The sequence below is a fragment of the Ostrinia furnacalis genome, unplaced genomic scaffold, assembly GCF_004193835.3.
Source record: "Ostrinia furnacalis isolate ACB-3 unplaced genomic scaffold, ASM419383v2 OfSCF4245, whole genome shotgun sequence".
NCBI classification, from domain to species: domain Eukaryota; kingdom Metazoa; phylum Arthropoda; class Insecta; order Lepidoptera; family Crambidae; genus Ostrinia; species Ostrinia furnacalis.
The window spans coordinates 123686-267864 of record NW_021134484.1 but is presented as its reverse complement, the minus strand read 5'-3'; the positions used below and the strand labels follow the sequence as shown (position 1 = coordinate 267864).

The 144179-nt window shown below is 38.8% G+C and overlaps 6 protein-coding genes and 2 long non-coding RNA genes across 12 annotated transcripts in view; 7 read left to right on the top strand and 1 right to left on the bottom strand.

The window, feature by feature from the left end:
* The first annotated feature begins 24686 nt into the window (after positions 1 to 24686).
* Positions 24687 to 69241, top strand: LOC114359176 (focal adhesion kinase 1-like). Its single transcript, XM_028313458.1, has 11 exons — positions 24687 to 25354; positions 50369 to 50484; positions 54567 to 54754; positions 55182 to 55337; positions 55696 to 55775; positions 66338 to 66494; positions 66996 to 67140; positions 68042 to 68172; positions 68598 to 68684; positions 69022 to 69103; positions 69195 to 69241. Exons 1-11 carry the CDS (start codon positions 24936 to 24938, stop codon positions 69239 to 69241), a joined length of 1608 nt encoding a protein of 535 aa, XP_028169259.1. The 5' UTR covers positions 24687 to 24935.
* On the top strand, positions 57237 to 59638 carry LOC114359234 (uncharacterized). Its single transcript, XR_003656412.1, has 2 exons — positions 57237 to 57270; positions 58322 to 59638. It is a non-coding gene; the product is annotated as an uncharacterized LOC114359234 (long non-coding RNA).
* Positions 60407 to 62294, top strand: LOC114359232 (gastrula zinc finger protein XlCGF8.2DB-like). 2 transcript variants are annotated; one of them, XM_028313531.1, is made up of 3 exons: positions 60407 to 60485; positions 60707 to 60838; positions 61190 to 62294. In XM_028313531.1, exons 2-3 carry the CDS (start codon positions 60729 to 60731, stop codon positions 62229 to 62231), a joined length of 1152 nt encoding a protein of 383 aa, XP_028169332.1. In that variant the 5' UTR covers positions 60407 to 60485; positions 60707 to 60728; the 3' UTR covers positions 62232 to 62294. The 2 variants fall into 2 exon arrangements, with proteins under 2 accessions (XP_028169332.1, XP_028169331.1); XM_028313530.1 differs by having other exon boundaries at positions 60434 to 60619.
* On the top strand, positions 62983 to 65935 carry LOC114359235 (uncharacterized). The gene is made up of 3 exons (XR_003656413.1): positions 62983 to 63147; positions 64578 to 64650; positions 65847 to 65935. It is a non-coding gene; the product is annotated as an uncharacterized LOC114359235 (long non-coding RNA).
* Positions 69242 to 73701: 4460 nt separating the features above from the next.
* On the top strand, positions 73702 to 80279 carry LOC114359230 (protein Wnt-5b-like). Its single transcript, XM_028313528.1, has 4 exons — positions 73702 to 73870; positions 75373 to 75475; positions 78302 to 78459; positions 78733 to 80279. Exons 1-4 carry the CDS (start codon positions 73730 to 73732, stop codon positions 78928 to 78930), a joined length of 600 nt encoding a protein of 199 aa, XP_028169329.1. The 5' UTR covers positions 73702 to 73729; the 3' UTR covers positions 78931 to 80279.
* Positions 80280 to 84106: 3827 nt separating this feature from the next.
* On the top strand, positions 84107 to 99041 carry LOC114359203 (NEDD4-binding protein 1). 4 transcript variants are annotated; one of them, XM_028313494.1, is made up of 6 exons: positions 84107 to 84391; positions 84837 to 85805; positions 86000 to 86172; positions 90336 to 90437; positions 95659 to 95778; positions 97550 to 99041. In XM_028313494.1, the coding sequence occupies exons 2-6, from the start codon at positions 84858 to 84860 to the stop codon at positions 97785 to 97787; spliced, it is 1581 nt and encodes a 526-aa protein (XP_028169295.1). In that variant the 5' UTR covers positions 84107 to 84391; positions 84837 to 84857; the 3' UTR covers positions 97788 to 99041. The 4 variants fall into 4 exon arrangements, with proteins under 4 accessions (XP_028169295.1, XP_028169294.1, XP_028169293.1 ...); XM_028313493.1 differs by having other exon boundaries at positions 84108 to 84241; XM_028313492.1 differs by having other exon boundaries at positions 84232 to 84319; positions 84837 to 85790.
* A 3219-nt stretch (positions 99042 to 102260) lies between these two features.
* LOC114359175 (trichohyalin-like) lies at positions 102261 to 126162 on the bottom strand. The gene is made up of 19 exons (XM_028313457.1): positions 126153 to 126162; positions 126022 to 126071; positions 122812 to 122985; positions 114172 to 114440; positions 112987 to 113071; positions 111986 to 112299; positions 111740 to 111891; positions 111358 to 111466; positions 111114 to 111263; positions 110913 to 111062; positions 110691 to 110861; positions 109926 to 110010; positions 109003 to 109238; positions 108300 to 108519; positions 107030 to 107237; positions 105571 to 105695; positions 105181 to 105275; positions 104295 to 104397; positions 102261 to 103875 (listed from the first exon to the last, which is right to left on the bottom strand). The coding sequence occupies exons 1-19, from the start codon at positions 126160 to 126162 to the stop codon at positions 103036 to 103038; spliced, it is 3546 nt and encodes a 1181-aa protein (XP_028169258.1). The 3' UTR covers positions 102261 to 103035.
* A 13462-nt stretch (positions 126163 to 139624) lies between these two features.
* The window catches only part of LOC114359173 (uncharacterized), a 6884-nt gene continuing 2329 nt past the window's right edge, over positions 139625 to 144179 (top strand). The window contains exons 1-2 of the mRNA XM_028313456.1: positions 139625 to 141027; positions 142343 to 142603. Coding sequence (XP_028169257.1) covers positions 139999 to 141027; positions 142343 to 142603 — 1290 coding nt within the window. The 5' untranslated portion in view covers positions 139625 to 139998. The remainder of the gene's footprint in view (positions 141028 to 142342; positions 142604 to 144179) is intronic.

Here is a 144179-nt window from a genome sequence, read left to right as displayed (position 1 = left end):
GTTTTGTGTCCGTAGCTTGACCTCCTTGTGAGGCTGTCGGTCGGAAACGCCTAATGTTTCCGTATGTTATTTTTATATCTTGTATGATTTATGAAATGTTATCCTTTAAATGATTTATGGTACACATTGTGTTACAAAATCACGCTTCGATCAATTATTATAAGTCGATTGTTTTAATATTTTTATAGAGCCGCGTAGTCTCCACCAATGGGTTTATTTTAGTAATTTGTTTTTTTTTTATATTCTTGAGTTTTATTTAGTTAGCTTATTTATTTAAAAGTACCCAATAGACGACCTTTCTCTTTTTCTTTTTTTTAAATAGCATAATTATCTTTTCAGAAAAAAGTTAGACCTACCTTCCTTCAAGAAAACACTTCGCTTTTTTCTTCTTTTCTTTTATATATCGAATTGAAGCAGTATCTAAGTTCACATGCAGAGACTAAAATAACTTCTAGTTGATATTATTTTTCACAGATGGCTAGCTACTTTCTCCATTTTATGAGTCATCATACGGCCCAAGAGCGGTTAACATAGTTTTAAGTAGAACACAAGTTCAGGACGATCCCACATTAAATTAAACTACTTAACCGTTGTCAAGTAACAAGCACTATAACAAACTATGGAGCAAAAACATACATGAGAACACCCTGCATAAAGTTACCACGCTCCACTTCCTATTCAAAACCACATAAATTGTGCATTTTACAGCGTACGAGAAAAGTTTATTAAAATTTCAGCTTCCACGGTGAACTAACTTCGAGCCAAAAATGGCCGACTATTTATAACGCTTGTAATTCTTTAATTATACTCCTGCAACAGAATACAGCCATAAAACAACGACCGATAAATTCCAATATCTAAAATAAAAACATCAAACTACATCTGCCATGCGCGCCAATAACTTCCATACGGGGATGGCATTTCACAAAAGTGCCGCATTTTATTTATATTTATTTAGTTAATGTTTTGTAAACCGTCCTTGAATAAGCTTGCGAAATGACGCCTTCGCGAGAAAAGTTTTCATCTCCCGTCCTGCTCTAGCAAGTGAGTGGTTCATATGTGTGAAAAGGACGGGGAGAACTATGATGAGTGTGCCGAGGCAGCCAGTTCGTCTCCGGTTAGTCTCGGGCCGTTGCGCGTGCGGCGCGGTGCGCGCGAGTTTAGCGCCGTTCGATTTTCGAAATAACGATTTACGCGATTCGATTTCGAAGTTTATCGATTTTTCGTTTTTGTGATTGTGAATTGTGAGTGGTAACCCGAAGTTTTGAATATTTTTTTTGTTTTGTTTCTTTTTTTAACAGCCACCAATGAACCTCAGGCTAGGTTTCCTTATTAGTCACTTGTTTTTCAACTTCCAGTTAAAATGTTAACTCATCTAGCAATTTTAATGTTATGGTTTGTTTTTATCCCTTGCTATCATTATGTCCATTCTTATAATTCTTTTATACTACATCAAGAATCTTTTGATGAGGATATAAAATTATCATCTTGTGTGAATTGAAGTTGCGTAAGTTTGTTGAGATTTTAAATAGTATATTAAAGATTTTACCGCTAAATCCTCTACGTCTCTCCTTCTCAAGTCTAATATTAAATACCCTAAAATAAAACTGTAAAAGCAGCAGTGTTTGCCCGTCTTCATGTTTATGTTTCGGAAATAGACGACATCTTAACTGCAGCTATTAAGGGAGTTTCTGTCACGGCACAGAGACCACTCTTATGGGACACTGTTTATTTCCCCTTACGAAATAAACTATAAAACTGTCTGAGTAAAAGTAGGACTGTTATAGCATCATTGCTACATACAGTGGTACTGAAAACAAATGTTTTATGTATTCTTTGTTAGTAAGTTCTAAGTTAGAATCTAGAATACTGGCAGGAGTGTGAGTTACATTAGGAAGTAAGCAATGCCTATCTGGGATATTTTTATTGAGGGAAAGTAGTTGGCAATTTGTAACTGGGTTCATGTGGTAGAGTTTGGCCTAAATCATAAACAGAGGAATTCCTTGCACTTTATTACTATTTACTGCCTCTATAATACGTAACTTTTTGATTTCTCAATTTTTTTCACGTTCCCAAACCTTAGATCATTTCACATGTCAAATGCTAACAAGTCTAAATTGTCAGATCAGATTTTTACTACAACTTATGATCATTTGATCATTCTTTATGGCACTGTTAAAGAGCATCGTCTTGTTGATGATTGTTTATAGCCCTAGTGATAGTAAAATCATTGCCAATGTTAGTTTGGCCATTCAAATAAAGTATGCCGTCAAAGAAAGCTCACTGTGGATATCAAATATAATAACTACTTGATTGTACAAACTTGTTCTATCTCCGGACTCAAGGTCTGTGCTGTGGTATCAATAGGATTCCTTCATCTAGAGGTTCTGGGTTTGGTTCCTAAATGGTTTCTAGTTTTGATTAGGATAAACAGGCTTGAATCAACTTGTCTGAAAATCATCCAATCGAATCATGTCAGACACTACGTTATAATAGGATAATCTGACTCCAGGGTAGTGACCTCAATATTTTAATATCTCTGGACAAAACTGCTATATCCCGTTAATTTTAAAACATTAAATCATCATCATTTCATCCACAGGATGTCGTCCGCTGAACATAATGCATCCCCCAATGATTTCTAGATTGACCGGTTGGTAGCGGTCTGCTTCCTGCAGCACCTTAAATTGGTTAAGGCTTATATTAAATTAAAATTAAATGGGTTCTGCTTCTGTATGCGGACCCCCAAACATTTTTCAATCAATAATTTTAATATCACAACTATCTGCGGTAAACAACCTGAGTAATTTATGCAAATTCAATAATTCTTTTCCTGACCGGCCCTTATACGTCCATGATTTACTGATATGAACCATGGTGTCTGGTATTAATTTTCCGCGGTTGGTGGTCAATCAAATAATATTATTTAAATTGCACTACTACATATTTTACACAAATAATGATTTCCTAAAGTAATTTTTGAAAGATTTTTTCCTTAAAAATTAATTTTCACGTAAAAAGTCGGCTGCTGCGGATGAGTTGGGATTGTTACCAAAATGACTGCCGAATATTTCGAAAAGTCTGTCTATTATATTTCCTCCGCTAGAGTTAATATTTCCACATCCTGAAGCCCTTGATTTCATATTTCCACATCCCATAAGCTCCTCTCTACTATTTCAATGAAATAAAAAATTAATCCACCCGCACTTTTTGTACGTTATTACGTTCTCACAACATCGATATATTCTGAGCGTGTCAAAACTCATTTTCTATTTTAAAACGAAGGGTTTCTAGTAATATCGCGGCAATATCGTTTTTTACTGATATTTATGCGCGTACGCAGGCGGCGGCGCCAACGATCGTTACATAGTCTATTTTAACAGTAAATTTAAACTTTTTTCAATAATATCATTAAAAAGTCTAAATTAATATCATTTGTTAGACAAATTTACAGATATTTATTAGAAACAGGTGGAACACCAAAATCGTTGGGTTATACGGATTTATGATGTCACTATGACAGTAGTCATTATTTTACTATGCTATGCTATGGCAGGCCACTTTTTTGGCAACTGTATTGAATGACTATACTATTTTCAAATGTGCTAAAAATATAATTTGACAGTGAATTTACTAATTTAGTTTTCAGGGCCAAAAGATTAATTTCTTTTATTAAAATTGTGTCTTGGAATTGGTTTATGAATCTGCCACGATTCTTTGTAGAGCTCTTTTTCAGTCGAATTGTATGTAGAGCCAAACTCTACAATTATTCTAGGTTCTTGCTTACAGTTAACATACCGTTTTAGCCATTTCTTTACTGTGGCCATGTTGTCAAACAAATCTTCCCGCGCCACTTTCGGAACTGACTCACTGTGAGTCTAGAGTTAAAGTTAGATTTAACTGAATGACTAGTTTTGTCTCGTGTTACATCTTCGCCATTTGTATCGCATTCTGTTCATCTGTTTTGTTGTGACTTTCTCTTTTCACAGCAGTTTAGCAAAGTTTGTAAGGAAAAATACTACATAGGCATAGAGGGTCTTGACATTCTAGATTTCGTTCTTTGTAGGTAGGTACTTACCGAATGTAATTCTGTTTATTAATTATTCTAATTCCTTACCAGGGATACTAACCTTCTTTTGAAATCCTATGATTTTGTTTTAGTTTTTATCATAACAGCACAGACTCATTTGGGAATTATGTGCTATTTTTATAACGTAAAAGCACCCAAAAAGGATTCAAGATAGTATTTATGCTTATGATGCTTATACCTAAGTATTAAGTATACTATGATAATTAGTCTTGATTTTATATCTGATTTTTTTTGGGCTCAGTAGGTAATTTATGTGGCAGTTATAACAATTATTTATTATTATTTAAAACACTAATTAAATAATTCCGCCTCGCACCCCAGAAGCAGTTGTCAGTATAAATAAGCCAATAACAAGAAAAATGAAGACAACACGAAAACCTTCGTACATATTAAATTATGCATTTCCATATCTTGTATTGGCAATTTTGACGTTAAAAATAACACCAGTCAACTTGTAATTGAAATGTCTTTAAAGTTTTACAACCGTGATAATCTTGTGGACGGTAGATCGCCTTGGTAGCAGAAGTATGATGAAATAATTATAGTTAACGTACGTGTTTCCACGTTTGTCTGTCATTTCAGTAGTAAATTATTTTTATGTGTTAATAAAAGTTGCCGGTACAGACATGTCAACTTTTAAGAAAGCTGCATTGGATGACAGTATAAAAACTTACCGTTCTTTCTAATCAACTATTATTAATTTATTTCGAAAAATTATACTAAACAGTGAACTCGCGCCAATATTACAACCTGATCAAAATAACTGGATGAGAAGAAGATGCACTGGTATGGACGAGGCGAACATGGGGTGGTGTGCGGGTGAGTGCGAGGGAGAGTCGCATTCCAGCGAGGTGCGCAGTTCACTCGATCGGAATATACTAAGCAGCGTTGCCAGACGTCCCGATTTTGGCGGGACGTCCCGATTTTTTAATAATAATAATAAAAACGTTTATTGCTTTTCATACATAAAAGGAATTACAAGAAACAAAATTACATTATAAGCTTAAAATAACTTATGCTAAAAGAAAAAGCAAATGGAGGTGGCTCAGCATGTGCCGCCAAGGACTACCTGCCCTAGACAGCGCTGGTTTTTAATCAAATTTAAATGTCCCGCGCGGGACAGGCTCTGTCCCGCTTTTCGGAGAGAGACTCTCACTTCACCAGACTATTGTTTGAAACGCCATAAGATAAAGAATTTTTTTTTATTTCGATTTTTGTTTTTTTTTTTCTTTTTTTATTCTAAAGACGAATTTAACGATAGAGTAAATCTGATTTAAAATATTATTTTTTGTTAAAATACATTTTCTATGGCTACTTTTGCTATCTATTGTCACGTAAACGTAATTTTAAGTCAAATAAAAAGATTAATATTTGAAAACCTTTGATTATATACGTTTTTTTACTATGTCCCGATTCTGACGGAAGAATCCCGCTATTTTCACTCAAAAAGTACCAAAGTCCCGACTTGGCGAAAAAAAAAAACTCATTACAGTGCAGCCAGTGGTTAAAACAATAACCCTCCTTCTGGCGCCGTCGGGTAAAAAAGCTCTGTTTCTTGCAATTCTTTGATTTCACGTCTATGGTTCGATGTAGTACAGCCAAGTCAATAATAGTGACTAGTGGCATTTAAGGCAGTTGAAATAGGTTTTATATTCGCCGAGAAAATGTGCAATCTGCTGTGCTGTCGAACTGTACGAACCATGAAAGTACTTACTTTTTTTTTCATATTCACACGCACCTGGTGGTCATGAGTCATATGACATACTCGTAATTTTCTCTCATTTTGTTTGTTTCTTATTTTACTTCATCGCAATTCAAGTTTATAGATAGCTGTCAGATACTTCCTTACTTTATCTGTGCAATGGCCATCGGAAAGTGCTCTGTGGAATATTTTTAATCTGTTGCAAATCTATTTTATACCTCAATCTTTAATTTATGGTTTACCTTTTTGGTGAGACATATCCTTTGTAGTTATTTTTAATTATTTATTTCCTATTCTGTTTCCTTAAAACTTTTTAGTTTACTTTTACTTTAGGTTTAAAAAATGTCTTAATTTGTTTTACAAAAAATACGGGTTTGGAATTTAAAGATTAGAATATGATATTTTGGAATATTATTATAGTCTTTGAGGGAGAGCCTTTGACCAGCAGCAGTGGACGTCATTTGGCTGAAACAAACGAACTAACGACAATTGATATTTGAGAAGTTAACTGAGAATAACTGAAAAATATCCACCCCAACCTACAGTAAAATGAAATACGTATCAGGGAGTTTCATATACACGATATTTTGTATATTTAAAACATATGATCAGTGAGCACTGATGGAAAATACGTATACTCAAACACTTGGGCACTTTCCACTTAGCAATGTATTAGAGTCTACTTCGTACCTAACTTGCAAACTATACAATGCTGTCATGTCGTCCAGTTGAGTCATTGCTCGACATTGACACCCTTGCTGCAGCTTGGAACTTGAAACTTGTTTATAGTGTTCAATAAATACCACAATCACTTAATGGTTTATGTCGAAAGATTCGAAGAAAAGTTCGTTACGATATTAAGTACCTACAAGTTTCGTTTAAAGTTCAATTTGTCCACTAATTTGACAAATTGAACTGTCCAAGTGAATGAAAAGTTTGTCCTAAATCACGTGCTTAGGATCTAATAACTCAGTATCATCAGTAACCTAATGATGTCAACCAAGAAAGATGTTTATGGCGCTCGCTCTGTTTTAATTAGAACATCGATGATTTGACCTAGTTTACAGCTAAATATCCGCCCGCCATTGCGCATCCCATCTGAAAACAAGGATTACAATACATAATAATATAATCCAGTTCAATTTCGTAATAGGTTAACGATACGATAAACTGTGTTTGAAATTGCTGGAGCTGCATCAAAGCAGGCATGCAGCCAAAACTGCACTTTAGTTCACCGATTGGCTTTGAAATTGATTTCCACTTTACTAGCAATATCACCCACACAGACTGGCTAAAGTTTCGATTGTTGACTTCTTGCTACATGATACGGGCATATTTTTTTTTATTTTCTTTATTAGGAAAACATACAGCTTATATTAATATTAGAGGAACTAAAGAAAATTAATGGGATTAATCCCACCTGTCTTTCCCACTACTGCAATGCTGCTACAGCTTGCCAATAAAACAATGAAGGAAATGAAAGAAAATCAGGAACGATAAAATTGAGTTAGCATCAACAACAATAGTTCGTGTGCTGACGTCCTGCTCAAAAAGTCTAATATGAGCCCTTAGACATAATTTCAAGCAAGTTGGATATCTTCTGCATTTGGAGAGATAATAATAAAGAGCAACAACCCAAGAGAAAATTTCACTGTCGGTGGCCTCAATCCTCCAGTTAATAAGCTACTTACTTCGCTCATTAACGTCAACACACTATCATTAGTGCGCACAATTACAATGCATTTCGCCAAAAAAAATGTTACAACACCAAATTATGTCCTGTTTATCACTCTCGTTAAGGAGCAGCTCTTGTAATCACGACATACGTTTCCTGTACAGACATCATACATTTATTTTTAGCAAAAACGATCTTATTACAACTACACAAGACACCAGAACGTTTACCTTTTTGTGCCGCCATCCGTACATTAAGGTGAAAGGTTGCAGTAAGGACGACGACTGCGCGTACGCGGAATTCGTAAAGACATATTTTTAACGCGTGATTAGATCGCACGACTTAATTGACAAGCGGTTAATTGAGCCTCGAAGTGACAAAATATTTGTAACAGTTTAAATAATCTCAATAAGTATTTAATTGCGATATTTTTGATAAAATAAAAAACAGATTTAACAATTATTAAAAAACAAAACTTGATTAACTTTTCCAATGACTCTTTTCTTTGTCTTTTCATTGAAACTTGAAAAATGTTCAAGTTAACTTTTGTTAATATGATCTCGAGCTTTCAAGTTAATATTTATTTATTTTTTTAACACCTAATACAGCAAAAATGTTATACTTACTAGTATAGCAGATTGTGTTAGTGACTGGATAGGGTTAAACCTTGGAAAATATAACGTTTATCGTTGAGGCGTTGGTCCGAATGACCTCACAATTGAGGATGCCGTGACAACACGCAATGCACTGTTAATGCCATGATTAGATACTTGACAAGTCTATCTTGTCGGCACGACGATAGGCTATCCAGTAGAACCCAACTATAATAGGCTAGATAACTAAATTATATTTTTTATCCGTCTGACAGACTAAATAGGATGCGTTTTCAGCTTAATTCATTGCCACAAAATCATCCCTATTTTATTGAAGTAAATTAATCAAAAATTAGTACAATGATTTAGTTCTGAAAATGATACAAACAGAGCGAGATCACCTTTCAGATATTTTCCTCCAATTTCCTCTCGTAAATTAGACTCCTGCATTAAAGACTAAATGACGTGACGATTACGATGAAACCTCATTGCACAATAATTTAAAAAAACCGAACCACTAGAACTAATTTTATAATTAGTTTTTATCTACATACTGTATAAGTTAATATTAGCTACAACCTGTATAAGCTTTTTTTTTTTTCGTCGGGAAATGCTTTGCGCATACCCACTGGTCTATGGGGACGGCCAGTGGGTTATGTGGGACTCTCCCCGCCTACCCACTAAAGGCGGGGCCTACCCACTAAAACCCGACGGTTTCCACCAGAGCCCAAAGAAACGGAGCCGCGAGTTATTGTCCTGGTTGGACATTCGTCCGCAGCTCCGCCTCAGGCTAGAGGCTCGCTCACGAGCAAGCCTCTCTGGCTTCGAGGGAACCCCCAATCCCCTCCTCCAGTTGTTTTTTATAGAGGTTTTCTCCTCGCGGCCCTGGTAAAACAGGACCCCCGGCCCGCCGTAGCGGGTTACGGTCTGCTCTATGCCGCTGCTCGGTCAGCTCTGCTGATCAGAGAGGTACCGAGAGCGGCCCTCCAAAGAATGGGCCCGGGCAAACGCCCCGCCAGCCCCCACCTGTGGGGGTTTTTAAAGATGTCCCCTGCATCGTGGCCCGGGCAAATGCCTCGACGGCCCCCGGCCCACTCAATTGTGGACAACCTGTATAAGCTCGACTAACTGTCCCCGACCAGTTTGACGCAGATTCTTCCCGGAACACTCACTGGGACATGATGACGTGGTTGTAAGTTATTTTGGAAGAATATTAATCATTTGGTTACTGAGAAGTCGAAATGATTTCTAACTACGTGAAAATAAAGGTATGAAGACACCGAATAAAAAGAGAGAGTACAGTCCTATCAACTTAAGCTGAGAATTGCATTTGTGTGAGTGATCGCCAAAAGTACCGTTAGTAAAACACATACAAATAAAATTAATGTTTTATAAAAAGGAAGTCTATAAAACACTTGCTACCAATTGGGCCGATGTAACGACACTTGACACATCCTTTTAAATAAATAAATAAATAAAAACAGGTCCTCGCTCAGCATATGCCAAGGCACGAAGTACCTCGACGCTGATATTCTGCGAGCACGGTTTATAGAGAGGGCGTCCAGCCAGCCTTACAAAATACAACAAAAAGACAAACTTTATAAAATTACAAAATAAAAACAGACTAAAAACTTTTCGTTCACACCTTTAAAATACGTATTCAATTTGCATAAAATTTCTTTCACTTGGCTGCTTAATGGATTTCGTACAGGAAATTCACTTACAGTAGGAGCCATTTCACTAATATTTGGAACACAATTACATAAAATTACACGTATCTGCTACCAGTACCGGGGGTGAAGTGAAGTATGTGAGCGACAAGGAAGCGGTGCGTGGCGGACGCGCCGCGCTTCAGGCCGCTTGCTATAATAAACCATGCGCGGGACGCACAGCGCTTCAAGCCGATTACCACTCTAAACTATCGGTGTGCACTCACACAAATGCAATTCTCAGCTTAAGTTGAGAGGACTGTAGGTATTGTGTTACACTTCTAAATTGGCATCATCATCAGTCTCTAAAAATACTGTTACTAATTGTAAAAAATATCATTAAAATAAAATTAAATTTCAAATCTATTTGCCTCTAGTACTACCTGCACCAACAGAAGTAAAGAGTCAAAGGTGACTGACTGACTGACATAGTGATCTATCAACGCACAGCCACAACCCAAACCACTGGACGGATCGGGCTGAAATTTGGCATGCAGGTAAATGTTATGACGTAGGCATCCGCTAAGAAAGGATTTTACGAAACTCCACCCCTAAGGGGGTAAAACGGGATCCACGCGTACAAAGTCGCGGGCGTCCGCTAGTTAATTATAAAATCACATCAGTTATTATTTTATGGACATTTTATTCATTTTGTTGTATGGAAAATAGTTGATTCACATAATGACGTCCACTTAAATAAATGATGAAGTACATACTTACGCCTTAAAGCACATTAAAATAAAAGCGTGGCATATAATTTTTATGACATTTCAGTAATGGTTTAAAAACTCCATTTACTCCCATCACATTATTGAATGTAATTAATTACAATCAGCCCACCAAAAACAATCATTAGTAGTTTTTGTACATAACCGTATCCCATTTTATAAACTACATTATATCCATCTTCATTAATCATTATGGCAGCCGGAAAATGCGGCTGATTTAAAATTAATTATTGTTGTAAGCTTGTATGAGCGCGTTAAATAAATAGCTTTAACTACCGATAATTTTGTTTTCACGCTTTACGGAGCAGGTGCGGTGGGTAATACGCCTTCTGAAATTCGTTTTACACATGTATCATTGACTTGAATATCTCACTCTCTCTCTCTTTTCTCATAAAAGGACGATTACTTTTTAACAAATATCAAATGATTCCGGAAAATATAACCAAAGAACTTTCCTCGGACTTAAGCCAATATGCCGAATTATTGGGTTTTGCGCAACAAAATTATAATTTTAAAACGTTTCGCATATCATAGCCCAAGCTCTCATTATTTTGAAGCTAAAATATTGTGGTGGCAGTTAAATCAAGTTAATTATTGAGCGAAATGTAAAGATTAAACACAGAAACGCCTAGGTAACCTAATTTTCTGACTGAAACGGTACAAAGTTTCAACCGTCCAGTGCGTGAGCCGTCAAAGTTTCTACGTCCAATTACGTAAATTGCGCCAGTGTCTGTCCGTCCGTCCGCTAATGGTGCGATTAAAGTATTTTGTGTCGTTACTCCGGCCATAGTAAAAGTTGAACAGCCAACACATGTAGCTTGGGAGTAGGGACTGAGACTTAATGACACAGAACTCCTTTCCGAGTAGCTTGGGAGTTGGGACTGAGACCTAACGACGGAGAAGTTCTTTTCGAGTAATACCGCAGCTCAATTTTCGACTCTACTTCGCATTTTCTTCTTATAATACGAGCTCGAGATGAGTGAGAGAATCTAATATAGTCGACTACTACTAACTAAAAATGTCGTCTTAGAGTTGGGTCTCAGAGCTCTTGACTCACTATAACTGTCAAAAATCACAGTCCCAGGCTATATATTTCATTGATGTGATTATAGCGATGAGAAGCCACATTCAATACCAAATGCGTGCTACATTCTCTACCTAAAGTTTTTTGTTTTAAAGAATGTGCTATCGCAGTATAATAAGAAGTAACCTGTGTGAAATCATTGTTAATGAAATCCGCACCCAACAAGCGGCTTTTATAAATGTAATTTAAATTTCAGGCAAGACCAACGTCACTTGGTCGGCTGGGTTGCACCATCTAACCATCTTACTTTAACTTTAACAAACGTCAAAAGTCTGTCAAACTCCATACAAAAGACACCGGTTATGGTTATAGTCACGGTTAAAATAAAGTGGTGCAACCCAGCCTAAAGCATTGGGGGAGGCCTATGTTCAGCAGTGGACGTCCTATGGCTGAAATGATGATGATTATGATGATGAACCCAGCCTAAATAACTTTTAATTTCTAGCTACTACGTCAGTTTTGTCACAGTAAATATTACTTTTAGGTAGGCTGATCTATTTGGACTGTGTGTAGTTTCCATTAAATAGATTGCCGCTAGTTTTGAGCTCGTGTCGACGTTTCCGCAGCTTATTGTTACTTGTTCGGAAGCTTACCGTTTATGTTTGTTGGTTAAACATAATGACACTTATTCAGTTGCAATAGAAGCTATTTTGCAACTAAAATGGATATTCTGTCGGTGATACAAAAGTTCGCTGTGTTTATTTTATTCAGATGCATATTTTTTATTGCAAACTCGAATCTATTACAACTACAATAGGAACATAGAGCTAGACGAATGCTGGCGTAAACTCATGCGCACAAGTTTTTGTATTGCTTGTATCAAACTAGCTACTTCCAGCGGCAGCTTATTTAATTAAATACATAATTGTTTATTTAACATGTATGAAATTTGGAGGGTTTGTTTAAGAAAAAATGATGATTTAACCGTGAGATTCCCTCACTCCTCCCGTGGATGTCGTAAGAGTTGAATGCCTTCCCAACCCGTCTGGTCAGCGTTTCTTCGACTCGTATACTGCCCCACTAAGCGCGACCAGAGGGACCCGACTGGTTTTTAGTGGGTAGGCCTTGCCCTTCAGGCGAGGAGAGCCCCACATAACTCATTGTGTTGGTTGGTCACAGGTGTGTAAGCCAAATCCCCCATTTGCCTCTGGTAAATTAGAGAAGGTCGTCCTGCAGTGGAGAGTAGGTATATTTAAGATTTAACAAAAAGTACTATGTACAGTCAGAGTCAAATAGTTCGTGACACCCAACCCAACTTTCCCAAAAAGTTCGCAACGCGTCTTTGTTACACGTCACGTCACTTCGGGTGTCACGAACTATTTGACGCTGACTGTACTAGTATTTTTGGTCGCCGTCAACAAAAATACAAATTAACATTCACACGTCTTAAATATTGAACGAAAGACTTACGACTCCATTAATTAGCAATAAATCGTTTTCATTGTAAATTCAATCTGTTTTCTTAATTAAGTTATTATATGTGCATAAATAAATGGAAATAAATCTCTGTCGGCGCCAATTAAGACGCTAGTCGGCTTCCAGGTGACTCACGAGTTCGAACCCCGGCGGGGTCAGGTTTCAAGAACAAACATTGTAGTAGGCGAGTGAGCTTTACATATGTGGTGGCCAGCTACTGTTCGTTTTTCAAAAGTTTAAATAGACATTACACTATCGTTATGTGCACGTACACGTACACACACAAATAAAGCTCACTCGCCTTCGTGAGTTGCAACAAGTTTAGTATTTTTTTTAATAAACTTTTCAGTAGTAAATATTGGCCTGTATGAGTTTTTTTCTGCTAATATAGAGTGAAAAATTTATAAAGTATGTAGGTACATTAGAACTTGGGAGTTAAGTTCAATTGTTTTTTCTTGGATTTAGTTGAGACAAATATTCAGTATAAGCAGGAATTGATGTGTTTTTTACTTATTTATGCGAAAAGTACTGAGTAGATTTTGATGGAACTCATTGCCATACCTTTTACGTCAGTCAGAATAGCATATTGACCGTAATTTATCGAAAGCCTCTCGGGCAAAAACGCGGGCTATTTTTTATATTGAATAAAATATTTTGTCATATAAAAATTCTTACTTCCTTGACTACACGGAGGCTGAAATCGCAGTGTTGCCTGCAGCAAAAAAGCGAAGTTTAAAGTATCGCTTACAGGAATTCCCTGAGCACCCTGACTCATCAACGTTCGTTTGGCACCGCGCCATGCACCAGGGGTGCCTACGCAATTTATGGCTTAAAAAATGGAAAAAATTCCCTGTAGACCATTTTATAATGACCGTTATTTAAAATGGAGACAGAATTTTAGTGGTTTTCGATATTTTTTAGTTTTTACAGCGGAGAGATAAAAAGGTGAGATTAATGTGGATATTCCATAGTGATGTAAAGCTTTATAATATGTTCTTACATAATGTTACATTTTTACAAAGTTTGTAGAGATGACGTGTCCTATTTAAAATGATCCTTTAGAAAAAACCTATTTTAGAACTGATGTGTCTGAAAAAAAGAACATTCTGGTTCTCAAATAAATGCATCACTTTTGTTTATGATCAACATCTAAACTGCCTAAGGCGGGTTCGATTTTTTCAAGTTGTCTATTTAAAATCGTTTTCCTTGATCGTGATACATGATTGGCCGACCAAGTGTTAAAAGTATGGATGTATCTTTTGACCTCAATTGATATGTTGATTCAATAAAAATCTTTTGTACTTAATCACCGACTTTCAGATCGACCAATACGCCTTGTATTTTTTCGCAACGTGCATTCCCGTAGGACTTGAGTCATTATTGCTCTAGCGCTTGGCTCAGTGCCAGCCCTAGGCTCGCTACACTTGTCTCTATTTATTTACTATCATTGCCAAGCTTGGCTGGCTTTGTAGGGTTGACAATTGGTTATGAGAATTAATTGCCACGATGTAGACGTAAAGATAGCTTGATAAAGCTCTTAACACTTTGGCTGTCTGCGTACTGAAGATGTTTTGACTGTTAAATGACGCATTTTGTAAGGTGAGCCATCATTTAGTCTTTGAAACGAGAGGAGTATCAGGACTCTTATTTTTTGGCATACGTAAACTAGACACTCATACCGCGGTCACGTACTCGGTACATATTTGTCCCGTAGTTTCTCTGTGGTTGAGGATTCCGGGTGAAGCTCCCTTCCACCTTCAGCCTGATCATCACTTACCGTCAAGTGATATACAGGCCAAGAGCTTTCTCTTTGTGGATTAAAAAAGTTGCCTTTAATGACTTCACAAGGAAGAATGGGAGTGGATCTCTACTTTGCCATGGTTTCAGCACAATTTAAGATACCCATTACCCACTGTAAATAAGTCGCAAAAGACAAATTGTTTGAAAAACAATGTTATGTATAAAAAAATATAAAGAAGATATCAACAAGATAACGAATGTATTACGGTGTTAAAGTTTTCTTCAGTAAGAATTATAGCTGCCCAAACAATTTCCGCTGAAAAAGATTTATAAAGATATTAACACCGATTCTTAACTATTTACATCTATTAACAGTTATTTTGAACGCTTCCCCGTTCCTCTATGGCGAGTTATTTATGACGTGGCCGAGTTAATATTGCTTGATAGTTTTAGTTAAGTGAGATATAACACGTTATTATGGCTAATGGAAATAATTCGGATTTTAACTATAATTAGGGAATTATTAGTTAACTGTTTATTATTGAAATCTAATTCAACTGTTAATTTAGAAATTAGTTGGGCTTGAGGGCTGAAATAAGATTGTTTGTACAGATTTCTGTAACTTTTACATAAATGAAAAACGTTTTTCTTACATTTTCGAGAAAATATTAATCTAACGTATATGTATATTACTACAGTTTAACATAGTGTTCTGCGCATGGGCGAAATAGATAGTGCATACTATACTTCCAAATTAAACAAAGGCATACAACTGGATCTGAGTTCACTAGGTATTTAAATTTCATTGACATATTTACCAATTTGTCCCTTACCCACGTGATACATGTAAGTAAATAAATCAAAAGAAAATCCTACCTACTTATGAGGCCACTAAACACGGCTCTTAACCCAAAACCGTTCTTCAGTCGCTTCGCCACGGTCGAGCCTTGGCTTTAGTTTGGCGGTTAAAACAATGGGCCCGTTTCACGGTGGAAATAGCCATTCTTGCCCAACGCCGAGTGAGGCACAGCAACTGTTCGGGACACCTTTGTGCCTTTGTTCTTTTATTTTTCTTACAAACATTTGTAACACCGCTCGACTATTGTGGTGAATTTAGCCTAGCACGAGGGGTTAACGGGACTATTAGTAACTTGTGTAATATATTACTAATTATCTGTTTTAAATTTTGGTTTGGTTGTTTCCTATGTGTTCCTGGCATTTGCCCGGGGCTTTGCCCGTGTGAAATGCAGTTTGTCACATAAATGCTTACTTACCTGACACATGTTGTTGTAACTTGGCCAGTAAGTGAACTCAACATCATTATTAAGTGTGCCTGTTTTTGCGTGAAAGAGTACCTAATAAACACCCATTCCTCCTCATAAACTCACATAATATTGTAGTAAGTACCTAAGCTGTAATTAAAGGGCACAACTTAAGTATTAACTAACAACGCTAGTGACTAGAACGCTAATTCAATTAATGCCTTACATTGTAGAGACCTTTTCTCGCTGTTTCACAATGTAAACAGCGAGTTAGTTTAAACTTTAAATGTGACTGCATAGGCTTACAATCTCGACATTCCAGTCTGCATCCTTGACCGTATAAACTTTAAGTTCAAAATTCCTTGCTGATTAATTGCATACACGATTTCGCTTGGTATGCAGATTTCTCGTGCTGTATTGCAATGTTTATTGCATTCGACTACATGCATACATAATCAGGGTGATTTTTAGTAACATCTATGCTGTTATTTCGCAGAATTTTGTACTTTAAACTTCTCTACAATAACCCTTCATTTCAGGTCCCCAAAACCAAATGACTGGTCAATTAACTATTAAATTCCATTCAGTTGATATAAAAAAATAAAACCGACTCCAAAAAACATACACTAAAAAGTAGAAAAATAATTACTAATTACATATTTATTAGGACGAATTAATATTTATGTATACCATGATTGATACTTTTGGAGTCGGTGCCAAGATTATGAAACGTGTGAAGTTTGCCTGCACCGACTCCAAAAGTATCAATCATGGTATACATAAATATTAATTCGTCCTAATAAATATGTAATTAGTAATTATTTTTCTACTTTTTAGTGTATGTTTTTTGGAGTCGGTTTTATTTTTTTTTATAAAAATTAACTTATTTCTTGCTTTTTAGTTAACTTATTATTATACCACGTATTACCACTGAAGGTAAGCAGTACATTGAGACTATATTCTTCATGTCAAGTGTAAAATAATATTCCCTACAAAATACAGGTTACCATATCGGTAACCTAAAAAGACCTTAAACCGTCAGCCCACCTTAAAAACATGAAAAAATACAACTGTTGGTCTATTTGTACCTATAATATTTAAAGAATTATCCTCCAACTCCTAAGCGTTAAGGAGTTGTACGTACCATGACCAGTTCATCATGATGAGATGATGACTATCTAATGCTAATATTTGAATAACTTTAGAAACTATACTTATCTATAAAATTAAAAGAATTATCCTCCAACTCCTAAACATTAAAGAGTTTTACCTTCTATCATCAGCTCATCAATATGATATGATGATTTCCAGAAGCAAATACTTGAATAACTTAAGAAAACGTTTGAAAAACGATATACGTCCCTATAAAATTTGGGAGTTGCCCTCGATTTCCCTAGGATCCCATCATTAGATCCTGACTTGGTGACAATGGGACCACCACAGAAGTGTACCCTATCAAACAAAAAAAGAATTTTGAAAATCGGTCCACAATTGACGGAGTAATCGGTGAACATACATAGAAAAAAAAAAAAACATACATACAGTCGAACATATAACCTCCTCCTTTTTTGAAGTCGGTTAAAAATTGCCCAATCAATGACGTCGTTAGGATTGTAGGATGGCGTTTAATAAAAAAAAATGAATTCATTCCAAAATTACAGATGATAATTAACGACATGATCTAAATGATAGAAAAGACTTCTCATCTTTAGAAATTAATTGACTAACTGTAACTATTCAGCCGTAGAATATAAAAAATACGCAAGTAAAATACATATTGAAACGAAACATTTGTTTTGTAAAAGTTATAATGATTTTATCTAAAAGTATCTCTACCAGGCTGACGTGGGGACGACTATTACTATGTTTAACTAAACACAGCTGTATTACATAGTTAAAATAGGTGCCAAATTGCAACATACTCAGATGCTGTTGTCTGTGCCTGTCTGTGTTGCTCTTTCAATATCCCGCCAAAAATTTATCTGTCAATAAATTCTGGCGCCAAATAGTGCCGATCCAGAGCCGTTGAACTTTCTGTTTACTCGACTCACTTTCGCAATTTCGGCTAGGGATGCCAGTTCAAACATCAAAGATTGTTTAGCTCGTTCGTGAATTGATTTAAGGAGCTGTAAGATTTTTAGGGTTGCAACTTTGACATTTTAAATTGAATACAACTATAACAAATTTTAATCTGGATGTTGTTAAACCGCCAACAATTTATAAATTATGAAAATTATGTAATTCGTTACAAATAAATCGCCGAATGTGTTACTAAGCGCAAAAACAGCTATAACAGCTTATACGGATTAACGGATTTGTTTTTTTTCCAATGTGTTGAAGAACGACGAAAATTTGCACGGAAACTCCCGGGCAGAAAAAAGCTAGTCAAAATATAAAACTGGCAACCCTATTAAAGTACAAGGAAAATTGTTTTTCCAGATTTAAATACGCTTCCTGAAACGATGTTGTTAAACTTGTAATTATGGGAAAAAACACTTTAATTATACACCGAGGATGCATTGTTAAGGAAGTCGCTTGTAGAAGATTACAAATTGTGTTTTGTTTAAAAAGCTCGTGTACTTACGAGCGTATTAATATTTACCCTGATTGTTGATATGCTTTTTAAAACACGACTGAAATGAGCAGGTTTAATATAAACTTCATTTACAACAAGTCTACATTGCTCAATGCTCATGCTTTGTTTGTCTTTTTTTTTCTTCGATTTACAGTCAGCGTCAAATAGTTCGTGACACCCAAAGTGACCAAACAGTTGATAACACAACTTATTTCAATGAGGGCTATCGTTTTTATACTTAACAGTTGGCACCCCTGGCGATTGACAGGACCTTACTCTACAGTGGCGCTAACTGATGAGCGCTAAAACGATAGCCCTCATTGTATCAAAGACGTGTTGCGAACTTTTTGGCTACTTTGGGTGTCACGGACTACCTATTTGATACGTCAATACACTTTCCACTCTTTTTGTCCACTGAATATTCATTTCATATAAGTAGTCGAAATGATAGCGATGTGTTCACAAGGCATTCGCTGCCCTTGTATTTGCATTTTCATGTCTGCTAAATGAATGAATTATCTACTTTTCAAGTTCGTTTACAAACTAGGATTAATACTCGTAGAGCTAATATGCCATCTATGTGTCAATGTCTTCAGCACATTCGGTCCGTGTTTTTTGCGCTGCTTCGCTTTCATCTTATCTGTTGAATGAATGAATGACCTTTTCCATTTCATTTCATTCCATTTTTCCAACCTGGAAGCTTATGCCTTCTTACTACATCTCTATCATTTACTCCGTGTTCTTTGCGTTGCATTTTTGTGTCTGGTGAATGAATGAATGACCATTTACAATCGTCGTTCCACCTGGAAGCTTCAAATGCCTGCAAGCACATCTCTATCGCTCGATCCGTGTGTCAGCCACCGTGTAAGGGGCATTGTGCTTCCGGCCATTGTGGCTGCCGGCTGACTCACGTCTGCGCCTTCATTATTGGTGAATGGAACTGTGCCATCGGTCCTTTCTTCTCGTAGTTTATAGTGTCATTACAAAAACTTTATCAGACGATAAAACACGTTTAAAATACTACTACTACTACTACTACTACTATGTAAGTAAATGTCAATTTAGACAAGTCTTCAATTCCCGTTTATCTTTTTGTAATAAGCCCCACAAATTAACAATATTCATCCTTAATATGGTAGCATAAGACTCAAGCAAAGAATAAGTAATAGTACCAAGGTACTCAAGTAGATAATTCTTTCACGCGCTACCAATCATACAGAGATAGTTAAAAAAATACCGACAAACCAAGTATTTGTACCGACAAAACAAATAAATAATCTAAATACATACTTTGCCATCAACTATGTCAAACTTGGCACAAGACAGTAGCATGCACGATAGCGTGTCGACTACGATATCGTGACGAAGCGATGCACTACCAGACATTCCGAAACTTTGAACAGACGAACTTTGTAAAAGCGCTTCAGTTTAGAGTAAAAATAGACATGAACTGAGTGCTTTGGTTACGATTAAAACAAAAGATTTAACTATCATGGCAACCTTATTGTTATTTGAAGGGATTTTTCAAACCTCTATCTGATGATAGATAATTTGGTCTGAAAATAGTTTCTAAATGAAACTTTATAGATAGAACTTATGATATTTCTAGTAATAATTAAATTAAATCTATAGAAAAATTTCTAGACTAGAGGTAGTCTTCAGTGGATCTTGTCACTTTGTATTAATTTTGTAAAGAAAACGCATGAGATATCAAGTGGATCACTGTAGTAGGTATCTATCCATCTTACGGTACTGGACTAATCCCACCTCTCGTTCCCGCCAATAAACCCAACCAGTGACTGTAAAAGTCAAGTTTGTATCTTATGGTAGTTGTAATAGTTGTTAGTTTGCAACAAAAATCTACAGCCTGATGTGCTACAAAGTCAATCTACTACTAAACGGTGCAGTAGGTAGCCTATATTCCTTAATTTTATTGTCTCAAGCGACATAGCGGCGACAAATTTGTATCTCATGGTAGTTGTAATAGGTAAATAGAACAAAAATCTACAGCCTGATGTGCTACAAACTCATTCTTCTACTAAACGGTGCAGTAGCCTGTATTCCTTAATTGTATTGTCTCAAGCGACATAGCGGCGACTATAATAGGATTACCGGCGCGTCGCCGCAACTGACGCGGAACGGTGTCGAGGAGAACTGAACTTTTAACTTTATACTGCAGGTTCTTTGGAAATTATCAAGGAGAGGTATAGTCAGTATAAGATACACAACTTTAGTGTAGAGTTGTAGACACAATGTCTTGTACACAAAGAAAAAGCTATAGTCCCACGATTCTGAGACGTCAAATGGCAAAAATCGGAACCAGTGATCGAGTATTGACGGTGGTGCCCCCCTGTCAATGTCACGGGTGGGACTAAGTGTAGGACATTTAGACCGATTCCATTATCAATAGAGTAGTTGACAACTCAGTCAATGAGGGCTATCGTTTTTATACTTAACAGTTGGCACCATTGGTAATTAACATGATCCTACTCTACAGTGGGCCATCCTGGTGAGTGCAAATGCGAAAGTCCTCCAATTTATCATTTGACGCCACTGTCTTCGCCACTAGCAAGTGACAATGACCTGACTCTAGCTAGTATAGCGGCGCCAACTGGTAAGCGCTGAAACTATAGCCCTAATTAATTAACGTACTTTTTATGTGTCAAAACGCGACTCTCCAATTTCTTATGGCAAAGACGCCCTATTCAACACTAGCACAATTTTTTAAAGTAATAGAAACTCTTTTTCATATTTACCTACTCGTTAATTCAGAGCTAAAAATATTGGCACTTACCCAATTTCTCAATTCGTCTTTTCCTACCGTTTTCTATTCCCTGTTCCACCTTTTCACGTTGTACTCTCTTATCGCGTACATCGCGCCAGGACGAACTAAATGTGGCAGATATCCGTTTATCTACTGGATACCTGCTGACGCAGGCGAGGAGGCTATTTCCTGTGATTCAACACATTTCCTGAGGCGTATCTAGCATAGTTTTTATTTTTATAGAAAAGAGGCAAGCGGATACGGTTTTGTTTTGGGATACTGAAATACCTGACCTGTTCAAAAGTATTTTTCATTTTCTAAATTATTTTTTTGTGACCAAGAAAATTTAATTTTCACCCACGCAGAATAGTCATAACGCGAACGTAACGTAGTACAAGTAATATCCCCTTCCCCATACATTTAAATTAAATCTAAAACACAATAATTATCTATTAATGTGCCAAAAAAACGAATAAGTCATGGCACCATTAGAATTAGAAATCAATTAAAAAAGCACAAACTTCTTTTTTCCCTTTTTAAATGTGTGGTTAAATGTACCCTTAAACTTAAAGCAAATGCAGTACAATAAATCACAAGTCTTATCTATGCCACATCAGAATTAGCATAACGTTAACATTACATAAACCTCGTTTATCTATACAGAATAAAGTACAGTAGCACGTTGAGCTTGACACTGTGATTCTATGTAGTAATAGGTGCTATATTAGCCTAAAATTATCTTTATGCCACGTGCGCGGGTACGTATGTTCTCTTCGTATACCTTTAATAAACATCTAGACACGCGGCAGCGTGTCAAGCCAAGTTCAAGCAAAGGAACTGGCTAGCCAGCGCAGAGTGTAATATCACACGAACCACTTGGTGACACTTTTGACCCTTTCTAAAATACTGAACACTGAGTTGGCTAAAATAAACCAACATTTCAGCCTTTAGCAACATTAGCAACCTTTACGGCCGTTTGTCTAGATCAGTCTACTATTCCAGAGGTCGTGGGTTCGATCCAGAGACAATACAAAAATTTTAATTAGAGATTGGATAGAGCAGTATAAAATGTATTTTTTTATGCATAACAAGGCAGGTATTTGACCACACGGTGTGCGTTTTGGTTTTGTGTCCAAGGTTTTTTATAATTTTATTTTTATTTGACTACAGCGAAGCAATTTCGGGGCTATTAGAACCGTATCTACACCTAAAAACATTATGACAAAATTATCATGTCATCGATTCCGCTGTCGCGCCAGTGTTGCCATCTTTATCCCCTCAGTATTACCATAGTAATGCGCGGCGCAAGCACTCCATCCTGTGCCGCTTCCTGCCACCGTTTAATATGCGGCGTTATTCGGGCACATCCGATGGGAAGGCGCCATGTTGGCAATCTAGGTGCTATAGACAATATTATAACAATTTACAATGAGTATTAAATGTATAAGGGCCAATCCAGATTTGCGGTATCCAGTAATGTTGAATCCCGCGAAACTGGACTGTCATTGCGCAAGTTAGTTTGAAATTCGGATTCCAAATTGTAACGGATCGGTTTTTTGAGGAATGAACTGGATTGCAAAGAAAAAGGGTCAGAAAATCTTCAATGCCTGCGCTTGCCTGCTGTTTTCCTTTAGGCCTTTCCTTAGGGCCTTTTCAAGGCGAGTGAGACTTACAGGGCAAATATGTATACCATCCTAGACTGCATCTCACTTAACACCAGGTGCAATGGCGGTCGAATACCTGCCTTGTTATGCATAAAAAAAATGTTCAAAAGTACGACGTAATAGGTAGTAAAACATAGTGACATTCATTTATTTTGGAGAGGTTGAGTAACACACTAAAACGTAAACAAAGCAAAAAATCGAACACTAACTCATGTCTTATTAATCACCGGTTTCCCTTTATGATTCAAAAGAAACAAGGAAAGAAACGAAGCCCTAAAACATGCCTAATGATATAATTTCCGAGAACCTCTCAACAAACTCACGATCCACGTTTAAGTGGAGTAAGAAACGACATTCTCTCGAAGGCATCTCAATTTTGTTCAATTGGTAAATTGTGACAGATAGCTAAGGAACCCGTGTTCCAACCAATTAGGGGATTAAACGAAAGTCGTTTTGTACACTCTCCACAGAAAACAGAAGGTCGATGACATACAGAATAAGGTAAAATTATCAATTTTGTCGTTCAAAATTTCAAATGACACGGTTTTTCGTTTACGTTAATTGTTTGTGTTCCGCTAGTTAGAGGTTAGACAGCCAGGTCCTCTGTAGTTGAGGATTCCGGGTGAAGCTCGCCTCGACCTTCGGCCTAATCGTCACTTTCCATCAGGCGATATGCAGGCCAAGAGATTCGTCTTTGTGGAAAACAACTTAGTGTGATAAACATACCATTGTTAAGGATACCGCATTCAAATGAAAAAAATACCCCAAAGATAGGCATATATCTACAGATACAAAATTAGTATAGTTCTTGCAACTCACGAAGGCGAGTGAGCTTTACTTGTGTATAACGTGTACATGTACATAACGATAGTGTAATGTCTGTCAAAACTTTTGAAAATCGCACAGTAGCGAGCCACCACACATGTAAAGCTCACTCGACTATGTCTTCGTGAATTGTAACAACTACTCGTATAAACAGAAACGTAAAACCCACTTTAATGAGTCAATTAGAACATCCAGTCGGATGGGTCCTTCTAGAAATTATTGTTTTCCCCGGTCAATAAACCCAGTGTTGCATTTTAGTGTCATCAGGCACGTACTTCCTACTGACTCAGCCTTATCGATAATGCCACCTGCATCGGTGACAAACGATCTATGAGGTAGCGCTGCAAGCAATAGTATAAAACAATCTATCGATACTATCGTGGCCTTGAAATATAATTGCAAAAAAGACACGACTATCAGTAATTTGCAATAGTATAAAATAAAATAAAATATCGTCGTACCTGTTACTAACACTAGTCATAAGTTATATTTCATTTGTACCTACTAAGTACCAACCCATGGACCAACTGTAGTCTGAAATAATAAAATATTTGAATTTGAAATTACAATGCTATCGATAAAATGTAAAATAATCGATAGTGTCTAAATTCAATAGTATCGATACCTTTACCTTACAACAATAGTGTTGCAAAACTATTGTCTAATTGAAACTATTGTGTCGTTAATGTAGACTATTTTTCTTGCTTGCACCGAAGTCTGGCCAGTGCCGGATTAACCCATAAGCAAATTAAGCCAACTATCGATAATCAGACTATCGATAGTTGTTACAACATTTCTATGGAGGGGGCTCGGTTTGTCGGGTTGTGATTTTTAATCTTGCGCAGTTGATTGGTAGCATTTCGATGTGACGCACGCGCATCCTAAGATCATTGAGTGACTTTTAAATCGTGACTGATAATGTAAATCCCAGAGTCTGAGGTTCTTTGGTAGTTTAACTATAAATTATTGGTAAATTAACTTAAATTCTTTACTTGCTTAAGGTACTTATCCAATTCTGTTACGTAACGGGTAAATACTTCCTTCAACTACAACGTCGATGAAGTCGAAAGTGAAATCAAAGTGAAGTGAAATTACACAGTGCTCAAAAATGGTAATGGAGTCGGTACAGCAAACCGGTCGGTTCTGGCCTCTCTCCCCTCGGCTATGGAGGCGAAGCAACGAGTATTCCAAAGTGGTTTTCGAGCCCCGAAGACCCCCTCTATCCCCTATCGAGGTCCGCAAACACGAAAGGGATATGACGCCAGATTTGCTCAAGCGCAGCGTCATAAAAGATAGACTGGATCACTTAAATTTGGAAGGGATCTACGAATTCGAGAAACAAAATCGATGGAGTGTGGATTCCAAGAAACCCCCGATCAAAGAGAAAAAAAGTGAGGAGGTGGTTAAATTGAGGGTTAAAAAGCAGAGGCAGCCGAGGCCGAACAGCCTCCAGTTGCTGTTATGTCCCTCCAATTCAGGGCACTATAGCAGTAACACTTGGAGGTATACCAGAGTCCGATCCAAGAGGTCAGTATTACTTTTTGTAACAAAACTGTGTGAAAAACGCGTTATCACTAACACTTATGTTAGAAAATATAAAGTTATATTCTAGATTTCTTAGATTAATCGAAAACCCCCTTGTAATATTTTTGTCGCTCAATTTTGTTGTATTTCTTGTAAGTCTATACTATCAGTCTAAATCTTATAACTAACATTTTCAATGTATCGCTGTTGGTTATTTAATTTAAATAAATAAATAACAATTAATCACTAGCGAATCAATAGGTACTTGAGATAAGGTAATTTTCATTGACTAAATCTATCCTTATATGGTAGTTCAGTTATTAGAGATAGCAACGTATGACTAACTTTTGTCCACGGCTTCGCCCTAGCCTTGTAGATTTCGGTCTATTACGGAACTCAGTTCCTACTCAGGAATAATGTAGCTGACTACTAGTGAAATCGCTTTAGTAGTTCCAGAGTTTACTTACTACAAACAAACTTATAAAAACCTTTATTATATTAGTACAAATTACACTACAAACACACTTAAAACTCTATTATTAGTGTATATTACCCAAAGTGCTTTAAGTAGCTTGCGACAAGTTGTTTTTATAAATATTCCGCTAAAGCAGCCTACACATGACCAATTCAATAACATTCATTCATGCGTGTTGTGCAATCAACAAAAACGTCAAGAATTCGCGTAGGTCGATGTCTTCTCAGAATCATTGATAACCTGTGTTTTCTTATAACATAGCTCTTAACTTAATGCCTTATGGTTGATAATTGCATGCTTCTTATCATGTTTAGAAGGTGCCAATACTGCCAATCTTTATTAATCATCTATCGTCTTAAAACTACTAATGATTGTTAGCAAACTAACAATTAGTTCACTTTTCTCTTAAGGCAATGACTTGAAATGATATAGCGTGAGATTCACTCGTGATTAAAAAGCAAAAGTTAGTTTCTTTTAATGAGATATTAATTTGGATTGATTGATTGATTGACAATGAAGATAATAATTGACATGTTTTTTTGACCAGCATACGGATTCTTTGTTCATCTTTGCAGCCTGATAGGACGTCTACTACAAACTAAGCATTGACCTTCTCCAACCGTTTAGACGTGAAGAAGTAGTAAACATCCTTACATTTCGATGATGTGATGCATGAACAAAATTTTTGTGGTCCTAATTTTAATAATTTGTAGTCTCCCTTTTTATGAAGAAATCCACCAATATCCATTTATCATAATGTAAGATATCAGCCATTAAGTAGGTAGTATCGTCACCCAATGACTATCTATCACAAGGCAGTTATGCCCATAAACGGACACTTGCATTATACTTCTAACCGATAGCTTTTTATTTGCTTTCATAAATGTTCCATCAAATTGTGCAACAGTGTGGGTGCGTGTGGGTGTCTGATGTCACCCCCGGGCCCATCAGGCCATCGGGCCCTTATGGCGTAACCACAATATTGTCTCCGTACCATGGTGGTACCATGGTATCCGCAACAGAGAAGATTTGCTACTTAATCTAGTATATCTATAAAAGCGAGAGGTCACTGATGGACTGACTCACACATCACGAAATCTCAGAAACTACAAGTGCTAGGAGTCCCAAATTTTGCATGGGGGTTCCTTTTAGAACGTAGGTGCTTACTAAGACGGGATTTTGCAAAATTCAACTCATAAGGGAGTAAAACGGTATCCACGCGTAAGAAGTCGCGGGCGGCCTACAAAATGTAATGTGTAATACATTTTATTCCTACTTATCAAATTCATGAAAGATTTATCTATCTAACTAAGAAATAATAAGAAATCTATTCACATGCTAATCTCTGGAGAAATGTGTGACCTTTTTCAAGCTAAATTAAATATTATTGAATTAGATTAAACCGAAAATTTTGGCTTTGGCCACTAATTTTCAAACAGTTTTTGACTGTCAATTTATGGGGATAATAGCTGTGAATAATTTGACTTCGCTTTTCCCATTACCCATAATCTATACATTACATGGTATGGTAATTTATTATCGCACGGCATCAGGTTGATCGTTTATCTGTTATTAACGTAGATAATGACAGATTGGGATTAACTTACTCATTAGAGCTTAATGATAAACTGGTACCGCAGACCGCATGTGAGATGTCATGTGCCAAATCTACATATTCAGCAAGTAATTATTATTAAGGGAAGTTTAGAGGTATAACATGCTCACAAAGCGACATGTTGTAGGTAGCTATCACAGGAAGACCAAATAGTAAAATAATTGGCGTCATGGCTATAGCCTTTGTGGTCATAAATATACAATTGTAGGTACATGATCACAACGCATTGTATTATCTGAATAAACCATCCTGAAAATCTGAATAACGTTAATAATAATTGTTTGTTTGACAAAACTAGCCTATCTAAAAAAACTGGAATGCAATTTGGGTTAGACTAAAAGACCTCGAAATTAAGATTTGAATATTAAAATTATGAACCAAAATTCACCTTTAGATGCCATTAAGTTTTAACCTTCCAAATAGCATCGTGTTCTTTTTAACCCAGACTAAAGCAAACTGAAATTGCGCCGGCAAAAACCGGGGTTATGTGCTTTAACGTCTTTTTTCGCCTCTGCAATATAAATACACGGTTATTGGTCACCATAACGCCTGATACCATAAAACGTAATGTTGATCGTAAAGTCTTTCGAATTCCTTTTTGCTTACGATGAAGGCTTTTATGGTAATGTAGCCAGATGGTTTTGCTTCCCTAAACCTTAGAGTTAAATTATAGGATTAGATTTCTATATCTTATGGTGAAATGCAACTCAAGTAGGTTCGGTTTACACTCAATGATAATGATGGGCATAGGAAACTTGCACAAATTCAAACAAAACCTTAGTCTTTATGATCATTCTTTTACATTAGGATTTTTAGATACTTACATCTCAAACGAATTCAAAGCTTAAAAAAATGACTGCCTTAGGTACCGTGGGAAATGAGATTTATGAACCCACGATCTTTTGCTTGCCAGCTGACGGCACTAACCACTAAGTTACGGAGACATTGGTAAACCTGTTGAAATTTTCAAGCGTAAATATCTAAATGATTTCAATGTAGACAGTCTGTATTTCTCTTAAAAATCCAAAAGAATCGATTATTTCAAGTTTTAAATTCGTTAGTGTCTCAAAACCACTCCACTTTCAACTCGTTCATTTCAAAGTGAATCGATTACCACTTTCAAATCGTTTATCCAATCGTATAACAAACAAAAAACAATCGTAAACTAGTTGTGTGACAATATTATTCATCCGACGCCAGCTCAATAGGCTTAGGTAGATACGACTTTATTATGCGTATTATTTGTTTCTTTATTTCTTTATCTCTCACCGGATGACGGAACCGATTCGTTGAGCCCACGCGTGGGAGGCGAAGGTCCGAGTGTTTTTGGGTCATTGAAATTAATAAGAAATGTTATGGGCTTAGAGACATGTTGACGCGTGATAAATATTAATTAGCTATGTTATTTGGTTGGACAGTTATTAGTATGTTACAATGTTGTTTCGATACTAATTAGTGGGTTTAAAGTAAACTTTATTGAAGCTAATTGCAGGTCAAACATCATCAACGTGCTAAACTATTGTGTAAATGTTTCCGATTAGGACCTATTAAATTGCAGGCTCAAATTCGAACTACTTAAATCCGGAAAAAGAACCTTAATTTTTTTGTTGTTTTAATACTAAACAAATTGATACAGTATTATGTATAAAACACTCAGTTTGATATCGGCTCTGGCCATTGCTTAGGCAAGGGTTAGGGAGGCTAGCATCCCTAAGTTTTAATTCCCTTGCCATCATTTTATCAATAAAATATCACACACTAATCCCACATTTCGGATAATTTGGTGACATCACTAGTAGGTCCTTTTATTTTTAATACAACGCTTGGAATGTGTTAATGTCTGAACGCGTCGGGCATGACAATATCCGAAGTCCGGTAATATGATAATTTCGGATATCAACGGACGTTCAATTAGAGGCTGGCGACCGTTAGATATTATTTACGTGGCTTGAATCACAGATTCTTATTCTTATACATATCATTATATAACTTATACATATACTCAGATATTCTTCTTCCTACTCATATTCTGATATTGTCTTGAGGTGCTGCCCATCCTGGTGCAAATAGCACGGGTGCAATGTAAGAAACAAAAAAAATGTAGATGCGGTGTCAAATTTTAACCAATTTACATAAAACCTTATGTAAACCTTATAAAAGTTATCATACCTACATATAAACCTTCCTTCTGAAACACTATCTATTGATGAAAAACGCTTTAAAATGAAAATGAAAAATTCAAAGCTTAAGTCAAACGGAGTGACCGAGTGTACTCGTTATAGGATATTACTTAAGTAAGGTACATACACGACGATTATTCTGAGGTAAGTCTCGAATCCTGGGCCCTTAATATAAAACGACAGAATTTAATTTTTAAACAGTTTTGTTTGCAATATACCAAGTTCTATTGACATCTCTTAGCAAATCTTGTATATAATATTGTACCTAATGCCACCTATGTACTGTTAATGGACACTAATGGGTCTTGGCTATACAACACGGTACAAGACAATGTAGCCATTTTGTACCGACCAAAGTGTGTCAATGCGTGAAACATGGTAATGAGTAGGCATATGTTTTGACCACAACAATCAGAATTATAATAAGTTATAATAAGTGGATAGATTATAGTGGTGTGTTGTCAGTAGAAATTGTAGATCAGTTTTGGTAACATATAGTCATACTATATCTGATTTTTACAGTCAGCGTCACATAGTTTGTGACACGCAGAGTGGCCAAAATGTTGACAACACAACCTTATTCTAATTGTAACAAAGGCGTGTTGCGAACTTTTTTAATTTGGGTCTTATGAACTATTTGACGCCGACTGTACATACAACATAACTGTGTGTTTACTACTCGAAAATTAATTATTGTTCCTTCTATGGTACTAAATTAGCCATCTCGAAATTAAACAGCTTTCAAGTAGCTTTGACCAAAATTCTCTGTATGGGGTGAAAACTTGTATGGGAAACTCATTATTTCTAATGTCCGTAAATATCGTTTACCATAAATAACTAACGAAGTTTTCAGAGCTTTGCAACCGGGGTTCCATGTAATAATTCTTGTATCTTCTGTGACGGACCTAAACGCGAGGAAAGCCGTAGGCAAACTCTAGTTGCAAATAAATAAACATTATACATAATAAGCTTAAGTTTATTGAACTATTAAGAGTCATAAAACTATTATCCTTCCGCAATAAAACGTAACAGTTTACTCAGTGATGGCTATCTGATCGATACGTCATCATAGTACTCATTCAGACAGCACATCAAGTTAATCACTGTGCTATTATCTGCTAGTTCTAATAGGGTCTATTTTTCAACCAGAATGTGCGTTGTGCTGACGAACGATATGATAGTAACATAATCTTCATTTGGCACGATACAGTAGCAGGTAAATGACTCCAAGTTCATTGTAGATACAGTTTGTTGAGCAACAATGATTGCAACATTTTTAATGAAATTCATTGAGTGTTTATGTTGAAATCTGTCTATACTATCTATACTAATATTATAAATAAATGCGAAAGCAACTCTGTCTGTCTGTCTGTCTCTCTTTCACGCCTAAACCACTGAAATTTGGCATAGAGATAGTTTGAGTCCTGGGAAAGGACATAGGATCGTTTTTATCCCGGTTTTTGAAACAGGGACGCGTGCGATAAAGTTTTTCTGTGACAGACAAAATTCAACGCGGGCGAAGCCGCGGGCGGAAAGCTAGTAAGGAATAAATTGTTTCATTAATAGTCTCCTAATCCCAAAGTAAGCAAAGTTTGTCCTGGAATATACAAAAGACTGCCCCCTAGACAAAGTTAGAAACATGACAGTTATAGTTCCAAAGTGCATTACACCGCGCCGTTTACTTGTATGTTATTTAGCTTCGTAAAGCTATTTCGAAAATAAAACTGTCACGAATATTACTTCATCAAGGCCTTTAGAGCCTTAAATTTATGCTTTGTGCTCATATTTACCCTCAATGGGATTGGAACCCGTAGTTTCCACTAAATCAAGCGGCCGTCTTAGTGCATGTATAGATTCGTTATTTTTGCATAAAAATCAGGCGCCTAACATAGTGATGTCATAGATTTCTAAGATGTCCGACAAACGAGGCACGTACCGACTGGTAATATGCCGTGGAACTGGCTTGACGATCAACATATGGCATTCTTGAGGGAAATCGATGTGTAATTATAATAACCCCATTTTTTTAGATAATATTGATTTTGTATGGCTATTGGCTATCATTAGCCATTCGTGAGACAAAATCACTTAAGAACGAGCTTATACGCACCGTAGTTGGAGGAGTTTTCTAAAATGTGTGTTCAGCCGAATATTAATGTGTAATGATAGTGGATATAAACATAAAGGGTTCATAAAGGTGCTTATCAGCACCTTAATTTCTCTCAAAAAGTCTGCGTGAGGTCTCAACAAAGTGCGACATCCTTACTGAAACTCAAGAGAAACGTAGGAATATCATTTTCTTAAGTGTCATACATAGATCATCGTATCATTTGAGTATTGCATAATAATACAAAATATTATTATTCACATAATAAAATTGTATGTAGCTTGTCACTGGCTAGTTACATTATGTATGTTAAACCGCGCGAAGCCATAATTGAAAAAGAAAAACTTTTTTCATTATTTCATTTGTTTCTTTCGAATCGAAATTCAAATTTCAGTGCTCTACCTCCAAACTTAATCGTGCAACGTCACTGTCACTCATCAAGGGTTGCTGCATTGAATGACAGAGATTTTTTTTTTTCTTGGCTTTCGCGGTTTGCGTTTAGCCACAACGGTAATGACAGAGATGGATAGAGGCAATAAATCCTTTCGCGAAGTACAGTAGGGTAGACCGGGGACAATAGTACCATTTTTTGGAAATTGTTCAATATTGAGAAATCTAATGAAATATAACTTATTCTGTTAGTATGCTGTAAAAACTAGACTCCTAAGCTACAAATTTAAGCATGCAGAGTTGAACTATTCTTTCGAATACTTAATGAAAAACGAGTTTGAACTGTACGATGTCTCATGTTACAATTGACCCCTACAACGGGTCAATTGTACCAATAATATATGAGGCTATAAAAGTCGTTATGTTTATCTAATCATCACCTTTATTGGTATTCTGTACTCTTAATCTCCTACAATCATCATTCTTTATTAATTGAGATCGAAAATATTTAGGAACAAGTATGAAAAATCAACACTAAAGTTTAAAAACAAAACAATAACTTTTCTTCCATAAAAACGAAAAGGCTAACTGTTTCTACATAATATGTCATTTATTTGGCTCGGATATTGCTCCTGAAACAACAATAAGCATAATAACAATGATAGAATAATCAAAACTTAAAAATCTATTTTTGTATGAGGGTACAATTGACCCCTGGTACAATTGACCCTGATTTATTTATACCTACTAATGCTTCGCCCTTTTAAAAAAACGGGACTATTCCCACCTCTCGTTCCCACCACTGCAACTCCTGTGTAGCCAGGATCTACAGCTTGACCGCCACAAAAACCCAACCAATGAAGGTCAAGTTTGTCCCGGGGGAAAGTTAAACTGTCATTGGACCCGCAACGAAATTAATCAGAAGAACATAGGAGGAGTTCGAAATTAAGGTTCGACTTCCCTCCATTGCAAAGCGGATGACAGGTGACAAACAAAGGTTTAAAACCTTTAAGAAAAAGATTATGCACCACGGACAATAAATTAAATTAAGGGGGCCTATCTTATGAGCAATTAGCAACTACCTGCCAATAATATTTTTCACAAAATCGCTTAAAAGCACGGAAATTTTTCCTTGTCGCGACAAGATCGGTGTAATAAATTGCGGAAACAGATGTATGTTGTATTGAATTAAGCATTATATCACGTTCATGTTTCCAAAGATCACACTCCCACAAGATATGATGGGCAGACTGCTCATGACTGACATCATCAGTGGAACACTCGCAAAAAGGAGACGGAACTAGTTTGAATTCGTGAAGTTTATGTTTAAAGTTGCCATGTCCCGTGAGGAACTGCGACGAGCAATGGTCGATTTCTAACCATCGCCTAGTTAGACGTTCGCAATATTAGTTTAAAATATTAAGTATAAAATAAGGTTCCGGGGGTTAATTGTACCACGGGGTTGATTGTACCGCTACAATTGACCCCATGGAGACTGGTACATTTGTTCCAAGTAGGTAGTCAAGAGAACTTCACCTAAAATTCAGTCATTTTCACAGTGAATGCCAATAATTCGCTGTCGATACAAAGTTTAGAGCCTGGATAAACTATTGACAACAATACTTTGGTAACAAATAGCATATTAGGCAACTTATGGGCTCATATATTTGACATAAAAACTTACTGCGGCTGGGCAAAAAACAAAAATCCTTCCTGTACACCTTCGTTTTTCAGCGCAAGCGCCGCCGACTGGTGAGCGGATGGAAACACAAAAAGCGCATATTCTGACGCTATGCACACAATCTAACGTCGCTTGTATGAAGAAATATCGCCGATGGTACTATTGACCCGTGGTACTATTGTACCCGGTCTACCCTATACAGCTCATCGGCTATACATTTTCTTCCAATCTCATTACTATTAAAATAGCAATAAGATCGAATAGGGTTTAGATTGACGTGCCGTCATCTGTACACCCTTTGAATATTCATGTGGTGATATTGTAATAGTGCAATTAGGCGCGGCCAGGCTTCCATTGATTGATTGATAACAATTAGTGATGGGCGAAACGACCGAATAACTTATTAATTCGGTAACGCGTTATTCGATCGTTTGATCGTTTCGGTTTTGTGAATTGAGTAAGCAATCGAATATTGGTGTTTCGAATTTAATGGCTGTATCAGAATTAAATAAAAATGTACTTTTATAATTAACATAGTCTTCAATGTAAATCTGTTTATTTTAACATAGCTTTTGCCCTCGGCTTCGCCCGCGTGAATTTCGTTCTGTCCCAGAACGTTCATTTTTTGGGATAATAACATTAAACAATTAAACATTTTTTAGCCTTTGACACTCACATAAAATGTGGCTTTCTATTGATAAAAGTATTTTCAAAATCAGTTCAGTAGATTCAAAGACTATTCCTACAAGCTCAGAAACTCGCAAACTTTACCTCTTATTGAAATTCACGTTGTATTGCTATTTACAATAAAAGGAGTATGAATATTAGGAATTATTGGTATCATTTACTATTTCACTGTTACATACGCACATCACTAAGATCAGAACACCAAATTGCTTGCCGGTGCATACAGGAGAGCAGATTAAGTGGCCATTAGTAATCCTACTGATATTATGTATTCTGTGCTGATATTACTAACTGCCTTCCGACGTTATACGTTAAATCGAACATCAGTAATGTATGACACTTGATTATTTATCGATTAACAAATGAACATCACTGACATACGATTTAAGTTTTTATTTTAATTCACTAAAAATTGGCATTCAAAATTATCGTCCTTAATAGCAGCATTAAAACAAAAAAATCATAAAATTATTTTTTTTTCCCCAGCTTTTCAAGCTTCTTGTATAATTTTTCTTCTTCTTTTTGTTCATACCTAATCCTTAATTTTTTTACCGTTGTACGATAATAGTAAAATAAATAAACATCTAGTTTTAAATCCAATTTAGTACTTCGCAAAACATTAGCAAGAATGTTTAACTACATGCAAATAGTTAATTAGTGAAACTAACAGTAATTTGAAACGGCACTGAAGTGTAATTTGACTGTTACCACACCTGTAACTGAAAGTTTAACTTAATTTGACTTGAAAAGCTCCGTGTGAGCTTTTAACAGATTGCTTTTGTAATTGACGTAGTGGACGTTTATACGAATTAATGCTTTTAGGACAAAATATTTAGTTAATGAATAAAAGCTTTTTATCTATGTAAAGATACACCTAACTTTTCTGTTGAAGGTTGTCTGAAATACATCGCTTTTATTTATTTACTTTAAATGCAAGTGATCATAAATAAAGTAGGTACTGCTCCTACTTTTTATTCTGCTAGATATATGGGTATGATGATGCACAATATGTCAAAGAGTATTAGGTACAGTTGTATCCACCCCGTGAGACGTGAAAAAGTACAATCTTTCACATAATATACTTCTTATAACCCCAAAGTCTTCAAAGTGCGAGTAAATAAACATCTTCAGGGCTAGCTCTTTCCGTAGTTTTTTCGTAGTAGCTCTTTCCGTAGTTTTTCCGTAGTAGCTCTTTCTGTAGTTTTCGGGTGAGATTGTGATCATAAGCCAAAGTATTTAGTTTAAAAACCAAAAATGTTGACTCAAATCAAATCACCCTTATCACAAACTCTCTAGAAGCCAAAAGTTAAGCCTGATGTGTCATCGTCATTTCCTGAATGAAATTTTTGTTTTCATAATCATTTGAATAACCTAAGAGTCTGTATTTCATTCTATAATATGTTTACCTAGGGTAGACCGGGTACAATAGTACCACGGGTCAATAATACCATCGGCGATATTTCTTCATACAAGCGACGTTAGATTGTGTGCATAGCGTCAGAATATGCGCTTTTTGTGTTTCCATCCGCTCACCAGTCGGCGGCGCTTGCGCTGAAAAACGAAGGTGTACAGGAAGGATTTTTGTTTTTTGCCCAGCCGCAGTAAGTTTTTATGTCAAATATATGAGCCCATAAGTTACCTAATATGCTATTTATTACCAAAGTATTGTTGTCAATAGTTTATCCAGGCTCTAAACTTTGTATCGACAGCGAATTATTGGCATTCACTGTGAAAATGACTGAATTTTAGGTAAAGTTCTCTTGANAAAAAATACTTTTTTAACAATAAACTAGAAACAATAACTTACCCCTTTTATATTTTTTCGAAAGAAAACATTGTATTTTTTACTTTTTTTCCCAAGAGTAAAACTTTACTAATAAACTTTTTCACAAACTGACCGACTTTTTCGACTGCAAAACAGTTTACTGAGTGCAGCGCTTCCGTGGCGACAAATGTGAACTATTTTGTAATGTGCTATAGTGTGTAGTTAAGGTACTTTCTAATAGATGGCATTAAATAGCATCGTGTTACGAAATATAGGCAATAATTTGGTATGTACCATATGTGTCCCACTATGCGCTGTAGGGTTAAAGATTAACGTAGATACTAGTTTTATTGAATTTTCTACAACAGTACTGATCCTCATTGTAGCGGTACAATCAACCCCGTGGTACAATTAACCCCCGGAACCATATTTTATACTTACTACATAATATTTTAAATTGGTTTTAAAGTACCTATACTTATAATAAAATAAGTTATTATAAAACATTCACGTGGTTATTTTACATTTTTACAATTACATTTTTATAATTATAGGCATACCTACCTACTCAAAAAATAGTTAATGTGTTTTATTAAATAAGTAGGTAGATGTCGATAAAAAGGTGATATAAGTACCTAAATGCCTACTTAAAATATTTTAATATATGTTTCTAAAACCCTCAATCTAAAATGTACATATTCAGAATATGTACATTTTAGCTTAATTCAGTTAGTAACTAAGTATTTGAACGTTTGGTTTTAGATGCCTCGACGTAGAGTCAAAAGTACTGATCACGGATCAACGGATCTATTCCTTTATGAACAGGCTTATGATTTTTTTTTAAAGGGCGAAGCATTAGTAGGTATAAATAAATCAGGGTCAATTGTACCAGGGGTCAATTGTACCCTCATACAAAAATAGATTTTTAAGTTTTAATTATTCTATCATTGTTATTATGCTTATTGTTGTTTCAGGAGCAATATCCGAGCCAAATAAATGACATATTATTTAGAAACAGTTAGCTTTTTCGTTTTTATGGAAGAAAAGTTATTGTTTTGTTTTTAAACTTTAGTGTTGATTTTTCATACTTGTTCCTAAATATTTTCGATCTCAATTAATAAAGAATGATGATTGTGGGAGATAAAGAGTACAGAATACCAATAAAGGTGATGATTAGATAAACATAACGACTTTTATAGCCTCATATATTATTGGTACAATTGACCCGTTGTAGGGGTCAATTGTAACATGAGACATCGTAAAGTTCAAACTCGTTTTTCATTAAGTATTCGAAAGAATAGTTCAACTCTGCATGCTTAAATTTGTAGCTTAGGAGTCTAGTTTTTACAGCATACTAACAGAATAAGTTATATTTCATTAGATTTCTCAATATTGAACAATTTCCAAAAAATGGTACTATTGTCCCCGGTCTACCCTACTCTTATATGATTTGGTGTTAGAACCGCGTGCCAAATCGCTTTTGTCTTGATTTCAGTTATTTATAAGCTTCAATGTAGCTATAAATTCAGCTAAAGATTAAAAGAGTGTGATTTATGTTCTGCTAAAATCTGAATTGGTTTTTCGATCGTAAAACAACTTTGATAAAATATTGATATTTCCCGCGAATATTTTGTTAGACTAGTTAGTTATTTTCTAAGGCTGAGTTGCACCACCTAACTTGGACCGTAACTATGATGATAACCGGTGTTTTGTATGGAGTTTGTCAGATTTTGGACGTTTGTCAAAGTTAAATTAAGATTGTGCAACCCAGCCTTAGATAAGCAACGCAAAATACTAATTAGGTCTATTAAAATGAGAAAGCTGTGTTCACATTGACTAGTTGAAGTAAGTTCAGACAATTTCGCATTAATGTGAATGGTTTGATTTTTACTAGGTACATTGTAAATGAATATAGACCACACCCACAAGGTGGACCGACGACGTCATAAAGGTAGCAGGAAGGTGCTGGATGCTGGCCGCCACTAACCGGCCATTGCTGCATTGTGGAAATTATTGGGGGAGGCCTATGTTCAGCAGTGGACGAAATGATGATGATGTAAATAAATAAATAGGCACATCACACTGCACTGCTGTCTCACTATTATATTTTTTTTAACGCGAATTAACTATAAGCTCGAAAAGCTGATACATTTTATGCGCCTCACTAATATTTTGACATAACAAAAATATTATGTTGATTCGGGCTTTGAGTACAGTCCCACCCACGCAGCATTTCGGCCTTTTATTTGTATATGATGAAATCAATATGTAACAAGTTTATTATTTTAGTAGCTCGCCTTGGGTAGCGTGGATATTGAAGAAAGAAACGAAATTAATGCACGACTGACACAATTATTAAAGGACAGATAACCAAAATCGTATTATTGTTATTAAAATTATAATATAATTTAGTGGCCGGCTTAGCGGGTAATGTAAGGATATCAAAATTTGAAGGTAGAGTAAAATTACACTTATTTACTTTTAATACGTGTTCGTTCCACGAAATCCTCTATGGTACCGATACCTATTTAAATTTTCTGCGTGAAACGAAAACAAATAAAATATTTAATCTTAAACGCAACAAAAATTTCATTTGCGTGCTTCAACATAAACATTTGAGTACTTATTTACAAATCGTTAAATCCAATGTAGGCAGGAAAAATAATTATAAAGGAAAATCTAACTTATCTGAAAAATTCTTAAAATGGATACAGTTACTGTCTTTAGACAAAAGAACCACACTGTTAAACTCCGGGGCTTAGCAGTTATTAATTTACCAACCCCGGTTTGTGGTGTGCCCGCTTTGTCCGGATAACCGGCTTATCAACGTGCCCGGGCACCGCAAAACCGGTCTACGCAGTATAGGCAGGCTTGATTGGAATGGGACTCAATGATTTGTCTCTGAATATTGGAAGTGTATGGGACAACAATGGAATTATAGGCTATATATTTTTGTTGAAATATCGCACCAATTAGAACTACATAAGATGCCTTAGTAAAAGTAAAATGTGTTAGTCTTCAGTTGTTTTGATATCAACGTCCATTAATACGAGCGAAAAAGTGTATTCTGTATTATTAAAATCCAAATGTAGGTAATTATTTATTTTAGACTCTAGCAACCCTATCAGATGGACTCTTGTCTTGTCACTGTATCTTATACTTTCGGAAAACCGGCACTTGAAAATTCTACTCATTAAACTCCTTTTTTTCGTCAAATGCTAAAGCTTCTTCACTCCAGATGAACGCTGTTGTAAAACCTCTGCTTTTTGAAAGAAAGAAATAATTTTTTTATATTTTAATTTTTTTCCAACGTTATCTAGTAGCAATTTTGCATTGAAACAGTTATTTTTCCAAAAGAATAGGTAGGTAACACTAATTTGCAGTGTGGATGCTCGTTAATTTATTGCTGTTCCAAGTTCCAACCACAGAACATAAAAAAGAAACCTCTTTCCAACCCTTAAAATTAAATTTTTGCTCCCTTTTCTTAGTTTTCGTTACGATACCCATTATTTGATTAAGGCATGTATTTAAATGATCTTTTTAAATTAGCAAAAACGGCAAATAAAAAAATCTATTTGGTCGTCTATTTTAATGATTGATCCTCTTTCTTTGAGACATAAAATAAATAAAATCGATCAATATTTTAACCTCTTTTGAACTACGCAAAAAAATTTTGAGATGTAAAAATTATATCTGATCGTTACTTGTTGGTCCTCAAAAATAAAAGAAATGAGCACCAAATATTCAATATTGTGATACTTTTTTAAATAATTCGATTTGTATAAATTATTTTTTGTCTATATCAAATAATCTTCAAAATAATTATGTTATGGTACTTATTTTTATTAAGTTGTAGTCAAAGGATGGAAACTATTTAAAGGCACTTGATGTTCAAAGATTTTTTTTTTATTAAAAAAGCATACTTAACACGTTCACACTGCGTTATCGGGTCGAATTGACCTTAGGTGCTGGATGCGTTGGTGCGGGATGGATATAATATTCGGTCTTTTCAGTAGTACGAAAGATAAATAAATATTGTTTTGCAATTGTTTAAATATTTGGAAAAAAAAAACTTATCAGGTCCTTACGACCCGATGTCGCACTAAAAGTAAACAAATATCCTTTAGTGCTTTTATCGTGTCTAATCGACCCGTTGACAGATGACTTTATGGTCACTGATCACGGTCGAGATCGGTATACTAAGAGAAAATCAACCTTGCGATTTGAAAAAAATAAAGAGGTAAAAATTATGATGTCGGGTTCAGGGATGTCAGAAGTAAGAAATTATTTTACATAGCGCCTCTAGTCCCAAACTAAGCAAAGCTTGTAATTTAAACAAACATGGCAATGTACCATTCTGCTTGCTTATTGGCCGCTAAGCCCTTGGCCAACTCAGTAACCAATGACGGACGATTGTCACTCAACCACAAAGTACCGCGTAAATTAAAAGATATTTTTTAATTAAAAATATTAACCAATAATATTTTTTGTTAGATCAAATATATTTTAAAGTTAAGTTATACATAGATCGAAATGTATTTATTAGGTGATCAATAATAAAAGGCAAACTTGATATAAAAATCATCAAATTAACAAAATTAAAGATCAATAACTAAAAAAGAGGATCAAATATTATTTTTGTTTACCAAATATTAAAAGAGTATACTAAACATAAATATTATGTTACCTTTAATGAAGATCATTCATAATTTATCCGTAGATCAACTAATATAGACCCAATAATTAATATAAAGATAAAATATAATAAAAAACATCATTTATTTTTAAAAGTGCACATACAAAAAAGATCAATTAGTTTTTAGAGGATCAAATAATATTGTCCCTTTGATTAATTGAGCTCGTTTTGCTACACGAACAGCCCAAGACATCAATTTTCAGGTGCCCTGACCATAGACAAACGTCCACCCAGCCTACCTCACCACAGACTATGTGTAGCACAGATGATATACCGGCCGTATCAGATATTCCGTATGCAGGCAGTGGACGCGCCGCGCTTTGTGCATTTGCATGCCCCCCCCAAACCCCCCTTTCTCCCAATCGATGCGTGAGGGAGTGGGGTGGGTAGGGCTGGTAAGATAACACTGGCTATTATGTACTCGTTGTGGGAATACAGGGTGTGCAGTGGATTTACTTACAGCAAAAGAGCTTTATGCTGCTGATTGCTGATTAGGTGTTTATAGTCGTGTTGTATTTCTTTTTTTGAAACTAGACAAGACTCCTTTACCTATTCTCTCATAGATGTACTTAATTCAAGAAATACCTACCGATTAAAAATGAGTTGCAAAGGTTACTATTACTTGTTTAAAATGTTTGATCTAGAATCATCTGCGTCAGAAATTTGATTTTTTTCATGCATTTCGAAATGGTTAATATCTTTCTAGTCCATTCAAGGTTAGCCAACCCAACCTCTATGCTAGTTTGAATTGAATCCGACTAACAAAAATAAAGCCATAAAATTAATTTTGGTTGCACTGAATGAAATCCATCGATATTTTTAATTCCATAGGGCTTTAATACAACCCTGCTATATGCCCAGCCCAGCTAGCAGCCCTAACCCCCTCTCCCCACCCCTCGCGGTCATTCCCGGACATTCGGCACCGGTGTCCGAATAATTAAAATTTCCGAACGATGTCTTCGTGGATTGAGATAGGTTAGGATTCAATTCGGAAATTGGACAGTGAATCTGCCGAATGCATTTTAAAAATAGATGGTAGAGACGGAAAAAAGTGGTGGACGATTTTTGTGCTAGGGTTGTTGAATTTTATCCTACACTAGTTGTTTCAATAATACGAGTATTTCCCGTTTTTGCAACATTTTTCTTTACTGCTCTACCCCTATGGCTGTAGGGTGATGTTTATAGCCTAGTGCTAAAGCCTTCCTTGATAAATGGGCTATCCAACACAAAAAAAAATCTAATCGGACCAGTTATCCCTGAGACCCTGAACAAACTGTTCAGCTTTGTAATATTTGTATATTTATTTATAAGTCATTCTTCGCTCTTTTGTAACAACATTATTTTATGAGTTCTTTACAGAAGTGCAGGATTACATGATATATTAATTTTGATCTTCTTCACTTTTCTTTGTAAGTGTGTTGTTGGCACTGAAAAAAAAATAAACTTTGATTACTACATTGGAGAAATCAAAGGCTTATTCTTGTATGACGCAGGAATCGCTTAGTTTTTTATAGAAGTGAGGAAATGTAAATAACATGCCCACCTGTCTTCGTAAAGTTTGTCGTAGAAATCTATCATATCTTGCTGCGCATGAGTTGGCGTCAAAACTTTGTATTCGTACGGATACCGTATGTCTTGGTAGAACAATTGGTCTTTTTTCACTGGAGGCCAGTCATACTTGCCACACGTTGGATCACTGGAATTGAATTACATGATGGTGTTAAGACTATCCAAACCAAAAGCTTAGTATTATAACTCCAAAAGAGAATTGTCGAAAGTCCATCAATCTACTACATAATGACGAATTGATAAGATCGACTGTACAAAAACTGTATCACATACAAAGTATTTGATAAAAGTTCCAGAAGAATACTTACTCGCACTTCATGAAGTTAATTATAAACGAGGACATCCAGTCCTTCATCATATCATCCCTGGTCTTCGGAGGGAAAGCCCTGCCCGGCTTCTCCAAGGAGTTGGCTTTCAATATAAAGGTCAGATCCTCAACATGCATCGCACCATCAGAGTTTAAATTCAGACCTTCCCTTACCACACTGTAGTCGCTGAGATACGCGAACTGATACAAATAGGTTGGTGCCTCTGAGACCTCTGCTCTTTGCCTTGCCAGTCGAAACGCTTGGTAAATAAAAAAGGTATTGCCAATACACGTTACCAAATCATCTAGCAACTCTTCATGGCTAAGACAGTAATGCACGAGCCTTTTCCCAAGAGCTAACGACACGTTTGGTGGCGAGGAAAACGTTATCTGTGGCGGTAGAATCGTTCGTGGATTCGCACTCGCTCGCGCTAGGTATCTATCGTACCCAATTTTTAATCTAAAAGCCTGAGCTTCGGCATCAGTATGGCCTATGAGGAAAGGATATTCTTTTCCCTTTCCTTCAGCAATCAAAGTCTCAGGGTCGGTATCTAGAACAGTAGTTATTCCAGGGAACCTAGATTCTATGACAGGTGTGAAGTTTACAATGCCGTACTGCTGCTGCAAGAGTTGGAAGGCATCTATGATGCGCTTGAGAGGGATTTGCGTAAGCTCATGGTGAATCTCTTCAGGGTCTACTGAAGTGATGCCGAGGAGACTTAAGAACTGTGCTGCAATGGTGCTGGCGTATACTGGAGAAGCTGCGTAAAAGGCTTGATAGGCTGTTCCACTAAGAACTGCAACCCTGTAATAAAAAATTACATAGATAGTTATCATAATTACTGTATCACTTAAATCAAAGCTAGACTAAAACGAATGTTGTGTTCAGCTACAATCGGAGTGCAAATTAATTGTTATCTTTGTTCAATGTACTTTTTATTTCATTGACATTAGGATAGTTTTATCCCGGTTTTTGAAACAAGGACGTTTTTCTGTGACAGACGAAATTCCATGCGGGCGAAGTCGCGGGCGGCCTCTAGTAAATAAATAAATAAGTATAACTTTCCCATCAGCTTTAGCTCTACCGCGTTCTCTGCATACATACAAGTACTCATGGTACATTTACAGTTAATTTTTGATTTCAATAATCTACATTTACCTTTTGAATAATCCTTTTGCTGCTGGAGACAGAGACAAGATATGTGCACTAGCTGCACCTGCGCTCTGTCCCATGAGAGTGACGTCATCGGGATCTCCTCCAAAGTTCCGGACGTTCCGGGATACCCAACGAAGGAGGGTGACCTGGTCGCGGAGACCTTGGTTCCCGGGAATACTGCTGGAATTCAGGGATAGGAAGCCGAAGACACCAATCCTGGAAATCGAACAGATATTTTTGATGTCACAAACGTATTAAAAACCAAAATTGTGATGCGCAATGAAACAACTCGGCTATCCATAATATTAATTCATTACAATAAAATACATACTCATATACGATTAACATTTGCTACAATGCATTCAAACGGAACAATGACGCATAATAACATATTACGTTAATCACTTTACAACTAAATTGGTTCGAATTAAAACAAGTTAAAACAACAGTGCACTAAATACTCGACTCTACAAATAGTGAAACTTTACAAGGTTACATAATATTTGTATAACGTTGCCGCGTTGGTAAATAGAAATACCTGTAATTGAAAGTGATGACTATAACGTCCTTGCTGACCAAATATTCTGGTCCATTCAAATCCGCGTCTCCTGATCCACAGTAGAATCCACCTCCGTGGATAAATACTAGAACAGGTAGACCTTTGTGTTTTACTGCCTTATCATGATCATCTTTAATCATCTCATAATCAGAAGAACCCTTGCGTTTTACTTCCATATCATGATCATCTTTTTTGTCAACATCATCTTTTTCGTCATCTTTGCGGTTGCGTATGTCAATTTCATGTTCTCCATATTCGCGATGTACGTAGTCTTTGGAAATTTCTTCTTTACCTTGACTTTCTTTGGACTTATCATGAGGTAAAGCAAAGATAGGTACATGCACATTAACGTGGATGCAAGCTTCGCTCATGCCGTAGTGCGGATCAGTGAGGAAGCCGTATACTTGGTCGACTTGTGGACAGACGGGTCCTTCTTCCCGGGCGTCGTAGTCGTGATCCCATGGCTCTGGTGGTTGAAGTTCCTGGAAAAGTTTAGAAGTTACGATCGTATAATGTTCTTCATTATGTTGAAATAGGTGCTAATCCTTTTCTAGAACAAGGTAAACACATCAAAGCATTGGCAGAGCTATCAGAGAGAGACTTGACAGTGCCATGCACCGGACTCCAAGCTCGGGGAACCCTCGAACACTGACTAAGCAAATTCTCCCATTTTAGCCGAGTTCTTAGAATGTAAATAAAATAGGTTGTGGTACTTATAGCAGGCAACTCTTATGATAGTATCCACCTAAGGTTTCTGTGGGTTTCTGTATTAAATTTGACTTAACAATAGTTATGCTTTCTGAGGGTGTCTGTATTAAATTTGACTTAACAATAGTTATGCTTTCTGAGGGTGTCTGTATTAAATTTGACTTAACAATAGTCTTAACAAGATCTTTATCACCAAATACATTTTGATAGTTCCTGCATGTTTTTCTATCCCTTTCTGACACCTTCTAATTATCACTTTCTTTCTCACATTTGCACATTTTACAATACCTTGAATCGCAGCTCTCCAACTGGCTGCTTCGTATATGGAACTCCTCGGAAGCTGGCGTAGACACTGCCAGCCTCGCTCAGGCGCGTCAGCCCGCACACCCATCCGTATTCTGTCCTCGCACGTACGTCACAGGGGATCTCATGGCTTGCAGACACTGTAAATAGATAAAGAAACCTTTAATTCATTGCACTATAAAATTACGAATTTAGATGTAAAGTATTGGTAGTCTTATCGCCTAGAGCAAAAAGTTATTTACTATCTTATGAAAGAGAAAGAATGTTTTCAATAAAAGTACAAAAATTTTTGGTCAACTAAGGTATTGTTGTATTATTCATGTGCTTATTGTATAAGTTGTTGGCGCTTTGGAGTCTCTATAAGCCTACAAGCAGCTTCTAATAAATGAATCAATTTTAATGACAATTTTTAACGACACTTACAGCCACTAAAAACTGCAACAAAAACGAACACATTAAAATCCATAATTCACACGTCTGATACAAAACTGATCACGCGATCGACAACTGAACGAAACTGTGTGTTTTAGTTTAATAATTACCGATTGATTGATGTGCCGTTGCAACATTGTTGAATGCTGATTGCACACACCGACAATATGGGGCAGTTTTGTAAAGCAATACCTGAGTGCCTTTTCCTGCGATGCGGAATTCGGCACGCGTGGGGATCTGTAGGCCTAGGATGCGCGCCGCGATAAGCGTTTATTGCGCCATTTTATCGATTTTACGCGACAAGCCCATACGTTTGTCGTCTAAAATCATCGATAAGATTTTATCACGGCGCGCATCCTAGCACGGCTGGTCCGCTAATGATATAGAGACTTTGCTCATCTCTAAATAAGAAGAATCCTCTCTTTTTCTCGTAAGTGAATAAATAGAGACAAGAAAGTCAAACTAAAGTTCGCCCCGCACCGAGTAAAAGTGGTACTCAGTGAAAATTACATCCCACCAAAAACATTCTGTAAAAAACTAGCCAAGTCTCGATGGAGCTGCTTGTTTATCTCTAAAAAGTAATGAAATCTAGACAAAGTCGTGCCAAGTCTATGGTTCCTTACTGCGATTTCTTTATTATTATAGTTAATGTTGTGTGACTTGGCCGTTGAAATCTTCGATTTTCCTAGTTTTTATAGTTTTCCCTTTATGTGGCCATTAAACCCTAACTCTGTACCAAATTTCAGCCCTCTGAGTTAATGGGAAGTACTAGTTCTATTTTGATGATCATCAGTGAGTGAGTGAGAGAGTGAGTGTCGTAAATGCGAAACTTTGCTTTCGCTTAACTTCGGAACTAAATGACCTACAGACTTGAAATTTTGGGTTTAAAGTATGTGATTATAGCTTACTACATGACGAAAATTTCTGCGTTCTGGTCTTATCCAGAGGTTCTCAAATAGGGGCCTGAAAATGCGGCGAAATGGTTCCAGTAAAGGATGGTACGGCAGTGTTTGCTTCGCGCTCGACTTGGCGGGGGCACTGCCGTGCCCCCAGATAGGACATACTTCTTTTTTAAACGCGCAAAAATCATCATATTGCCAGTTGAAAATGAGGTCAAACGCACTCAGTTCTATGTAAAAAGGATCAGTTTCCTTGCAAGCGTGTGTAGGAAGGCCGTACTAGGGCACTATTTAAGTTGTGAGCCTCGACAACAAACGTGTTGTTAGACGACATCTGATACTTTTAATGAAAAGTTTGACATTTTTGACTACAACCTTATTCAAAACTTTTTATCATTTGAGCACGTTTTGTATTATTAACATTGCATTGAAAATTATCTTGACTACAAAAACATGGAATTGACTTGCGGAAATTTTCGCGCGAAGATTTATTATGACTTTCGACGTGGTTAATCAATACAAAACTGAAGCGGTCAGCTAAATTTCACTTTTGGTGATAAAGATCTGTCCTTTACCATTGTAAAACGCTAGTTTAAGAAGTATAATATTGTATGTCATTGGCTCACCAGTGAACTTTGCGAAAGTCGTCCAAAATGACTAATAGTGGCGGAAAACATTGATGTTGTCAGAAAAATGGAAGAGAAACCTCGTCATGTGATATATCGTAGGATTGAGATAATCCTAGGCATTAATTCCACTAGCAGTAATAAAATATTGTATGACCATATTATGGTTAATACGTTTTTTTCTCGCTGGATGTCACAAAATTTTTCAAACGCTCAATAGGACGCTTGTGTCGTTTAGTCCTTGGAAATGTTTGATAAATACGTTTAAAAAGCTTTAAAAGCCGTTTTTAAAATTGTGACAGTTGACGAATTAAGGATCTATGCATAATGATCCTGAAAATAAACAGCTATCGACTATGGAGGTGTTTTAAGATGAACCAATTCCAACAAAAGTCCCATGCGCTCGGAACACTTTGAAACTTACGGTCGCCTATTTTTCCGAAATATTCGATTATATGACAGAAACGTCAATAGAGAAATTTAGAATGGTTAATTCTTAATAGTAAACAGCCACTTTTTTTTCAAAAGTCTTCAGTTTAATAAGGGTTACTGGCCAACATAGTCGAATCGCCATTCATGACGAAAATGTGAGCTTTTACACGTCTCGTCAAACAACTGACTATTTGAACACTCAAAATATAAAATAAACAGGTCCAACGCTACAAAATTCTTGCTTGGAATCTAAACACTTCTTTTGGTACCCATTATATTAAAATTAAATGCGTGAACAGCGATTTATGTAGCCAGAAGCAACTGTCGGTGCGGTCAAAAACCATGCTTTGGAGGTGCCTCAAGCTGAGTGGAAAAAATGCTATGAAAAGTGTTTCGGACACATTAAAAAGTACATAAATCATGAAAGACAATACCAATAAATGCAATCAATACCATTTTAATAATATACTACTTTGTTTTCATAGTTAGGCTCACAACTTAAATAGTGTCCCACGTATATGTAACGTGTGGCATCTGGGCAGAACTGAATGAAAGTGGATGACTCACAAACTGGTCGGGCAGGTTGTAACTTGGAAACACATGTGGTTGAGCCTTAACTACTCCCACAACTTTTTGTACGATTCAGAATAAACGGACCCAATAATTTTGAACCGCAGGTGATGTTGTGAAATTATGCTATTTTCTGTTACAAAGAGCACTTAAATTAGTAGTATAGAATAGTGCTCATATTTTATTGCAATTTGCAACAGACTATGACAACTGTTGTGTTATTATGTTGCGTATCTTTTTAGTGTAGCTATGACTGTCCTTACATATGTATGTATTTAATTCTTTTATACCTACTGACTTTTTATCCAAAGATGCTTGCGATTGAATGCAGTATTTTTAATGCATCGCTTAAACAACTAAATGCCATTCACCGCTTTTTTAAATTAATTAAAGTAATCAATATAACTTACACAAGTTCGAGAAATTGCGCGCACACGCAGCGGCACGCGTCACCAGACGCGTAGTGCAAGCCCGCGTTGGACGTCTGGAGCGGGCACTCACTTTAAGTACCCACGCTTTTAGCGTTTAAGCCTATAACAGATTACCTTTACCTCATGACTTACATACTCCTCTCGTTGTTACAGCCATGAGCCGGAGGGCGGCGGGCGGTGCGGGGAGGGGCCGCTAGCGCGCGCCATGCAGCCCGTACCGCCGGGCGGCTCGCCCAAGAGACACCCGGCCGCTGCCAGCGCTGCACATGGTAAGAACTCAGGTTAATTCATCCATCAACAGCCTATGTCTGACAAGCTACCTGCCCTCAGTCACTCATCATCAGTTCAGGATCATTATGCAGCCCGTACCGCCGGGCGGCTCGCCCAAGAGACACCCGGCCGCTGCCAGCGCCGCACACGGTAAGAACTCAGGTTAATTCATCCATCTACAGCCTATGTCTGACAAGCTACCTGCCCTCAGTCACCTCAGCCATCAGTCCAGGATCATTATGCAGACCGTACCGCCGGGCGGCTCGCCCGAGAGACACCCGGCCGCTGCCAGCGCCGCACATGGTAAGAACTCTTCAGGTTAATTCCTCCATCAACAGCCTATGTCTGACAAGCTACCTGCCCTCAGTCACCTCAGCCATCAGTCCAGGATCATTATGCAGACCGTACCGCCGGGCGGCTCGCCCAAGAGACACCCGGCCGCTGCCAGCGCCGCACATGGTAAGAACTCAGGTTAATCATCCATCTACAGCATAATTCACAACTTAAATAGTGTCCCACGTATATGTAACGTGTGGCATCTGGGCAGAACTGAATGAAAGTGGATGACTCACAAACTGGTCGGGCAGGTTGTAACTTGGAAACACATGTGGTTGAGCCTTAACTACTCCCACAACTTTTTGTACGATTCAGAATAAACGGACCCAATAATTTTGAACCGCAGGTGATGTTGTGAAATTATGCTATTTTCTGTTACAAAGAGCACTTAAATTAGTAGTATAGAATAGTGCTCATATTTTATTGCAATTTGCAACAGACTATGACAACTGTTGTGTTATTATGTTGCGTATCTTTTTAGTGTAGCTATGACTGTCCTTACATATGTATGTATTTAATTCTTTTATACCTACTGACTTTTTATCCAAAGATGCTTGCGATTGAATGCAGTATTTTTAATGCATCGCTTAAACAACTAAATGCCATTCACCGCTTTTTTAAATTAATTAAAGTAATCAATATAACTTACACAAGTTCGAGAAATTGCGCGCACACGCAGCGGCACGCGTCACCAGACGCGTAGTGCAAGCCCGCGTTGGACGTCTGGAGCGGGCACTCACTTTAAGTACCCACGCTTTTAGCGTTTAAGCCTATAACAGATTACCTTTACCTCATGACTTACATACTCCTCTCGTTGTTACAGCCATGAGCCGGAGGGCGGCGGGCGGTGCGGGGAGGGGCCGCTAGCGCGCGCCATGCAGCCCGCGCCGCCGGGCGGCTCGCCCAAGAGACACCCGGCCGCTGCCAGCGCTGCACATGGTAAGAACTCAGGTTAATTCATCCATCAACAGCCTATGTCTGACAAGCTACCTGCCCTCAGTCACTCATCATCAGTTCAGGATCATTATGCAGCCCGTACCGCCGGGCGGCTCGCCCAAGAGACACCCGGCCGCTGCCAGCGCCGCACATGGTAAGAACTCAGGTTAATTCATCCATCTACAGCCTATGTCTGACAAGCTACCTGCCCTCAGTCACTCATCATCAGTTCAGGATCATTATGCAGACCGTACCGCCGGGCGGCTCGCCCAAGAGACACCCGGCCGCTGCCAGCGCCGCACATGGTAAGAACTCAGGTTAATTCATCCATCTACAGCCTATGTCTGACAAGCTACCTGCCCTCAGTCACTCATCATCAGTTCAGGATCATTATGCAGACCGTACCGCCGGGCGGCTCGCCCAAGAGACACCCGGCCGCTGCCAGCGCCGCACATGGTAAGAACTCAGGTTAATTCATCCATCTACAGCCTATGTCTGACAAGCTACCTGCCCTCAGTCACTCATCATCAGTTCAGGATCATTATGCAGACCGTACCGCCGGGCGGCTCGCCCAAGAGACACCCGGCCGCTGCCAGCGCCGCACATGGTAAGAACTCAGGTTAATTCATCCATCTACAGCCTATGTCTGACAAGCTACCTGCCCTCAGTCACTCATCATCAGTTCAGGATCATTATGCAGACCGTACCGCCGGGCGGCTCGCCCAAGAGACACCCGGCCGCTGCCAGCGCCGCACATGGTAAGAACTCAGGTTAATTCATCCATCTACAGCCTATGTCTGACAAGCTACCTGCCCTCAGTCACTCATCATCAGTTCAGGATCATTATGCAGACCGTACCGCCGGGCGGCTCGCCCAAGAGACACCCGGCCGCTGCCAGCGCCGCACATGGTAAGAAAAAGAACTTTAAAAAGACGATCCATTTAGTTATTTTATTCATCAACAGCCTTACGTCGACTACTTTCCCTTCTGGCCTTTAGCGATAAGCTGCTAACGCTGCACTGACAGCTCAAGGTAAGAACTCCTCAGCAAATCATTTATCAACAGTCAGTCTGAGTCTGAAGTGCCAGTGCTGCTTATGGTATTAGTCCATGCCCATTATGCAACTCGTATCGCTAGGCGGCTCGCCCAAGGAACTCGCCGTACGCTGAGGTTGTCTTACTCTACAGTCCACGTCCTGTAACCACATCACTAGCTAGGCTCGCGCCAAAAGAATCTCGGCTCCTACCAGTATCGCTTACAGTACGTAAATTCTATGTGAAAAGACGCATCCATAGCTTGCAGATGATGACGACGATGATAATGAGATCAATATGGTCTAGCGATAGAAGACCCGAAAAAATATTACCAAGAAACTTATCTTCCTCCACCCACTAAGGTTACGAACCCCCGAAGCTCCAATCACAAGTATATTTATGTAGCTAAGTTAACAAGTGTTTGTTTACAAGCTCCGGCATAATAAAACGCGAATAATAATCCCCTGTCGTCGGCTCGAGCCCGGATTTAGGGGAAACCAGCCAGACAATGGAGGGGCTCCTTGATTGAAACTAAGTTAAATGTTCTCAGTATCCAACAATATGAAAATCTACATAATGTTTGAGGCATTAGTTTGTTAGGTAGTTGCACAGTATATTTTTTTTGTATATACTTAAAGGGGGTAGATATATTGTCTAAATAATATTTTTGTATCTACTCGAAAACTATTTGGAAAGTTTGTTTGCAGTAAGTGGAATTCTTTACACAAAACATGACGTGATATCTGAACTGATCAATGGAAACTAAGAGCATAGGCATGGTTTACTTACACAAAGGCTGAATTGTTTCCAGAACTTTTTCAGACTGGTTCAATTCTCGATAAAACTGATGTGCTGATAGTTTTTAAATTGAAATAAAATATTAAACTCTGTGCTATGCGAAGGCCCTTAGACTTTTAAATACGCCCCTGACAGGATTGCTCATTTGTTTCATTTTAATGAACCAAGCATTATATTACGGAGGCAAAAAACCGGCCAAGTGCGAGTCGCATTCGCACACAAGGGCTCCGTACAAGTTTGAATATGCTGTACTTTTGCTATCTATTAAATACATACTTCGTACCTACATCAAACCGAAAACAGCAAAAAAAAACATGTTTCTTGTGTGAGCCTCTCTGTTGTTATAGCGGCATACATATTTTGAGAAAATTTGAACTGTACTACTACATTTTATGATTAAAAAAATATAGCGTCAAAATAGCACACGGGGAGGCACATTTTAGGCACAATTTTAGGTTTCCATTACCAGTCACCCCTGAGTACGGAACCCTAAAAATGTGGGAAGATTCCATAGATTGAAAAATACGTTTTACATTTTATGTGGCTTTGCGAGAAATGGAGAACCATACTGGAATTGTGGTTTCTAATTTGTAGAATGTACGAGTATTTTTCCAACGGTTGAATAATAAAAATGAGATGCACGTGATTTAAAAAGCTTTTGCGAGAGGTAAATTATTATCTAATCTCGAAGTTTTTAAAAATTAATAGTTAGGTCGTTTTATTTATTCTGATATCAGCACCTATGTACCCAAGCAACTGCACTCAGGAGGATTTGATGAGTGCTACTGACAACGCCACTCTTGTGGCGGAGTTTTGGGCTGACACTGTGTAGGTTTGTTGTCGACACGAAAAGAAGAAGAAGCACATAGTAGCAGGATTTAGGATTTCTTAAACTTAACCATAATCAGGTGAATGCATAACATGTTTGATTTAATTCTTTATTTTAATAGGTAAGCCCTTTTCAGGGCACTTTTACCAAATATAGCTTGCCTCACCAGAAAAACATATCTGGTGTAAACATATCTAGAAAATATACGTAAATCAAAATTTTCATTTTTAAGTACCTACCTACTAATAGTGACTTGAGTTTCTTGCGCTGCTTCTTCTCGGCAGTGGCTCATTTATTGTCCCGAAGCAATGGTAGTTTTAAAGTAGGTAAGTAATACAGGGACGTGTAAATCCATCTTGCAATGTTAATGAATTTGAATATTGTACAGTCGTCAGCACATAAGACCTTTTAATATTTGTTGCGGTGTAGCCTCTGCTTTATCTACATACAGGGTGTTTAGCTGATACTCTGTTGCTGGAATTAAGCTTAAATAAACAACCCATTTTGTCACGTCTGTGTACCGACTGTCTGATGCGGTGGTGACGTCACGCCAATCAATACGTACGTAACGAGCTCGATGCCTTTGTATGGAGGTTAATTAACGCTTTTAATAGGGAAGCTGTGTAATGAAGATATTATTTTGGTTATTGGGAACCTTATTTATTATTTAATGAAGATTTTTCGGAAGCTTTGCTAAATAATAAGAAAAGTAGACTGATAGGACTATGATGTGCCTATAGTTTAATGACCTCTAAGTACTCATACAGACTAGTATTTATAGAGTATTTCATATCATCATCATTCAGACAAACGAAGGACTTGGCCTACTCCCCCTTATCAGACGAGTTGAAAGGCCTCATATTCATTGCCGTTATGATTGATAACTGATATTCCCTGAGATACTTTTCCTATTCCCTTCTTTCCCTACCCTCACTGTATTAGGTTTCTTGTTAAGTTTGGTAACAGGACTATTCCCAAATCTCGTTCCCACTGCTGTAATGCCGGTGTAGCCAGAATCTACAGCTTAACGCCAATAAAAACCAACCAGTGAAGGCCAGTTTATCCTGGAGAAAGCTTGAGAGTTTTGTAAGCTAATTAAGAAAATCACTGCCCTGTCTTTTAAGGTGCCATTGAATACTTACTTACAGGGCAGATTATGTAACATCCTAGACTGCATCTCACTTAACACCAGGTTCGATTGCGGTCAAATCAGTGGCGGATTTAAATTTTTGCCGCCCGTAGGCTAGAAATCTTTATTTAACTTTTATCTTCTGAAATCGAGTAAGCGTCATCTGAAATCTGCCGTAATAGGACGCTGCCGCCCCTAGGCCGCGGCCTATACGGCCTATTGACAGATCCAGGACTGGATCAAATACCTGCCTTGTTATGCATAAAAAACATTAAATATGCCCTGTTTTTTCCAGGCACACCAGCGGGCGACCAGTCCACCCTGAAGGTGCACCTGCCCAATGGCGGGTTCAACGTGGTCAGAGCGTCGGCTGATGAAGACGTCAGGTCGGTGCTCCGGCTGCTGGCAGCGCGGCTGGCTTCGGGCGACCGAGTCTACACGTCCTGTTACGCGTTGAGGGCCAGAAGACTTACCACGGGAAAAGTGAGTGTTATAAGTCCACTGCTTAAAGGTTTTAGCATCTTATTCACTCTTGTCTTGAAAGCTGTAGACATCGGAAGGTGTCGACTCACTATCACCAGCTAAAGCTGTTGATTGCAGTAGGTACCTACTCGTAGAATAGTAATAAGAAAACGCTTCATGCTTTTGTTTCTATAGTCTCTTCTTCAATACAGTCGACTGAATGATGGCTTCCCTCCATTTACTTCTCATCTTTTGGCCTCCTTATTTGGACCAAAACCAAATTGTCTAAAGCAAAAAGTTTTATCTTGCAAAACTAGCCTTGACCTGTCAGAACTTACAAATCTAACATCACCCTCCCTAACTTTCTCCTATTCCCAGATCCACCAAGACACGCCGGTGTCAGCTGTTGACAAAATGGCTGCCTAACTTCCAAACTTGTATATTCCAGATAAGATGGATCCACCAAGACACGCCGGTGTCGGAGCTGCTCACAAAATGGCCGGCGAGCGAGTGGCGCCTAGAACTGCGCGTGCGCTACTTGCCGGCCAACCTGCGAGCGCTGTGCGACGCAGACCGCGTCACGTTCCACTATTACTACGACCAGGTATTACAAATACTCAATACTCAGGATATACTCAATACTCAGTATATACTCAATACTCAGTATATACTCAATATTCAGTACTCAATATGCTCATTAATTGGCTGGTGAGGGAGTCGCTGCTGTGCGAGGCCGGCCTGGTATTTTTAATACAAAATCTCAGTAGGTACTCAATACTCAGTGCTCAATATTCAATCATGCAAAAAATGAGCTGATTTTTAAACACTGATTCAGAAATCAATATCGTATTCAGGATCTGTGATCTTGAATGATCAACTTGAACATGACCTCTTGTTGATAGGTATTTGTCTATAATTTCATGTTACTCTGAAAGCTTTAAATATGTTTCTTTAATTTCCAGGTTCGACATGACTACCTCAACGCCAACCATCCTATGGTAGACCAGGATTTGGCGATACAAATATGTTGTTTAGAGATTAAGTAAGTATAAAAAACTATAAGTACATATTTTGAAATGTCTAATGTAGTTTATTACTTTACTTTGAAAGTAATAGATGATTTAATATCATAAATATGTAAAACAAACAATAATTTACGTGTTCATTGAATTAAAGAGGGTTTAATTGGACTATAAACACTTATAATAGCTTAATTGATCGTATAATCAACACACGTAATATTTATGGTTTAATTATTCATCCAAGAATATTCCGTAATAATATCCCACATAAGGTAGACTTACTCATAGGATGTGTCGAGGCCATTTCTCTAAAACATGGAACTATAGCTCGCGCAATAAGAATTGAGGCAAACTATCGTTGCGCGACCTGCGAGTATGCTTAAAACGCTTACAAAGTATTAAGCAATGGCAGCCCGGACTTATTGTGTAACTAATTTAAAACTTATCTAAAGAATTCCATAGTCAAGAAATGGATTATGAACGAGTTTGTGGGATTTGATGAATCGACCACAATAAGGAAGCTAAAGTGTTAGTGCTTCCTTCCGAACGGGCTTTGTGCTCAGGGACCAAGGTATTATTACCATCTCGGTTTTTCTATTTATGCTAGGCTAGGGGGGTATCTACCCTGCCTATCGTGGTATCTACCACGATACCACGATGCAGGATTGTAGGCGCGGTAGTGTATATAAATAATATCCTTAGACATTTTNGTAGGTGTAACGCCCCGGCAACGCCCCGCTTTCATCATCGTGTTGTAAATTCAGCAAAGCCGAGGGGCATTTTTGGAGGATTTTCGGAGGTAGTAGGCTAGACGTAAGCCCCGTTAACGCCCCGCACTTGTATCACGAGGTAGGAAGCTGGACCAACGCCCCGGTAACGCCCCGCACATGTACCAGGAGGTAGGAGGCTCAACGGCCCGCCGCACAGTAGTTTGATTTTAAAAAAAGGTGGACATACGATCGAAAGTCATAATTTCACCGAAACAAAAATTGTTTTGGATAGCATTTTGAATGCTGATCAACATTTGTCATTATGCATTTTTCGATAAAACGAGCCTTTCATGCTTAAAAAAATATGACAAGAAAATTTGTATGGAGAAAAATCTTTTTTATTTTTTTTCTGGCTACCTATGGTGCCTAACATTACTACATAAATACTTTTTGCGGGCATTACTCGCTTGGCCGCGCGTGCCCGCAAAAAGTATTTATGTAGTAATGTTAGGCACCATAGGTACTTACGACTACATAAGGTTTGACCGCTACAGTTTGCAATAGTAGCCAGAAAAAAAATAAAAAAGATTTTTCTCCATACAAATTTTCTTGTTATATTTTTTTTAAGCATGAAAGGCTCGTTTTATCGAAAAATGCATAATGACAAATGTTGATCAGCATTCAAAATTCTATCCTAAACAATTTTTGTTTCGGTGAAATTATGACTTTCGATCGTATGTCCACCTTTTTTTAAAATCAAACTACTGTGCGCCGGCAGGCTTCGAGCTACTCCAAGTACCAGGAGGTAGGTATGCCGTACGCCCCGGTAACGCCCCGCTTTCATCATAGTATTAGTGTTGTAAAAGCCGAGCGGCATTTTTGGAGGATTTTCGGAGGTAGTAGGCTAGACGTACGCCCCGGTAACGCCCCGCACTTGTGCCAGGTGGGTAGTAGGAAGTTTGACGTACGCCCCGGTTACAGTGTCCGGTGAGGCAGTGTCCTTTTTAGGCCTTCTTTCGTTCGTCTTTAGGCCAGTCAAGAAAAACATCCGATTGGTCGCTTCCAGATGAACTTAAACGAATTTTTTACCAGTTTCTAGTGAATAATTAAGCTACCTGCCCAATTTTTTTCCGATTTTTCTGATGGCTAGAATCTCGATTATCCGGGCTTCGATTATCCGGATATCCGATTATCCGGACTCATTCTTCATGGTTTCTAATTACCGATTCAGGATCTGGACCCATAAAAACCGAAGGCGCCGCCAACGTAACATGGTACGGACGTCTTTTTGGTTCATTGGTAAAAGAAATGGATGTCCAATGGTCTAAAATTTAGATTTTTAGACTCTAAAATGATGTATTGAAAACCCTTTCTGTTGTAAAAAGTTAAGTATTGTTTGATTTTACTTTGAAATCGATTATCCGGATTTTCGATTATCCGGACCACCCACTAATTGATCCGGATAATCGGGATTCTAAAGCCTGGTCCGTGAGCACGTAGAATCCCGTCCAATGACCCCAAGCCGCCCATCCTTGTCGCTCGCGCGTAATTATGTTGCTGTCGCGCTCGCACACTCACTGCGCGGGCGCCCGTCGCACAGTCGCGACAGCAATATAATTACGCGTGAGCGATAAGGATGGGTAGCTTGGGGTCATTGGACGGGATTCTACGTGCTCACGGACCAGGCTTTACTGTATGAAGGATTGTACAGCGCCCCTAGCGGGAAACTTTCAAAAACTAAAATTTTCACACATTTTTAAACGTGCTCACGTTGTAAACTCTCACTCAGCCCACAGGTGATCCGTTTGCTCTGTTGCCATAAAATGCCGTAAAAAAAACTATTTATTTTCCCCCAGGTGCTTTTCAATACTGCGCCCGGCTACTCGTCGGGGCTGGAGCCCGTCGCCCGCGCCCGCAGCCCCCGTGGAGACCCGGCTTTCGACCGGGGGTTCTAGGCTCGCTGGACATAGCAAGGACATACGCAGTTCAAATAGTTAAATAAAAAAAAAAGTTCCAATTTTAAACATTTTCGGACATAGTGTAATAAAAGGCTTCCAGTTTCCAATTCGAGACGCTGCCTTCCATGACAGAGGGTTCTAGGCTCGCTGGACATAGCAAGGACATACACAGTTGAAATAGTTAAATAAACCAATTTTAAACATTAACTAAAAAAAAGTTCCAATTTGTCAACATTTTTCGCGCGTAAGACTAAATAGGGTGTAATAAAAAGGCTTCCAATTTCTAATGCGGGACGCTGCCTTCCAAGACAGAGGGTTTTAGGCTCGCATGGACATAGCAAGGACATACACAGTTTCAAATAGATAAATAAAAACAAAAGTTCCAATTTGTCAACATTTTACGCGCGTAAGACTATAATAGGAATAATAGGATGTAATTTAATTAGACTTAAACAGAGCAAGTTCTAATTTATTATACCAAGTTCCAATTTGGACTGTTAAACATAGCAAATTAGTTGATTGAAAACAGCAAAAACAAAAAAAAATATCTTTGTTTTTTTGACATAAAGCGAGGTTTAGACTAGTAATCAAACTTGCAGAAGTTGACTTCCGCAAGCTGTCACCACTGTAAATAGCCGCGGCAAGCCAACTTCTGCAAAATTTATACAGTGGTAGCTTGCAAAGTCCATTCCATTTCTGCAAATGTTATTGCTAGCCTAAACCGCGCCTTAGACTTAAAATATATGTAATAATAAGGCTCATGTATCTAGTTAGTAAGTCGCCCTTTTAAGTATTTCTAAAACAGGTTGTCCTTAGCAAGTTCGGTAATATGTCTAAAAGGTCACTCTGTATCATTTTTACACTGCCAAGTTATCCATGCTGGATTTGCTCTTTGCTACTTATATTTTAAAGTTCTGAGTATATAATTAATTATAGTATTAAGTACAATAATATACAATATGAATAACATTGTAACTTACACTTTTGTACAACTTTTAACAGACACAATATCTATTCCATAAAGTTGTACAAACATGTAACTTGAGTTACAATGTTATTCGTATTGTGCGTCAATATAATAATAATCAAGCAATAAAATGTGAATGAAACATTATTAATAACATTACAACGTACGAGTATATGCCTTATGTAAATGAAAAATTGTAATAGTGCATTTTATATGAATTAGCGATTCCGTTTAAAACCGTACTTATGTTCATAATCAACAATAACAATATTGAATAAATATTTTTGGGTTTACGTGTAGATTTAATATTGCTAAAATACGTCTAAAATAGACGATAAATGATCAAAACATATTTAGAGTTAAATTTAAGTTTTTAACTGAAGCTGGAAGTGATTGTAGGCTTAAGAATATGACTGTAAAATACTTAATGTAAATAAAACATTTGATTTTGTAAAGACATTTTATTATTTTGATTTCGACGGCGACATCTAGTTGGTAATTTCAGAACCCATGATAAATATAGTGCCTCTTTAATTTTTTTAAATGCAAGAAACCTTCGCTTTAAAATTCTGCAAGTTTTGTTGCTAGTTAAAACAAAAGACTAGCAATATAAAAACTTGCAGAAGTTGACTTCCGCACGCTGTTTTCTACTGTAAATAGCTGTTGTGGTATAAGCCAACGTTGCAAGATTTACAGTGGTGGTGACAGCTTGCGGAAGTCAACTTCAGAAAATTTTATTGCTAGTCTAAACCTCTCATAACAGAGAAAATTCAAGTTCTCACATTCTCTCTCAGTCGTAAGTTTATTAGCAATTTATTAACCAAGCTGGGAAACTAATTTATGCCGTCTCTACTATGACAGCTACTCGAAGACTAAATCGAAAATATGCGGCGTTGATTCTGCAATTCGATTTGTAACTGAGCTAACAATAAGTGAGCTATTTAACAGTTGAATCGGAGACAAGAACAGAAATATCGATTAAGTTGAGTGAACATTCAACATCACTAGTAAGTATGATATGTCAGTCAAAAAAAAAATCACTTTGCTTGTTTGTTGATTACGTTACGTTGTTTACAAATTCGGTTCATACGTTTTGTAAGCGCTTTTTAACATCATTTTAGATAAAATATGCAAATTACTTGCAAAAAATAAAAATACAATAGATGTGACTTGACTTGAAGAAGAGTAGCATAAAGTTTCTATTTCATAACCTTACAAAAACAAATCGTGTTCGTAATTCAGTGCAATTTATCAACTAAAATGCTTGTTAGTCTATTTTAATCATAATAACTTTACACCTAGTTGCTATTTAACAGGTAAGCCTGCAATTTTTCAATAATGGAAGACTCTCAAGACTCGAACTTGAAAGAGAAACATGACACGGAGTTCGACGCGTTCACTGATGGCAAGACTGTGCAAAGGAGGTACCGGCTAAGAGAGCCAAAACCGTAAGTCTGAAAGCCAAGTCATAAAAGTAATTTATTTTCTACTAAAAGGCTTTAAAATTGCTTTTATATGTCCCAGTGTTACTTCTATAACCCAAACCACTGCTTTTAGACAATAAATGGGCCAATGCTAAGGATTTTATTTTCCCTAACTCAATGAAAGTATCAATTCCTAACTTACTGTCCTTTCTCTAAGTTGTCTGGAATATATTGTTTTGTAGCAATGAGACTAAATTGTACTGTACAGTATTAATTAGTTTTGTGATGTAATTAATCATCAGTTTTGTGTTGTAACTAGAGTGCAATACATACTTATTATTAACCCTTAATCTTACCTATGCTTTATTATTTCAGAGTGAAGAAAGAAATCGTAGAGGAGATACCAACAAAAGTAAGCCGCAAAAAAGAACTTAAATATGATTCTGACGCACAAACATATGAATGCCAAAAGTGTATGAAAAATTTTGACACAAAAACTGGCCTTTTGAACCACATCCGAATGCACGATGCCGTTAAAAAGTTCACATGCGCTCTCTGCAATGAAGAATTTGCTACGAACGAAAAATTAATCAAACACAAAGTTGTCCATAAGGACGAAGATAGGACTTTCTTTTGCAAGAATTGCAAATTGGCCTTTACTGACCATTGCGACTTCTTGATCCACGATTTAACTCACACAAACAAGAAAATGTACAAGTGTGTTGAATGCTCTTTGTATTACAAACAGCATTACATGAAACTGCACATCGAGACACATTTCGATAAGAAATTACAATGTAATAAGTGTAATAAGTATTTTCAAACGCCAACCACTTTTAAAGTGCATATGAAAACTCATGATAAATCCACTCATCTAGAGTGTGTAGAGTGTGGTAAGTCGGTAATTGACAAAAAAAGTATGGATTACCACATGATATCGCACACCGGAGTGAAACCGTACCAATGTTTGTACTGCGGTGTTGGTTTTGCAACTACTCAACAGAGAACTGTCCACACGAGAAAACACACAAACGAGCGGCCTTACCAGTGCGATATATGTGATCGTAAATTTAAGCAGACGTCCGATCTGAAATATCATATGATAACGCATGACACGGAGAAAAAATTTGAATGTGAGGAATGCGGAAAAAAGTATTTCCATGCACAAGGGCTTCGTTATCATATGAAAAGTCACACGAAAGAGGATTTGTTTGATTGTCCTCAATGCGATGTGAAGTGTCCGTCGCGTCAAGCCCTGAGAACTCATTTGGTTTATAAACACATGGATTCGAAGGACTTTAAGTGTGATTACTGCAATCTTTCGTACAAAACTATTACAGCAATCAGAAGACATTATAAATCGAAGACACATCAAAGGGCTGTGTATGGTAAATGTAAAGATGAAACAGAAGAATAGATGAAAAGTGGCCTGAGGTCAATATTTTTGTACATGAACTGTCTAAGACGTGCCACAGAAATGAATCCAAAAAGAGATCAGTGGGTTAATTTTAATAAGTTCCAAATTATAATTTTTTGCTGTAACATTTAAAATGACTGTGCAACTGGCATAGACGGAGAAGAAAATTATTTTATTAAAATATTTTTTACTGTTTTAAAAGTGTTACTGGTGTTACAAACAGCAATTAGCTCAGTGTACAATTTTGCTTCACAGACAATGTTTTTTGCACTATTACTTATTATCAGTTGTTTTTTTTATTATTATTCATATTTTAATCATTTAAAAAACGAATAATAATTATTCGTGAATATTTTTATCCTATTGTGTCTATTAATTATTGTAATTAATTATCATTAAAATTGTTAACATTATAATATTTCCTATTAAATGCATTGAAATTATTATTTATGTGTTAATTATTTTGCAAATCCCAGAAACTTTTATACCACTGGCGTCGCCCGTGTGTAATTTTTTGTCAAGCACAAAAAATTCGAACGCATCCCTGTTTCAGAAACCGGGGCAAAACTATCCTATGTCCTTTCCCGGCACAAATTTCATCAAAATTGGTTCAGTAGTTAGTGTACTTTTATTAAACGAATTTACTAACATTCCTAATAATACAAATCGAATAAGAAATTAATTATAAACACAATCATAATCGAAAGTGCTTTTTATTGAGCGTCTTGGCACATCACTATCGGCTGTCAACCTATAAAAAAAATAGTCAAGTAAATATTTTTTGTATCGTCTAATTTTTAATGTAAATTAATGTTTAATGCTTATTTCTGTACATATACGTTTAGGATAAATCATGTGTAATCTGCCTTAGTTATTTTGTGGTGTGTGTAGTGTTTACTTTTCGTGTATTGTGCTGGTAAGTGCGAGCGCTTGGTTCGTGACTTCTAACCTTCTATTCCAAGATTTCGCGCGAAAAACTCTTTTGAAGAGTATCAAAACAAACCTGCAACTGATATAAATGCTGGGATATTGAGTTTTGGTTGATTCTTTGTCCATTGAATTAATTATGTAGTGTCTGTATTCTGAAAATTGGTTCCGAAACGATATCGCGCAGCGCGTATTTTGCTATTGTAAAGTGGACCTTAGTGTCTTGGTAATAAGGTTGAAATAGTAATAAAAATTATTTCGCGTTATTGGGATTCAGAATAGGGACGCGTAACAAGTTATTAAGTTAGCACGAAAATTGAATCGAGATCGTTTTACACGACTTTTGTCCAAAAAAATTTAATTAATTTGTAAGTTTATAATAATTACGTACATAAATAAAACTTATTAATTACTCCAATTAACTAAACTGATATCAAATTATGAAATGCCTAATAAAATTATTATAATTAAAGTACCTACTTCAAAATTTTCTATTTATTTATTAATTAATAATTATGTTATTAATTATATAATTAATTTGAACTGGCCTCAGACCTCAGTTATTTGATGAGATTTAATATTTAGCAATAATTTCTTGAATAATAGGTATACTGTTTTAAAGTTGATATGGAATCAAATAGGTCCCGCTGTAGCGAAGATTGGCTGAAAAGGAAACATAAGAAATATAAGAAGCAGTATGCGACATCTATTTTATTTTCACACAGCTTTACACATTAAGATACAGATCAATAACTATAAGAGGTACTGGCAAGCTTATTTCTTAAAAGAGATTTCTGCAAGCCGACCATCGTCAATATACTCCACATTGAGACAGACAGCAAAACTTTTCAAAAATATTTATAAAATTAGAAAATTACACCCTGGTTAGAAAGGTCAATAAATAAATTAAAGACATAATCAGAATGCACTTATTAACAATTAGGTACTGCTTCAGATGCAAAGATCATAATTGCTGTAATTTTTCTATTCTTAATTAATTTAATCAATTAATATTATTGTATTACATTTGCACACCGGTACAATCCCTGGTAGAACATGATTGGAAGTATTGGAACTGCCTCAGATACAAATAAAATTGTTTGATTTTATTTTCTTTGATGAGAATGGAACTTAAAACTTCTCAACTGATGCAACAAACACTTGAAACCACAAGGTAAATAATTAGAAGATTCAACAGTGTTCATTGTGGCAGTCGTTTTGCTCATCATCATCATCATTACAGCCACAGGACGTCCATTGCTGAACATAGTTTACAGAAGCCTCCGCCAATGATGTCCATATTGACCGGTTCAGCGCCTTCCTGCTACCTTTATAAGGTCCTGGGGGTGATTTTATTTAAATAAGAAGTGTTATTAAAGAAACACACATAGAATAAACTTTATTTTATTTATCTTGCAGGTAAAAAAATTATAATCATGTCTAAAGACAAATGCTGCGTGGGAGGATGCAGTAACGTCCCACCATATTTTAAGTGAGTATCACTGGTATCACAAATTTTTTTTTGAAAGGTCAAATCACAGAAACCGACAGACTCTGGTTTTAAATAAATGAAATTTTAATGTACTAATTATTTCTTTTAAAATAATTTCCACGACGCATCCAGGTTCTTTCCCAGATCATCGGTGCTCCGGGTGGGAGATCTGTCCAAACTAATTTCGTTAAATTATAAATAACTTGAAAAAATCGAACTGCCTAAGGCGGAAATCGATCCCACGACCTTCCGCTTGCCGGGCGACTGCTCTTCCAACTGAGCTACTTAGGCCCAGAACACACGGTGAAACGCAATTGCAACGAAACTGCAACTTCTAGTTACTTTTGAGTTGCATCTAAGTTTCTGCCATAGATTCCGTTGAGGCCACACATGACGCGACCAGTTTGAAACCGGTTGAAATGGACACTGGATGAACAACCGTCGAAATTTTCAAGTGTAAGACGCTGTTGCGGCCGCGTTTTGTTTCATCAATGTTTGGTTTGGTAGTACTATCCTTCCTTTAATCATCCAACAGAAAATATTGTAACAAATATTTGATAACTAGCGACACGCCCCGGCTTCGCACGGGTGCTAAGTAAACATATAAACCTTCCTCTTGAATCACTCTATTTATTAAAAAAAACCGTATCAAAATCCGTTGCGTAGTTTTAAAGATCTAAGCATACATAGATATAGACAGCAGAAAGCGATTTTGTTTTATAAATACTATGTAATGATGCGACTTCGTACGCGTGGATCCCGTTTTACCCTCTTAGGGGTGGAGTTTCGTAAAATTCGTTCTTAGTGAGCACCTACGTTCTAAAAGAAACCCCCATGCAAAATTTGAGACTCCTAGCACTTGTAGTTTCTGAGATATCGTGATGAGTGAGTCAGTCAATCAGTGACCTTTCGCTTTTATAAATACAGGGTGTTTGGCGGAAGGTTAGACAAACTTCGTGGGTGTATCGGTAAAATAATTTTAAGTACCTATACCAATTCGCCCATTTGACCCTAAGTGAGCTACTTTTTTTAATGGATATTGTTGTTTTTATTTATTTTTTTCCAAAATTTTACCTATTGAACTTGTATTCTTAAAATGACCTTACCTATAGGTACACCTACGAAGTTTGTCTTACCTTCCGCCAAACACCCTGTATAGATAATATAGTAATTTTGTTATATACCTCTCTCTCTAGGTTCCCTACCAGTCGGGTGATATTCCGCAAATGGCTGTCAGCATTAGGCACGCGGTGCAAGATCAAACTGGCGGACCATCACGCGGTGATCTCGGTACGTATCATCATCATCATCATTTCAGCCAATGACAGTCATTGTTGGCGCCATAGAGCATGATCTCCCGCTTTTGTATCTTGTTTGTGTTATATTGAAAATAATNACAACGGATATAAACATACTTAAATACTTTTTTTTGTAAATACATACTTATTATACATAGAAAACACCCAGTCCAATACAAACAAATATGTTCATGCACACAAATGTTTGTACTGTGCGGGAATCGAACCCGCTACCTCCGGAATAGTAGTCCGTTTCGAACCACTACACCAAACGACCGACATAGTATACCATAGTAAAGTCGTGTCAGCGCCATCTGTTAGGTGGTCACTAGTGGTGTTGTAGCGCGTCGTAGATGTCGCCAAAAGTTATTTGAAACCTTTCTTCTCAGGTACTTCTGCAAAGACATGCAGATCTCGTTGGACAAGAAGTTCAACGTGGAGTACCTCGAGAAGGAGTTTGGACTACACAAGTTCCTGCCTAAGTCCGTGCTCGACGCCATCAAGCCCAAAGTGCTGAAGAAAGCGATCCAGCAGCAGTTCAAAAAGGTAAATATTTTTATCTTCTACATGAGAAACGTTTCGATGAGCGCAGAGCCGGTCGTTGTGGACAACCTTGGAAGAGGCCTTTGTCCTGCAGTGGACGTCATTTGGCTGAAACTACTTTTTCTATTTAGTTAATATACCTCCTATTCCACTATAATACCAAGTAGGGCAAGCTATTTGGGACAAGTATAAGCGCCCTGGAAAGGGCCTAAGTACCTACTGAATAAAAGTTTTGGTGTCAGGCAATCAAATATAAAAATAAGCAATTCACGAAATATTCGTAAACATAGTCAAAGTCATTTACTTGTTCCATAAACAATAACAATATAATCGTATTGGAAATTACAAAAAAAATGAAAAATTAATAAACATCAACCAATATAAAATCACAAAGTAAACAACACAGCATAAAACTTTAAGGAAGCATTTAACAAAATTATATACTTATTACTTTTTATCATTTAAATAATCCGTAATTTAATTAATGCACTTTGTAATTCCCAGGTGGCAAACATGAGCGACAACGAATGCATGCTCAAGTATTTGGAGACGATGCACACGCATTACGGCTACGACCGGGAGACTTTCACGGGCGCCCTAGGGACTGGCTGGGCGATACCTGTCGAACTGGCCATCGGGCCTGATATCGGTAAGGAACAGAATCGTCTAGCAGGTGAAGACTGTTCAACTTTCACTGGTAACAGGAGACTTTCACGTGCTGGGCGATACCTGTTCAACTGGCTATAGGCCTGACTGATGTCGGTAAGGAACAGAATCGTCTAGCAAGTGAAGACGCACTACGGCTACGAACAGGACTCACTGGCGCCCTGGGGACTGCCTGGGCGATACCTGTCGAGCTGGCCGTCGGGCCTGATATCAGTAAGGAACAGAATGGTCTAGCTAGCAGGTGAAGACTGTTCACCTTTCACTGGTAACATGAAGTAATAAGTGACGATGCTCATGAAGTATGGTTACGACCGGGAGACTTCCACAAGAGCACTGAGGACTGGCTGGGCGATACCAGTCGAGTTGGCCATCGGGTCTAACTTTCATTACTAATATAAAGCATAGGGGCATTGAACTGGGACTGAGCTGAAGCTACAATAATTGAGAAACCGTCGGCCAGGGGACTGATAGATAATGGCGCCAAACTGGTAATAAATACAAAACCTGGAATACGAAATCTAGCAAATATGAAAGAGTTCTCCTACGCCTCAGTGCATACCAGATAGCGCCACTGTCCTAGCCACTACTAAAGCCTGGTCCGTGAGCACGTAGAATCCCGTCCAATGACCCCAAGCTGCCCATCCTTGTCGCTCGAACGTAATTATGTTGCTGTCGCGCTCGCACACTCACTGCGGGCGCGCGTCGCACAGTCGCGACAGCAATATAATTACGCGCGAGCGATAAGGATGGGTAGCTTGGGGTCATTGGACGGGATTCTACGTGCTCACGGACCAGGCTTTAGTGAGTAACAGGATCTTACTAGCCCAGTGTTAGTCGCAGTTTCTAATTTTACATTATTGTTTGAAAGTGACGTATGATTTCAGACATATCGTACGTGTCGCACAAAGCGGGCGAGCCTCCAACGTATACCAAGATAGCATCGTTCAGCGATATAGTCGCAGTGCAGACACTCAAGTCGGCTTGCACGCAGCAGTCGCAGCAAACACAGACGCAGGTATACATAATAAAACAAGTGTATATTAGGTCCTATTATTATACTTATCCACCGTCGTCCAACCACAAGGTGGACCGACGACCTTATGACAGGTAAAGCAAGAAGGCGCTGGATGTAGGCCGCTACCAACCGCGCGATATGGAAATCATTGGGGGAGGCCTATGTTCAGCAGTGGACGTCCTGTGGCTGAAATGATAATGATGATGATTATACCTCTTACATAGGCGCATAAGTAATTGACTCGTGATAACAACGTTCCTTTTAACAAATAAATATTTGACTGCCTGAAGTTGGCTTGGCGATGTGGATTTATGTGTGTATGCATAATTTTTCTAAGTAGGATTTTTTTATTTATTTTATAATCCAAGTTAGAAAAAAAAGTCGATTGCGTGATTTAATTAAGAACAATTAAATGACTTTTTCAGAGCGGGTCTTCTTGTGGCAAGGCAGCGTTACAGTTAAGGGTGAAAGGGGCGACGGAGACTTTGACAATAACGTGCAGCAGTGTTGAGGTAACTATTTGATATTTATAATGATAATTAATTAAATATCTAATAACCTAATTACTTACTGAAAACATACTGACTGGAAAAACGCGGCAAAACAACTGACAGCCGCGAGCTGTCACTTGTAACAAATTATGTCTTTTGTTTTTTCTTTGTGGCTAAGCAGAGGTTTTATTTGAACATTATTCTAATTTCGAGTCACTGTTTATTACTTTTTTTTCTTGCACATTGCGTCATGATTTTTCGATTAACACAGTTGGATATGCCAAGTCGCAGATAAAATGACCTATCGATATTAGTCTTAAAACTAAGAGGATTAAAGTTTATTTTCCGTATTTTTCAGGCTGCAGAAAGCTTGGCGGATTTAGTAGACGGATACTGTAGACTAGTCACAGACTCGCAGACGTCATTATGGAACAGAACTAGTAAGTATATAAATAAAGTATTTATTATATTATATGTGATGTGTTGTATATTATGTCCATTACTTCAAACATGCTCATTTTTAATTTCAAGCTACTGTATGGAAATCGTTCAACTGTCAATGCAAAAGTAAGTTATGAATTCGGAATATTCGTAGGTAGTAAATGCCAGAATCCAAATATTTTTATGAAAAAGATCATTTTGTCTGATCTATGCCTTTTTCTATGTAGATAATNAAAAACATTTGTATGAAAAAATCTAAACCGCGTAAGATAAACGCTTGAAATTTGGCATGCAGGTACCTTAGTAAACTTAAAGCTTAGTTACAACAGGATATTGCAAAATTCCCACGGGAACGGAAGTTAGCGGGAAAAAAAAATTGTATGAAAAAATCTGAACCGCGTAAGATAGATGAAGGGGGGGTAAAACGAGATCCACGCGTACGAAGTCGCGGGCGGCCGCTAGTAATTTAATAAAACGTTACCTGAACTAAACGGAAAACGTGAAAGTTACAAATGAGAGCTGTCAGTTGATCCTCACGGGTGTCAAGCATGGCTAGAGACAGGTCTTGTACCAGGCGAGCATAGGGCGTGGAGCGGTAGTCGGCTCTACGTAAGGCTTTCTCTCTAACCCGGTACGAAAATGGGGCAATTCTACAATGAATACGCAAAATATAGCAGTCAGAAACTTTTTGAACAACATCTACCAGAGACATTTGCATTTATTTTGAACTGACGTAACAAGAAAAATATGCTTCAAAATAAATACTTACCACTTTACACTCACCACTTTACCACTTTACAATAATTATCTCATTCAAAATGTATGGCATTTCTAGTCCGATAAAATCTACTACATTGTTTTTATAACAACGCAGGTATTTGACCGCTTTCGCACAATTATCATTGTGCATGCGAGTATACATAGAGGTAATATGACTCGTATTTACATTAGTACGAGTGTTAGTGATAAGCTAAAATTATAAAACATAAGTAAGCAATTACAAAGTACCTCTAACTAGTTTTGATGAGTAAAACAAGTATTGATTTGAATTCAATTCTCTTTCGATTCGATTTCGTTCGTAAACCAACATAATTTACTCTTTAACTTGGGTGCCAAGTTATACTTCGTACAGGGGGTGGGTGTCTGGTGGCTCGTAGTCCGTAGCTCGTAGCAACGTAGCCGTAGCACGTAGCCACCCCTCAGCGTTCCTGCCGCCCTGGTAGCTTTTCACGTTCTGAAAGGGTTACTGCTGAAACTGAAAAGGGGTGAGTGGCGCTGTATGGAGTAAATGTGGGCTGAATTTTAACTGCGTTGTTAAATAAAAATGTTTTTAACTGTACTTTTAAATTACTACTACGTAAATTTTTCTTTTCACATTAGTTAGTGTATGTAAAACATACTATTTCACTATGAAATTGATTTAAAACAACAACGAATTAAATACACGTTCATTATGTTTGCAATCGCCGTTTACACAAAACATTGTCAAATTCTTTCAAAAAAAGACCGACTCGATTAAACATAGTTGAATAACTTACCCACTTTAAATCTTTTTTTTACGCCATTTACATACCTAGGCTAAAGCAAAGCTCCCTGAAAAGCTCTGTAGCTACAGCCCGTAACCCGTAGCAACAGGCGAGGCTACGCCGTAGTAGATTCCGTAGCCGCCTCTGTAGTCATGTGCTCCGAGTACTTTTTCGCGTAGCGAAAGGGTTATCTGCTGAAACCAAGTAAGGGTTGAGTGAAAAGCAGAGTGAATTTTCAGTATTATTAATTTCAATGTTCAGTATATTTCAGCAGAAAAGTGTCCCAAATTCGTGAAGTTTTATAAAATTCATTTTACATTTAAACATTTATTTGAAGTACTGTAATTTGTTTTCTTTAATGCATATACCTCAAAATAAAAAAAAAATTAAAAGGTCCACTGCCCACTAACAATGGAATGGTAGTTAAATGAATATCTGCTGCCAAGCGTGCGGTTCTAGAATCTTTTCACGTACCAAAAGGGTGAATTGAAATAGTACGACCAAAACGTGAAAACTTTCAGCATTCAACTGACTATAAATGGGATGGATCATCGACAATAGTCAATTTTTTAATAGCGTAGATCGATTTACCACCGTAATTTATCGCATTAAATTGGTCAAAAATATAGTAATAATCATTAAAAAATGTAGATTTAGATCACACTATAGTCTGACTAAACTAGTACTTTGCAACTCGTTTCAAAAAAATGTATTTTAACTTTTTGTTTCAAAATAATACCACACCTAAAGATATCTTTCTCTCTAATGTCTAATACTAACCAGAAAAATGAAAATGTGTTTATTTCAATTCATTCAAAATGTTAAATAATCTAATTTATTACAATATGTCATATCTGTTCATTTATTTCTTTATTATTAATTTATTTATTGATAAAGATACACCAACAGCAATATACATTTAAGACACTCACATATTGGGGTTACAGTTTAAATATTATGATCATAAAAATAAATAAAATAATTCATATGAAAATGGTAACCGGCTGTATTTTTTCATGGCGCGCCTCAGTATACCAGGAGGTCATAAAACTGAAAGACTCCTTCAGTGGCGCATCGAATACGTTTTCACTTCCCCCACCTTAATCGAAGTGGTTTCAGGGAAATTGCAGGACATTTCCACGAAAAATGATGGCAGACAACAAAGAAAATAAAAAATTGAGTTGTTTTATTTTCTTTTAAGGTACATTTTCACAAAAACATGGAATTTTCTGCATATTTCGAGTCGAAGGTACCAGGCAGGCAAAGAAGCGAGGATACTCGTATCAAAAGATCGTCCTTTCACCATGGTAACGCCGACAACGCCAAGTTTTTCGTCATGGCAACGTCACACTTTCGAACTGGCGTACCAGGATCACATAAACCATCAGCAGTTAAACGTGTCACGAATACCGCGTTTCGCGCTTTGCACGTTTGGAGTTTACCCAGTTTCACTGAAGACGTTCCCTGAAAAATAGAGCTGGGAAAAACGGGAAAAGAAGATTTGGATTTTCTTAGACGAGGGTTTGTAAAAATCCAAGCCTTGAATACTAGGAGCGTATAACGTTGGAGAAGGTCGGAAAAACGTCGAACAAACGCGAACAAAAAAGCTAATGCGCATGTTTTGGGTGTGTGAAAAATAAAAAAGTGAAGTGGGCGGAGCTTAGAACACACACATGGAAAGGGTAGGAAAAACGTTTTCCCAGCGTGGTCGTGGTGGAGCTTTTTAAGTTTTTTGGAATACTTTAAAAAAGCTTTTCCGATTTGTCTGTTTGAATTTTCTTTACCAGGAGCGCATGATCGGCCGTAGGTGGAAAATGTTAGGAATGCGCTCAAGAATTTGTGGCGCTCTGAAAAGCCGCTTCGTAGGGGAGATTTTCCCGCATTCGAGTATTTTTCCTACCAGGCGCACATGAACTGGAGAGGGTGCGAAGCAATCGCAAGAATGTGAAGAATTTAGGGTTGGGGTTGGATTCTTGCTGTGTTGAACTTGAGTAACGATAAGTTAATAAAGTGTTTTGGTGCAAACTGTTGAAAATGTACAGAATAACACAAATGAATTATAATAACGTTATTTGAAATCAAAAACTTATGTTTTTAGAGAACTTAAAATAGTTAGTTCATAACCCATTGTTTTTTTTTAATTAACGTTAAATAATTACTACTTCTAAAATTGTAATTGTAATTTACTTTCGGTATTAAAAAGCTCTCTATAATAATCCACTTATTAAGTACGAGTATTTCTATTACTTTGTTTTTCTGTTATTTTCTAACAAATAGGTTATTCTGAGCACAAAGCGAAACCGGTTCGTTAATCCGGGCCAAGCCCGGATAACCCGGGTTTAGCGGGTTAAGAATGCTTAAATCCGTTATCAAGTACCAGGAGTTCATAGGCCGAAAGGGGTGTTTAATCCGCCTCGCTATTTTTGCCGGTTAGGGCAACCCTTCAACTGCTTCAACTTTCCTACTAAAATTCCAATTAAATGAAGAAAACACTGGAAAATCATATAAAGGCGATAATATTAATGTAATTTAAAATACTTAACCGTTTTTCTTTAAAATATTAAAGAGGAAATAAACAAAATATTGGAGATCTTTTCCCGCGCATTTTCTCCATCCAAAATATCCTTACATTACAAAACCAACCTTAATCAATTTACCGTAGATACGAATTTTCTTCATCAGCAATACCCTGTACTACGAATCGATATTCGTAGCCAAGTGGGCGGGGCCAAGGGGTAAGGAAAGCTTCACCCCTCTCTTTCAGATTAACCCTCTCTTTCTACCCTTGGGAAAAGCTTTCGGAGTACCAGGAGCCAAGACTGGCAGCGGATAGTTAGGAGGTGTGCTTAGGAAAACCCGTAGATGTAAAATGTATATCACAGTATCGCCAGCTCTCTACATTTATTACACACAGTATCGTTTTGCGTAGTTATAAACGGTTTTGATTGTTATATAAATAGGTGTATGTATACTAATGTATAGATCTATTAAAATCAAACTAAGTAAGTGGTAATGATTCCCTGAAATAGTCTCCAGGGTATTCCTATAGGCAGGTGTCAATAAAACGCTATCGAGTAAAACGAGTTGTGAATTATTGTGATGCCATCTTTACAAATTATGATTCCCAGGTTCACAGAGAGTTTTGTGGATATCCGCGAGAGAGAGCGCAAGGTGAAGAGAGGCAGCCGCGAGCAGGGCCGTCAGCTTATGAACAGGCACAACAACGAGGCTGGTAGACGGGTGAGTTCGAAATACGAAAAATCCACCTCCATGGTCTACCTACTAAAGAAAAAGGCTGCAAGGACTGTAGACCAGGGCAGGGCCGTAAAACGCTTCGAAAAAACCATGGAGGTTTTTGTTGAGCAGGCTCCGCTCCAGCACGTCAGTGCTATAAATTACACTGCTTTTCTATTACGGTCTTCCGAGTGTAATGTAATGTAGGTACGTGATTGTAAATAGATAACTTACAAGACAATATTTTTCGAACAATATGAAACCTGGTTAATTTTATAAAAACACTGCTATGCTAGCACATGCTATTTCACATCTTCCTGTTCTTTGATTCATTTTAAAATCTTTGGCTATTAAATTTCAACCGTCGAAAGGCGTGGTAACTTCTTTGAAGGCACACAACGCTTGCCAAAAATGATATCAAGTAAAACTGACTAAGAACTTACGTGTAAGCCTCTGCCAACGTTTACCTTTAATCACACCAAAACTACTGACATACAAAGTCTCAATTTAATATGCATCGTGTAATAATAATATACCAGCGTAAGCTCTTAAAGACAAATCCCCGTCTTACGCAGTTCAATTCATTGCTGAACACTCCTGAGCCAACAATTTAAAGATTAAGCCCTCTTCAGCCGACTTACGAGATATTAGTTCTACGGCGCTACAGCCTGTGTCTAGCAGCCATGTCATTTCATACATACCTAAGTTTCATACATAATATTTTTCTGTGAAAAAAAAACTACTGATGACATTAAATTTTACTACACAGCAGATTAAAAAATCAACCATGTAGAGGAAAGCAACGTGTAAACCTCTGAAAGTAACTAAGAATCTGTAACATTTTAAACTAATCGTCAAGTATTTCGAAGTTTTAGCTTTTGAAGTTTATCTACAGGTTTATTATTTGTCACATACCTACCTATCAGACCAAAACGTTACAGATTTTTCCCTCCAAAACACGGAATCTTCTTCCTCTCAATGTGATCGCGCGAAGTGTTGATGGCTGGCTGTTCTCTTGTAGCTATGTCGCTGCGGCGTAGCCTGTTAATACAGCTATATTTAGACATATTTAATCCCAAGTTTAATTTACTTGATCCAAAGCCTTAGCAGATGAACAGATATCACTAGTAAGATATTTTAAAATATTTTTTGTTTTATGTGAAGAAGAATTGATTGGCGTTCGTTTCTTTCGCTTCGATAGGTCAGTGCTTTGCTTTATTAGATATAAGCTGTTACATTTTTCGGTCATCAGCAAACGAAATAATTATGTGTTGCAAAACAACAATGTTTCGCTACTTTCCCTCCAGGTGGCATTACAAAATTCCACCCTGTATTGTTCTTCTATCCCACAGGCTGTTATCAAGAAGTCCACTCCCAGGTGACTTCCAAGTGCCCGTGTCTCAGTGAATTTAAGCTTTATTCGAACATATGCGAAACGTCTTAAAGTTCAAAGCCAAATGCATGGTTACCGTGGATATTAATTAGTACTTACCTACTTCTATCCACAGGCTGTGATCAAGAAGTCTCGAGTGACGTGCAAATGCCACGGCGTGTCGGGGTCGTGCAGTCTCGTCACGTGCTGGGAACAGCTGCCCACTTTCAGGGAAGTTGGTGAGTCCTCAATATCTACTTATACCGTTCGTTCGTTTAAAACTCAAAAATGTGTTCCATTTCATACTGGAATACTGAAAAAACGCTAAAAACCATGTTGAAAAACTGCTAAAAACCATTCTAAAAACCACCAGAAATAATTAAAACATACCACCAAGAGCGTTGAAAAAGCGCCATTTCTGGTGGTAAAACCACCAAGGTGGCCACTGCGTTTAATAGTCAAAATATGACGTCCACTGTTGGACAAAAGCTCTCACGGATTTCCACAACAAACCGGTCCTGTGACCTCATCTAGATGCTCCTCGTGACCTTTACCAGATCCTTAGAACGGCTGTCTAACAGCTGAAAATCAATAAGGCACCGGGTGATGGTGGAATCACACAGGTGAGCTTCTGAAAGCAAGCGGAACGCCTAGCGATGCAGACGGTTATGGAGATATGAAAGGAAGAAAATGATTTAATTTGGTGAACCATGGTACGCTATTCGTGCGATGCAGTGTTCGTTCATTCGTTTCAGCTGAATAACGACCATTGCTGGACAAAGGCCTCCCTCAAGGATTTACACAAGATCAGTCCTGCTAGCTATACCCACATCCAAGCACTTTTCCCCGACCTTCACCAGTGCTAGTAAATGCAGTGTTATGAACTCCGAAATGAGACCAGCTATGGCATACCATAATTATATTATTTTAACCATACCTACCTTGCTTGATACTTTTTAAACTAATTTAGCTTAACTTTTATGACTTACCAAAGTTACGGCACAACTACGCAGCTACGGTCCGATTAGTTCAAGCACGAATGAGCTCCAAATTCCTCTTTTTATTACTCTTTTTAATCATTTGACCTTTTAATATTTGGAAACATCATTGGGTGGTCCCATAACCATAATTTCACTGTAAGTAAAACATTTTTTCTGAAAAGAAAAAATAAACATTTTTTTTTTAAATAAAAATAGCGGGAAGTGACCATCATTTAAATAATGGCCGGCTAGTCTATGGTCCATTGTGTTCGGATACAGTGGCGAAAGTTAATGAGTGGCTATTAGACCGCTGTCAGTTCACGCTGGCACACATTTAGCATACAAAGGGACTTTGATCAATAAAAAGATTGATTAACTTTTATTAAGGCATAGCTTTGTCATTTGAGAACGTACAAGGCCGGATATTGCCAAGGACGCCGGCACCAGTGGCGAATTCATCATTTTCAATTTGCAAAAAGTGTAAATTAAATTGTTAGATCTTTTTGTACAACTAAAAGAATCGCGATCGCGATGTGAGTTAGGTACATTCATCTTTGCTTTTACTCATTTTCTTCTAAGGTTAATGTATAGGTCCTCTATTGTTGAGCATGTAGGTAAATGGGTGCGTAAACTCATAAAACTTTAACTTTTTTAGCCAAAGAAAAGGATAACTACGAAAAAATCTTTGATGAAGGTTTATTACGACAGACGCTTCGCCTTAACTACGGGCTAGTTTTAATTGCCCAAACTGATGTTTAATGACTATGATTAGTTATTAAATGGCGTTGTCATATCAATGGGTGGGTCCATTGTCCGTAGCTCCGTGTGAAAGGGATATAAATGGCCCCATTTGGACCCGTTATAAAAAGTGGTTGCCGACTAATGGAAGAGTTAAAAGACTCGCTTGGATATTGTTTTTTGGTACTTTAGTTGGCGTTGATGCTGGATTAGAGTGGGTTAAAGTTGTTTGATAATTATTTTGCTTCTTTCTATTGTATAAAAGTTACAAAATATGCTTTAAGTCGATTTTCTCGTTGAGTACTATTTCATTGTGTTATATTTTGTAACTTCTACCCTTCTACCTCTACCTTCGCACTCACAGCTTTCTGCATAACCCAGGGGTCGACTGGCTGAGAATGCTTAAATAGCATTAATTCCACCTTTTGTATGATTTTTATTGTGCAATAAAGTTTTATAATAATAATAATATTTTATTCAAATAAAATGTTACAGTAAATATCATAGTAGACTGCCTCACCATGCCAAAAGCAAAAAAAATACAATTATTGCCTTCACAGCAATGACTCAATGTCTGAACCCAAGTGACCTAGAGTTTAATTACACAACAAGGTACCTACTATGTATGAAAGATTCTGGCTTACCAAACACTTAATATTAGTGCTATTTGTTACAAAAATATACAATGTGCATTTACAAGTCATATTACTTCAACTTTCCCACAATAGCCCTAATTATTATTTACAAAACATTACACGCCATCTCGCGGGTGGCGGTGTAAATCAACACCCACGCCCATAAAGGCACGTCTAACCGAGCGCGTTTAATTTATTTATCGTAAAAAAATGCTAATGGACCTTTATTAGTGCACTAAAGTCGTAATTAAAGGTAATAATGTTGGTGTAAATTAAATGGCTTTATTAATGCCGGTGTGGAGGCGCGCTCGGCGTGTAATTATCGTAAAATCTGATTAGGCATTTACTGAAGAATGCTATTGCTTTTGGGAGTTCCTTATGGTGAACAATGAAGTCTTTATGTAGGTTTATCTATTCGTAACATTAACATTTTTGATATCACAATATTGACCCATTCTACTAAGGAGCATCAATTAACATGATCTCTGTCATCGGTCTATTGAACAGGGAGTTAGAGGTCTTCTTATACTCTATTGTTGATGAGCCACTTGTTTATAGGTCGCCTCGTCTATATTGTTTACATTGGTATAGGTACTGCCGAATCTTCGTTCCATACTTTAGACCTTTTCGAGAGCTCACGCATCGAGCTTTCCATAGGTTGCTGTTGTAGCATTTTGTATTGTTGTAATAAATAAATAAAATATGTTCGCAGGAGACTATTTAAAAGAAAAGTACGAGGGAGCGACAGAAGTGACAGTCTCCCGGCGAGGCAAGCTGAGGCTCAGTGACCCTCGGTTCGTGCTGCCCACGGCACAAGACCTGCTCTACCTCGAAGAGTCGCCCAACTACTGCGTTAGGAATGAGTCTTTGGTAAATATAATACGATAATTATAAAAGTACGAGGGAGCGACAGAGGTGACAGTCTCCCGGCGAGGCAAGCTGCGCCTCAGCAACCCGTTTATTTTAGCTTAAATGATGTTGAATTGTCTATTTTAAAATAGCTGAATGCTTCTAGTTCTAAGTTAAAGAATAAACAATCCATAATCAGGTAACACCACACTAATAATCACTAGAATTCACCGACTACGAAACGTAGTAGGTATCTTACGAAACATACAAATAAAATAATAATTTCGTTCGCAGGGCTCCCTAGGCACAGCTGGTCGTGAATGCAACAGAACCTCAGCAGGCATGGACGGCTGTGCTCTTCTGTGCTGCGGCCGCGGGTACAACACCAAGAAGATCACCATCAAAGAGCGGTGCGGTTGCAAGTTCCATTGGTGCTGTCGAGTGGAGTGCAACACTTGCGTTAAGACTGTAGAGGTGTATACTTGTAAATAGATAGTGCATTTGTGATTACTTAATTATCTAAGGAGAGTTAATTAAATTCTACTACTTTAGAATATGGTTTACATAAATTAATGTTCCTTCTTTTCACGAAATAAGTATGTTAGTGCAATACGTGTGAGGGTTTGAAATCTCAACTTTTCGCTTGGGTTGATATAAATACACCCAGAAATGCCAATAACTAGAAGTTTCAACTAATTACATAACATTACTGCGGATACCTACTGTGTAGTGAAACTGAAAATATTATTGAAATTTTACCTTAAAATAAAATTTGTATTATGTTTCCTCAGACGTCCGAAGTCCATTATGTGAGAGAGTACATCGTATTTCCTTGCGTTGTCGCTAGATGTCGCTACTTTACCGTCACGTGACCACGCCGCTAGCGCCCCCAATAGCCAAATCTGGAACTAACTCAGAAACCAGAGAGCGAGCCACCAGTTTGTGTCATTGTTCGGCTCATAAAACAATAATGAGGATATGGTCTAGCACCAGGAAGGCATTATTTGGACTTCGGACGTCTGAGGAAACATAATACAAATTTTATTTTAAGGTAAAATTTCAATATTATGTGTTCCGTTTGACGTCCGAAGTCCATTATGTGAGATCTGTTTGTTATCTTCTGGTGGCTTGCGAAATAAAAGACAACAATGTGATATTAGTAATCGTATATGTAGGAAAATGTAATGAAAGTAAACATAACAACCAATTTGCTGGCAAAAATTAACTGACCATCATTTCAGCAACATAAAGGTAAAATAAAAGTAAAGGTAGTTAATTGCGATTGATAAATAAAAATAAATACAATTTCAATTTTCTATTATTTAGAGGGTGTAAAGAATTGAGAAAGCGACTTTTCTGAAGTCACATCATTACTTCGGCCACTTTTTTCTACATCTCTGTTATAAAACTTTCTAAAAGTGTTTTCATGCCGCCAATTAGCTTTTTCTAAAATTTCATTAATAGGATATTTTTCTAAAAAATTTAGTGATGACACCGCTGACCTACAGCTACCAGGGGAAGCCTCTATTCCTGCCTCAGAAAGAGTTCGTTTTACCCAGCCACCTATGATTACCGCGGAGGCTGGCTTAACAGGTTCTCTAGTTGTGATAAATAAATTTGTTAATGAACCCCTTCTATTTTTTGAGATATCTATCAACGACCTTATCCAAAATAGAGCATTTGTATTTCTATCTGGCGAAGCATACAAAGTCCAACTTGATTGTTGATAGGATGCCGAATCTGTCTTTGAACCAAATACGGGATGCATGGTAATGGAATCTCCATTGTCTATTAAGTGATTTGTATCACAATGTAAAAGTGTCAAATCATGTACTCTACGACCCGAANTCAATAAGTTTCCGTAACGCCGTATTCAGCGATTCGTTTTGTGTCAATAGGGCATTCGATAAAGCCGCAAAACTACGTTCCATTTGAAACCATCTAATCGGAGCGAAAGGATCTTCCAAACGTCTCAACTCCTCATTTATTTTTAATTCGCAAAAACCCGGAAACGCTACGTATTTTTTCTGCACATCCGTATAACGCACCGCATTCCACTCCGTAGAATTGAATCTCTGCATACTAACAAGCTTAGAAACTCGATCGGGATCAGCTTTAGGAATCGAGGGCTCTTTAACGGAAACGTCAAGCTCCGCGATGTCGCCCACCGGAGCGGGGGTACACAAAAAGGGGGCCTCGAGCACATCGCGTGATTCCGTTCGCGGCACAGTCGACGTCACAGAGGCCGAAACACCGGGATGCATGGCAGCCTGATTCGCGTAAAATATATTGTTAACATGACTCACCAGCTGCTGGGACAGTATCTCAAACCTCCGGTCCAAGTCCCGCGTGGAGTCGCGCGAGCTGCTGCTGGCGCGGCGCCGGCGCCGCTTGGGGCGCGGCTCGTCGTCCTCGGAGCTGGAGTCGGCCGAGGAGCTGGAGCTGGGCGCGCCGGAGCGGGGCGGGCGCCGGCCCGCACTCGAGTCGCCGTCGCCGTCCGCCGACCGCAAATGTTCCCGTCCGCCGAAAGTGTCCGTCGTAGGCATGGTCGAATGATTTTCACTCATTTCACTTCACGCAACGGTATTTTGCAAAAAAAATATTAAACTTTCTACTTTTATCTCGAAAGTTAGAAAAATTATGAAAATAAAAAAATTTTGTAGGTAGAAATGAACGTTATGATTGAAAAATCTAACGACAACCGTTCGGTTCGAAAAACGACGCAACAATGACACAAACTGGTGGCTCGCTCTCTGGTTTCTGAGTTAGTTCCAGATTTGGCTATTGGGGGCGCTAGCGGCGTGGTCACGTGACGGTAAAGTAGCGACATCTAGCGACAACGCAAGGAAATACGATGTACTCTCTCACATAATGGACTTCGGACGTCAAACGGAACACATAATATGATAATGCAATAGATGCTTAATGGAGTTCTTGCCAAATTATTGTGTATTTAGTTGTTATACTATGAAAATAATATAAATTAAGAGATGTATTTTTCTGAATGTGCTCATTTAATAAGGTTAATTATTAAGGTAGAAACATAGCTATAAGCTTTTATAAAATACTCAATTTAATCACCTTAATAGATTTATCGCTTTAAAAAGGTAATTTTATTTAAATGTTCTTTATTTGAATAATAAAATTGACTTTAGTAGTTGACTCAGATTAATTCCTGGAATTCCCGATTGGGACAATTAAAAAAGAAACTTTTTTAAACCTGCTTACAAAAAAAAAAAAGAATTTAAATTTCCATTTTTTTCCGGATGAAACCCTACTTACTCATCTACCTACATTTTATTATAAAAGAGGCTTTTAAACTAACCTTACATTAATGTAGCAAATAAACTATAATTATGGTATTGTTTTAAAATTAAGCATTAGCACTAAAAGGATCCGATAATTTATTAACGTCTTAAGCTGGGTCTCCAGCGTTTGTTTTGCCCTACACAATCAACTAAACATGTCAACATTCAACAAAGTTGCCTACAAAAAACGTCGATCAAAATTGCCACGAAACCTGGTATAGTTCCAAAATACTGAACTGTCCTATCGATGACATTGACAGTGGGGCGCCACCGTCAATACCGAATCGCTGGTTCCGATTTTTGCCATGTTGGAAACCATAAAATTGAACGATGGTAGCGCCCCCCTGTCATTGAGTTTGGCGGGACAGTTCAGCGTGGGTCATCTATAATAAGAAAATTGCTAATAAAAAAAAAGTTGAATGTTGACATGTTTTTGTTGATGGTGTAGGGCAAAACATGCGCTCGCGAGACCCGGCTTTAACACTCAAAATGCGACACTGGGTTTTGCACTTATTTTTTACAAATCGTTAAAATACTGAGACGTTCTACCTAATAATCATTTTTATTCGACAAAATGAAAAGAAAACTCGTTAAAATCTATTTTTAACCAGTAAACTACAACTGTTTGATATAAAACAATGCCAAATAAAGGGTTTAAATAATGAATGTGCGTTTTATTATTTGCCAATCTGATGACCGAAATAAAATTTAAAATTACAAGTAAGTATATATAGCCTGACCAGGAACATAAAAACCCTGGCATAGAGGCGCATCAATTGCATTTGATAGTGCAACACTGAGTACAGTCGTACCTGTGTTAAATTAATAGGCTAACTTTATGTATCAGGATTCAGGATTACGGGCTAATTTAATATTTTCATAAATCAACGAAAACATATTATTATAGGTAACCTGGTTTAAATAAATTAAATGAAACCATCAATCGAGCTAGTAGGATTTATTTTATTATTCATCAATAATCAAATTCAGAACTTGAATATTCAACTGCAATGTCTGCTCATGAACGCTTCGAGTTTGTAGCGTACTTCTTTCCCAATTCCATAAAATTCAACACTTAGAAAGTGACAAAAAACTTTAAAATAGGTAGTTGAAACAAACCACAGCAAATTTTCATAGTGGACTGTACTAAACGATAAACATGTCAGTCAATTTGACAACCTTTGTTGGAAACATTATTCAATGAAAATATTGTCCGAACCCTTGGTATTTCTCTTCGACAAATACTTTAACACATTGTGAACCACTTTTCTTTCACGACTATAAAAAGATTTTAGCAATTTCATTCACAAAATCAATTGCGCACATTTAAAATAAAGTTTGTTTACACTTTGACAGCAATAGACTGACATGCAAGGTGACATGTCAATGAAGTTTTTAGTTATTGTTGCCATTAAAAGAAATTAGTACCATTAGATTTCCGCAACATGGCGAGGGTTTTTATGTTCCTGGTCAGTCTATCGTATTATCTTTGTAAAACCAAAAATCGCATGTCTCTATCCCTATCACAACATTTGCTATGATCGTTTGAACAAAGGCCTGCCACAACATTATTCTCCGCTGCAGGTAGAGAAAATTTTAATTTTAACTAAAATGCTTATTTTACTTCGAAATCTTTTGTTTTTATTTGAAATTTAACTTGTCTTTATCTAAATTACAAATCTAGAGCCATTTTCAGTTTCGTTGTTAACGAAGCGTTGAATAGCGCGCCCGGAGAGGCTTAGTTCAAACGATCATTGCAAATGTTGTGATAGGGATAGAGACATGCGATTTTTGGTTTTACGAAGGTAATACGATAGAGAATAATACAAAGTCATAAAAACCACCGGTTATAGGGGCATTTTTTGGAGAAATTTATCAAATAACCAAAAAAACACGAATTTAGAAGCAGATTTTTTTCAAAAAGTTTCATTTTTTATTATTTGTTGGCCTTTTTTGTGTATTTTATGTATTTTTTTAGTATCACCTATTATTTAGCATTATTACTGTTTTTATTTTATCAGGATATACCGCTTACTTTAAAAGTTATTACGTTTTCTTTACAATAAGTAATTGGAAGAAAAAAAAATCTATAAAAAATTAAAAAAAAATCTCAAAAAATTTCTGACCTCTTTTTTGTCGATAAAAATAGGTCTAGTTTAATCTATTTTCATATGTACACTTTAACGTGACTCACACTGTATTATACGCAGTTTTAGAAGTTATTTAATATTTAAATAAATAAATATTTTTTCCATTGAAGTGTGGTCATTGCATCGGTTATTGTCAACTTTTTAGTTAATTTATGACTATGATACATACGTATCCGAACACAAGTGTCTAGTCTATGGTCTCAAACCGGAAGCTCACCCACCCGCCATGTCAGTTTTGACAACTAAAATCATTGAAAAAAAATATTTACGTTTCTTTTCTTTCTTTGATCCTTCTTCTTGTGGGTTAAAGTTAATTTACAAGAGTTTTGGTTTGGCTTTTGAAAAGTAAGTTAAATTGTGTTTGTTTACGTCCCAAGCTGAATCCTGAAATGAACCATGGGCAAGCCTTCGACTTCTCGTCTTGTTAGTTTAATAAACCATAATTTGTAGGATTTGTTTGTACTTTTTAGTTACGTAGTTATTGTAGAGAAGCAGGTAAACAATCCTAAGTATAAATAATAGTGTTTACGGCGTAATTAAACTGATTTGCATGGCTTTCAACAGTAGCGTTGTGATTGTTCATTTACAAAATGTAAACACTCCACATGGTAAAACAAAAACTATTTTTAGAATAGAACGACCTACCCTTACTGTTTGAATTTCTTATAATTATGTATGTCAAGGCTTCCCTAAAACTTAACATTATTGGGAATTTGTCTGTTTTCACTATTCTTTTGGTTTAGTTGTAAATGAGAGTAAACTCATGACATAACTGAAACAACAATCTATTTGTAATTATGACTAATATTTTAGCCGATTTTATTGTGTACTACCCACAAGCATGATTGTATTTAGCAATTAGTGTAGATAGATTTTGTATCAATAATCTGGATAGGCATCTATTTTACACATACATCACATGATGTCCCTACTATTCCAGAAAACCAAATCAGAAGAATCAATGGCTAAGGACAATCCATTGAATGCATTGAAAAGAAAACGCGGTGCCCGGAAAAGGGTCAGAAAATCCAGGGCACAAATTAACAAACTTTTTCAGATGCTACAGAAACAAAATAATATTTCTTCAGACCCAATAGAAGATCTTTCTGAAGTATGGAACTCTACAAACAACACTGTCATCGTCCTCGATGACACCATCAAAGAAAGTCCCAGAAAGCGTAAACTATCAGAAAGTTCCGTAATAATCACAGACGTGAAAGGTCTGCAAACAAATACTGAACCATGTAATTCTGTTGAGAAAAATAACATCGAGCCAAAATCTGTAGAAACTGCGATTGACTCCGTTATTATTACAGACAATGATGTACCAAATATGAATTCTGTGAGTTACCAAAGTAAAAAGAAGAAAATTGAAGCAACTGATACAAATCCTATAGTAATTACAGATAATGAAGTGTTACATGACAACCCAGAACCATCCAGCTCAAAAACTCCCAAGAAAAAAGGCTTTGCCCCACCCATGAACTGTTCCACACCAATTTCCAAATCAAACACTAGTCTTATAAATAACAACGCTGATAGCACTCAAAATTTAAATAACAACGTAACCAAAGTGATAAATAGAGATTCGTTTTTAACAATAGATTTAACCGCAGACTCCGATTTGAGCAGATTACAATGCAATACTGTTATAGATCTCGATAATACTCAAGATTCCCAGGACTGTACTTTAGTATCGATTAGTAACGCAAGTTCTATGAGTGGAGATTCTCAGGTTACGGTCTTACATAAAAACAATTCAAGCAAAAGGATGAAAAAGTTTGTCAGTGGAATTGCAAAGCTAGATGCGTCTGAGAAAGGGAAGCTTTTGGAGTTAATCACTCAGAATATTTTTAATGGGTGCAAAGAACCTATGAGGATGAATAGGCAAAATGTAGCTAGTCCAGTGGTAGGTTACATAATTTTTATTTTTATTAATTTTTAGATTGATGTGTACTTCTGCATGTTGAAATAAAATCAGTTGTTGCAGTGGTTTAATTGTTTTTTAATCCATAAAAGTATCCAAAGTTTGCTATGTTTGGGACTAATTGGAAAAAATTAGTAGATTTGAACTGTATCTTATTTACTAAAATCGATTTTCAGACTGTAAACCAAGAAACAGAGACTGCCGAAAACACATACATCAAAGAAGTGATCCTGGGCCAGAAAAAGTCAAGGAACAGCATCGGCAGCAACATTTACAATCCAGAGAAGGACGATCGGAACAAGACCGGTCTCCGGATGGTTGTAATAGACGGTAGCAATGTCGCTATGGAGTGAGTATGTGGGCTTTAGTTCGTTGTACATCGTCTTCAAAGACGTTGGATACTGTTGAGTAAGTTACCAATGACAATTGGAGGGCTACTCATTAGATGTTACACACAATCACTACATAGTTAATTTAGGATAATAATCATCTGATTTAAAGATGAAAAAACTAAGTGGTCTGTCACATTGTGTTATAGATCATGGCTAAATGGTGAATGTTAGTTTGTGATGCACAGAAGTCTATGTCATACTATCTACCTATGATTTGGTGATAAAATTACCTACTTACTTTTGTATTATTGAATGGTTGATGATTTAATGAATTGAGACTTACCCTGCAAGAGTCCCTGATTTTTTTATATGTTGTAGGCTAAATAATGGTTTTAGTAATGAAAAATCATAAGTTTTTTTTATGCAGCCAAAGTGCCACAATGAAATCAGTGGCACATAATAATATCTCGAATGAAACCTATTTGTTAGGAGGACGAAATCCTTACCTTTACTTCTGACAGCAATGATCCAAAGCTCCCAAAAGTCAGGTGGTCATCAAACACACTGAACTTTTCCACTATCTTTGTAATTTTTCACACAATTCTTTAAAATTTTGTTCTATACACTGTATAGTTGGGTAATCGAGAATTTAAGAAGGCAACGCGTGCAAACTCACCTAACCAACCAGACTGGTTTTCCTAAAAGTACCCTCAAGTTTGGTACCTGATAACAATCTCATCTTGAACTGATAGTCCAGTAGAATTAGATTTTAAATCGGAAATAATTCCTACAAAAGATTTTATTGCTTTAATGGCTTCATTGGTTGCCCATTAAGACTCTCCTAGGTTTTCGACTTCGACGGAGTTGTGCTTAAGTGGTGGGGGCCCCCGAAAGGGGCGCTTTTTCGGTTTTCCGATTATATCGCGTAAAGGACTTACCCTATCTAAAAGTGGTCTTCCTGACGGTTGAAGGGCATTTAATCTTGCATTAAATAAGACCAAATTCATATGTTTTGGACAAACCATTCTCGTGCAAATGTTCGGCAAAGTAGAAAATATGTGTATAATTAATGACCCTCTCCACGTCCAATAGCTCGTCACCCGTAGGCTCCCAAGCCTTGTAAAGGGTCGCCTTAACCAGCGTATCCATGTGTAAACATGCAAAAAATCATAACTTTTGTAGGATAACTCCCCTAGTCTCTATTTACTGAATCATCATGGTTCTAGTGGTTTGAGAGTTCGATTCTCTCGCCCTAAGGGTCCTGGGTTCGATTCCCAAGCAATGCACATGGTGGTGTGTCCCAATTTTAGGAGTAAATATGAAACAGATTGTTGAAAAAGACAGTGTTGTTTAATGAATTAGTTTATCTATCTATGGTATAGCTAGTGTATGCAGACTTGATTCAGAAGTTCTGGGTTCGATTCCCAGACAATCCCATTATGTAGTGATCCTAGTGTTGTTAGGACATTATTTAGTTAAATCCCGTATGCCCGTTTTCACCAACAATCCCTAATTTTTAAGGACCCATATGGTCTACCCGCGAAGTGGACCTATGACCTCATAAAGGTAGCGGGAAGGCGTTGGATGCAGGCCGCTACCAACCAGCGAATGTGAAAATCATTGGGGGAGGCCTATGTTCAGCAGTGGATGTCCTGTGGCTGAAATAATGATGATGATGAGGGGTCACTTAAAAATTAGGGATTGATGGTGAAAACGGGCATTTTTTATTATTTTATTTATAAAATTAATTACGTTGATTTTCATGGCTGGCTTCCAAATCTGAACCGTCTAGTAAAGGATTTGAGAAACACCTGGATGCGACAGCACATGAACGGTCGTTGTGAAAACCTGTGGAGGAGGCCTTTGTCCAGCAGTGGACAAACGAAATGTGACAATGTGGAAATCATTGGGGGAGGCCTATGTTCAGCAGTGGACGTCCTGTGACTGAAATGATGATGATCATGAATCAATGATCACCGCTCGACTAATGTGGTGAGCCCACTGGTGACACGTAAGCATATTTAGCTTAGGGCTAACGGAAAAAATAGGAGAATAATTAGTAATTTGTATTGCACAAATTACCAATTATTCTTTTAATATACAGTCGTGGTCAACTAATTAGGGACAGATAGAATACTAAGCAATACTAAGTGTTCATATCCTATTATTGTGAGCTTCATTCAATATTACTGGCTGTTACTTTGTAAACATATTGACTATCAAGTACTCTATTTAACAGAATACAATAACAACAAAAAAACTTACTAACTTAATAAAAAATCTTAATCAAATCACATGAATCGGTAATTATGGTACGGACGGTCTGGCCACCTAATTAGGGACGGTTAAGTTTTTCCTTCTAAATTAAAAAAATAAAAAGTAATAACTTTTATTCTGTTCATTTGTAATTTCGGCGTCAATTTGAAAAGCGATATTCTTATCCTGCGAGTTAAAAACTCATCAAATTATTAAAGGTTGGGCTGAAAAAAAAGCAACAATGCGCTAAGTTATAATCAATCTTTATCAGTGTGGATGGCCATACCGGTAAATTGCAGATCATCTGAAATGTTCCATAAACATGAATCTACGATGTAGTGGCTTATTTCAAAATCATGAAACCACAGAAAGTATGCCTAGAAGGAAGTAGCCAATAAAAACAACCCCACAAGATGGATCGCAGAATGGTCACTCTCGCAAAGAGAGACCCCTTTAAGGGTTTCGTTCTGATCAAGAGCGAGATTTTTGGACCAGAACCGACTGCTGGAGTATCTGCGAGGACCGTCGGAAGGCGACTGGTGGAGGCAAAGCTTGTAGGAAGAGTTCCTCGAAAAGTTCCACTACTGAAGATGGAACACAAAGAAGCAAGATTGGCGTTTGCAAGAAAGTATGGACATTAGGCTTTTGCTCAATGGATAAATGTGCTGTTTTCTGATGAAATCAAGATAAATCTTATTTCATCCGATGACAGACAATACGTGCGACGACCTGTAAAGTCCGAAATGATACCAAAGTAAACGAAGAAGCAGGTGAAACATACAGGCGGCAAAATAAAAATCTGGGACTGTTTTTCTGGACATAGAGTGTAACCTATAAAAAGAACTGAAGTTAAACTTGAGCAATTCCAATACAAATAAATATTGGAGAAAACGATGCTATCGTATGCTGAAGAAGTCTTACCAGTCTCATGAACATTTCAACACGATAACGACCCAAAACATACCGCGTACTCTGTTTAATAATTCCTAGCGCAACAGTCAGTGACGGTACTAGATTGGCCCGAAAACAACTCAGACTTAAGCCCTATAGAGCTTATGGTATGAAACGAAGGAAAAAGTTGCAGCTCAACGTACTGGCACTAAAAATCAGCATTTCGTGGCATTTAATGGTATTTGGAATAATATTTCTTTAGAAACCTGTAATGATTTGATTGCATCCATGCCGCGCCGATGTCAAATGGTTATAACCAACAAAACCAACCATATTGGTTATAAAAATACGTTTGATGATTTTGTTTTGTATTCTATATTTATTAATGAAAACTTTTTATGTAATAAACACTTAAATAATTTCCAATTTATTTACATTTACAGTGAAAGTGTTACGTGTCCCTAATTAGTTGTCCATCCCTAGGTCAATAAATGTGTAGGTGGCAATGATTTATTTATTTTAAAAATATTGATCGCAACTAGCTAGTTTCTTTTCTGGCCTTTAAATATTTAGAATACTAGCCAAATTACTTGTTATTAATAGGCACAAGCTACAAAGCCTCGTGAAGATTTTTTTTTGGGACTGGAGAGACGGTCTTGTGTTTTAGTCATATAACGTCCCTAATTAGTTGACCACGACTGTATATATTTTTTAATCCTATTGAGGTTTGTTCAGACACTGTGTGAGACCTCATAGTATTTTTTGTGGATACGGGCGTACTTTCTCCGTCCCACTATTGGGATGAGAAAACGAAACTTTTAGGCTGGTTTTAGTGTCACGCGGACCGTCCGGTGTGGACCCGCTTTGCACGACCAATCTGTATGAACTTCTAGGGAGCGTTTTAGAGTAATACGGTCTGGAGGAACCGCTCGCATCCTAGCAGTTCATACAGATCGGCTGTGCGGAGCGATCCGCACTGACAGTCCGCGTGACACTAAAACCAGCCTTATTATTAACTCCTTGAATCTTCCAGACACGGTCGGGGCAGGTGTTTTTCCGTCAAGGGCCTCAAAATTTGCATAGATTACTTCCTGAAAAGGGGACACGCGGTGAAGGCGTTTGTTCCACGCTTCAGGTAAATGGAAAACTCCAAATATTTTACAGCAGGTAATACTTTTTAAATTTTTTGTCAACTGGTCAGTACAGCAGTGGAGTTGTATATGGAGTTGAAGTTTGAATTTTGTAGCGTAATCGCAGAAACTTGTTACTAGGTATTTTAAAATATGAAATGAAGAATAAATAAGTAAAAATACATATTAACAGGTATGTTACTCATATTGTAAGTCTATAGAAAAGTTTAGCTAACCCACTGTAACAATATGTCAATCAAATTCTAAATGCATACAATTAACACAGTTTGTTGTATACCTTTCTTAACTCTTAAGCCTTTCTAAACCTTTCTTTAGTTTGCTTTGCTCTAAGTAAGTTACTACTTAGGATTTGATCTTATAAGTAAATGCCGCTACTAACGAATCATGTCATGGTTTTATTTTCAAAACCTTGCAGTTCTATGGTAAGTGTATAATTCAAAATTCGTTCCTGTTCCTTACATTAGATGACTCATTTTATAAATTGGCTACTGATAACGCACTGTCACCAACTTTTCTGTTCTATCATAGACTATTTTCTGTTGCACATCCAATTGGTTTTTAGGCTAAAATCCGGTCATCGAGCACGTAGAATTTCGTCCAATGACCCCTGTCGCGCTCGCACACTCACTGCGGCCGCCCGTTGCAAAGTCGCGAGAGCATTATAATTACGCGCGAGCGATAAGGATGGGTAGCTTGGGGTCTCAGATCATAGAAAGAGAATAGATATGAAGTCGCGCGTAACTACAACGAGAACCAGTGTCCCCACATTTCCCCCACCACAGCTCCCACACACACATTCAACTGTGTAAAAACAAAGCGACTGAGAGTCTACGACAACATGTGCAACCGGCTTAAAAGTGCTGTGATTGGCCAGAAGGCGTGCCTTATGGCCAATCAATGGCCGCGTGACGTGACGCACACTTTGAAAAAAGCAATTAGAGAGAAGAAAGATAAAATGGAGTCGATAAGATATCGATACTTTAAATCCTGGGGGCAAGGCTCGAAATTGGTTTAAAAAATGCTTGTATGAAAACCTTTTTATTATTATACGTTATTATTATGTTCTTTAACGATTTTTGCATAAAGGAGTCAGTTCCATTTTGTATGGACGAAAAACTCAGAATCAATTATTGGGACTAAATGAAGTTACCTTATATTAATTTACCCCAACCAAAGCTCAATGTCGTTATCGATGGAGTATAGAAGTTATAGACTGACAAAGTTTGTATGAAAAGTCATGGGTTAAGTAGGTACTTGCGATTTTTACCAGTATTTACAATATTGGTAATATATTATTATTTACTTTAATAATAATAACAGGATCACTGTAATTATTATTAACTACTATCGCGCATTAACTTTTTAATTATGGCGAAATTCGTACCGCCTATGTTTATCAAAAATAATGCCTATATTAGGCTTTCAACTAGCTCTTATAGTAATTACATAGTTGACAGTTACTAATCCCTTCTACTATTGTTATTGTTTTTGTAAAAACTTAAAAATCGCAAGCAACTCATGATTTTTTCATTCAAAATTAGAAAATAGAAAATAATAATTTACTTCTATTTATCGATAATAGGAAACCGTATTAGAACACGAGCCCTGCACTATGTTACGACCGGCACATGCGGCCGTACTGTGTATTTTCACGCGTCAGTGGATATCGGAAGAAATAAAATACATTGCGCAGTAGTTACGCATGACATAAAGTGGTTGCTAACTAAATCGTCAATGTACAACGTGTTTGAATTTTTATCACCACTAATTTCGATATCGCAGTAAATGTCACGGCACTGAATACGTTCGTAAAAATGTTTAGTTTTTTTTATTTATAAGCAAAATACCAATGGATTTGCAATACTTACATGTGGTAAATGACTTCATTGTTCCTGTAGTTCTTCGTTTCACTTATGTTATTGCACGTTACGACGCATTATCCAACAATATCGGAGAACATTTCCTCAGTACGACTGAATCGCGACTAACCTGGCGTCGCGGGCGATGTTCGTTTCTGGGCATATCGCGGAGACACGCGCCTCGCCCCCGTTTCACATCTATTCCCTTCTATGATCTGAGCTTGGGGTCATTGGACGAAATTCTATGTGCTCGGCGTCGGACTTTAGATAGAAGTATTTTTTTTTTTGTATTATTCTTGGAAGTTTTATTGTACCGCTTGTTCCAACATTGTCCTGTTTTGTATACCTTTTAAAATAATAAATTAATAGGGATTTCGATTTCAGTACCCAGTCCACACTGGGTACTGAAATCCAAATTGTGTTTAGTCCATCAGACAGATAATAAAATTATATTGGACACGTATTTTTTATTTTTTTTCATAATCGAACAATTACAGTATTATATTGAGTTGAAAAGTCGCATGACGTCACTTCTAAGTAAAAATCTACCTAGGCGTGACGTCACGGCCATTTTAACTCGATGTAGCGCTGTTATTATTTAATAATGAAAGAAAAGAAAAAATAGGTATCCAATATTTTTTTATTGTCTGTCCGACGGACAAATTATAGAAATTTTGTTCACTAGCATATTACTGGCAAGTACCCAATGCTAAGGCTGAGTTGCACCACCTTTTGACCGTAACTATAGCGATAACCGGTGTTTTTGTATGGAGTTTGAGATATTTTTGACGTTTGTCAAAGTTAAAGTAAGATGGTGCAACCCAGCCTAAGGCCCAGTTTTTTGATTCATAGTTAAAATAATAGACTAAGAGCTAGTGAACGCCAGACCTACGTTATTTTATAAAGGCTGAAAGTTTGTCAGCGCATGCTCCCAACATAGCTAAGAACCATGGCCAAACATGAAGTTTGGGTCATGGTGGCTTTGGCAGACAGACGGTACTAAAGGTGTGTAAAATACCAACTTAATTACGTCAAAGTATAAAGGCTGATTTTTTGATATTTCCTTCAAAATGTTATTAGAAATGACATCATTCATTGACAGACACCTACCATGGTGGAAGCCCTTAGCCAGACACCTTAAAGTTCATGAAAATGCAGTCCTACTTACGTCATACTATAAAAGCTGAAATTTGCATAAAATGTTTGAACCATCATTTGATGAAGTTTCTTCATCAGCCAGACACTTCTGATGGTTCCTTTGCCTTGCCAGACAGCTTTTAGGGTGGCTGAAAGTGCGAACGCGAGGCACTATAAATATTGTGTACTAAAGGTGTGTAAAATACCAACTTAATTACGTCAAAGTATAAAGGCTGATTTTTTGATATTTCCTTCAAAATGTTATTAGAAATGACATCATTCATTGACAGACACCTACCATGGTGGAAGCCCTTAGCCAGACACCTTAAAGTTCATGAAAATGCAGTCCTACTTACGTCATACTATAAAAGCTGAAATTTGCATAAAATGTTTGAACCATCATTTGATGAAGTTTCTTCATCAGCCAGACACTTCTGATGGTTCCTTTGCCTTGCCAGACAGCTTTTAGGGTGGCTGAAAGTGCGAACGCGAGGCACTATAAATATTGTATTTTGTACTTTTTCTTAAGTTACTCAAGTATTTGAGTCTGTAAATCATCATTTATGTTGATGAGGTAAGTACAACTCCTTAAGGCTTAGGTAGGTAATCCCTAATTTTAAAGTGATTACCTCTGAAAGTTGCCTAGAGTAAAGTTCTTAGCAACATTAGCATTACCTATGTTAATGCTAATGTTGCTAAGAACTTTACTCTAGGCGTTTAGCAACTATTTCGAAGAGAAAAATTTTGGCACCATATTTTCCGTGTATATAAATTCTAGTGAGGATTTGGGGGTCCTAATTCAATATAGAATTGTTATAGAATTATTTGATACTATAAATTTGATTATACTATGCATAGTAATAGATATATCGTGATGGTTTCGCTGGAAGGATACTCTGCAGCACAAGTGCACAAGCAAAAGTGGTTACTTTTAATAACAAAATACGGCGAAACCTGAGACATAGTTTTTTTTTTTAAATAGGACTAGAATTTTATAGACATTTCATAGATTTATTTTAGAAACTTACACTAGTTAAATCAAAAGTAGTTCCGCCGGGGAGCATGACGTGAATTATCCTACAACTTCTAAGCGTTAAGGAGTTGTACCTCCATCAACATGGGATGACGACTAGCTGATGCAAACACCCAAATAACTTTAGAAACCACACTTTTATATACTGGTTAAAGAATTGTCCTCCAACTCTTAAGCCTTAAGGAGTTGTACTTACCTTCCATCATCAGCTCATCAACATGAGATGATGCTTTATAGACTCAAAATACTTGAGTAACTTAAGAAAAAGTACAAAAAACAATATTTATAGTGCCTCGCGTTCGCACTTTCAGCCACCCTAAAAGCTGTCTGGCAAGGCGAAGGAACCATCAGAAGTGTCTGGCCGATGAGGAAACTTCATCAAATGATAGTTCAAATATTTTATGTAAATATCAGCTTTTATAGTATGACGTAAGTAGGACTACATTTTCATGAACTTTAAGGTGTCTGGCTAAGGGCTGCCACCATGGTAGGTGTCTGTCAATGAATGACGTCATTTCTAATAACATTTTGAAGGAAATATCAAAAAATCAGCCTTTATACTTTGACGTAATTAAGTTGGTATTTTACACACCTTTAGTACCGTCTGTCTGCCAAAGCCACCATTACCCAAACTTCATGTTTGGCCATGGTTCTTAGCTATGTTGGGAGCATGCGCTGACCAACTTTCAGCCTTTATAAAATAACGTAGGTCTGGCGTTCACTAGCTCTTAGTCTATAACTAATTGTTAAATTTTGCTACTAAAGGTTCAATATTAACCAAATGTTAACTAATAGTTAAAAAATGTACTAAAAGTCGAGCTAACCATTGTTCGAAAAAAATTGGGCCTAAGGCCCAGTTTTTTGACAGATGTCAAATGACGTGGTTAAATATCAGTGGGTCTAGACAAAGTGCAATTATGATCGCAAACCAGTCGAAAAGTGGTCGAAAAGCCCCTTTTTGTATGGAATTTTGACGGATTCGTTTTTCGATTCGATCAAAAAGTGCGTTTTGTCTAGGGGGGCAGGAAAAAATGTTTTTCGAACAATGGTTAGCTTGACTTTTAGTACATTTTTTAACTATTTGTTTACATTTTGTAAACCATTAGTAGCAAAATTCAACAATTGTTATTTTAACTACGAATCAAAAAACCGGGCCTAAGTCGTGTCGCGTCGCAGGTGTAAGTTCGGCAAGAGCTCGGAGCCGCGGCTGCTGGACGAGCTGGAGCGGCGAGGTCTAGTCGTGTATACGCCCAGCCGCGAGATACAGGGCAAGCTCATCACCCCCTACGATGACAGGTGAGATATGGCGCTTCTGTTCAATGGAACATTGTGATGATGATGAATTTCACCATCAATCCCTTATTTTTAAGGGGTTATGTCTGTTTTCACCATCAATCCCTAATTTTTAAGTAACCCCTATATGATACGCATTTTGTATTCATAGGGGTCACTTAAAAAATAGGGATTGATGGTGAAAACGGGCATTATTCCACTATTCCCCGTTGACAATCCCCGTCAACGGGGATTAGTGAACTTTTCGCTCACTTATTGTTAACGTTAACGCCAATTGGAGCTTTTAAATGGGGAATAATGAACTAAAAAGTTCATTAATCCCCTTTATATTAGGATTTTATTTTATTTATTGACGTATACCAACAACATTACATACAAAGTAATTACATACATGAAAATCTTACATACCTATAGAAGTTTAGTGTGCATGCCAATAACAGGTACACACATCTTTTGCTAATAAACTTAGTTTATTTCAATTAATAAGTAGGTATGAAATACAGTCAACAGCATATCAGACCACACGTCATATTTGTTGTTATTTTGAACGTAATGGGGATTAATGAACTTTTTAAAGTTCATTATTCCCCATTATAAGTTCCAATTGGCGTTAACGGGGAATAGTGGAATAAGCCTTTTTAAGTGACCCCTATGAAAACAAAATTCCTGTTATGTGTTACTGTTACGGTTAATGTGATAAATTGAAAATTATTAATAATAACCGGTTATTATGAATAATTACCGACAGTCGCGGTAAAAGTGATAAATTAATCACATTTAACAGTGATTATTTAATAATTCAACCTTAGTAGGAAACAAATTTCATGAAAGAGAACAACATCTTGTGTACGTGCTCGTGTACAACCAAACTTTTGAACGTTTTGATATCATATATTAATATAATTTGGCATAATGAGTTTGGAATGTTTCTTGCATAATATTACTTTTCCATGATGCCCATAACATAATGTTTTGATTTAAAGTGAAAAATAGGTTAAGGTGCGGCGGGGGTGGCCACCCCTAAGCCGCCTATTTAGTTTTATACACACATAAATGACCTCATATTAATCACATTTACCAAATCATGCGGTAATTATTCATAATAACCGGCGATTATTCATAATTTTCACATTTATCACTTTGACCGTAACATTACCATAAGGAGTCACTTAAAAATTTGTAAGGGATTAATGGTGAAAACGGGCATTACCACTTTAGTAATAAAAACTACACAATCGTTGAACAGTGGAAATTCTTTCATCGTCAGTTTTCAACAAGTGTGTAACTTTATTAGTAATGGAGATACCATTTGATTGTGTACTGGATTGGATATTGTATTTTATGACAGCACATTAGACTATACGTTTTTGTTGCAATAAATTAAGATGCCTTAATGTTTAGTTTTGTGTCGTGCTCTGTAAAATCTTAAATATGTAACATCTATCACAATTGCATACATAACAACTTTACAAGAAGGTACCAAAAGTTGAGAAAGACCGAAAAATAAAAATCTCCTAACTTTGAGATTCTTACTAAAGTGAAAACATTGTTGTGTCTGAAAAGCAAGCTACTGTACAGTCGACAGCACTTCAAGCTATACATTTTCGTTGAAAAGTCGCCCGTATCGCAACTACGTAAGATACCACAGTGTTTACGTTGACGTGCTGTTGACCGTACATCCACTATCTATCTAGCATGCATGTTTTGGGACACCCTGTATAAGATACCATTTTTAGCTTGATATGTTTACAAAAAATCACCATCATTCTTCCAGGTACATCGTACAATGCGCAGCAGAGTTCGACGGCGTCATAGTGACAGGGGACAACTATCGCGACCTACTGCAAGAGAACCCGCGTTGGAGATTCGTCATAGAGAACCGGTTGCTTCCCTTCACGTGGGTCAACGATATGATCATGTTCCCACGGGACCCTTTAGGCAGGAACGGACCAACTTTGGAACAGTTTTTAAGGCACCCAGTGGCTAAGACTATTCCTAGTATAGTGCTGTGAATCCCAAATATGCTGACAATATGGATTGTTACAAGTTTTAGAGTTGATTGGTCAAATTGTTTTATTTTATATTGATTGGGAATCCGTCATTTTATTGTCTAACTGACCTATGAAGGGTTAAAGAATTTTATTATGTTACCTACTAAACCGTATAGTGAATTTTCGTTTAATTGAAATATCTGAAATGAAGATTTGAAAATACATTGTATGTAAACCAAAAATTGTAGTGTGTACATTTGTGATGTTTATAAATAAGGCTTATGAAATGTCGCTCATACATAGTTCAGTGTACAACTGATTAAACAATATTACATGAATCTTAATTCTAAATACTTTGAGCTTCATTTCAAAATAATGGCATAAATCAGCGTTCAATAAATAGTTGTGACTCAATGACTGTGAAAGGAAATGTCCATGACGATTTCTTTCCCGATGAAATATGACAATAGCGTCTCCTTCTACTGTCGACTCACTTCTCCAGGAATACACTGCCATTTTTATAATGCATTTTGTACCTTAAAATTAAATTGTCTGCGTACCTTCACATCTCCAGTGAGAAGAAACAGTATGTTTTTGTAAAAAGATGCAATTTTATTTTTGAAAGTAACTGGACCGACTCTTTTAAATGTAATGGAACGTAGAAGTTTACGGTCTAAAATCATAGTCAAGTTGGCGTCAATACTAATTGAAAGAAATTCACGGTCAGTTTAAATTCGTTACCAATTTCAAAAACAGTCAAAGATTTGAAAATGTAAATATTTTATGTTTTTAGTTACTTATTTCCAAAGCAAGGGACTTATTATAAAATGCTAGGGTTTTTTTTTATAATTGTGAAAATAAGAGAAACTGCATTTGCTATGTTAGTTACCCAGTCACTCTCACTGGTAATAATATTTCAAATCATTGTTTCTTAGAATATTTAAATTTTGAATTAATTTAAGTATTTAATTAAAAAGTATTTGATTAAATTTCACATTGAATTGTGATATTTTTAATAATATTGTCAGTTCAATGAATAATCTACATACATAATATGGATATTGAAAACATATCTCTAAGTAGTTGATGAGTGTGTATTTTTTATGATAAAAAATACACTTCATTGAATTACTCCGTTTCTTTTAAAATATTATGTCATTCTTTAGAGTAACAATAATAAACAAACTTTTTGTAAATTATGATAATGTAATGCTTATTTAAGTTTCAAGACAGCTACTTGTGTGGTGAAATTTTAGTTCAAAAAATAGTCATTTTGGTTAAAAATTGAGAGAAAATACTTGATCTGATTTTATTTTCTCTAAAAATTTAAACTTACCTCTCGCAATTTGTTAAAAGATATTTATTTTTATAAATAAAAATATTTTACGAAAGTTTTTATCTTTCATTTCATACCTACACTCCACAACATACACACATTAAACCATACAGAAGAAAATAAAAACACGATATAATTAATGACTGTTTATTATAATAAAATGGTTTACTTTGCATCAGCTCGTTCAAACCATCCAAATACATCATGCATAGAAAACAAAAGTTTGGGATTTACATTATACATACATACCTAGATAATTGTGCATCAAAAAGGTAACTTCGCTTGAAAAGTTGTGTTGAAATATTGTGCAACAAAACTTGTAACATTTAAAATTCAAAAATAATCAAAAACATTTAAAGTATTATAACAAACAATTTATCATAATTCAAAAGCATAAATTATTTAAAAATATTGAATTATAGTTGATATTGTATACATTAATGTCTTAGTACAAAATCACATTCAATATTTTAGCTTACCTACTTACATTACACTTACAACTAAAAGTGCACTTACAATAAAACAATTGGCATTCATTGTATTTACTAACAAGCGAGTAAAATATATTTGCTTTGATATTTCATGCAATACGCCACAGACTTGCGATTCTTGTTACATACTTGAACGAACATGCCAAATAAAGTACCTACCATTTCAAAAAATGCATAACGAGAGGGGACCACGTTTCGCTAAACGTAGAATTATCTGACCTAGTTTACCCGCCTAGCTGGTATTTAACCCAGAATGAGTCAAAGACACAACTTGAAAACAAATTAGTGGAAACGAGAGCACTACAAAAAGTCGCATGTCTGTAGCAAATTACAATAATGCTTACATAATATAATACAACAATTAACTCCTTATCATAATCTCACTTTCCTTACGCCAAGCTCTGCTTACTTTCACTACAGTCTTGGATTAAGCTATTTGTGCGTTGACCAGCAAAATAGACAAAATAAAAAAATCAGAACTCTTCCAATAAAAATAAGTTTATAACCTCAGAGGTTTGGTTGCCATTAAACAAAAAAAAACAGGCAACATCTAAAAGAAGTTAGAAAAAAAAGACATGCAGCATGCTCTGTAATGTCCATAGAAGATATTCAAATCGCATGCAAAACTGTAGGTTACATTGTATTTGATTAATTCTTCTAGAATTTTGTACAGGTGCTATTTGAAAGTATTGTTGCGTTGTAGTTTTCAAAACCGGGCTACATATTGCTACTGTACTAAGTAGTTTAGCTAAATAACTATTTTGGTATAGTCCTGTATGATAATATTACATAATAAGCAGGTTAAATATTACAAGATTATGTTTTGGCACTACTGCTAAATAGCATACATTTTGGGATCTAGTTCTATTGCTTTTAGAATGGAACTGCAAGTTAAAACCATAAAGTTAATATTCCTTGAAGGAATATTAACTTTATGGTTAAAACTAGTTTTAGGTAGCCTACAGCTTATTATTATGAGAAAAACAATTTACCGACCAATTTCAAAAATACACATCTTCTAACCAATTTATATGCAATCCAAAAATATTTTTCGCAACCCACTTCGTACAATCGTACTCATTTATCAAGGCATTCCGTTACACAAAATAGAGTGTAAGATATAGTTTGGCAAAATATTTAATTAGAATTTCTGAAAATCATTACATTTTTTTACTTCTCAATGTATAGTCGCTAACACATTGGACTACATTACAAAAGAGCATTATTATTAATATTCTGGATGCCTCAATATTTAGCTTAAAGTATAGTTTTTCGTACAACACTGTTTCTAAAACTTTTTTGAAAAAGCATTTAACATTTGCCAAACTATCCCTTACATCCTTTATAATAAATTTTGATTAATTTCCATAATATTATAAAATGTTTACAAATAATTCGCCCAGCTATTGAATAATAGCTACGTGTGTGTGATAAAATTGATAATTTATTGTAAGATACAATAGTGTCAATTTAAATAAGAAAAGAACAAGAGAGGGATTATCAAAACTTCGATTTCGTTCAAAATAGTTTGAATCACCTCCCTTGCATTGAAAATGGAATTTAATTGTGATACTTATACGTCTTGTGGAAAACCTTGGGGGAGGCCTTTGTCCAGCAGTGGACGTCATTTGGCTGAAACGAACGAACGAACTTATACGTCTAACGCTATATTCAGTTAGTGCCTGAGATATGGGAGCTGGAGTGGCAGTAGTGGCACGAGAGGAGTGGCGTTGACATATTTTTTATGCAAAACAAGGCAGGTATTTGACCTCAATCGCACCTGATGTTAAGTGGGATGCAGTCTAGGATGGTACATATCTGCCCTGCAAGTGCCTATTCACTCTCGCCTTGCAAAGGCCCGGATTATAGTCTTCGGGAAAGACAGTATTATGACGTGACAGAGCATACAAATCTGAAGTCGTTTGACGTCAATAAAAACACCCTCCTGTGCCCCGATTCCGCAAATTTTTAACGTCTCTAATACATTGGCGCTTCTTCACCAGTTGCGCTCCGTTTCTCATTCCAGCTGAGGTGCAAATTCGGTATCGCGGTAAAGTTTACGCGCAAACATAGACGAAACAACCGATTTAATCACTTTCCAATAAAAGTTTTTTTTAAAAAACCTTCCAGTAAAAACACCTCATTTTTAACTAAAAATAGCAAAATTAAATGTTCGTGAAGGCGTTTGACTTGAGTTTGAGAAAAAGTAGCTTTCTTTCAGCTTTTACACAAAGTAGCAGTTGCGTTTTGTTTTCGTTTGAACTAGCTGTCAAAGCGACACCGCGATACGAATTGTGATTTTTGTTAGTCGTCTAGTCGCGTTGTAGTTGAAAATATTACCTCAGGCACTGATTGAGTTAAGTACTAGACCTACAATAATTGAAAAAGCATTCACTTTAACAACCGCCAAAGCATAACCAATTTCTCCAATGAATATTCAATTATATGCTGTTAGAATAAGGTACAATATTGAATTGAGAGTACTCATATTCTGGTAGGTTGATATCATGTGCGTGCGTATCAAACAAATTCACACACCAAAAATAAACATCCATTGGGGAAAATCATCATTTTTGTAATAATTTTGATTAGTATGACATAGTATGATGAAGATTTCTAGAAAAAAAATACTGTCTGAAAAATTAAAGTATTTAAAATTGACACCAAACAATTAGTTATTAATAACAATTAACATTTTCGAAATCCCTAATATTTGGTAAAATAATTTTACATAATTATGAGATCTATTTGAAATAACTCAAGTAACGATTAACACCGCTTCAATCTTTATAAACAATCAAGACAAGACTTATCAAGACATCAATCCCGAATTTCAGCACCTCATTATTGTTGTACAATAACACTATAATATTTCCTAATTTAAAAATTTTGATATATTCTTATAACCTCTTCAGTCACTAATGGAAAACTGTAATCTTTGAATGCAGTTTTTTTTTCTTTCAAAAAATAAAGAACTGTTTTCTTTGAGTAAAATTTTCTATCTACAGTATTAAGAGTAATATCCCTCCAGGTGGCATTACAAAATTCCACCCTGTATAATTTCATTTTTGACCGAAGTAGATCAGTGATTAAGAACTCTGCTACTACGTCAGAGGTCCTAGGTTTGACCCCCGCAAAATGCAAACATTTGTACGAATTAAAATATGTATATTATGTTTGAGTGAGTTTTTCTACTATGTTCCGTTGAATAGTTCACGTTTACTTAGATAGGGATTAAATGGCGCTGTATTTTGCAAGATTACCCCATTAATTCATATTAAAGAGGTACGACCCTCTATATTTAGTGACTGAAGATTTTCTGACTTGGTATTAAATAAGCAAGCATGGATGGAATTATATTACTGCGGTAATGTAGATTTACTACTAAATTATTTTCAAGTTTTCTCAAATTACGTATGATTGTTTTATTATTAATATCTACCTAAACATCGTCGTCTTTGGAAATCATGTCCAGTTTCAGCTGTTCTAACTGCAGTTGTCGCCTGATAGAGCCAAGTTGGGTCAAAATGCTGACGTTTTTGCCTTCTTCATTAGGTACTGATTTCAGTATGTTCTTCTGAACAACTGGTACCTTCCACTTGTCATCAATTTTCCTCATCGCCTCGCTCAAGTTTGAGCCAGTTTCGACCCTATCGCTTTGTATTACAGGCGAATGTCGTAAAACCGGTATGGGTAAAGAATCAATTGGGTCTTGTATACTTTTCCTCTCTTTCGCAATCGGAACATTTTTGGATTTAGGTCTCTCGTGTACAAGAACTTTTTCTGTTTCTGCAACTTTACCTATACCGTCATAATCGTAGCGGTTGAAATCGAATCTATCTTTAAAATTAAGGTTCTTCCTCAAATAACTATCGACGTCATAGTTTGGAGAGAATATAGAATCGTCGGGTATATTCATCGAATAGGGTTTCCTCTCGTACGGTTCAGATTTCTCTGAGTACCGAGAATGTTCTTTGTTTTGGTAAACTCTCTCTTGAGTTGGCTCGTTAGCTGTTAGCCTGTAGTTTATGTCGTGGGGTAGTTCAGTTTTCTCTAGGGGACGGATCTGTCTCTCTTCTTCCCTCTCTATTCGAGGGTAGTTGGATCGGAAGTATGAGGGTAGTTTGGTGTCGGTGTCGCTTTTGGAGGTGGTTATTCGTTTGGGCAGAGATGTGAGTTGAGATGTGGATAACGGAGCCCGTAAAAGCTTTAGTTGTTCATTGTCGATGTCCTTTTGTAGTTCTTTGCGCTTTTTGTCGTATTCCATTTTGTTTTCTTGGATCTGTAAATAAAATATATTTTAAATAAATGAAAATGTGAAGATTCAGAATTTCTATGTGAAAAAATAAAATCTCTCAGAATAATAAATAAACCTATACATTTTTTTAAAGATATTTTTTTACTGTAATTAAAATTTCTTAGCGATTAGAGTCGCTTCTCAAACAAAACTTTTTAAAATAAACAAATTGAAAAATCGTACTGCCTAAGGCGGGAATTAAACCCACGACCTTTCGCTTATTTATATATTTTTTTTACTGATTCCATTGGTTAACTATCCGACATTGGCATGTCTTTAGTGTAAAATAGTAATGAGTTATGTGTCACTAAGTGTTACTTTATTTATAAAGATGGAGTGAGGATTTGTGAATTAGATTTTCTTTCACGCAAAAACTAATAAAGCTTTTTTATAAATAAACTCACCGCGGTATCAATGTGATGCCGTTTATCCATTTCTCTGTCTTGAGCCACGCGCAGCATTCTCAGTTGTTCTTCCAATCTCCGCATCTCGGCTTGTTCAAGCATTCTGCAAATTGTTGATTATTTATTTATTTTATGTAAAGCTATCAAACAGGAGATCAGAGAATATATTGTTAAGTTAGCTGCCAGAGAATAAAAAACCTTAAAGCATTAAGCTCGCCCTTTGTTCCAATTACATATTAACTAAATCTAAATATAATTATACAGGGTGTTTGGTAAATGGGTATATGAGCCGACACTAGCCCATGTTAACATGGGCATATAAATGATATGGTGAAGTCAGAAATTTGATATCATCATTTTATTTTTTTAAATTTTCATACAAAATAAATTTTATAAATTCCGATTTGTATAAAAATTAAAATAGTTAAAATGAAGATATCAATTTTCTGACTTCACCATACCNATGGTGAAGTCAGAAATTTGATATCATCATTTTATTTTTTTAAATTTTCATACAAAATAAATTTTATAAATTCCGATTTGTATAAAAATTAAAATAGTTAAAATGAAGATATCAATTTTCTGACTTCACCATACCATTTATATGCCCATGTTAACATGGGCTAGTGTCGGCTCATATACCCATTTACCAAACACCCTGTATAACTCAAAGGTGACTGACTGACATAGTGATCTATCAACGCACAGCCCAAACCACTGGACGGATCGGGCTGAAATTTGGCATGCAGGTAGATGTTATGACGTAGGCATCCGTTAATAAACGATTTTACGAAACTCCACCCCTAAGGGGGTAAAACGGGATCCACGCGTACAAAGTCGCGGGCGGCCGCTAGTGGAATATGAGTTTCAATAAATAAATACTCACTTTTCTCTAGATTTCCTCTCTTCCCGTATCCGTTGTTGTTCCATAATCTGATTCTTCAACTCTTGTTGGTAGAATTGACGCCTAGCTGCGGCCTCCTAATGTTTATTAAAAAAGATGTTGATTAAAATGTTGTAGTACACGCCAATAGGAACTGGCATTTTTAAATAATACCGAATAACTTGCATTGACACCAAACCGTGTTTGGTAAAAAATTAAAAAGAATAATAAAAATAAATAATAAATAAATGACACGGTTCATCACATGACAAAAGTATACAGAGTCAGAAATAATGACTTTCTTTTGATTTTAAAGCATCACCAAACGTTTATTTCTTTTTAGCCCGAAGATTAACTAGCAGATAATGCCTAACAGTGTTAAGTTCGCCTTACCTTCTCAGCCTGCAAGTTGCGCATTTGTATGGCGTCTGCATCGAAGATGGACGGCATGTACGAATGGCGGAGGTCCGACGTCAGCTTGTCGCGGTTCGATTTCTTTAGCAGGGTAGATGAGCGCTCTGGAAATACATAAGAAGAAATTAAAATAGTATACTCTATGAGACTTCTCACTATAGGCTTTATACAGAAGCTCAAAGTTGCACAGCGTGCTATGGAGAGGGCTATGCTCGGTGTTTCTTTACGAGATCGAATCAGAAATGAGGAGATCCGTAAACGAACTAAAGTCGCTGACATAGCCCGACGGATTAGCAAGCTGAAGTGGCAATGAGCAGGACACATAGTACGCAGAACTGACAGCCGATGGGGCAGCAAGGTTCCGGAGTGGAGGCCGCGTACCGGAAAACGCAGCGTGGGACGTCCACCCACAAGGTGGACCGACGACATCATAAAGGGAAGCGCTGGACGCAGGCCGCTACCAACCGATCAACATGGAAAGCATTGGAGGAGGCCTATGTTGAGCAGTGGACGTTCTATGCTTGAAATGATGATGATGACTATGATTTTGACGAATGTTTCAACTAAAGTACAGCTGGACAAAGGCCTTCTTCCCAAGGATTTACATAAGGACCGGTCCTACGCTGCCACCATAGTCGGGCCACACTAGTCTTTCGGCCACCTGAGAACTTTTCTGCCCCAATGGACATCATTTCTACGAGTTCTTAAGTTTGTCAATTCTTCAACGAATCTCCACATTTTTAATTCGGAGAAGGTAATTCCTAGGAATAACTAGCTTAGCACGCTCCACCGCTCTTATAGGTGCTTTGAGTTTTTTTAAGAGACCCATAGTAAAGACCACGGAAATCCGTAAGTGATTATAACATTATAAGTAATTTTAAACAAAAAAAAATCATGATAACATAGCTTAGGAGCGTTCGGGGGCCATAATGTAGGGGACAACTCCCTCTCCCCTTTGTTTGAGCTGTCAAAAATAAGACGACACCAACCCCCGACAAAATTGCTCAAACGGGGACTCACAATCTAAGTCCTACCCCGCAGCGCGGTCGGGGGGCGTTTGGGGGCAACTGTGTATGGAGATAGCTCCCTCTGTGCTTACGTGAGCTGTGTCTTGTTGGAATGGAAGCTAAAAGGTATCTACTAGTTCCCAAGTGTCTAGTAGGTTTCCCACTAGTCCCCTAGTGTCTGGTAGGTTCCCACTAGTCCCCAAATGTCTGGTGGGTTCGGTTCACACTAGTCCCTAAGTGTCTAGTAGGTTCCCACTAGACCCCAAGTGTCTAGTAGGTTCCCACTAGTCCCCAAGTGTCTGGTGGGTTCCCACTAGTCCCCAAGTGTCTAGACGCTCTCCACTAGTCCTCAAGTGTTACACTCTTGATTGGGTTGCAAGCTAGTGCAGTCTAGCTAGACGGAAGGTCCCCACTAGTCCCCGTCCACTCACCGTCGAAGTCCCCTAGGCTCCGGCGGCGCTCGGCGCCCCCGCGCGGCGCCCACGCGGCCGGGGGGCGCTCGGGGGCCACCGTGTGGGGGGACAGCTCCCGCTCCGCTTGCGTGAGCTGCGACTTGCATGGGGAGGGGAGCTGGAAGGGAGACACTAGTCCCCAAGTGTTCAGACGCTCTCCCAAGTGTCTAGTCGCTCTCTTAAGTGTCTAGACACTCTCAAGTGTCTAGTCGCTCTCTTCTTAAGTGTCTAGACACTCAAGTGTCTAGTCGCTCTTCCAAGTGTCTAGTCGCTCTCCCGCGTGTCTAGTCGCTCTCCCAAGTGTCTAGTCGCTCTCCCGCGTGTCTAGTCGCTCTCCCGCGTGTCTAGTCGCTCTCCCAAGTGTCTAGACACTCAAGTGTCTAGTCGCTCTCCCAAGTGTCTAGACGCTCTCTCAAGTGTCTAGACACTCGAGTGTCTAGTCGCTCTTCCAAGTGTCTAGTCGCTCTCCCAAGTGTCTAGACACTCAAGTGTCTAGTCGCTCTCCCAAGTGTCTAGACGCTCTCTCAAGTGTCTAGACACTCGAGTGTCTAGTCGCTCTCCCAAGTGTCTAGACGCTCTCTCAAGTGTCTAGACACTCGAGTGTCTAGTCGCTCTTCCAAGTGTCTAGTCGCTCTCCCAAGTGTCTAGACACTCAAGTGTCTAGTCGCTCTCCCAAGTGTCTAGACGCTCTCTCAAGTGTCTAGACACTCGAGTGTCTAGTCGCTCTCCCAAGTGTCTAGACGCTCTCTCAAGTGTCTAGACACTCGAGTGTCTAGTCGCTCTTCCAAGTGTCTAGTCGCTCTCCCAAGTGTCTAGACACTCAAGTGTCTAGTCGCTCTCCCAAGTGTCTAGACGCTCTCTCAAGTGTCTAGACACTCGAGTGTCTAGTCGCTCTCCCAAGTGTCTAGACGCTCTCTCAAGTGTCTAGACACTCGAGTGTCTAGTCGCTCTTCCAAGTGTCTAGTCGCTCTCCCAAGTGTCTAGACACTCAAGTGTCTAGTCGCTCTCCCAAGTGTCTAGACGCTCTCTCAAGTGTCTAGACACTCGAGTGTCTAGTCGCTCTCCCAAGTGTCTAGACGCTCTCTCAAGTGTCTAGACACTCGAGTGTCTAGTCGCTCTTCCAAGTGTCTAGTCGCTCTCCCAAGTGTCTAGTCGCTCTCCCGCGTGTCTAGTCGCTCTCCCGCGTGTCTAGTCGCTCTCCCGCGTGTCTAGTCGCTCTCCCTTGTGTGTAGCCGCCCTCACAAGTAACTTGCCGCTCCCCACTAGTCCCCGTCCACTCACCGTCGAAGTCCCCTAGGCTCCGGCGGCGCTCGGCGCCCCCGCGCGGCGCCCACGCGGCCGGGGGGCGCTCGGGGGCCACCGTGTGGGGGGACAGCTCCCGCTCCGCTTGCGTGAGCTGCGACTTGCATGGGGAGGGGAGCTGGAAGGGAGACACTAGTCCCCAAGTGTTCAGACGCTCTCCCAAGTGTCTAGTCGCTCTCTTAAGTGTCTAGACACTCGAGTGTCTAGTCGCTCTCCCAAGTGTCTAGACACTCTAGTGTCTAGGCACTCTCTCAAGTGTCTAGTCACTCTCCCACGTGTCTAGTCGCTCTCCCGCGTGTCTAGTCGCTATCCCAAGTGTCTAGACACTCTAAGTGTCTAGGCACTCTCTCAAGTGTCTAGTCGCTCTCCCGCGTGTCTAGTCGCTCTCCCAAGTGTCTAGTCGCTCTACCGCGTGTCTAGTCGCTCTCCCGCGTGTCTAGTCGCTCTCCCGCGTGTCTAGTCGCTCTCCCGCGTGTCTAGTCGCTCTCCCAAGTGTCTAGTCGCTCTCTTAAGTGTCTAGACACTCCCAAGTGTCTAGTCGCTCTCCCAAGTGTCTAGTCGCTCTCTCGCGTGTCTAGTCGCTCTCCCGCGTGTCTAGTCGCTCTCCCGCGTGTCTAGTCGCTCTCCCGCGTGTCTAGTCGCTCTCCCGCGTGTCTAGTCGCTCTCCCGCGTGTCTAGTCGCTCTCCCTTGTGTGTAGCCGCCCTCACAAGTAACTTGCCGCTCCCCACTAGTCCCCGTCCACTCACCGTCGAAGTCCCCTAGGCTCCGGCGGCGCTCGGCGCCCCCGCGCGGCGCCCACGCGGCCGGGGGGCGCTCGGGGGCCACCGTGTGGGGGGACAGCTCCCGCTCCGCTTGCGTGAGCTGCGACTTGCATGGGGAGGGAAGCTGGAAGGGAATAATATGAACACATGAATAGAAATATCTTATCGTAAGTCAAAATCTATATAAATAAAAATGAATTGATGTTCGTTTGATTAAAACTCGAGAACGGCTGGGCCGATTGAGCTGATTTTGGTTTTAAAATGTTTGTCGTAGTCCAGGGTAAGTCTAAACGGTGAGTAAATACGCGCGCGATATTGTTTTTCTGTGACAGACAAAATTACACGCGGGCGAAGCCGCGGGCGGAAAGCTAAATAAATATCCTTGGACATTTTACACTGCGCTTCTAGCTTCTAGTCCCAAACTAAGCAAAGCTTGTACTATGGGTACTAGACAACGGATATAAACATACTTAAATACTTTCTTTTTGGTAAATACATACTTATTATACATAGAAAACACCCAGTCCAATACAAACAAAATATATCAAAGTCAGACGGGTTCACCCATGACATTGGGTTTGTTTACAGTTGGTATCGCATCTCGTTGGCCCTACTTTAGTAAACAATCAACAAGAGTTGTTTAAAGTTCTTCGAGTAATCGAAGTCTGCAAACAAAGTTTGGAAAGCTGAACAGATTATGAAACTCTCGATCAAGTTTCCTTTCGAACAAAAAAATACAAATACAAAAGAGAGGAGGGGGAAGAGGGAGGGAAGATGCCATAAACATTAATACTCATAATGTAAAACTTACCCTGAATAGTTCTGAATCATCAGTTTGAACGGCCACTGATAAAGGCGCGGACACACTGTCCACTTGAACGCCTGTGTCCACTCGACTGAAAATGAAGAAACAAAAACCCTGCATTTATAATGTTGCCAAGACAAGACCATTATTGGACTGTCACAAAGTGACCAGTAATTCCTTTATTGCTGTGATACTTTCAATAGACTTTTTTTTTATTTTAATATGTAACTTAATGTTAGATTATATTATATATTAAACCTATAACTAATACAATAAATGATTATTTGATTTGATTTGATTCTCTAAGATCTTAATGAATGAATTGATTATTTATAATTCTTAATAAAATAGATGATTTGACTTCTTAAAATTTTTGAATGTCTTAACAAGACGAAACATGTTGAGCTTGATTGTTTCCACTGACACCTGTATGTACTGTACCATGTTTCTGTGCAAATAAATAAATTATCTATCTAATCAGATCTCATGTAGATCCAGTTACATCTGTTAATCAAGCTCTACGCTCCCTCCAAGGTAAGGGAAAAAATAATTCTGTTAATAAAAGAAAATATTAACTTGATCACACTCACTTGTTATAAGAGAACGTAGCTACATGTCCAGTATAATTCTCACTGGCTCTCCTTCTCTCCGGGCTGCGTCTCTCCGCTATCCGCCTCGCCCTGTCTCTCTCCTGGCGCTCCCTTTCTCTCTCCTGGCGCTCTCTCCCCAGGAAAAAATATATTTACAAAAGAAAAGATGTATCCTACTTACTTGTTATAGGAGAACGTAGCTACATGTCCAGTATAATTCTCACTGGCTCTCCTTCTTTCTGGGCTTCGCCTCTCCGCTATCCGCCTCGCCCTGTCTCTCTCCTGGCGCTCCCTTTCTCTCTCCTGGCGCTCCCTTTCTATCTCCTGGCGGCTCACTCTCTCCTGGCGCTCTCTCTCCAGGAAAAAATATATATTTACAAAAGCAAAGATGTATCCCACTTACTTGTTATAAGAGAACGTAGCTACATGTCCAGTATAATTCTCACTGGCTCTCCTTCTCTCCGGGCTGCGTCTCTCCGCTATCCGCCTCGCCCTTTCTCTCTCCTGGCGCTCCCTTTCTATCTCCTGGCGGCTCACTCTCTCCTGGCGCTCTCTCTCCAGGAAAAAATATATATTTACAAAAGCAAAGATGTATCCCACTTACTTGTTATAAGAGAACGTAGCTACATGTCCAGTATAATTCTCACTGGCTCTCCTTCTCTCCGGGCTGCGTCTCTCCGCTATCCGCCTCGCCCTTTCTCTCTCCTGGCGCTCCCTTTCTATCTCCTGGCGGCTCACTCTCTCCTGGCGCTCTCTCTCCAGGAAAAAATATATATTTACAAAAGCAAAGATGTATCCCACTTACTTGTTATAAGAGAACGTAGCTACATGTCCAGTATAATTCTCACTGGCTCTCCTTCTCTCCGGGCTGCGTCTCTCCGCTATCCGCCTCGCCCTTTCTCTCTCCTGGCGCTCCCTTTCTATCTCCTGGCGGCTCACTCTCTCCTGGCGCTCTCTCTCCAGGAAAAAATATATATTTACAAAAGCAAAGATGTATCCCACTTACTTGTTATAAGAGAACGTAGCTACATGTCCAGTATAATTCTCACTGGCTCTCCTTCTCTCCGGGCTGCGTCTCTCCGCTATCCGCCTCGCCCTGTCTCTCTCCTGGCGCTCCCTTTCTATCTCCTGGCGCTCTCTCCCCAGGAAAAAATATATTTACAAAAGAAAAAATGTATCCTACTTACTTGTTATAGGAGAACGTAGCTACATGTCCAGTATAATTCTCACTGGCTCTCCTTCTCTCCGGGCTGCGTCTCTCCGCTATCCGCCTCGCCCTGTCCCTCTCCTGGCGCTCCCTTTCTATCCCCTGACGGCTCTCTCTCTCCTGGCGCTCCCTTTCTATCCCCTGATGGCTCACTCTCTCCTGGCAGTCTCTCTCCCTCTCCCCAGGAAAAAATATATTTACAAAAGAAATGATGTATCCCACTTACTTGTTATAAGAGAACGTAGCTACATGTCCAGTATAATTCTCACTGGCTCTCCTTCTTTCTGGGCTTCGCCTCTCCGCTATCCGCCTCGCCCTGTCTCTCTCCTGGCGCTCCCTTTCTATCCGTGTCTAGTCGCTCTCCCGCGTGTCTAGTCGCTCTCCCTTGTGTGTAGCCGCCCTCACAAGTAACTTGCCGCTCCCCACTAGTCCCCGTCCACTCACCGTCGAAGTCCCCTAGGCTCCGGCGGCGCTCGGCGCCCCCGCGCGGCGCCCACGCGGCCGGGGGGCGCTCGGGGGCCACCGTGTGGGGGGACAGCTCCCGCTCCGCTTGCGTGAGCTGCGACTTGCATGGGGAGGGAAGCTGGAAGGGAATAATATGAACACATGAATAGAAATATCTTATCGTAAGTCAAAATCTATATAAATAAAAATGAATTGATGTTCGTTTGATTAAAACTCGAGAACGGCTGGGCCGATTGAGCTGATTTTGGTTTTAAAATGTTTGTCGTAGTCCAGGGTAAGTCTAAACGGTGAGTAAATACGCGCGCGATATTGTTTTTCTGTGACAGACAAAATTACACGCGGGCGAAGCCGCGGGCGGAAAGCTAAATAAATATCCTTGGACATTTTACACTGCGCTTCTAGCTTCTAGTCCCAAACTAAGCAAAGCTTGTACTATGGGTACTAGACAACGGATATAAACATACTTAAATACTTTCTTTTTGGTAAATACATACTTATTATACATAGAAAACACCCAGTCCAATACAAACAAAATATATCAAAGTCAGACGGGTTCACCCATGACATTGGGTTTGTTTACAGTTGGTATCGCATCTCGTTGGCCCTACTTTAGTAAACAATCAACAAGAGTTGTTTAAAGTTCTTCGAGTAATCGAAGTCTGCAAACAAAGTTTGGAAAGCTGAACAGATTATGAAACTCTCGATCAAGTTTCCTTTCGAACAAAAAAATACAAATACAAAAGAGAGGAGGGGGAAGAGGGAGGGAAGATGCCATAAACATTAATACTCATAATGTAAAACTTACCCTGAATAGTTCTGAATCATCAGTTTGAACGGCCACTGATAAAGGCGCGGACACACTGTCCACTTGAACGCCTGTGTCCACTCGACTGAAAATGAAGAAACAAAAACCCTGCATTTATAATGTTGCCAAGACAAGACCATTATTGGACTGTCACAAAGTGACCAGTAATTCCTTTATTGCTGTGATACTTTCAATAGACTTTTTTTTTATTTTAATATGTAACTTAATGTTAGATTATATTATATATTAAACCTATAACTAATACAATAAATGATTATTTGATTTGATTTGATTCTCTAAGATCTTAATGAATGAATTGATTATTTATAATTCTTAATAAAATAGATGATTTGACTTCTTAAAATTTTTGAATGTCTTAACAAGACGAAACATGTTGAGCTTGATTGTTTCCACTGACACCTGTATGTACTGTACCATGTTTCTGTGCAAATAAATAAATTATCTATCTAATCAGATCTCATGTAGATCCAGTTACATCTGTTAATCAAGCTCTACGCTCCCTCCAAGGTAAGGGAAAAAATAATTCTGTTAATAAAAGAAAATATTAACTTGATCACACTCACTTGTTATAAGAGAACGTAGCTACATGTCCAGTATAATTCTCACTGGCTCTCCTTCTCTCCGGGCTGCGTCTCTCCGCTATCCGCCTCGCCCTGTCTCTCTCCTGGCGCTCCCTTTCTATCTCCTGGCGGCTCTCTCTCCTGGCGCTCTCTCCCCAGGAAAAAATATATTTACAAAAGAAAAGATGTATCCTACTTACTTGTTATAGGAGAACGTAGCTACATGTCCAGTATAATTCTCACTGGCTCTCCTTCTTTCTGGGCTTCGCCTCTCCGCTATCCGCCTCGCCCTGTCTCTCTCCTGGCGCTCCCTTTCTATCCTCCTCGCCCTGTCTCTCTCCTGGCGCTCCCTTTCTATCTCCTGGCGGCTCTCTCCCTCTCCTCAGGAAAAATATATTTACAAAAGAAAAGATGTATCCTACTTACTTGTTATAGGAGAACGTAGCTACATGTCCAGTATAATTCTCACTGGCTCTCCTTCTCTCCGGGCTGCGTCTCTCCGCTATCCTCCTCGCCCTGTCTCTCTCCTGGCGGCTATCTCTCTCCTGACGCTCTCTCCCCAGGAAAAAATATATTTACAAAAGAAAAAATGTATATTACTTACTTGTTATAGGAGAACGTAGCTACATGTCCAGTATAATTCTCACTGGCTCTCCTTCTTTCTGGGCTTCGCCTCTCCGCTATCCGCCTCGCCCTGTCTCTCTCCTGGCGCTCCCTTTCTATTTCCTGACGGCTCTCTCTCTCCTGGCGCTCTCTCTCCCTCTCCTCGCGCTCCCTTTCTCGCTCTCTCTCCTCGCGTTCCCGTTCTTTCTCTTCGCGCTCGCGCCGCTCCCTTTCAGCTTGCTCTTTCGCCTCTTGCTTCTTTTTTGCTTGCTGCGAAAGACAGTTACAATTTGAATTATGTTAAATGTGAATTCGTGTACACAAAGAAACTGAGGTATGTGAAAATCAAAAGGTATAATTTTTTTTTGAGTAATTTTTGTTTTGTTTCATGTTGACTGATGTTGACCAGCGAATTATTACGGACATTGGCAACTCAGACAGAAGCTCATCAGCTCGGTCCACAGCTGAACGTAAGATTAAAAGAACGTAAGATCCCAAGGAGCGTCATAGAACACAATCTCTGCTTTTTCCAATGCAGCCACTGCTAGCTACATTTTTAAATTCGTCGATCCATTCAGACGTTAACTGCCGTTTATAAGAAATTGCTACTTTTAACTTAGGCTACCTAAGTTAAAACTTTCTAATTTAACCTTTTAAACCTTTTAACTTTCTAACTCACCGATCCAAATACTCTCTGTACTGCTGCTGGCGGACCCTGCGCAGCGTGTGGTAGCAGAGGCGCTCGCTTTTGTCAGAGAACTTACAGGTACTACTTAATTTAGCATCACTGGTAGTTGGGTCTAGATTTGGCCTACACTCCTCACGCTGGCCAGAAGGGTTAGGGAGGCCGCATATTAGTTCCTTAGTCGCCTCTTATAACGTCCATGGGAAGAGTGGACTGTGGGTCTAATGTAACCCCGTCAAACTTTCCCAGCTCTTGACTTTAGGCTCACCTGATCCAAATTCTTCAAGTAGCTATTGCTGCCGGTACGCCAGCGTCCACAAGCTTCCCTGTTGAAGTTAAGAGAAGTTTTTTCTAGATTCTTCTATCTCACCTGGTCCAGGTACTCCCGGTACTGCTGCTGGCGGATCCTGCGCAGCGTTTGGCGGCGACGCTCGCATTTATCACAGAACTTACAGTGGTGGAAACCATCTCAAACCTTCCTTATTATAGAAATAATGTTCTAGATTTGTCTGTCTCACCTGGTCCAGGTACTCCCTGTACTGTGTAGCAAAAGCGTTCGCTTTTGTCAAAGATCTTAGAGTGGTGGGAAGTGGGAAGCGTCCCCAAACTTCCCAGCTGTTGAAGACGCTCTTGATATTAGGCTCACCTGGTCCAGATACTCCCTGTACTGCTGCTGGCGGATCCTGCGCAGCGTGTGGCGGCGGCGCTCGCATTTGTCAAACATCTTAGACGTGGGAATTGGGAAGCGCTCGCATTTATCAAAGATCTTAAGAGGGGTGGGAAGTGGGAAGCAAGTCTAGATTCTTCTATCTCACCTGGTCCAGATACTCCCGGTACTGCTGCTGGCGGACCCTGCGCAGCGTGTGGCGGCGGCGCTCGTACTCGCCGAGCCCGAGCAGCGCGTCGCCCGGCGCGCGCTCCCGCGCCAGCAGCGGGTTGTTGGGCGAGTACTCGCCGGCCTTCAGCGTCACTGGTAGACCCAAGATTGGATGGCCTACACTTCCAATGCGAGATAGATGAATTAGGGATGCCTTATCTTCGTAAATTCTCCCGAAGTCACCTCTAAAGAAGTCTCTGACTGGTGGGGAGGCGTGATGTTGGCAAAATCTCCCACAGTCGCCTCTTGCGGCGTCCATGGAACGAGTGAGTAGTAGCGACCATGGCATTTGTCAAAGAACTCACAGTGTTCTCGCCTCTTACGACATCCTCAGGAAGAGTGAAGCCGGAATAGCCCCTTTAAACACATGCAAGCTCTTGACTTTTGACTTACTTGATCCATATCATGCTGGAATATACCCCGTAATTTTCCGGCTTCCCTCGTGTCTACTCGATGATCTATTCACAGAAACAAAGAAGTTGTAGTAATAGTAGTGGCAACGGCATTTAAACGTAAGCTAGCTCTTGACTTTAGCTCACCTGATCCATATAGTCTCTGTTTGGTCGCTGGCATATCTTCCGAAAAGCTCGCTTTTGTCAGAGAACTGACAGTGGTGGGAACTGTCTCCAAGCTTCTCCATTGTGCTAAAAAACATGTGTTTGCTTGCTCATCTGGTACAGATACTCTCTGTACTACTGCAGGCGTATCTTCTGAAGGGTCTGCCACACCCTTATATTTGTCAAAGAACTTACAGTGGTGGGAACTATCAACAAGCTTCCTTGCTGTGGAAAATAAGTTGGCATTTGTTTTCTTCTCTGTCTCACCTGGTCCAGATACTCCCGGTACTGCTGCTGGCGGATCCTGCGCAGCGTGTGGCGGCGGCGCTCGTACTCGCCGAGCCCGAGCAGCGCGTCGCCCGGCGCGCGCTCCCGCGCCAGCAGCGGGTTGTTGGGCGAGTACTCGCCTGCCTTCAGCGTCATTGGAGACCGAGGATTGGATGGCCTACACTCTCCACGAGGACTAGTGGGGGAGGCTTGAGACCCAGGTATTAGATGTGACCTATGCTCCCCAGGCTGACTGATAGGGAGGCTTGATGTTTGTGTCATTCTCCCTTAGTCGCTTCTTACGCCATCCATGGAAGAGTGATGCTGGAATGGCTCCTTTAAGCTTGTGCTAGATCTTGGTTTTTGGCAGGCATTTATTCCATAGTTTTCCGCCTTCTCTAGGACGCATTGATCCATTAACAGAGACAAAGAAGTGACAGTGGTGTTAGTGACAACGGCATCTAAACGTAAGCTAGCTCTTGACTTTAGCTCACCTGATCCATATAGTCTCTGTTAGGCTGCTGGCATATCTTCCGAAGCGTGTAGTAGAAGCGCTCACTTTTGTCAGAGAACCCTCCCCAGGCTTGCTTATGGTGGGTGACAAGAATGTATATTCTTGCTAAGACTCACCTGGTCCAGATACTCCCGGTACTGCTGCTGGCGGATCCTGCGCAGCGTGTGGCGGCGGCGCTCGCATTTATCAAAGATCTTAAAAGTGGTGGGAAGTGGGAAACTTCCCCAAGCTTCCCTGTTGAAGTAAAGAGAAGTTTGTTCTAGATTCTTCTGTCTCACCTGGTCCAGGTACTCCCGGTACTGCTGCTGGCGGATCCTGCGCAGCGTGTGGCGGCGGCGCTCGTACTCGCCGAGCCCGAGCAGCGCGTCGCCCGGCGCGCGCTCCCGCGCCAGCAGCGGGTTGTTGGGCGAGTACTCGCCTGCCTTCAGCGTCTCTGGAGACCCAGAGTCATCCAGGTAACGGATTTGGCCTACACTCTTCAAGCTGACTGGTTGGGGAGCTTGATTTCCCATATTTCTCCCTTAGTCGCCTCTTACGACATTCCCAGGAAGAGTGAAGCTGGAATGTCCTCTTTAAACACATGCAAGCTCTTGACTTTTGACTTTCTTGATCCATATTATGCTGGAATATACTCCGCAATTTTTCGGCTTCCCTCGTGTCTACTCGTTGATCCATTCACAAACACAAAAAAGTTGCAGTGATGATAGTGGCAACGGCATTTAAACGTAAGCTAGCAATTGACTTTAGCTCACCTAGTCCATAAAATATAGTCTCTGTTTGGCTGCTGACATATCTTCCGAAGCGTGTAGCAAAAGTACTAGCTTTTGTCAGAGAACTTACAGTGGTGGGAACCGTCTCCAAGCTTCTCCATTGTGCTAAAAACATACGTTTTTGCTTACTCACTTGGTCCAGACACTCTCTGTACTGCTGGCGTATCTTCTGAAGTGTGTTGCAGCGGTGCTAGCACTTGTCAAAGAATTTTCAGTGGTGGGAGCACTGTTGTGGTAAAAAGAAGTTGACTCTAGATTCTTCTGTCTCACCTGGTCCAGGTACTTCCGGTACTGCTGCTGGCGGATCCTGCGCAGCGTGTGGCGGCGGCGCTCGTACTCGCCGAGCCCGAGCAGCGCGTCGCCCGGCGCGCGCTCCCGCGCCAGCAGCGGGTTGTTGGGCGAGTACTCGCCGGCCTTCAGCGTCACTGGGGGACCCAGGATTGGATGGCCTACACTCTCCACGAGGACTAGTGGGGGAGGCTTGATGTTCTCCCTTAGTCGCTTCTTACGCCATCCATGGAAGAGTGATGCTGGAATGGCTCCTTTAAGCTTGTGCTAGATCTTGGTTTTTGGTAGGCATTTATTCCATAGTTTTCCGCCTTCTCTAGGACGCATTGATCCATTAACAGAGACAAAGAAGTGACAGTGGTGTTAGTGACAACGGCATCTAAACGTAAGCTAGCTCTTGACTTTAGCTCACCTGATCCATATGGTCTCTTTTTGGCTGCTGGCATATCTTTCGAAGCGTGTAGCAAAAGCACTAGCTTTTGTCAGAGAACTTACAGTGGTGGGAACCGTCCCTAAGCATCCTTCCTGTAGAAAATAAGTTGGCTTTTGTTTTCTTCTCTAGCTCACCTGGTTCAGATACTCCCTGTACTGCTGCTGGCGTATCCTCCGCATTTTCTACCTTAGTCGCCTCCATGAACGAGTGAGGCTGGAATTGCCCCTTTTAACTTGTGCTAGATCTTATAATGACGTTTTTGCTGACTCACCTGGTCCAGATACTCTCTGAACTGCTGCTGGCATATCCTCCGCAGCGTGTTGCGGCGGCGCTCGCATTTGTCAGTCAAAGATCTTAGAGTTGTGGGAAGTGGGAAGCGTACGCTCTAGATTCTTCTGTCTCACCTGGTCCAGGTACTCCCGGTACTGCTGCTGGCGGATCCTGCGCAGCGTGTGGCGGCGGCGCTCGTACTCGCCGAGCCCGAGCAGCGCGTCGCCCGGCGCGCGCTCCCGCGCCAGCAGCGGGTTGTTGGGCGAGTACTCGCCGGCCTTCAGCATCACTGGGGGACCCAGGATTGGATGGCCTACACTTCCAATGCGAGATAGATGAAATGGAGATGCCTTATCTTTGGAAACTCTCCCGCAGTCACCTCTAAGAGTCTCTGACTGGTGGGGAGGCCTGATGTTAGCAAATTCTCCCACAGTCGCCTCTTGCGGCGTCCATGGAAAGAGTGAGTAGTCGCGACCATGGCATTTGTCAAAGAACTCATAGGGGTGGGAACCTTTCCCAGCAAGCTTTCCTATTGTGGCAAAAAGCATACTCTTTGTACCTACTGCTGGACCATGGCATTTGTCAAAGAACTCATAGGGGTGGGAACCTTTCCCAGCAAGCTTTCCTATTGTGGCAAAAAGCATACTCTTTGTACCTACTGCTGCTGGCGTATCTTATCTTCCGATGCGTGTACCAGAGGCGCTCGCTTTTTTCGGTGAGAGGAACCGTCCCCAAGCTTCCTTATTTGTAGCAAGAAAGTATGTTTTTTCTAGATTCTTCTATCTCACCTGGTCCAGATACTCCCGGTACTGCTGCTGGCGGATCCTGCGCAGCGTGTGGCGGCGGCGCTCGTACTCGCCGAGCCCGAGCAGCGCGTCGCCCGGCGCGCGCTCCCGCGCCAGCAGCGGGTTGTTGGGCGAGTACTCGCCTGCCTTCAGCGTCATTGGAGACCGAGGATTGGATGGCCTACACTCTCCACGAGGACTAGTGGGGGAGGCTTGAGACCCAGGTATTAGATGTGACCTATGCTCCCCAGGCTGACTGATAGGGAGGCTTGATGTTTGCATCATTCTCCCTTAGTTGCTTCTTACGGCGTCCATGGAAGAGTGATGCTGGAATGGCTCCTTTAAACTTGTGCTAGATCTTGGTTTTTGGCAGACATTTATTCCGTAGTTTTCCGGCTTCTCTAGTAAGTACGCGTTGATCAATTGACAGAGACAAAGAAGCTAGCTCTTCTTGACTTAACTCACCTGATCCATATAATCTCTGTTAGGCTGCTGGCATATCTTCCGAAGCGTGTAGCAAAAGCACTAGCTTTTGTCAGGGAACTTACAGTGGTGGGAACCGTCTCCAAGCTTCTCCATTGTGCTAAAAAACATACTTTTTGCTTGCTCATCTGGTCCAAATACTCCCTGTACTGCTGCTGGCGTATTTTCTGAAGTGTGTTGCAGCGGCGCTAGCACTTGTCAAAGAATTTTCAGTGGTTGGAGCACTGTTGTGGTAAAAAGAAGTTAACTCTAGATTTTTCTGTCTCACCTGGTCCAGATACTCCCGGTACTGCTGCTGGCGGATCCTGCGCAGCGTGTGGCGGCGGCGCTCGCATTTGTCAAACATCTTAGACGTGGGAATTGGGAAGCGCTTGCATTTATCAAAGATTTTAAGAGTGGTGGGAAGTGGGAAGCAAGTCTAGATTCTTCTATCTCACCTGGTCCAGATACTCCCGGTACTGCTGCTGGCGGACCCTGCGCAGCGTGTGGCGGCGGCGCTCGTACTCGCCGAGCCCGAGCAGCGCGTCGCCCGGCGCGCGCTCCCGCGCCAGCAGCGGGTTGTTGGGCGAGTACTCGCCTGCCTTCAGCGTCATTGGAGACCGAGGATTGGATGGCCTACACTCTCCACGAGGACTAGTGGGGGAGGCTTGAGACCCAGGTATTAGATGTGACCTATGCTCCCCAGGCTGACTGATAGGGAGGCTTGATGTTTGTGTCATTCTCCCTTAGTCGCTTCTTACGCCATCCATGGAAGAGTGATGCTGGAATGGCTCCTTTAAGCTTGTGCTAGATCTTGGTTTTTGGCAGGCATTTATTCCATAGTTTTCCGCCTTCTCTAGGACGCATTGATCCATTAACAGAGACAAAGAAGTGACAGTGGTGTTAGTGACAACGGCATCTAAACGTAAGCTAGCTCTTGACTTTAGCTCACCTGATCCATATAGTCTCTGTTAGGCTGCTGGCATATCTTCCGAAGCGTGTAGCAAAAGCACTAGCTTTTGTCAGGGAACTTACAGTGGTGGGAACCGTCTCCAAGCTTCTCCATTGTGCTAAAAAACATACTTTTTGCTTGCTCATCTGGTCCAAATACTCCCTGTACTGCTGCTGGCGTATTTTCTGAAGTGTGTTGCAGCGGCGCTAGCACTTGTCAAAGAATTTTCAGTGGTTGGAGCACTGTTGTGGTAAAAAGAAGTTAACTCTAGATTTTTCTGTCTCACCTGGTCCAGATACTCCCGGTACTGCTGCTGGCGGATCCTGCGCAGCGTGTGGCGGCGGCGCTCGTACTCGCCGAGCCCGAGCAGCGCGTCGCCCGGCGCGCGCTCCCGCGCCAGCAGCGGGTTGTTGGGCGAGTACTCGCCGGCCTTCAGCATCACTGGGGGACCCAGGATTGGATGGCCTACACTCTCCACGAGGACTAGTGGAGGAGGCTTGAGACCCAGGTATTGGATGTGACCTATGCTCCCCAGGCTGACTGATAGGGAGGCTTGATATTTGTGTCGTTCTCCCTTAGTTGCTTCTTACGCCATCCATGGAAGAGTGATGCTGGAATGGCTCCTTTAAGCTTGTGCTAGATCTTGGTTTTTGGCAGGCATTTATTCCATAGTTTTCCGCCTTCTCTAGGACGCATTGATCCATTAACAGAGACAAAGAAGTGACAGCGGTGTTAGTGACAACGGCATCTAAACGTAAGCTAGCTCTTGACTTTAGCTCACCTGATCCATATAGTCTCTGTTAGGATGCTGGCATATCTTCCGAAGCGTGTAGTAGATAGAAGCGCTCGCTTTTGTCAGAGAACCCTCCTCAAGCTTGCTTGTTGTGGGTGGCAAGAAAATATGCTCTTGATATTAGGCTCACCTGGTCCAGATACTCCCTGTACTGCTGCTGGCGGAGCCTGCGCAGCGTGTGGCGGCGGCGCTCGCATTTGTCAGTCAAAGATCTTAGAGCGATGGGAAGTTGGAAGCGTACGCTCTAGATTCTTCTATCTCACCTGGTCCAGGTACTTCCGGTACTGCTGCTGGCGGATCCTGCGCAGCGTGTGGCGGCGGCGCTCGTACTCGCCGAGCCCGAGCAGCGCGTCGCCCGGCGCGCGCTCCCGCGCCAGCAGCGGGTTGTTGGGCGAGTACTCGCCGGCCTTCAGCATCACTGGGGGACCCAGGATTGGATGGCCTACACTCTCCACGAGGACTAGTGGGGGAGGCTTGATGTTCTCCCTTAGTCGCTTCTTACGCCATCCATGGAAGAGTGATGCTGGAATGGCTCCTTTAAGCTTGTGCTAGATCTTGGTTTTTGGTAGGCATTTATTCCATAGTTTTCCGCCTTCTCTAGGACGCATTGATCCATTAACAGAGACAAAGAAGTGACAGTGGTGTTAGTGACAACGGCATCTAAACGTAAGCTAGCTCTTGACTTTAGCTCACCTGATCCATATAGTCTCTGTTAGGCTGCTGGCATATCTTCCGAAGCGTGTAGCAAAAGCACTAGCTTTTGTCAGGGAACTTACAGTGGTGGGAACCGTCTCCAAGCTTCTCCATTGTGCTAAAAAACATACGTTTTTGCTTGCTCATCTGGTCCAGATACTCCCTGTACTGCTGCTGGCGTATCTTCTGAAGGGTGTGGCAGCGACGCTTATATTTATCAAAGAACTTACAGTGGTGCTGGTGGGAACTATCAACAAGCTTCCGTGCTGTGGAAATAAAGATTCTTCTATCTCACCTGGTCCAGATACTCCCGGTACTGCTGCTGGCGGATCCTGCGCAGCGTGTGGCGGCGGCGCTCGTACTCGCCGAGCCCGAGCAGCGCGTCGCCCGGCGCGCGCTCCCGCGCCAGCAGCGGGTTGTTGGGCGAGTACTCGCCTGCCTTCAGCATCACTGGCAGACCCAGGTATCGCTGTAAATAATAAAAATGCTTCACATCTTCTCTTCCCATAATAGAAAGGTAACACGACCAAACTCATTTATTTTTTACCCAGGAAACATCCATATTATTGAATATCGATGAGGGAAACTGGACTAAAGCCCGGTCCGTGAGCACGTAGAATTTTGTCCAATGACCCCTAGCTACCCATCATCGCTCACGCGTAATTATGTTGCTGTCGCGACTGAACGACTGGCACCCGCAGTGAGTGTGCGAGCGCGATAGCAACATAATTACGCGCGAGCAACAAGGATGGGTAGCTTGGGGTCATTGGACAAAATTCTACGTGCTCACGGACCAGACTATAGAAGACCTGTAATCCTGTATGACAGATTGCCAGTGTCTCCTCATCCGAACCATGAAGCTGTAAGTACGGCATCATTTGTAAGGACAAGGATCAGTTGTTGTACACATAGCAGAAAGAATTAACTTTCGGATATAGAAGCTGATATCGAAAAACACTCTAAAGACGAATAGCTGTTTAAATGTTTTTCGGACAGTCAGAAAATACATACAACGCAGCTCGAAGGCCTACAAAAGACTGCACGAAAAGAATATGATGGATATCACAGCGTGGACATAAAAATAAAACGAATACATAATAAATGATACACTTTTTTTGGTATCTATAAAGAATCTCTGTTGACGTGATTTACTGAAATGGTGACAATGACGTCACTGAAATGGTGATGGTGCCACTGAAAAATTCGGTGGCAAATAGTAAAAGAAAAACTTTATGGGTAAACAAATCACTCGTAATAGACTCTAGTTGACCCGCATAACTGAAAAAATGCTATTTGTATTTAGATTGGCCTTATTAAACATATGAAGAAGGCCTTGGAGTTTAATAGGTTGAATATTTACTATAAGTATTTACCACAAGAGGCAAAGCCCTAAGACGCGGCTTCCACATAAAGCGAGAGAAAAGGAGAGGAAAGGAGAGCAAAGGGGAGAAAAGGAGACGAAAAGAGACGTGTTTTGAATAACCATTCGGTTTGGTAGAAACCGGGCTTAAGTTAATAAATCAAATACGGTCAATTGAAAAGCAAATTAAAACTGTTTTTATTACAACATCGTATAAATAACCGTGAACATTCGAGAACTACAATAATAAATTCGGATGTCAATTAGACAACGACTAATTACATAATAACAATTAATGTCACACAATATAATTATTCGATCGCTCTTTTTACCCGACTGCGCCTAGAAGGATGGTTATGTTTTTACTTTTTTTGACGAGGAGGTACGAGTAATTCTTTGCGCACCGTCACCACTGCCGGGGGACAGGGTGGTGTGTGGGACTCCCGACGCCCTGAAAAGGGCACTGCTCCGTCCTGAAAAGGACAGGGTAAATATACTGTAGCGGACGAGGCGAAGAAGATCGGCAAGACCTAGAGCGAGATCAAGCGAGAAGCTCAAGACCGAACGAGATGGAGGACTGTTGTGGACGCCCTCTGCCCCCCATCTAGGGGACATAGGAACATAAGTCAAGTAAGTCAAATATACCCACTTAAAATCTCGGCGTTCCGTCATCGCCCGAGTGGGGGTGTCGCGAGTATCCGGCCGTAGCCTTTAGACTTCTGCGGATATATTTTTACTTTCTATTGTTTTAGAATCGCTGTGGAACAACGAGGAATCGTATTGTGGGTCAGAGACCGCTTCGAAAGCAGAACCGGGTGTGGCAACATGTAAATAAGTCTATTGGGTTGATTAGTCACAGCCTAAATAGGAAAGTCAGTCTAAAGTACACCCTGTTCTGAAGCACAACTGCCCAAGGTCTCAAAATAACTCTAATTTGTTTTTATCTGCATCAGTAGACCATCATCATGAGGTTCCAATAGAACTAGTGAGTCTTATTGTCCATTGGAATTGGCAAAAATACCAATGGTGTTGGTTTCTGATAGGCCGAATCGAAATCAAACCTGGGTTCCATCCCCGGCGTACCACTCGCTCTCTGGTTTATTATCTCGTATCACAAGCACATTTAGCTAACCACGCGGTGTTGACTGGGTCTTTAAAAAATTACAAAATTCTAATTTAGCTTTAACAAACGTCAAAAATCTGTCAAACATAAAAAAAAACTCGATACAAAAAACGCCGGTTATTGTTATGGTTACTGATTAAGTAAGATGGTGCAACCCAGGCTAACTTATACATTTTGTTTCGCATTCAAAAAGGTATTCAGTTTTTTTGCACAAAGTGAACTGGCTGATTAATCCGCGCTTTGTCGCGTGCACTGATGGCATGCAACGCACTCATTAATCACAGAGCGATTAACCACTTAATTAATTGATACAGCGATTGTGTGTGGACGTAATTACGTCGCGGGTAATATGCGAACACTTGGTAACGGAAACGACCGCAAAAAATCCATAAAAATATTTAAATGGCAAAAAAAATTTGCACATTTTTAAAAAATAACAACACAATGGGCTGAGAAGGCAGGGGCAGACACTAGGTCTGAATATAATAGAATAGAATAGAATAGAAAGTATTTGTTTGTCTCAAAACAGTACTCTTCTATAATAATTTGACGTGAATGGTACATGAGTGTAGAGGAAATAGTCATTATTATCATGTATAATTTATTTAAAATATTTCGGACAAACTACGAATATTGTTGAAAACGTAAAGCTGTTGTAAATTATGTTTGAAAGTTGAGCAACTATAATTTTTAACTACCTATGATTTAGTCATTTATAAAATTGCCCTAATCCACATTCTGACTTCAGCAAATTACCAATTACCATTTTCTACAGTCTGTTAAAAAAGTGTGTGCATAAGAATGGACGTTTATGTCTTTGTGAACAAGATTTTTTCAAAGATTTCATGCCATTATGTGTTGATTGCTTTGAATTTTATAACATCATTAGTGGTCGTATACTTTTAATTGTATGCCAAGAACATTTCTTCGGAAAGGCTATGGAAGCAAAGAAAAGCATTTATAAAGGCTGTTTCACGTGTTTTTTTAAACCACAAGGAGGTAGCTCTTGGCCTGTATCTCACCTGAAGGAAAGTGATGTTCAGGCAGGTGGAAACGACCCTCACCCGGAATCCTCAACCACAGAGGAACTGGCTATCTCACTTCCGTTGTTATGGCGACAGCCTTAGGGTTGGCTAAGACTGTGGTAACTTGCCAGGCGTCATTAGAACAAGCCCTAACACCATCTTAAACGAACAGAAAGATCTGCCCCCACTGGAAAGCGAACTAAATAAAGGTTTTCACATTGCATATTCGTAGCGCGTGACATTTCTTTTATTCGCTTAGTGCTCCGTATTTAGTCGACATTACCATACATTACTTAGTAGTCTTTGTTGCCAAATCTTTTTAATATTTGATTAGATTAGAAACTATATTGACGCTGTGCCTGTATTTGTCCGAAAATATTTATTTAAATATTTTGTGTGAGAACGTGGCCACTCCAGAACCTTACTGCCCCATCGGCCGTCAGTTTTGCGTACTATGTGCCCTGCCTATTGCCACTTCAGCTTGCTAATCCGTCAGGCTAAGTCAGCGACTTTAGTCAAATTCGCACGCATGGCGCTATTCGCTCTCGCGTGGCTATTAAAAGGGTTGGTCAAAATTCAGTAGGTCAAGGCTATGAGTTCGCTCGTAATGGGTGAGGCTGGCTATGTTCCAAACAGCACTGCTATTCATCAAAATTTTAATTATGTTGGCTATTAACTAGAAAAAGTGGAGCGAGCGTTTAAGGTAGGGAGAATTCCTTTCGCACCTACTGCAAAGTATCGATTGACAGACAGAATCAGACAGCATGAACCTGATAAGTTGTCAACTTGAAATAGTTTTTTTCATTTTTGAAAACCTAATTTAAGCTATTAATAGGGAATTTAAAAAATGCAATGCAACATACATGCCTGAATGCCACAATGCACGAAATCCACTGGCATGCCAGAAAATTGTGTATAGTCAGCTAGCAACTCCATTCGAGTTATTAAAGGATGGAAAATTAAATGGGATTAAAAGGTTGGAAAATAATAAACTGAAATAATAATTATTTTATGTTTACCTTGATGTGCTATCGTCTGTAGTTAGTGACTGTACTGACTGTACAAATAGTAGAAATTAAAATGTATTTAGTTTAGAACACGTGTAACATAATGACCAAACCAACACATTATTGTTTGTTCATCAAGAACTAGAAGCAAATAAATTATGTACTACGCAACTGACATTGACTGGCATACTGTAGGAATATTCCAACAAGCAATGAAAGCATAGTTACATTGAAATTCTAGAATGTAATAAATATCTATTTAAATATTTCAATCAGATATGATAGATTATAGATAGCTCTTCAACGCGCTAATCTCAGGAACTAATTATCCGATTTGAAAAAATTTTATTGTATCGGATAGCCCATTTATCGAAGAAGGCTTTAGCCTAATTGGGTATAACATCACCATACAAGCCAATAGGGGCGAAGAAGTAAATAAAAATGTTGCAAAAACGGGAAAAAATATTTAAACTATTTTCACGCGTGCGAAGTAGTGGGCACAGTTAGTTTGATCATACATAAAGCTTGACTGATCCAGAAGCACGGATCTTCGCCAAGGCTGCGCACGAGTCGCCGGATGCGCATCGCGCCAATGTCGCCAGTCAATGGGCTATCAACATCATCTGTCAACACGACAATCCTATCTTCCTGTGTTTTGTTCTAGCGATTGTCTATGAAGATCGATGCGGTGAATAAAACGCACGAGGATTACCAGTATTGCAGGAAATAGGTCCTAAAACAGCATAATATGTTAATCGCTTCAATTAAATTATCATAAAATCGAAGACCAATGAAATTTCTGAACGTGTTATGCCTTATAGTTAAACCTCTCTCGAATAAGTGAGTTTGGGATCGATTCCCAGGTGGAACACATAGAGTCAAAATTAACCTCATGGTCTGAAACCCAAGTCTGAAAAGAATAATTTGTGCTTAAAATTCGTCGTCGGTCACAAACTTATCGGTTCAATATCGAGTCTTATCAAACAATAAAGAGAACTGAGGTGGAATTGTGTAAAGCAATCATTATCATTAAATTTGACAGTTCATAACGTACGATTATTCTGTCAAACGCTTTGATTAACTGACTTTATCGTACGTTATGAACTGTCAAATGATACGATTGCTTTACACAATTTCACCTCTGTTTGTATTTTACAAAACAAAAGAATTGGCATATTTACAAACCTTGACCAAATCTATTCACTGATGGTTTTTTTTTATGTGACAGGAGGCAAATGAGCAGACGGATCACCTGATGGTAAGTGATTACCTTATCTTACCTTTAGAGGGTTAAAATCCTCCATAAAATAAACTGCAACAGTTAGCAACATTCACTTTCACTGGTTCACAAACTGAACTTTAATTTTCTTCTTAATAATTCCAATATGTATTTTTTTTTACATTTGGAAAAAATCAAGACCCAAAAGAAAATAAAAGAAACTAATAAAAAAACTTATGGACTGTTAAAAAACTTAATAAAATATTTTCTTCAAACACAAATCACATAACTAAACACGAAATAGTCGTATAATTTTTTGAATTTGCACATTTCTTTACAAATATCCCGAACTGGCCTAAAACAAAACTTCGAAGGTTCTTCGACGCGAGCTAACGGGCGACTGCACGCGACGGTATGGACTAAATAAACTAATAGCATACTAGGGTGATACTAAGGTGTGCTCTATTCTCTATTGCTTCATTCGTAGATCTTTGGGGCTACAGACTGGAGGTAAACTTAATTTTTATCCAGTAAAGGGGCGAACAATGCATACTATTATTTATTACTAGACAGATCCTGCCCCTTGCCTGCTTACTGAAAATCCCTACTACCGACCTCAAAATTAAGGATGAATATTTTTTATATTTGGAAACTAAGTAGGTATCTATTGTGATTTGTGTGTGACGTAATATGATCCAATTACCAAAACTGTAAACTATCATTATTATTTATCTTTGCCCTTTATAGAAAAGAAGAATATGATATCATAACATAATATCATTCTAGAAGCCAACAAAAGTAGTACTTAGGCACATCATGTAAAAAGCTGAAACTGTAACCAAGACGGCATTTTTCTATTTTCATTTTTAGCATTTTCCTTCATATCACCGGTTAATCTAGGCCTATGTTTCAGCGATGGACTTTATGTGGCTGAAATGATGATGATGATTCGCATATTAATCAAGGCCAGAAGAGCTGTTCTCTAGAACCCGAAAATACCTCGACCACACATAATTTCAACTAAACTAGGGTGAATCTTTGAGGTGGCACTCAACCTCAATTGTAGTCACACTGTCTGGCACTTGAAGGTCGTAGATTTAAGATATTATTATAGCGTACACGTGCTACCTTCTATTTGTCCCAATTAAAGCTTTTTTTTTTCGGACTAACAATAGCCGGTGGGACGTCCACCCACAAGGTGGACCGACCTTGTATAGGTAGCAGGAAGGCGCTGGATGTAGGCCGCTACCAACCGGGCGATGTGGAAATCATTGGGATTGAGAGAGGCCTATGTTCAGCAGTGGACGTTCTGTGGCTGAAATGATGATGATGAATAACGACTTTTCCAACTTCACCTCACAATAGGACAAAATCCTCTTAACCTCAAAAGAGCAACAAGGTTAAGAGTTTTTAAGAGCAAAAATGTTTAAACTTTAAACTGAAATGAGAGAATAATCCTAGATTAACGAAAGTTGCATGAAACAGGAGAACTTTTCAGACAGGCGAATTACATTTTCAGTTTTAACATTTCGCTGGCATTAAATGTTTTCTGAACAATTTACAAAGGTAAAAAAATCTGTTTGGTTAAAACGTATTTGGCAATTAACTAATCCTTGGACTTTTTTTGTAGTTAAATAGGGAAATCCTTTGCTAGATAATGTACGGATGGTATGAATTAACTAGGAATAAAAACTACACATTATGACAATAGGAACATTATGATGTGATTTTTTTGGTTTCGATTCCGTCAGTGGAAATACTTTTACTTGTACACGTAGAAAAATCGAAGGTCGTAGGCACGGGACTATCCCACCTCTCGTTCCCACCGCTGCAACTCCTGTATAGCCAGGATCTACAACTTGACCGCCAAGCTATCAATAAAAGCCCAACTAGTAAAGGTGAAGTTTGTCCCGGAAAAGTTAAACTGTCATTGGACCCGCAACGAAATTAATTAGAAGAATAAAAGAGAAATTCAAAGGCAGGGACCGTGTGCCTATTTTTCTTTCTAGAACAATAAAGCCCCTTTCAATCTTTCCATCGTCTACCTTAATTTAGTATTTTTAATTTCCAATTCCGCCACAAGTCATCGTGATTCGCAAACGGTTTCAGTCACGCAACGCATAGCAATATAGGCCGTAGGGTGTGTGCGATACGTCATATAGCTGTAGATCAAAGATAAATGGGAAACAATGCCATAAAGGTGGAATTGGATTGTCGGCCTATTTTTTTGGATTATTTCACTGAACAGTCTGTGAACTTATTTGCGTACTTCGCTCACATGTCTTACGCCCGTATTCACAAACGATGCTTGCTTAAGTGAAGCAGCAAATTGAACGCACAGCGTTGAATAGAGCTCAGTGATTGGTTCGTGTGTCACCCTGTGCGTCCACGCGCACTGTGAGACCACATAGTAATGATTTGCCACACTTGATGCGTTCTGCGTTCAGCGGTCAGTTCAATGTGAACGCAGCCCGCATCGCGTACAAGCAATGGGTACAAAGCGGTACGAAATGAGCCTGACCACAGTCGAAAAACCCGTGCTACAGATCCTTGTGCTATTCAGATTTCAGCTTTCATAATTCTCCATGCTGGATTAACAGCCCGACCTAACTATCGGCCAACTAAAAGTCTGTGGTCTGCGCTTAGGCTAACTGCTAGCCAAATCTTAGGCCAGGAAAATCTTTACACTCATCCAGCATCATCATCATCTCAGCCATAGGATGTCCACTGCTGAACATAGGCCTCCCCCAATGCTTTTCATGTTGCCCTTTACACTCAACTTTTAATTTAAATGCAACTTACAATTCATTACATTACTGAACCTAAATCTTTCAGAGTCTACTATACTACCAAGATATACTCGTACTTAGCCTACTCCAATAGCAGGAGCGGCCGAGGTGTCTAGGCGCGGCAAGCCCCACCCTGCCTGATATTAGTGAACATTAGCCAAATTACTAGCGATACATTATGGGCCGTTTACACGCTAGAAAGGAGGGCTAATTAAAATATGGCCTATTTATTTATATTAGGAACTAGCGGCCGCCTGCGACTTCGTACGCGTGGATCCCGTTTTACCCCCTTAGGGGTGGAGTTTCGTAAAATCCTTTCTTAGCCAGATGCCTACGTCATAACATCTACCTGCATGCCTTTCAGCCCGATCCGTCCAGTGGTTTGGACTGTGCGTTGATAGATCACTATGTCAGTCACCTTTGAGTTATATACAATTTAGAAGAAAGATAAAAGGACGGGAAACGCAGCGTGTGACGTCCAACAAGGTGGACCGAGGACCTGATAAAAGTAGCAGGAGGGCGCTGGACGCAGGCCGCTACCAACCGTGCGATGTGGAAGTCATTGGGGGAGGCCTATGTTCAGCAGTGGACGTCCTGTGGCTGAAATGATGATAATGAATAAAAGAAGGGCAGAGGAAGCCTGCACCTGAAAGCCAAGTGGTGGACAACCGTTTTAAAATATTATGTGGAACCAGCTTTGATGAAAAACCAGACAAGTTCAGACAACTTGGCGTTTTAGAACAAGGAAACCCCTTTGAACGGGGAGAGCCGACCATAAATGAAATGGGAAAAGGCACAGCAGAAGATGATGCCATGACAAACTTGACCTTCACTGGTTGAATTAAATGATTAGAAGGGAATTCCCATCATATTTTGAACTTTATTCCCCTGTCTTAAGATCCAAAAACAATGAAAAATTTGGACTAGTTATGCATAAAGTACTTACGTTACAAATGAGAATGCAATTATCATATTTCGTGACATATTATCATCTATTACTATTACAAAAGCGAATCTTCCTAGCTATAAACCCGTCTTAATATTGCTAATTCCTACATTACGTGGTATTTTTTATGATTATCTTTTTTATTGTACTTACATGAAGTACAATAAAGAATGTTTATAAATATAATGAGTAAACTCTAACTCAACGTATTTAGCTCATTAACCAATAAATTACACTGGAACAGCGAATAAATATGTATAATTTCTTTTAAATAACAAATATTTATTACTTGTCTTACTAACTGCTAAACTATTTTATTTAAGTTGGTAATGATTAATGTCTGTTTATATTCGATTAACTATTTAACAACTAATATTAAATAGGTACATGTTTTTAAACATTTTACAAGGCGCGCCCTCTTGTCCAAACTAAACTAAGACAATAATTTAAGACGCGTTTAACGGACATAACTAATGGATATAATTTATCATCATCATTAATTTAACCACCTCTGTGGTGTAGTAGTGGTAAGACCACCTGCTCTAGAACCAGAGGTCCCGGGTTCGATACCCAGTGGGAGCAGATTTTTCTGTTCGGTTTGTTTACCACCATCTTATCTAAGTCTGTCGCTATAACAACAATGCTTACAGTATTTTTTGATCCGGCAGTTGGAGGAAAGATAGCCAGTTTCTCTGTGGTTGAGTATTCCGGGTGAAGCTCGCTTCCACCTTCAGCCTGATCATCACTTTCCATCAGGTGAGTTGCAGATCAAAAGCTTCCTCGTTGTAAATAAAAACAGGGTAGCCCTTCAAGCCGTGGTGAATATCTTTTCTTAGAGTTTACTAAACCTTTGCTTGTCACCTGTCATCCGCTTAGCACTAGAGGGAAGTCGAACCTTAACTTCGAACTCCTCCAATGTTCTTCTGATTAATTTTGTTGCGGGTCCAATGACAGTTTAACTTTCCCCAGAGACAAACTCGACCTTCACTGGTTGGGTTTTTATCGGCGGGCAAGTTGTAGATCTTGGCTACACAGGAGTTGCAGCGGTGGTAACGAGAGGTGGGAATAGTCCCGTAGCCCTTCAAGCCCCGCGAATCGAGACACAATAGAAATAAAAATTGTTACGCTGTCTGATGGACTATCAAGCCATAGCAACTTCATCATCATCATCATCATCATCATCATCATCATCATTTCAGCCATAGAACGTCCACTGCTGAACTTAGGCCTCCACAAATTATTTCCAAAGCGCGCGGTTGGTAGTGGCCTGCATCCAGCGCCTTCCTGCTACCTTTATGAGGTCGTCGGTCCACCTTGTGGATGGCATAGCCACCTTTATTGATTTATCTTAATCTCTAAATCAAAATGTAATTAAAAACCTTCCCATTTCTAAGTCAGTTCACGTTATCAACGCACAAAGAATCAAACAGCGCTTATTAGCAAAGAAAATAATTACACAATGCAAAAGAATGAAGGAGAAACTGGGGTAACGTAATTGATGTGTTCAACTATTCATATCATAGCACAGGGCTACCACATCAAGCTTGACTCTGGACACCAACTAAAACTTTTTCCCCATTGAAGATCGAACCCAGAACCTCTAAAAACAGGAAATCTTACCACTAAGGCCCAGAACAGACGGTGAAACGCAACTGCAACGAAACTGCAACTTTCTGATGAATGAAACTGAAACTGAAAGTTTCAAACTGGTCGCGACATGTGTGGTCTCTCAACGGACGCTATGGCAGAAACTTAGATGAAACTCAAAAGTAACTAGCAGTTGCAGTTTCGTTGCAGTTGCGTTTCGCCGTCTGTTCTGGGCCTAAGATACTGTAGAAAAGTGGTATATTTTTACGCTTGTTCCCAACGCGTCACACTTGTTACTCATTGGGAAAAATATCCATGTTCCCAATGTGCATTGTGCACACATCAAGTAGGTACCTTTAATGTCTAGAGACAGAGAATTCGTTAAAAGGTAACAACGTGAATACATTAACAATCAAAATACATATTAATCTAAGGCTCTTACTGTCAGAAAATACAGGTTACAGTGTGACCGGTTGGGAAGACAGGTAAAAAAAATCCTAAGGAGTAACAGTGTGACTTGATGGGTATTTTTAGTAACGATTCAGTGTTGCTCGTTACAGTGTAACTCGTTGGTGTGTCGTTGGTAAGAATAAGGATAAAAGAATGCGCATGATCAGAAAAAATGTTTCAGTGTGACTAGTTGGTTGGTTGGGAACAAGCGTATTTAAAAATTAAACTAATCCGCATGTGCATAAAATTATTTGCGAGGGGACGCTAGTTATACATTATTTACTATTTATTTATAAATAATAAATAATAATTAATAAATAATTATCTTTGGACATTTTACACTACGCTTCTAGTCCCAAACTAAGCAAAGCTTGTACTATGGGTACTAGACAACGGATATAAACATACTTAAATACTTTTTTTTTTTGTAAATACATACATATTATACATAGTAACACCCAGACCCGTCACAGAAATTAAAATCTCATCAAAAACAATACTTGTCAAAAAAAACCAAGTCTCGCAACTCAGTTGTTATACGGTAAAAAGTTGTGAGATCCATGTAATACCAAGTCCAGGCCAGGAAATCTTTAACGTTTTACATAAATATATTGACTTCGCCATCGCACTAAATAATTTAATTTACACGTGTTTTCATGCGATGGCCAAGTCAATATATTTATGTAAAACGTTAAAGATTTCCTGGCCTGGACTTGGTATTACATGGATCTCACAACTTTTTACCGTAGAACAACTGAGTTGCGAGACTTGGTTTTTTTGACAAGTATTGTTTTTGATGGGATCTCATTTCTTTTTGTATTTTGTAGACAGCAGTTATGTATCTAGAAAACTGGACCGAAATTGAAAAATTTTACTCGACTTGGCGGTTGCACTACCGTGCCCCCAAATATTTTAGTTTTTCCTTGATTCATACACCAAACACTACTTATATTCCAAATTTGAAGCTTCTAGGTCTGCTAGAAGTGCCTTAGAGTTTTGATGATCGGTGAGTCAGTGAGTGACAAAATTAAGTAACTTTGACCCGTTATAATTCTTAAACTACTGGTTCAAATTGAATGAAATTTTAAATATACCGTGTCTTTACAATGCCTGCATAGCTAATGAAAATTCAGCCTTCTAGTTTTATCCACAACGAAGTTACAGGCAGTCGAAAATGGCCTGAATTGCTTCGAGAAAAGGATGGTACGGCCGTGCCGCTTTTTTGCTCGACTTGGTGGGGGCACTGCTGTGCCCCCAGATTCATAATTTCAATTTCTGCCCGGCCGAGAATCGAACCCGGGACCTCTCGGCATAGTAGTCCGTTTCCGAACCACTACACCAAACGGCCGACAAACATTTATTTATTTATTCATGAACCAATACATACATAAACATTTATTTGCACGCTGCAATACCTGGCAGAACGTAATTTCGAACAGGCTTTGATATTTATTTATAGTATTTTTTTCGCAAATAGAATTACATAATTTGATTTAATTTATGCTATCGTAAATACGCAAGTACAAATACGAAAGCAAGTAATTTGGGATTAATTTGACAGGTGACCGAGCTACATGACATCATGTCAAATAATGTTGATCATCATAACAGATGAATATAATAACAATTATTTTATAACTTGAAAAAATCGAACGGCCCAAGGCAGGAATGGAATGGAACCCACGAAAGTTTTTCAACTTTAACACTTTACCAAAGTAAATAAGTGGGACTTGCTATGATAGTATGGTATTGTTATTAGGAATTAGGTCTGTAGTCTACATAGATCGGAAAAAGCAGTAACCATCTCACAAAATGGCAAATTCCCAAGGGCGTCACAGTAACAAAAAGTCTCTTCCCGTGGGCGATTAAAGAAGAAATAGCATAACATCAGGCCTTTGTCGGAGGAGTGCCGGCCTAATCCTCCATTTCTTCTGCAGCTCTGGTAAATTGGAGGGTCCTGTAGTCCTGTTCCTGCAGTGGATACTGAATGCAGGCCCGTCTTTAACCTACTAGGGTCCCTCTTCACTTAAGGATCTTAAGGATCAAAGGGGCCCTTATCATCTGGAAAAAGGTCTTTTGAGTAGATGGGGGACACTTCGGTCGCGCGGGCCCTGGGCTCGTGACCAAAGTTCCCAGTGGGAAAGAGGGGCCTGACTGAATGACCTGATGATCCAATGACGATGATGATGATATCCTATACAATACAATGTAAAAAGCGCCATCTTTTCCCTACAAATAAAGCTTGCACTCTCTTTAGCAGGTTGTGGCAGCCCTATAGTATCGTACAGTCGAGGAATATTATTAAGCGATCACTGACTCGTTAGACCATTCAGCTACGTCCATAAATAAGTAGATAACAAAAGATTATAACTTGCACTTGCTAATTAAAACATCGCTAGTTTGGTTCAAAAATGTCATTTTTCCAGTGAAAGTGATTCATGCAACATAAAAAGCAGTGGAGTTTTTGTATCAAGACTAGTTTTAGCCCGCGGCTTCGCCCACGTAAAATTCGGCTATCGTTCGTTCGTTCGTTTCAGCCGAAAGACGTCCACTGCTATACAAAGGCCTCCCCCAAGGATTTCCACAAAGACCGGTCCTACGCCGCTCGCATCCATGCACCTCCCGCGACCTTCACCAGAATGTCGGTCCACCTAGTGGGTCGCCACTCAAGAACTTTCCTGCCCTAGCGGCCATCAGCTCTACGAGCTATGTGCCCCGCCCGAAATTCGGTTATAGAAAAACTTTATAGTGCCCCTGTCTCAAAAAAAACGGCCAAGTGCGAGTCGGGCTCGCACACCGAGGGTTCCGCCGTACAAACGTAGCGGTTTACNACGACAAATTTTAGTTTTGTCTGATGATGATGAACCAGAAAAAACATCGTTGTCTCCATCGTGCAGTCACTGCAGATTTGCAGACATACATACATACATATTTAAAACATTCTGGTAAGTCGTGAATCGTGTATTTTGAAATTGTTATGAAATAATGTGAATAATTTCTATTTTTTGTATTAAAAATGAATATTTTTAACTACCCTCCGTGGTAATACTTTGTGTCCCGACTTAACCCTTAACCACTGACGTGTCATTTTGTTACACTAACACTGACGTACGTACGGCATACGTACTATCGGGGACTCGGGACGCCTTGACACCTTAAGGGCCTAAATTGTTTGCACACACACGCTCGATTATGCTACGCCCCCGTTCATTCATGTTTCGGGTCTAAGCAGCGTCGGCGCACCACTGTAGATGTTTGCTCTAGCAAACCAAGCTCTATGAAAAGCGTTTAGGATTGAGTATTGCTTATTACCCGCATCCGTAGCGCTCGTTTGGCAACGTCGCATTTTAGTCAATTTGAAACCCAGTAAAGAATCGCTACAAAATATTATATGGGGCTTCGTGTAAAATTTGAACTAGCGATTGCCCGCTCGGGTCACAAAATTGGTATCGCACATTGTAACTGTGCAATTTCCCGAGAAAAAAGTAGCCCTTTTTATAATTATTGTTGATATTAAGAGTGTAAATCTCATGATATTGGTTTAGCTAGTTAAGGCGAGAAATACAAAATCATACAGTTACTTTCGAATTTTACTTATTTAATAGGTATTTAATTTATTCGGAACTTATAATTTATTTAAAACAATATGTTATTGAATTAATTAGTAAAGAGTTAGGCCTCAGCCTCGAACTTAGCGGGCAGCGGGGCGGGAGCGGCGGCGGCGCGGGAGCGGGGCGAAGGTAGTAAGTTTCATTTTATTAAAATATTTTTATTATATTATATAACTAAAAAAATGAAATTTTCGCAATTTTTCCTATATTTGCATTATATGACAATGCTTTATGCCAAATTTCAAGATTCTGAGTTTACGGGAAGTATCCTGTAGGTTTTGATTCCTTTGCGAGTGTCGAAAATTTGTTGAAAATATCGAAGTAATCGGCGGTATCTTTTGATTGGCTTGGCTTAGAAGTTTGATATTTTCACAGCTTAAAGGGACAATAGACCTGAGTATTTCATGTGAATTTCAGCTTGATACGTTCACGCGTTCTTGAGATAAAGGGTCTTGACAGACGGACGGACGGACAACAAAGTGATCCTATAAGGGTTCCGTTTTTTCCTTATGAGGTACGGAACCCTAAAAACAGAATAAAAACTATCCTATCTTTTTTCATCATCATCTTCAGCCACAGGACGTCCACTGCTGAACATAGGCCTCCCCCAATGATTTCCACATCGCCGGTTGGTAGCGGCCTGCATCCAGCGCCTTCCTGCTACCTCCATGAAATCATCATTTCCCTGGGCCGCAATCTATCTCTACGAAATTTCATCTAAATCGATTCAGTGGTTTTAGGTTTAAGTATAAAAAGGTGGACGTCTTACGCTGCGTTTTCCGGTACGCGGCCTCCACTCCAGAACCTTGCCGCCCCATCGGCCGTCAGTTCTGCGTATTATGTGCCCTGCCCATTGCCACTTCAGCTTGCTAATCCACCACCACACCACAAGGTACCACAAGGTGGACCGACGACATCATAAAGGTAGCAGGAAAGCGCTGGACGCAGGCCGCTACCAACCGGGCAATATGGAAAGCATTGTGGGAGGCCTATGTTCAGCAGTGGACGTCCTATGGCTGAGATAATGATGATGATGATGATGAAAAGGTGACATACGGACAGAATTACTTTCGCATTAGTACCTACGGATTCTTGTTACCAAGTATAATTTGGAACTGTTTTGTCGGTTTTAATTTGGCAATAGAAATTAATTCCTCATTGTTCATGAAAATGCATGATCTTTTAGTTGGTAGTTTAACAAAGCGACTAACGAATTCTGATTTATTGGATTCAAACTGATGCATGACTAAATAGCTTGTTAGGCGTCGACTCGACTGTAAATAAAATCTATATGTACTAACTAANATGACCCTCAAACCCAGAAACCAGCTCTAGTCCCGGGAGGGCGACCAACTGCCCCAGGTTGGTGTTAGGTTTATCTTCCAAAAGTAAAAATATTAGTCCAGGCTAGCCAAGTTTTCATGATGGTATCATACCTATCCTATATTCAGAATTACGCAACTAATTATTCGCTAAAGACCATGCGAACTGGAGATTAAGTATGAAGATATTTTTAGATCTATAACAGCTACTGAACTAACACATTACATATTTGTGACAGGGTAATTTAACGGAAAACTATGCAAACCTAGCGAAAATGAGCTAGATGAAAGTAGTACAATTAAGAAACGGAGGACTAAATCCAGCCAGCCTCATAGAGTGAGAAGGCCTAGCAAAAGATGCCAGAACTGTAAAAGCGTACTGAGCTGCACCCTAATAGTACTGCAAAAATCAAAATGTAGTAATCATTTTTAGACGAACAGGCAATTTAATCACATTTGCATTCTCCGATCACCACACAGCTTATGACCGCAGTCTATGAAGGAACACTATCTGCGGTTGCGATCCTCATCAGTGAGGGACCGAGGAAGAAGAAGAAGTCATCACCGAAATAGAAGAATGCCGAATAAAAGATGCTCAAAAGCTGTCGACTGATGAAGCCTAAGCCACGACCAGTGCCAATCCAGCTCCAAAGCCCTGTTGAATGCCTCACATTCGAGCGCGATAAGCCGCGCGCAATATTTTGTTTAGTCGCAAATACATCTCCTTACTAGCAAGGTGTCTTTCACTCATCACCAGTCCTTTCATTCAAAATTCAACCTTAACGTACTCAACATAGTGGTCAAAATCGAGCCGGATTCCTGCGTAAAATTAATTGAGAATTTGCATCGACTGGCGAGCATATTTTTACCTGCGCGTCGACCCAACCGGTTTGCTATTGTGCTACGAACAGATGGTGCTACGCGGCTACGATACCTACGGCGACGTGTTGGCGTAAACAAGTGATTATAACGCACGGAACAAAATAACATCAATGCAGTGATATTGCAGTGTCTTTAAATGAAGTTTACGTACATAATTCACAATGTCAGACATAGAAACGTCTATAGAAGAGCTCAAAGACATTTATGAATTAATAAAGAAGGCACAAATCAACTTTAAAAAGTGTCCAACGACAAGAAAAACAAAGGGTTATCTACAAGCGAAAATTCAATGCATCGATGAGTACTGGACTTCGTTTCGCACGGCGCATCAGACGTTATTCAAGCTAACTACGAAAAGTGACCGAGATACTTTGAATTACTTTGTCAATGATGTGCATGGAGAATGTGAAGAAGTGTATACGTGTCTCAAGGCCGATTTGACAGACTCGTTGCTGTCACGTCAACAGCAAGGGGAATCATCTGCACTGAATACGAGCAGCTCAAGTGATCGCGCTGATAATTACACCCCAGATGTCAAATTACCACAAATCAATTTACCAACATTCTCCGGCGCGTACGAGGAATGGCAATCGTTTGAAGATACATTTGTAGCCCTAATCCATGCAAATAAAGGACTTAGTGATGTGCAAAAATTACATTACCTGAAATCGTGTGTTATCGGTGAAGCGAAGAATACAATCAAGCATTTCCAAATTACTGAGAAGAATTACAAACCTGCTTGGGACACCCTGAAAAATAGGTACAGTCACAAACGGCTAATCGTTAATGCTATTTTGAAAAGGCTTTTTTCTTTGAAGAAAGTAAATGTACAATCACCTACACAACTGAAGGCCTTGATAGACAACACCAAAGAATGTTTAACAAGCCTGAATGCATTAAATATTTACACCGGTACTTGGGATCCATTAATTATATTTCTGGTAATTCAGAAATTGGACCAAGAATCACACAGAGCGTGGGAAGCATATGTAAGTGCTGAATATTTTGAAGAATTACCCACATTCAACAACTTCACAACATTTTTAGAAAACCGTATCTGTACTTTGGAATTAACTTCACCTGTAACTGCACCAAAAGACAAGATAAAGGAAAGATCATTCACTGCTACCACGTCAATGAATCGTGTTTGCAGCATGTGTAAGGAAGACCACCTGCTTTGTCACTGTAAGGAATTTGGAAAACTGGATCCGGATAAGAGAAGCGAATTTGTTAAAGAACAACGACTCTGTTACAACTGTCTTGCTGCCGGGCATCCTGTATTTCACTGCAAACAAAAAACTTCATGCAGGATCTGCGGCAGACGTCACCACTCACTCCTACATTCACACAAGAAGAACCAAGAGTCCACGGGCAAAGAAGAGAAGAAACCATCACCAGGACTTTCATCCATGCACACAAATGTAGAAGAACATTCAGAAGACGAACAAGATGTGTTAATTGCCTCGCACTTTGTTTCTCAGTATAAAAGGGCTCTTTTAGCCACGGCTTTAGTCCCTATCAAAAGTGCGTCCGGGCAAGTTAGTATGTTTAGAGCTTTGATCGATTCCGGTTCTCAGGCCTCTTTCATAAGCGAGAGAGCGACTCAAATACTAAAGCTTCACAAGACTTCGGTTAAAGGTACGGTAACTGGAGTAGGTTCTAGTAAAACGTCAGTCAGTCATGTGGTCCAACTTGAGGTTTTATCGAGATGTGAAAAGAACTTCAGCCTCAATGTTAAAGCGTACGTATTATCAACACAGCTGACAACCAAGTTGCCTTGCAAGTCTATCACACCAAGAAATTGGTCACATTTGGACGGACTATCATTAGCAGATCCAAATTATTTTGTGCCAGGAAAAATCGACATTTTGTTGGGCGTAGATGTTTACACGGAAATACTCAAGAATAATCTCATCAAAGGCCCCCCAGGAACACCCTGTGCTCAAGAAACCAACCTGGGTTGGATACTATTCGGCAGCATAAATGATCAGATCCCCGACGAAGATACCGTAGCAATGCATATTCACCTGGATGTAGACAACATGCTGAGAAATATGTGGGACATTGAACCATCAAACAAACGTCATTTCACAGCCGAAGAAAGATTGTGTGAAGAAATTTACGCCAAATCACATTCCAGGTCATCTGATGGACGATACATTGTAAAACTCCCGTTCAAATGTGAAGATCCTTTACAAATGATTGGTGAAACAAGAGAAACAGCTTTGCACAGATTTCATCAATATGAGAGAAGATTGGAGAGGAATCCAAGTTTGAAGAAAGCGNCGCCGGAACAAACTCAGTCACCACTTATTGCCAGGAATTATCTAACGGTAAGAAAAGTCAAATTTAAGTACATCAAATATGTGCAGACTGAACTGACCACGCATCCTTGTCATCAATATAGTCTCGAACCTTGTACCCTTTGGACATAAGGGTTGTTTTTTATATGTATCTTAAATTTGTTTATTGGTAATTCGACAAGGTTGTGTGGTATAATATAAGGAATTTGGAAAACTGGATCCGGATAAGAGAAGCGAATTTGTTAAAGAACAACGACTCTGTTACAACTGTCTTGCTGCCGGGCATCCTGTATTACACTGCAAACAAAAAACTTCACGCAGGATCTGCGGCAGACGTCACCACTCACTTCTACATTCACACAAGAAGAACCAAGAGTCCACGGGCAAAGAAGAGAAGAAACCATCACCAGGACTTTCATCCATGCACACAAATGTAGAAGAACATTCAGAGGACGAACAAGATGTATTGTGTTAATTGCCTCGCACTTTGTTTCTCGGTATAAAAGGGCTCTTTTAGCCACGGCCTTAGTCCCTATCAAAAGTGCGTCCGGGCAAGTTAGTATGTTTAGAGCTTTGATCGATTCCGGTTCTCAGGCCTCTTTCATAAGCGAGAGAGCGACTCAAATACTAAAGCTTCGCAAGACTTCGGTTAAAGGTACGGTAACTGGAGTAGGTTCTAGTAAAACGTCAGTCAGTCATGTGGTCCAACTTGAGGTTTTATCGAGATGTGAAAAGAACTTCAGCCTCAATGTTAAAGCGTACGTATTATCAACACAACTGACAACCAAGTTGCCTTGCAAGTCTATCACACCAAGAAATTGGTCACATTTGGACGGACTATCATTAGCAGATCCTAATTACTTTGTGCCAGGAAAAATCGACATTTTGTTGGGCGTAGATGTTTACACGGAAATTCTCAAGAATAATCTCATCAAAGGCCCCCCAGGTACACCCTGTGCGCAAGAAACCAACCTGGGTTGGATACTATTCGGCAGCATAAATGATCAGATCCCCGACGAAGATACCGTAGCAATGCATATTCACCTGGATGTAGACAACATGCTGAGAAATATGTGGGACATTGAACCATCAAACAAACGTCATTTCACAGCCAAAGAAAGATTGTGTAAAGAAATTTACGCCAAATCACATTCCAGGTCACCTGATGGACGATACATTGTAAAACTCCCGTTCAAATGTGAAGATCCTTTACAAATGATTGGTGAAACAAGAGAAACAGCTTTGCACAGATTTCATCAATATGAGAGAAGATTGGAGAGGAATCCAAGTTTGAAGAAAGCGTGTGATGATGTTATCGAAGAGTATATTGTGCTTGGACACATGGAAAAGGTTCCTAAGGAAGAGACCAATAAAAAGGCCGTATATTTACCTTATCATCCAGTCGTAAGAGAAGGAAAAGAGACGACTAGTGTCAGATTAGTGTTCGATGCTTCGTGTGAAGGTTCTAACGGGAAATCTTTGAACAACTTACTGCTGGTGGGACCTCAATTGCAGGATGACTTAAGAGATCTGATAATGAGATGGCGAACAAAGTCAATCGCTTTTGTGGCCGATATCGAGAAAATGTATCGTCAGATACTGGTTACAAAAGAAGATACTGACTTTCAGAGAATACTCTGGCGAAAAACCAGCTCTGACGAAATTCAAGAATATCGCTTGCTAAGAGTCACATTCGGAATATCTTCTGCGCCTTATCTTGCAATAAAAACGTTAATGCAACTAGCCGAAGACGAGGGAGAGAATTATCCAGCAGCAGCCAAGGTCATTAAGGAGGATTTCTTCGTGGATGATTGTATGAGCGGATGCATTCAAGATTCAGTGACCGAATCTTTACAGCTGAGCACTCAAATTTCTCAAATACTAGAGAAGGGAGGTTTCGTTCTTCAAAAATGGGCATCCAACAACACTGAATTCATGAATGAAATACATCCTTCGCGACGTAGTGCTAATACAAAAAAGGAGTTGACAAACCAATGTATCATGAAGACTCTTGGAATCACCTGGAACATGGGTACAGA

What these genes read in the sequence shown, in the direction of transcription:
- LOC114359176 (XM_028313458.1), top strand. Translation starts at nt 24,936, where the DNA reads ATGGTAATGGAGTCGGTACAGCAAACCGGTCGGTTCTGGCCTCTCTCC. An exon ending in ACCAGAGTCCGATCCAAGAG is followed by an intron (nt 25,355 to 50,368) that starts GTCAGTATTACT and finishes TCGTTGTTACAG; the next exon opens with CCATGAGCCGGAGGGCGGCG. An exon ending in CGCAGCAAACACAGACGCAG is followed by an intron (nt 68,173 to 68,597) that starts GTATACATAATA and finishes TGACTTTTTCAG; the next exon opens with AGCGGGTCTTCTTGTGGCAA.
- LOC114359232 (XM_028313531.1), top strand. Translation starts at nt 60,729, where the DNA reads ATGGAAGACTCTCAAGACTCGAACTTGAAAGAGAAACATGACACGGAG. An exon ending in CGGCTAAGAGAGCCAAAACC is followed by an intron (nt 60,839 to 61,189) that starts GTAAGTCTGAAA and finishes TTATTATTTCAG; the next exon opens with AGTGAAGAAAGAAATCGTAG.
- LOC114359230 (XM_028313528.1), top strand. Translation starts at nt 73,730, where the DNA reads ATGCCATCTTTACAAATTATGATTCCCAGGTTCACAGAGAGTTTTGTG. An exon ending in GCCCACTTTCAGGGAAGTTG is followed by an intron (nt 75,476 to 78,301) that starts GTGAGTCCTCAA and finishes ATATGTTCGCAG; the next exon opens with GAGACTATTTAAAAGAAAAG. An exon ending in GCGTTAGGAATGAGTCTTTG is followed by an intron (nt 78,460 to 78,732) that starts GTAAATATAATA and finishes TTTCGTTCGCAG; the next exon opens with GGCTCCCTAGGCACAGCTGG.
- LOC114359203 (XM_028313491.1), top strand. Translation starts at nt 84,293, where the DNA reads ATGGGCAAGCCTTCGACTTCTCGTCTT. An exon ending in GGTAGCAATGTCGCTATGGA is followed by an intron (nt 86,173 to 90,335) that starts GTGAGTATGTGG and finishes TGAATCTTCCAG; the next exon opens with ACACGGTCGGGGCAGGTGTT. An exon ending in ATCACCCCCTACGATGACAG is followed by an intron (nt 95,779 to 97,549) that starts GTGAGATATGGC and finishes TCATTCTTCCAG; the next exon opens with GTACATCGTACAATGCGCAG.
- LOC114359175 (XM_028313457.1), bottom strand. An exon ending in GGACTAGTGGGGAGCGGCAA is followed by an intron (nt 107,238 to 108,299) that starts GTTACTTGTGAG and finishes GAGAGTGTCTAG; the next exon opens with ACACTTAAGAGAGCGACTAG. An exon ending in GCAACTTGCAGGCTGAGAAG is followed by an intron (nt 105,276 to 105,570) that starts GTAAGGCGAACT and finishes AATAAACATTAG; the next exon opens with GAGGCCGCAGCTAGGCGTCA.